The 130,024-nt window shown below is 41.8% G+C and overlaps 1 protein-coding gene and 1 long non-coding RNA gene across 3 annotated transcripts; one reads left to right on the plus strand and one right to left on the minus strand.

The window, feature by feature from the left end:
- Positions 1–11,597: 11,597 nt before the first annotated feature.
- Tfrc (transferrin receptor) lies at positions 11,598–43,331 on the minus strand. 2 transcript variants are annotated; one of them, XM_013365184.4, is made up of 19 exons: positions 43,195–43,331; positions 36,723–36,781; positions 34,351–34,552; positions 33,679–33,880; positions 32,602–32,751; positions 32,296–32,395; positions 30,780–30,893; positions 28,533–28,631; positions 27,630–27,769; positions 25,907–26,061; positions 24,831–24,950; positions 22,830–22,915; positions 22,579–22,642; positions 21,621–21,688; positions 20,550–20,608; positions 20,265–20,346; positions 18,434–18,655; positions 16,092–16,232; positions 11,598–14,817 (listed from the first exon to the last, which is right to left on the minus strand). In XM_013365184.4, the coding sequence occupies exons 2-19, from the start codon at positions 36,756–36,758 to the stop codon at positions 14,575–14,577; spliced, it is 2,283 nt and encodes a 760-aa protein (XP_013220638.2). In that variant the 5' UTR covers positions 36,759–36,781; positions 43,195–43,331; the 3' UTR covers positions 11,598–14,574. The 2 variants fall into 2 exon arrangements, with proteins under 2 accessions (XP_013220638.2, XP_005340336.2); XM_005340279.5 differs by having other exon boundaries at positions 43,071–43,208.
- LOC144376390 (uncharacterized) lies at positions 43,222–89,784 on the plus strand. The gene is made up of 6 exons (XR_013436831.1): positions 43,222–43,355; positions 50,532–50,584; positions 67,621–68,370; positions 80,086–80,203; positions 84,121–84,190; positions 89,106–89,784. It is a non-coding gene; the product is annotated as an uncharacterized LOC144376390 (long non-coding RNA).
- Positions 89,785–130,024: the final 40,240 nt, after the last annotated feature.

Below are 130,024 nucleotides of genomic sequence, written 5' to 3' on the forward strand. Positions count from 1 at the left end.
CAGCCTGCGTGGGCTCCCCTCCCCCAGTTCCTGCACCCCGGCGCGGGCCTCGCCCCGCTCCTGCACTGCGGGGCTGCCTCCCCCCTTCTCCTGGTGTTGCTTGCGGGGCCCCAGCCCCTCCTCCTGCGCCACAGGCCAGCCGGCCGAGCCCTTCCACCCAGGCGAATGCCTCCAGTCCACGCCGTTTGTCGGCCCCCACACCACTCCCAGGTTGGGCTCGTGCCCGCGACCGCCCCGCTCCTGTACCCCCAGACCCACCCCGCCCTCCTCCTGCACGGCCGGACCCACTCCGCCCTGCTCCTCCACGCCGAGCTTCAGCCCGCGGAGCTGCTGCGGGCCCCAGCTGAGAACCCCGACTCGTTGCGGCTGTTGCTCCGGCAGCGCTGGGCTAAGCCCGCCACGCTCCTCCTGGGCTCCCCGCCGGGGACCCCCCGCCCCCACAGCCCAGCGCACTCGCCTGCCCCCGAGAGGCCGCGCGCTCCCGCCCCTCCAGATGGTGCTGCCCTAGGCGCCCGCTCACACCGCCCCCCGCCCGGCTCCTTCCGCCTCAGCCCCCAGGGGAGGGGGCTGCGGGGTCCCCACCCCAACCGCTTCAGGGCCGCCCCCGCGTCGCGAGCCCTCCTCCCCACCCTCGTCTCCGGGCGTTGACGTCGGCCGCCGGGCGCCGCGCCCCGCGCCGGCCCCCGCAGGTGCTGCGGCCCCGCGCGCCGGCCGTCAACGCTCTAGCGCCCGCCCGGTTTCCCGGAGCCCGCGCGCGCCTGCGCCGCCCCGGGGGGGGGGGCGGGACCCGGCTGGTTCGGTCCGCCCTCTTAAAGGGCCCAGGCCCATTACTTCTCCACCTCCTCCTCCTCTGGGCCCCCCGGATCCACCCCCTATTCTCCCACCTGACACTGGCTGGCTCTGGCCTTCCTACAGTTCCAAAGGCAGGAAAGGTGAAGCGAAAGTTGGGAGGTCTCACTGAATTAAGGGAGATAGGGAGCACTGGAATGCGAGTCTGCCATCTAAATAGCAGTTCAGCAGCTGCTTATTTACCCTGTGAGTTAAAATGTCACCACCAACCTCAATTGCTGGTTCTAAGTGAGGAGGGTGGTTTGTAAGGTTTCCAAGGTCAGAACCAGTGAGGGTGGGACTCTAATCCTAATCTCTGTAGCAGCCTGGGAGTCTAGAAACCTGGGCCTTCTGCACTCTTTCCCTATTTTAATTATAGGTGAACACAATACCTTTATTACCTTTATTTTTATATGATGCTGAGGACCTAACCCAGTGCCTCACGCATGCTAGGCAAGTGCTCTACCTCTGAGCCACAACTCCAGCCTCTATACTTCTTACAAATACCTAGTGCAGGGTTACCTGTAGCTTTAGACTTGAGAAAGAGGAAAATCTCTTTCTTCTTCATCTTCTCCAGTTCTTCATCAGCTCCTGGACTGTGCTCATCATACCATTAACTCTGGGGCCATGCTGAGAGATGTCTTTGAGTTGTCTCCATCTCCACATCATTCTATAACTCAAGTACAAGTGGCCAGAAAAACACCTAGGAAGACCGCTTTGCCAGCATAAAGCTGACAGTGTAATGGAGAAAAGAGCCTCTGAGTAAAAAAAGCAGAAGGCTTAAGAAATTTAGGAGGTAGCTGCAGGGGAAACCGCAAGCCTCTAAGGTACCTGAGCCAGTCTCTTCCCAGATTTGGAACTTTAGGAGAGCTGCCCACAGCAGAATGACTGTACAAGAAGAAGGGCTTGTCAGGTCTAGTTCTAAACAGAGGGGGCCCAAGCTGCTAGAAAGAAGCTTTTGGTGATTCCCTGAAAAACCTCCACCATGAGATGGTTGCCCTTCGGGGTAAGCGAGAAGGCAAGGCAGGCACTGCAGGGGTGATGGGCAGCCCAGCTCACACCTGCAGCAGATGCTTAGCCAAGACTCCATCCTGCTACTGAGTGAAGGTTTTTTTCTTTCTGGTTTGCTTCCCCACCACCACCACCCAATTTTTATTTAAATTTATTTAAGATCACGACCTTACATTTTCCAGAGAGTAAATACGAAACAAGAAAGACTTGGTCTTAAATATATAAACAATGTGCTGGAGTTTAAAGCATTACTTATAACATTGTTCTAGAAGAATGTCAGCTTACTCCAAGACACTTCAGTATTCCTCAGGAATAAACATGATTTCTCTTGTCCTCCACTGGGATGTTCTCAGTATACATCACTACTCCTGCTCTTTGACATATTTTCCATGAAGAAGATATGGAGCCTGGAAATCATGCTGGCAGTTGGAGTAGGCCATCCCCAATCCCGAATGTAAGGATGGCCTTAGGCCTTAGCCTAAGCAACTCCATTTTAAAACTCCAGTTTGAAACCTGCAGTCTCACAAGGCACACCTACAGAACTCTCCAGTATGGCCCTTAGGCACAAACAAATCACTTCTCCCCACCCTGACAAACTCAGAGTGAAGTCTTTGGCATGTTTTCATTGCCCTGATAAGGAGCAAGAAAATCAGGGAGGGGCCACCAGACCAGGTGATTTAATGTCAGGACCAAAGGCATCACTGAGAAATCCAGTGATAGCAGCTAATAGGGATTGAAAGGGTGGTCAGAAGCCCCAAAATTTAGTATAAGTGATGGAACAAATGAACAGACATTCAGCCAGCTGACACTGATGCACACAAGCCCGAGAGCCTGATGAGGACCTAGAATGACATCCCAACTTTTCTCATCTGCCTGATCCTCTGCGTTGTTCTTGCCATTCTCAAACTCTACAGCAGCCTCTTGACTCTAGTGAGAAAAGGACTTCTCCCTATGACCCTCTCCTCAGATGGCTATAAGCTCCACCCCAGGAGAAGCCTGCTTTGGTTCCTGATCTGATCACCGTGGTCTGAGTGAGTGTGCATCTGCTGGACTTAGAGCCTAAGGCTTGAGACTTTTGATCTGACACTTGAATTTAGCATGCAGAGGGAATGTCTGTCACTAGCCTGTCACGATTAAGTGTGTTTGCAGTGCTTAGAATTAATCTAGAATTTTTTGCTGTGAATTGATTTTGTCTATTGTAGTGCCTAGCATTAAGGATCGTCATTTTCTTGATTAAGAACCTATAGAGTGAAATTATATGGAGTGATTTGAGTGAATAAAGCATTGAAAAGGGTGGAAGTGGGTGAACATTCTTTATTTCTCCCCCTCGACTGCATAAGTCGTAACTTTGCCCATTGCGACACCATGCCAGAACCAAAGGCTAACAGCTACATTTTTCTTTTAAAAGAAGGTAAGTGAGAAAACAATTCCTAATCCCAAACCAGTACCCATCTTCATCACAGCATCAGCCATGCACTGGTTCCACTCCAACATGACTCCAACATGTTCCCCTCCCGCGGCTCCAGCTTTCCTCTCTGGTTTGCTTTTTTAAGTAGAGCAATTTTTTTTTTTTTTTTTTTTGAGAGAGAGAGAGAGAGAGAGAGAGAGAGAGAGAGAGAATATCTCTTTTGTAGATGGGCACAACACAATTCCTTTATTTTTTTTATGTAGTGCTGAGAATTGAACCCGGGTCCCACCTGTGCTAGGCAAGCACTCTACTGCTGAGCCACAATCCCAGCCCGAGCAAAATTTTTTAAACTACCATTGCAACCTAATAATGGGAAGTGAATTGAATTTAGTGGACTTTGACTGGCTTTTTGAAAACTTTTTAATGAGGGCTGGGGATATGGCTCAAGCTACAGCACGCTCGCCTGGCATGCGTGCGGCCCGGGTTCGATCCTCAGCACCACATACAAAAACTTTTTAATGAAAGAGCAATAGAAGAAAATACCAGAATACATTTCTTTTTACTTTTTATTGACATGTAACACACATCTGAAAATTACAAAAACTTGGATTTTTACCAAGTGAATATACCAAGCACTCAAATTAAGATCCAGAACATATCCAGCACTCCAGAATTCCCTCCCTCAAAATGCAGCTTTTACAGCCAGGTTCAGGGGCGCATGCCTGTAATCCCAGCAGCTCAGGAGGCTGAGGCAGGAGGATTGGGAGTTCAAAGCTACCTTCAGCAAAAGCAAGGTGTTAAGCAACTCAGTGAGACCTTGTCTCTAAATAAAATACAAAATAGGGCTGGGGATGTGGCTCAATGGTTGAGTGTCCCTGAGTTCAATCCCCAGTACAAAAAAAAAAAAAAAAAGCAACTCTTTTACAAGAAATTTTAGAGTTGGGAATGTGGTTTGTTGGTACAGCACTCGCCTAGCATGCCTGAGGCCCTGGGTTTAATCCCCAGCATTGCAAAAAAGAAAAAGTAAAGAATTCTATCATATTAATCTTCTAGTATAACCTTCATATTCATGGTTTATTTTTAACTTTTTAATTCTCCCTTACAATACACACACACACATACACACACAGATTTTGTTGTTGTTGTCCTAGGTACAGGTAACTGGAACAATGCCCAGCACAAAGTAGATACCAAGAATATATGTGGAATGAGTGAGACTCATTTGGAATGAGTGAGAAACATTTTTGTTTCATTACATATATGTATATATGCTCTACATTTTGATGTAAAATTCATTTATTTCTGTAGGTCGTAGTGAAAAAAATTCAGAAAGGCACTCCTACAGCTTAAAAAAGTTATACAAGCTGATTAGATTGGGGAGGTGAACATGAGTGAACAATATACTAATGAGGTCAGTGCTTCTAAATCCACTGCAGATCTTGTCAAAATGCAGATCCTGATTCATCAAGTTGGGAGGGGGATGCAGAAGTCTGGCATTTCTATCAAGCTTTCAGCTCAGGCGCTGGTCCATAGTCACACTTGAGTAGCAAGGTCTTAGACTCAGAGATTCTCAATAGTGTTGCACATAATTACACACAAAAAAAACTTTAAAAAAAAAAACACTCTACTGAAGCTTGGTTTTTTTTTTTTGTTGTTGTTTGTTTGTTTTTTTGTACTGGGGATTGAACCCAGGGGCGCTTAACCACTGAGCCACATTCCCCAGCCCTTTTTTTGTATTTTATTTAAGGACAGGGTCTCCCCAGTTACTGAGGCTGGCTTTGAATTTGTGATCCTCTTGCCTCAACTTCTGGAGCTTCTAGGATTATAGGTGTTCGATACTGTGCTAAGCAGTACCTATGGCTTTTAAAACCTTCCCAAGTGATTCCAAGGTGCAACCAGAAAAGGACAGTGCTCGGCTGAAAGATAAACTTGGGCAGGGAGGGGGCAAGGCCCGATGTATTTGTCTCTGTTTCCTAATACACTTTTGGTGCCTAGAAGGTGCCTGAGCTCAGGCCAAGGGAAGTAAATTGTGGGATCAGGAAGTGATTTAACAAAGGCAAAGGAATCAGAGTCAAGAAGGGGACATTAACCTCTTAGTATAGGTGAAAGGAGGGATTTCTCAAAGAATCCTTAAGTGAGGGGTATCTGCCAACTGTGGCCATGTCCTCCTAGGACCAAGAACAAACTGTGCCTTCACCCTATTGCCCAAGTCAGAGCTCCCTGGAGCTGCTGAAGGGACCAGCTCACATGCCCCCAAGCAATTCAGTTTCTAAAACCTTACTGGGGCATCAGGAGGAGCTGCTTGCTGCCAGCCACTCCCACGAAAACCTAGCTAGAGTAAGAGCCAAATAAACCAAGAGATTACAAAACCCTGAGGTCACTGTGGGCTACTCTCAAATGAAGCACCACTGAGTCCTGGGTTCTGATGCCCTCTGGTGGACACCTAGAGTTAAGATTGGAAACCAAACAAACTGGTGGGTAGATAGATCCTCAGGATTTGTTACATGCCCTCCTGCATGCTAACATTCAGTTAACTACCAGATATTTCCATGTGGTCACACCAGTCCAAGGACATAGCAACAGAAGTCAAACTTGAATCCAGCCATCTCTCCCCTATTTCCCTGGCTCTCTCGTTTGCCCTGAAATCACACTCAAGTTCTTGGCAGCCTGTTTCATCCATCTCCTCTTTCAGCACTGAACACAAGTCCCAAATACTCAGGCTTCCATTCTCCTGCCTCACCTCCTCTCAGCTACCACACTTGAATCCAAGACTAGCTTTGCATTCAAGTTCTCACTCAAATGGTAATTAAGCACCTTTGAAATGCCAGACACCTAACCATGAATTGACTTATATATAAGCTGGAACAGATCCTTCCATCAGCAGCCTATTTCTCAGATGTGATCCCTTCGCTGGGAGATTGTAAGGATTAGACAAGATAATGCTATAATATTTACCCTCGAATGGTGTTACTACTATAAGCATTCTTTAGATGGCCTTGCTGATTTCAGTCTCTGTGTTTTCCTTGGTAATTCTCCATTAATCTTCCTAAAACATCGACTTCTTCATGTCACTCCCTTACTCAAGAATTATAATTGCTCCCTAATTGCCCCCTGGTGTTCTGAAAATAACAGCAGTCCCACAGGGGTTGATTCATCATGGGGAAAAAGGGGGCCGGGTCCTGAAGGGCTAAGCCAAAAATAGAGATCAAGATAAGACTGTGGATTAGAAGGAAATCTTTTTCCAGAAGACAAGGCAATCAGTATGTCAGAAATCAGGGAAGCAGGTGTAAGAGCAGATACAAGTCCTTATCAGTGAGGATGTGACCATCTAACTTCTTCCCCCCCGCCCCCCCAGGGCTGAGGCCCTAACTCAGGGCCCTGTGCATGCTAGGCAAGCACTCTGCCTCTGAGCTAAATCCCCAACCCCATGACCATCTAACTTCTGCAGTGGGCTTATCCCTAATAAAAAGGCAAGTTCCTAGAACATAATTTTAGCTGTCCAAATGTCTCAGTATCAACAGCCTCAAAGAGGGTAATCAGGTGATTAGACCAAGAGGAACACTGGCTGGAGAAACATAGGATACCTGCACAAGTTTCTGAAGAATGCCTGCAAGGTAAACACAGATTAATATGGTCTCACCAAGCTGGGTGCCTGTAATCCCAGTGACTCAGGAGGCTAAGGCAGGAGGATCATACGTTCAAATCCAGTCTTAGCAATTTAGTGAGGCCCTAAACAACTCAGTGAGACCCTGTCTCTAATAAAATTCTAAAAAGTGCTGGATTTTGGCTTGGTGGTTAAATGTCCCTGGGTTCAATCTCCAGTATCCAAAAAAAAAAAAAAAAAATTATGTGTGTGTGTATATACACACACACACACACACACACACACACACACACACACACACTCTCACCAGTAGCTCTTGTGTTATTGGAATGCAAAGAAAAGATCATAATGGTACCTAAAAGGACAGATTGAATCTGGGTTTGAAGGAGGAAACATATATTCTCAGTGGGAGAGGGATTCTATATTATAGTTGGACGATCTTAGTGAACATCAGGCCTTAATGTAGCAGTGAAGAAATTAAGGTTCTTAGAGCTATAGCAGGATACTCAGGGACACCCAGCAATTTAAGAGCTGGGCGTGTTGGTACACACCTGTAATCCCAGCAGCTTGGGAGGTTGAGACAGGAGGATTGTGAGTTCAAAGCCAGCCTCAGCAATGGTGAAGCACTAAGCAATTCAGTGAGACCCTGTCTCTAAATAAAATACAAAAATAGAGCTGGGGATGTGGCTCAGTGGTTGAATGCCCCTGAGTTCAATCCCTGGTACCAAAAAAAAAAAAAAAGAAAGAAAGAAAGAAAAAAAGAGAGATCAGTGACTAAACTTGAACTAGATTCCCTATGGCCCAAGATACAAATCCAGGGCTCCTACTCTTCCTTTCTGACTCAATTCCCTAATACATACCCAGCATGCCAATGCTGATCAGAAAAAAACAAAATATTTTATTGAATCCTGAAGGTTTGGGCTGGGGATGTGGCTCAAGCGGTAGCGCGCTCGCCTGGTATGCGTGCGGCCCGGGTTCGATCCTCAGCACCACATACAAAGATGTTGTGTCCGCCGAGAACTAAAAAATAAATATTAAAAATTCTCTCTCTCTCTTTCACTCTCTCTTAAAAAAAAAAAGATCTTAAGAGAACTAATCATCAGTATGTTTTTTTAAAAAAAAAGAATCCTGAAGGTTTAGAGATTGTATATGGCCCAGTCTCTAATTTGCTTGGTTAAAGGTGATGAAACAGTACGTTAAGAGGTTAGTTAGGGGACCAGCTGGATGTGAAGGAAAGCTGGAACCAAGTAGTGGCCCAAGAATGGGGAAGACCAGTAGGCTTCCTGTTAACTTCTAACACATACAGGGACAAGCATGCACACAATGTTTTCTTGAATTCTAGTAGCACATGTGAGTGTCAAATACAAGCTGAGCTGTCCATGATCTTGATGTTAGCTGGGGATCAAACCTTGTGCATACTAGGCAAGCATTTTGTCACCGAGCCATACCCCCAGCCCTTTGAGAGTATTTCAGTTTGTCAATTACCTTGTGATTTGGCTTATGGTATTTTTTTCCATGTAGCTATAATTTGCCTGAAGTTGATCAACCTTTTCTCAGATGGCACTTGCACCCAATCACTAAGCCACATCTCTAGCTAACCCTGTTTTGTATTTTATTTAGAGATACTCTCACTGAGTTGCTTAGTGCCTCGCTGTTGCTGAGACTGGCTTTGAACTCACAATCCACCTCAGCCTCTCAAGCCGCTGGATTCGGTGGGTTTTTGTTGTTTTGTCCTGCTTTGAAAGTCCTTCCCAGTTCCTATATTTTCTTCTGGAATGTTTATAATTTCATTTTTAATTTGTATGGGATTTACTTTGATGTGGGAATACAAATAGGAACACAACTTATTAGCTCTGCTGTTTTAGGGCTCAAAACACTTTTAACCTACACAGAGGGGAGATATCACCATGATTGCTAGAAACCAGAAGCCACACTGAAATTCATATATTGTTAGAGAAAAAAAGAGAGGTTAACTCAAATGGAATTAGACCAGATTAAATGCAGGATATGTGGATTGGTGGAAAGTTTTATCAAGAACTCTTAGATCTGAAATCTTCCATGTCTACAAAACACAAAAGACTTACCATCCAAAGAGGTAGAAATGGAGAAGTCCTTGGTGGGAGGGAAGTACCCTATCCAAAGCATTGAATGATAGTCAGCAGACTGAATGGTCATGCCCAAGAGGCTCTCTCCTGGGAGTCAGAATGCTAGGAAACAGGCTTCTAACTCCCTAAAATAAAGTATCCTCCATAAATTCTTCCCTAAAGAACAGACCTACAGATACTAATATGACAGTGAAATGTCAGGGTCCCCACTAGTCACTATACTGAAAGGTCCTTCAGGTGACAAATGCCACCTTGAATATACAGCTTTACTGTCTCACTCTAATTAAAAGACCCCAGCTGAACTTGGTGGTATATACTTGTAATCCCACTCACTCACCCAGGAGGCTTAGGCAAAGTTCAAAGCCAGCCTCAACAACTTAGTGAGGCCCTAAGCAATTTACCAAAATCCTATCTTCTCTCATGTACATCTTAAAAACAAACCCCCCCAAATAGCAATTACTTCAAAAGATTACATTCAATATAGAATTAATGTTTGATGGAATAGTCTTTCAAAGACATACAAGATCTTTAACATGTGTTCCACCTAGATAAGACCCATAGACATGGGAACTAGGACAATAACTGTGTCCATCTAAACAGTCACAAATCAAAATTGAAATGGAAGAGTTCGTCGCCAGCCTCAGCAATATGAGGTGCTAAGCAACTCAGTGAGATCCTGTCTCTAAATAAAATACCAAAATAGGGCTGGGGATGTGGCTCAGTGGTTGAATACCCCAGAGTTCAATCCCTGGTACCAAAAAATAAAAAAAATTAAAAAAGATAAATAATTCAATTGAATAAAGAGAGGAAATATAACAATAGTTAGTTTTATAGCTTTTGAATAAATAGTTGGTATAATAGCTAAAGCCAAATTTTCTATAGTAGAAAGACACCAGATTATATTTAAAAGCTGAAAAATAAATAGCCATTGTAAGTACATGATGAAACAGGTAAGTAAATGCCAAAGAAAACTGCCAGGAGTTGAAAACTAGGGCCTAAAACAACTAGGTTTGGTACTATTTTTTGTTAAGTACTATTTGGGTTTATATTTATTATTGTTTAAATATTTTTAGCCTATGTCTCCTAGACTTGGGGGATGCAGGAACTTTGACCTCAACACCTAACTGAAATGGAATGGCCAACCAAGGAAAAGGCCTCAGGAGGAACCCTGTCAAAAGGAGTCACTTGGGGCTGGGGATGTGGCTCAAGCGGTAGTGCGCTTGCCTGGCATGCGTGCGACCTGGGTTCGATGCTCAGCACCACATACAAAGATGTTGTGTCTGCCGAAAACCAAAAAAAATAAATATTAAAAAAAAAGGAGTCATTTTATTTAGTTGTCTTGGATAATGCCTGTGCAAGAGTTCCAGAAGGCTTTTTGAAGCATGGGAGAAAAACCTTGCCTGCATCAGGGCACCATAGTCAGGGGCTTCCAGCAAGGAAATATCTGAAGAACATGCAAATGTCACCCATGAAAGACCACTGGCATTTAGACATCTCTCACATTCATACAAAACACGCAGTCCTACACCAGTTAAGATGGTTTTTTTGTTGTTTTGTTTTCTTGGTGTTGGGGATCAAATTGAGGGCCTAATGTTAGGCTAGGTCTCTACCACTGAGCCACACTCCAGGGCAAGAGCTTTTTGTCCTTTCTTTCTCTGAATCTATGTAGCTAGAGAGAGCTAGATAAATAACAAGAGTAATTACCCCATCAAAAAAAAAAAAAAAAAAAAAAAAAAAAAAAGCTCCAGTAACATCATGGGCAAAAGACTCAAGGTTTATTATTGTAACAGATTTTAAAACTTAAATAAGTCCACCAGAGACTCAGGAGGCTGAGGCAGGAGGATCACAAGGTCAAAGCCAGGCTCAGCAAATCAGTGAGGCCCTCAGCAACTCAGTTGAGACCCTGTCTCTAAATAAAAAGAGCTGGGATGTGGCTCAGAGGTTAAGTGCCCCTGGGTTCAATTGCTTGTACCAAAAAAATAAAGAAAGAAAGAAAAAAAGAAAACCTATAAAATAAGCTGGGCTTGGGGGCACACACCTATTAATTCCAGATACTCAGAAGGCTGAGGCAGAAAGATCTCAAGTTAAAGGCCAGCCTAGGAAACTTGGTGAGACCTATCTCAAAATATCAAATAAAGGACTGGGGACTTAAATAGAAGAGCAATTGCCTAGCATTCCTAAGGTCCTGGGTTAGATTTTTGTAACTGCATGCCTAGAAAAGCTGTGGGATTTAAGATACTGTAAGGGCAAGGAAGGCAATTACAGAATGTCCAACACCGAGATAGAACCTGATATAAATTGTGGACTTGGGGTGATAATGATGTGGCTATGTAGATTCATCAATTCTAAGAAATGTACCGCTCCAGTGTGAGATGTTAGTGGGGAAGGATGTGCCAGTGGCCAAGACTAGGGGGTATATGCAAACTCTGTACTTTCTGCTCAATATTATTGCAAAACAAAGTGTTCTTTAAAAGTCTATTTTTTAAAATGTCAGTTCATTTTTAAAAATAGACTTTTAAAAATGTTGTAGCTAAGTGATAGAGCACTTACCTCTCATGCATGAGGCACTGGGTTCGATCCTCAGCACCACATAAAAACAATATTTACAACTAAAAAAATATTTACAAAAAAAGTGACAGTCTCAGTGTTCAAGCATTTTATTTAATCAGATAAATCTCCACATTGTTGCATATACCAACTTGTATACAATATAAGGGCATGTCTTTTGTTTACAAAGCTGAGCAGTAGGCTGACATGTCTAAAATTTCAAGAACATTCAAAGAGCAAACACAGAAAAGGTCATGCAAGTTCTAGAATAGTGAGTGGATCATGACAGAGCTCACTCAATTTACCCTTTACCTTTCTAATGCACATATCTTTAAGCAGGAAAAAAAAAAAAAACAAAAACAAAAAACCCCTAAGACCAACAGGCTGCTATTGTCAATAGTCAGACACACATTTCAATCAGGGATGTTGAACCTCTTACCATTTGCTGGCCTGTTTGGAAAGAACTTAACCCTAATCATAGAAAAGGGTTAGTTTATTTGAAGAGACTTACTGTGGTAGAATGTATGCCCTTTATCCATATAATGCCTTGAAGTCACTGAGCTTTCATTAAAGTATGAATGCACAATACCCAAACTAGGCATCCCAGCTATGACCTTTCATTTAGCTACACTAAATGTCCCAGATAAAACACTGTGAAGATTAAAGATACCGTGAGTAGCGAAACAGTTCAACTGTAAAATAATCTAGGTCTACCATAATTTGGTAAGTGACACTAAGTTTAAGAACCTTAAAAGACCCTATGGACTTTTTCTCAGGTGACAGTTTTGAACTATCTTATGACACATTTGACTTTCAGGTTTATAATGATGGCTAACTAGAAAATAGACTTTTTACTCATGCAATCTCAAACTTACTTGTTCATATCTAGATAATTTATAACCCACCATACTAATGGGTATGTAGACATGATCAAAAAGATTCTTTTTGCAAGCTTTGCCTCACCACACCCTTGACTCCTCCCAACCCCAAATCTATGATCCCCTAGCTTTAAGCCATAAGATCAATTCTGAACTCAAACTTGCTTGAATTAAGTTTATAGGATATAACATGCAAATCAGGGGCTAAAGTTATATTCATTTGTCAACAGCAAACATTATAAATGTATGCTACTACCCCACTAAACAGAAGTCCTGGAGAAACCACAAAGATAACAAAACACCCATATTAAATTAAAAAATGTTCTTGAAGTAATAATTTTATTTCACAGCAGTTCAATTTACCACCAAATGCTTAATGACCACAAAATGTTTCTGCAACTAAACTAAGAGTTATAGGGAATTGGGAATATATGTTAGATACTAACTATCTTCAAGCTTTGAAGATGTCATTGCATGAAGAAAATTATGGGAAACACTGTTCCCGATAATTATGTACACCCTTAGTGTAACATATGGAGATCACTGTCTCCGATATAGACACTGTGGTAGGCAAAAACTACCTTGTTCTTTATACATTATGGAAGACACTGCTCCCGATAATGTGAGTTAGGTTTGTGATAAAGGTACTGGAAATTTTGCAAAATTGAATTTAATTAAGTTACACCCTGCATAAATTGAGCTGTAAAATTTTGTATCTATGAATACTACCACAGCCTTTAAATAATATTTATTTATAAACTGGTCACAATTCACTGCATTTAGCAGAAATATCATTTTTATCTGGTAAGCTAAAGAAAAGTTTTGATTAGCAACCTCTAATTCAATTTAATCTTTTTCCAATACTTAGCATCGTAATTTTATTTGGCTTGCGGCTATTTTCTAACATCCTCAAGTATTGACCATGAGTGCAAAACTTCCAGTATCTGTTGGGTTTTATTAGCAGATGCTGCTTTTATTCAAAAAAAACGACAGTATAACTGTCATAATTATGGAAGGCACTGCTTCCGATAATTATCTTCTATAAAAAAAACACCATTTATAGTGAACTCTGTCACTGATAAATAAACAATAAATATCTCAGTGCCAAAACGATAGAAAGCTTTCCCAAAAGATTAACACTTTGACCAAAAAATTGGTGGTGTGTTCTTTTAAAAGTCTGACAAACTGAGTCTGAAATTAAATGCCTAAAACTGATTCTCTTTCAGAATACTTTGGAAGAAACAAAAACAACAAAGAAGGAAACAAAGGCTATGGGGCAGGGAGCAGAGGTCAGATGAAAAGAAAATGTACTATAAGTCTTTGGCTTCTGGTCTTCTCTTTTCTTGAACAATATTAACACATTAAGGCCTTACTCCTGAAATAAACAGTTGAACCTCATTTTATCCAACTAAAGGATCCCTATTTCAGATTTCATTAGTAAGAAAACAAGTCTTCTGAAAGTCAACTGTTTTGTTCAGGGATGCAGAAACCAACTAAATCCTTATGGAAGGGCATATCTCATTTGGAGAATATGATCCTATAATCTAGCATATCTTAGCATCAAATGAAAGTGAAGGATCACACCAAGATACCATTTCCAGCCTTCACTAGATATTACCTTCTTCCTTCCACTTCAAAAGATACCAGCTCAGCTGGGTACAGTGGTGCATGACTATACTCCCAGCAACCTGGGAAGCTGAGGCAGGAGGATGGCAAATTTGAGGCCAGCCATGTCAACTTTGAGATCCTGTTGCAAATAAAAAAAGGTGCCTCAGTGGACCACAGCTGGGTTCAACCCCCAGTACAGAGGGGTGGGGGTGGGGGTGAATAAAGAAAAGACACCAGCTCATGTCAGCTCCTGTCCTTGGGATTTAGAACAGTTCATGTAACTGGTTCTGACATTTTCCTAATTAGGATGCAAAGAGGCAGTTATCTTTACAAAGCACTTAACATTCTAGAGATAATCAGAGAAAATACTCTGTCATGAACTTTTTTGGTGGTTACTCACTTTAACTTGAAATGCAGGTTCCTACCCTGTATTAAAAGCTGCCACCTAAAGACATCTAGTAGCATCGAGATGACTGGGTAGAATTTTAACATTAGGTTTTGTAGTCCTACTTGAAAATTTAGCATAACCAGCACAAGTCAAACCAAACTACCCTGATGTTCTTACGTAAGTTATGGGTATCATGTTTAAAACTCATTGTCAATATTCCAAACATCACCAGATAGAGCATTTGCTACTCCTTGAATAGTCCAAGTAGTTAGAGCCAACTGGTTTCTAAACAGAGTTTCATTAAAAGCACCGTTATTTTTCTGACGTAGTTTCAAGTTCTCTAGTAAAGCTGACACCGTATGAGAGCCAGAGCCCCAGAAGATGTGCCGGAAAGGAGAATCTCTTGGAGATACATAGGGTGAAAGAAAGTGATACTCCACCTATGAAAATAAAACAGGGCAACTTACACAGTGCTATGACTGCAGAGAGAGAACACTATTGTTGAGAACTATTGTTCTCCCACTTCAAATGTTAGATTCTCCTGATTTTGAGAACTTTGAGACCCAAGCCACTAACCTTCTAAAGTTAAAATTCTAAAGCAAACTGTCCATTCCTCTGTTAAAGTGAACTAACTATATTGAGATTTTGGGGTACAAGCAGATATCCTCTGTTCCTTCCAAGCAGACTAGGATAAAACAGTTACGGTCTGACTTAGGCAACAATTGATCTGTTTTTTCAGATCCTAGGGATAAACTCACAGCCTGGTGCATGCTAAGCATTCTAACTCTACAAGTGAACTAAATCTGTAGCCCCCAAAGTGTTTATAAAGTACTAAAAAGAGGGGACGGGACATGATGGCTGTGATTCAGCCACTTGGGGAGGCTGAGGCCTAAGCAACTCAGGGAGTTGCTCTAATAAAATATAAAAAAGGGCTGAGGATACGGTCACTGTTGAGTGCCTCTGGATTCAATCCCTGGTACCCATGACCCCTCAAAAAAGAGGTCTTAAAAAAAAAAAAAAAAACCTTCAAAGTCAAATATTTCTTGTATTGCTGGGTTATATGTGTTGATTTTAGATTTAGTTAAAATCTGCCTTCAATTCTAAATAAGCTAAGGACTCTAGGTTCCCAGATTTACTCTACTTTTTGCAAATGAAAATTTAACAAGCAAAATTTTACACACTTCATTAGTCATCGTGAAATATGCCTGTAATCCCAATGACATGGGAGGCCTAGGCAGGAGGATCGAAAAGTTGAGGTCAACCTCAGCAACTGAGTGAGAGTGTCTCAAAACAAAAATTTTAAAAATGGCTGAGGGGGCTGGAATTGTGGCTCAGTGGTAGATCGCTCGCCTAGCACAGGCGGGACCCAGGTTCCATCCTCCTCAACACATAAAAAAGTAAAAAATAAATATTAAAAAAAAAAAAAAACAACATAGGCATCAGCCAATTTTCAATTAAAAATAAAATAAAAATGCTAGGAATGCAGCTCAGTGGTTGAGCACCCCTGGGTTTGATCACTAGTCCCAAAAAATAAATATTTAAAAATTACACATCTAGTTCCTCTTTTTTTGTTTTAATACTAGGGATTTAACCCAGGAGTGCTCTACCACTGAGTTATATCCCCAGCCATTTTTAATTTGGGATTGTGATCCTCAGCTTCCCAAGTAAGTACCTGGAATTACAGGAGTGCACTATTACTAAGAAGTTTACTTACTTTCATGATACGATCATTGATTTCTCTCATGACAAATCTGTTTGTTTTCTCAGCATTATGGAAATCTGTTGTCAGTCTGGAAGTAGCACGGAAATAGTCTCCACGAGCAGAATACAGCCACTGTAGACTCAGGCCCATCTCCTGTCAAGGAAAGACATTAAATTCACTATTAGAAGTTGTATTTTCTCAGTATGATTTTATGTATCATTTTAATAATGTAGATGTGGCAACTGAGGAGTAGTTTTGTTTTTTTTTTGAGACATGGCTTTGTTAAAAGTTGCTTAGGGCCTCACTAAATTACTAAGGCTGGCTTCAAACCTGCAATCTTCCTGCTTAGCCTCCCAAGCTGAGCTGAGATTACAAGCATATGCTACCATGCCCAGCAGAAGATAAAAGGAATGACTTGACAGGGAAACTTGGGACTTAGAAAACTAGAAACATCTTGTACCAGAGGCTCTATGAACACAGTAATACATTCATTTTTTTTTAACCCAGCAGCTAGTACAATTATCCATTCTTAATCTCATAAGAAAACCATCCTCATTAAGAAATTCAACATAATTTACTAGAGAAAAATTATAATCCTATGTATTACATTGTTTCCAGTTCAATTTCCCTATGGGGAAAACCACAAGTTGGTTCAATGAACTTCAACATCTAATTATTTCTATCTGGTAAGTCCCATTTTCTGAACAGTTACAATTAGTTTCAAGAAAGCCATAATTATTAAAATTCAGTTATCAGTGAGTTACTTCAATTAAGAACCTTAAATCAGGTCCTCATAACATAAAACCAGTTGGACACTACATTAATAACTATTGGTATGCTCTTTCCATTTGAGCATTGTCCAAAAGGAATACAACCCAAATTCACAACTGAGATCTTCATGTCTTACCTATGTACAGGTTGACTGGGATCAGACACAACAGAACACCACACAGCTCTACATTCTGAAGTATGTGTTGTGTTCTATCCTAAATTTATATCCCAAAGCTTCCTCCTCTTTCAAATGAGTAGAATACTAAAGCAAACTTATACCTCCATTTACTTTATTTTTTATTTATTTATTTTTCTTAAGAAAGAGTGAGAGAGGAGAGAGAGAATTTTTTTTTTTTAAATATTTATTTTTTTAGTTCTCGGCGGACACAACATCTTTGTTGGTATGTGGTGCTGAGGATCCAACCCGGGCCGCACGCATGCCAGGCGAGCGCGCTACTGCTTGAGCCACATCCCCAGCCCTCCATTTACTTTAAAACACTCTTCTTGGGCTGGGGATGTGGCTCAAGCGGTAGCGCGCTTGCCTGGCATGTGTGCGGCCCGGGTTCGATCCTCAGTACCACAATACCAACAAAGACGTTGTGTCCGCCGAGAACTAAAAAATAAATATTAAAAAATTCTCTCTCTCTCTTTCTCCTCTCTCACTCTCTCTTTAAAAAAAAAAAAACACTCTTCGTGTTCAAGTTCAATTCCCAGTATAAAACACACACACACTGGTTGCCAATCATATTACTCCCCAGGAATATAATACTTCAAATTGATGGATACTTTAGCAATAAGAACCTAGTCTCGTGGAAATGTGAATTAGAATAGCCATTATTGGAAAATAGAGGTTCCTCAAAAAATTAAAACTAAAGCTACCATATGATTCAGCAAATCCACTCCTGAGTATATTCCTAAAGGATATGAAATCAGGGTGTCAAAGAGATACCTGTACTCCCATATTTATTGCAGCACATTCATAATAGCCAAGGAATGGAAACAACCTAAGGGTCCATCAACCAATGAATGAACAAAGAAAATGTGGCTGGTACACATAGACAATAGAATATCATTCAGTCATTAAAAAAAAAAAAAAGAATGAAATCCTGTCGTTTATAACAACATGGATAGAACTACAGATCATTTTGTCAAGTGAAAAGCTAGACTCAGAGAGGTAAGGTACAACATGATCTCACTCATTCATATGTGGGTAATCAAAAAGTGGATCTCACAGAAGTTGAGAGTAGAATGGTGGTTACCACAGTCAGGGGAGAAGGGAATGAGGGAGGGATGGGTAAAAGCTCATCGGTGGGTATTAAAAGTATAAAGTTCTGAAAAGGGATTGAACCCATGGCCTTGTGCATGAGAGGCAAGCACTCCACCAACTGAGCTAGATCCCTAGTGCTAAACAGAAAAAAAATGTTTGAGAAGATATGTTTACCCTGATTTTAAAGATTATACAGTATATCAAAACATCACATGGTACTCCATAAATACACATTTTATGCTTTTAGGTATCAGTTAAAAAATTAACTTAAATTTTAATAAAATTTATTTTTAAATAAATTTCAATTAGTGTTTACCTTTATATCTGCTCGGTACTGGTTCAGATCTCTCACAAATGAAAATAGTTTGTTGTTGTACATCTCATAGTCCAGATTCAACTCAATGTCATGGGTAAGTTTAATCATGAACTGACCAGCCACTTCTGCAGCTGTTCGCATCATTTTGTCCAACTGAGGGACTTCTTTAATCAGTACATCATAGGTATCCATATCAGTATTCAAATAAGGATAATTCCCATTCTGGAAAACAAAGGAAGGCTACTATACTTATGGGGGTTATAAGAGTTGGAGCCTCACATTCTAGCTTCACCATCGAGGTAACAGTTACTGCAATTCTTCATTTTAAAAAACATATTTCTTTTAGTTGTACACAATGCCTTTATTTTTATTTATTTTTTTGTGGTGCTGGCAAGCATTCTACCGCTAAACCACAACTCCAGCCCACAATTCTTAATTTTTAATATATTCCCACCCACTTTTATCTCATATCTGCTTCTATAAGAAAATGACATTCTTGCTACTTCCTCTGAATCTATCCTTCTAGAATGACTAATTTCTTCCATCCAGGTCCTATTGAATTCATGTTTTATCATATCACATTCTCTGAACAAATTCTCAGGCCAAATTCCTTGAAGCTATATACTTTGTTCTCTTTGGGAAGCTTGGCCCATATTGATGGGGAAAGAGGAAAAGCATACATGAATTGCACTATAGAAAGTGTTATTCTTGGATTAAAATTTACCTTCTTCCTAATCATGCAGCACTTGGTCCATTCATACATATTACCTTTCTAACAAAATGTTTGATGCTTCTTATACAACTTTAGTAACTATTTCTTATGCCTCAGCTCTACTCCCTGTTATTGTCCTCGGTGAAACTCTTACCGATAATCCTTTGACTTTAATTCATTACTTTCAGACTGTACCTCCTAACCAGAACTTCTAGGCTTTGTCATCTCAAACTACATTTGAAGTTTTAAAAGATCTTCTTAAGATGAATAGGAATCACAAAATCCTTCATTCATAAGACATGACATCCAGTAGACATTATGACCAGCTAATTCAATCCATTTATGTTGTTGCTCTTGCAAAAGGTCAAAAAAATTTCAACCATATATCTCTAAATTCACATCTTTTATCACTCCCTTACTTTATATTTTCTTCCCTCCTAGTCCTAGCTAAAACACCCAATGATTAAAAAGTTCAATTGTAGACTTGGCTTCTACTGAATTGACAATTTGATGACAAATCAACAGCTTCCATCTGACCCCCCAATGCTAATGCTACTCTAGCTACTTCAGTGCAGACGACTCCATCATTCTATTTATTCTGCCTGGCCTTCAGTGCCTTCTAACTGGCTCTTGTGTCAAGCCAATCTTATTTCTGTACAATATGCTCAGTTCAAAGTTCTGCCTACTGACAATCACACCTGTTTAAATTTTCTGCTTTTACCCATAAATCCCTGCTTAAGACATGAGCATTGCTAGACAAAGATCTAGAACTTGGTGCAATATCTGTGCAATCATATATAATTTTTATCAATATCAGTATTGTCTGGCAGAACTTTCTGTTTAATGCAAATATCCATACTGCATTATTCAATATTTAGTTCCTGGCTACTCAATCATTAAAGAAACTAAACTTTGTTAGTAAAACTCATACTTCTTTGAAGAAATTTTAGTAATAAACTCAAATGCTCATTAAGCCGAAATAAGAAGTCCATTTTAAAACTGATAATAAGGGAATATGCAGTAATTACAACTTCTGAAAAATCTGAGCATTCTAGGAAAGTTGGTCTCAAAGTTAATACAAGACTTAACATATAATGCTTTAGAACTCTTCAGACTCACCTCACAAAAACAGAAAGAGACTGCTGGAATTCCGGAATATGCAAGGAAAGGGAAAGCAGCATTATCAAAGGAAAGTTGCTCACTGCCAAGGAAAAGAGAACATGTCTTTAGAAAGTTTCCTAAAAAACAGACTGCTGCCAAGCCACACCTCTAGCCTCGAAATAAATTCTTAAATAGAATATCCCTAAGGATAGCTAAGGTGGCTGCAAGGTTAAGAAGTTTGTAGTAGGTGCTACTGGGTGATTCTGCTTTTCTTTTGGTTTGTTCATTCACTTTTCAACTTACGCTTTGTTAATCCAATTGCTGTCCTGATAGAGAGATAGTCTAGTAAGTGGATGTTTCACCTATAAATAAGAAATTATCATTAGAACTTAACTTTTCTGAACTTATTCAGGCTAGTCACTAAATTATATTCATAATTTATATATTTACATTTACATTAAAAAAAATTTTCTTCAAAGCAGTTAAAACAGCTCAAATTTCTTAAGCTAACCCTATAGATTTATATGTCAGTTCCATTACTTATGATGAGAAAAAAAATGTCTTCCTTATTGACATTTTACAGGTGGCCTGACCACAATTTAAAATGTTCTTATCTAATCTTCTGGATATGCCTATTTTGTTTCTGGTTTCTTCCCTGTACTTTTTTTTTTTTTAATGTATTTGTTAGTTATAGGTGGACACCATGTCTTTATTTTGCTTTATGTGGTGCTGAGAATAGAACCCAGTGTCTCACGCATGCTGGGTGAGCACTCTACCTCTGAGCCACAACCCGAGTCCCTCCTTGTACCACTTTTTATACTGCTAATCTAACCAGCAAACACATCACTGCCTTGAGGCCCTATAATAGAATTTCTAGATTCCAACAGGATCAAGGCCAACATCCAATATCTGACCTTTGTTTTTTCCCAACTCCAGTATATATCCTCTAAATCCATTAAGCAAATATTCTCTTTAACATGTGTTCCTCCCTCATTCAAAATTATAGTCATTTGTCTTTATTCAATGAATATTTCATCTGGAAATATTAAATATTATTAAGCCTTCCTTAGCATTCCAACTTATACACACTGTCCTGTGGGCATCTACAATACAGTTCAGGGTCTCTTGGCATTTTGTTACATATTCCAAAGAAGATTATATTTTGAGATTAGAGCGGTGTGTGTGTGTTACCTTCCTCACCTCACGCAGTTCAACAGGTTAGGAATTAACAAACCAAGAGCATGACTTAAATAATGCTATTATAAAATTTATCCTAAATTCTTATCATTGGTTACTGAAATGGCCTAAATATTTTTCATCTTATATAAACATGACAAAAAAGTTATACATTTTTGTAATTAGATATACACTCACGTCTTGCATTGTTTTCTCAATAAGCCTGTATAAGAGAGGGCTGGCAGAAACTTTGAAGTTGCTGGTACCTGCAAAGAAATTATTTTAACATTGCCCCTTTTCCATTAAGTACATTTCACATTGAGATTTCTACTAAAAAAAATAAGAACAGGAAGAGAGTAACCTACCTATAGCTGTGGTGCTATGTAACAAATAGTAACAAAGTATACAAAAAAAAGTAGTTGAGGAGCCAAGATCTTTGAGAACTCTTAATTGACTCAACTCAGGCTCTTAGTCCTTGACTTTACATACCTATGTAATTTTTTGAGACTTTTTTTAAAAGAGTAATTTCAGGTTCACAGCAAAATTAAGAGGAGGTACAATGATTTCCCATAGATATCCCACACATAATCTCTCCTATAAAACTACATATAAACTTTAAGTAACGTGCAAACTCTTTCATGAATTTGATTATCTAGTATTTCTATCAGTGTTGCCACAATCCAGCAGGATATGAATTAGAAGTTCTGCTCTATACGGTATGGGTTAGTTCCTTCTGGTCTAAAATATGGTCCGGATTAGTGATTCTAAAACTAAAAACTGTTCCAGTTTCTGACTCAAAAGATCTAGGGTGGGGCCTTGAAGTGTGCATTCCTAATAGTCCTGATGTAATTGATCAGGGGACCACAATGAGACCCACTGCTCTAGACAAATCAATCTGTGTCCATTCAGTAACCTTTTTTTTTTTTTAAAGAGAGAGTTTTTTTTTTTTAAATATTTATTTTCTAGTTTTCGGGGGACACAACATCTTTGTTTGTATGTGGTGTTGAGGATCAAACCCGGGCCACACGCATGCCAGGTGAACGCACTATTGCCTGAGCCACATCCCCAGCCCCCACCTTTATTCTTTATGAACTTTTCTTATGTTGTTTCAGAGTTTACCTGAATTCATAAAATTACTAGTGAAAAGGATACTTACCAAGAACAACTTTATCCAGATTAATGTAAGTAAAAGCCTTTAAATGCAAAGAAGAAAGGTATCCCTAAAAGAGAAAATATTAATGAGTATGAATTAATCTATCTATTACATTAGCTCTTATTAGGGATTCATTTTTACATCTGTATTCTAAAATGGTATAAATAAACCTAAAAGAGCAATTTCTATAGGACAGCAAAAGTCAATACAAGTTCAGGTGGCTGTTCTGAGTACAAATGATATATAAAGAATACCTCAAGCCATTCAGTGGCACCAACCGCTCCAAAGTCTCCAGCACTCCAACTGGCAAAAATGATGCTTCTGCTGGGTTTAAACCCACCTGAAAGAGAACAAAAAAATTAGGTTAATGTTGAGAAAGGGGTACAGGCAAGTAACTGACATAATAAAACTTCTAATTCAAAATAAGATTTTAAAATATTGATTTTCCTATTGAGACCCCAGGTAAAGAGTGCTAAAGGAATAGGAATAAAATTTTTAAGTGATCTACAAAGGGTAGAATGAGATCTCTACCAATAAGATTTCAAGTACACAATAGTTACTCTTTTTGTTGAGTCCCTTTGTTTTTTTATTCTTGTTGTTGCTGGAGTGGGGGGTACCAGGAGGGGCACTTGACCACTGAGCCACATCCCCAGGCCTATTTTGTATTTTATTTAGAGACAGGGTCTGGGTTGCTTAGCACCTCACCATTGCTGAGGATGGCTTTGAACTCCAGAGCTGTTGGGATTATAGGCATAAGCCTAACACTCCCAACCCTTTTTATTTTGAGACATGATCTTGTTGAGTTGCTCAGGGCTTCACTAAATTGCCGAGACTGGCCTTGAACTTGAGCTCCTCCTGCCTCAGTTTCCCAAATCACTGAGATTACAAGGGTGCACCAATGACCTGGCTCTTGGAGTACCTTAACTCCTGAATCAAAAAATATTTGGAAATCGTAGTGCAAGTATGATGTGCATCTTCTATAATTTATATTTTTTTTGGTAGGTGGGGAGTACTAGGGGTTGAATCCAGGGGCACTCTCTACCATTGAGCTGCATACCCAGCCCTCAAAACAAGAATTTTGAATTTGCAATCCTTTGGTGCCAGTCTCCAAATGGCTTGGATTATGGGCATGAGTCACCATGCCCTGTGATATCTATCTTCTTTGAGAACAATTTGCTTAGCCGCAAAGTCATTTAAAGGGTTTTTGTTTGTTCATTCATTCACTACATTGCCCAAGCTGACTTCACACTTGTGGGCTCAAGCAATCCTCTCACCTCAGTCTTCCAAGCAGCTGAGAAGATAGGCATGCACCACCATACCCATGTGAACATGGAAATATACTTATGAAATAGAACAAAAACTCAGAAATTTAAGTTATGGGAAGTTTCTAAAGAAATCTCATTTACAGCAGCTCCTTTTGGAATTACATATGACACTGCTCTCCATCCCAATAATTACGCAAGATAATTACTTTTCTGTATCAATGTATTTTGTATAAAAGTTAACCAATTTACCATATAACTGAAAGGTTCAAGCATAATATGGGTTTGCATTATGTGTGTAGGTGGGTTGGAAGAGTGGCAAGTACCACAGAAAAACTTGAAAATAAACAGAATAATATTATCATTTTGTTTGGCTTTAGCACCTTCATATATGCTACTATTAAATTTGGCATGTCATTCTGGATATGTCAAATTAGAGAAGGGAAAAAAAAAAAAAAGGCTAAATACTTTAATACTTTTCCAATATCCAAAAAACCTGATGATTTGGGCTAGGATTGTGGCTCAGGAGTAGAGTGCTTGCCTAGCACATCAGAGACCCTGGATTCGATCCTTAGCATCACATATATTGTGTCCATCTACAACTAAAAAATAAATATTAAAAAAACCCAATGATTCAATAAGACCCTTCTTTTGAGTCATTTCAAAGTCAAAAGCAATCTACCGGGCTGGGGATGTGGCTCAAGCGGTAGTGCGCTCGCCTGGCATGCGTGCGACCCGGGTTCGATCCTCAGCACCACATACAAACAAAGATGTTGTGTCCGCCGAGAACTAAAAAATAAATATTAAAAATTTCTCTCTCTCTCCTCTCTCACTCTCTCCTTAAAAAAAAAAAAAAAAAAAAATCTACCTTATATTTAAAGATTAGCATAAGAGAATCCTAAGAAGATAGGCAAAAGTGAAGAAAGCATATAATAACATCTAGAACTATACATAGTACATAAATGTTCAAAGGTCTCAAACTTTGTACTTTACCTTTTAAAACCATATCTGAAAATGTCCGGGCAAGTTCCAAGAGAAGAGCTGTTCCTACACTGGATTTTGCAGCACCAGGACCCCAGGAATCTCTCTGGGCCCCTACTACAATATAGCGATCTTGGAGGGGTGGGGAGAAAAAGAAAATAAATTACTTTTTTACACAACTGAGTTTATTCTTTTTTTAAAAAGATATCGTTCAGAGAGCTGGAGTTGTAGCTCAGTGGTAGAGCAGTTTGCTTGCCTAGCATGTGTGAGGCACTGGGTTGAATACTGGGCATAGCTCAGTTGGTAGAGAGCTTGCCTTGCATGCATAAGGTCCTGGGTTCAATCCTCAGCACTACAAAAATAAATAAATAAGTAAATAAATAAACGTGTTGTGTCCATCTACAACTAAAAAAATTATAAAAAATAGTACTCAGGGGTACTTATACCCTACCCTGTTCTAAATTGTGAGGCTAGTCTTGAATTTACTCACGTCTTCTGAGAAACTGGGATCACAGGCAAGCAATACTGCACCTGACCTTTTTTGTTGTTGTTTCAAGGATTGAATCTAGGGGCACTTAATCATTGAACCACATACCTAGCCCTTTTTTATTTTTTATTTTTGAGACAAGGTCTTGCTAAGTTGTTGGGGTTTGGCTTTGAAGTTGCGATCCTCCTGCCTCAGCGTCCCAACTGATGGGATTACAGATGTGCACCACAGCATCCAGCTATGATGAGCTTTAAAACTGTTTTCTAATAATTAAGTCTAGAATAAGCATGCCAGTAAAGTGTAGAGTATGCATTAAGTATAAAAGAGCCTAACTACAGATCTGATATAGAACATTGGAGATTAAAAATGTGCTTATCCCTAGTCTAGTAATGATGGTCAGTTTTTAACTAGGGTCTTATTATCTCCCAATAAGGCTGATAACACCACAGTCCAGGTAAGGACAGATAAGATTTAGCACTTCATAAAACCAACCCATGCTAGCCTTCCTGCACTCCCTACTTCTTGGCCACATGCCTAAGGGGAGAATTTAAAAAAAAAAAAAAATCAATGGAAAAAGTACAAAACAAAGGTCTTTCTTTACCTGGTTCTTCAAAGCCTTTAATAACTCCAAATATATTAAGAATTTTTATCTCTTTTAGCACATTGTTCACAGATAGCTTCACACTCATATTCTCTGGGAATTGCATCTTACATGAAGAGTCTGTTTTCCAACCAGAACAGTCATTTTCCATTTTTCTAGAAGTAGAAAACAGGCAAAGATCTGGGTTATTGTTATTTCTGTAAGGATTGGAAAATCAGTCCTACAGTCTGTCCAGGTTCTAGGTTCAAAGGACACATAAAGAAAATATAAAAAATTTAATCCCTAGTGGTCAACCATTTTCCTCTTACTCCAGTCAGTAGGCAGTTATTTGAAAACCATGAGTTATTTCCTAGTTTAACAATATTTTTAAATGTCTCCTTACTCTCATCTGCCTGAGACAAAGCTAGTTTACATTTGAAATACATGCCAAGATGTACTCAAAACAAAGATCATAAAAGTCCATTAATATAATTCATATTTCCCAGCTCTCTCCAAAGGTAACGTATATTCTCATCTATTACAAAAGAATATTCCTATGTTGCTGGGAGTTAATTATCTTTCCCTAATGTTTCGTTAAAAAAAAAACAAAAAACAAAAACAAACTTGCATCAAAACATTGCGCCCACGGGTGGTACAGGATAGAGTTCAAACCAGCCTCAGCAACAGTGAGGCAGTGCTAAGCAACTTAGTGAAACCCTGTCTCTAAATAAAACACAAAAAAGGGGACTGGGGTTCTTTTTTTGGTAGAGTGCTTGCCTGCACATGTGACTCACTGGGTTCAATCCTCAGCACCACAGGAAAAATAAAACACTTTGAAATAAGTAAAGATTTGGTTTTGTAAAATATAAAAAAGGGCTGGGGATGTGGCTCTGTGTTGAGTGTCCCTCAAGTTTAATCCCCAGTAACCGCCCCACAAAAAAAACAATTATTACCCCTTACTATAACACAATTTTTTCAAAGTTTGAATAAAGGTCTAAAATTAGATATCTATTGTATGACAATATTAGGCAGAAAAAAATTAATGATATGTGTACTCTCAGACTGGAATATTTCTTGTTTTGAAATGGAGGTCTCACTATGTTGCCCAGGCTGGTCTATGGGCTCAAGTGAACATCCTGCCTCAGCCTCAGCCTCCTGAGTACTGGGACTACAGGCAAGTGCTACCACAGCTGGTTATACTCTACTTTTAAGAGGTACTTGTGTATTAGGAAGGATTATCCAAAAGAATTAATTATGACCATAAAACATTTGGAAACTATTATGAGAACTGAGGACATTCAACATAGACTAGGAAACCAGAATAATTCTGTGCTACCAAAGAAAATCATCCAAATACTAGTGGATGTTACAGTGTTACTGCAGCTCAACATGAATTCTAACATATTTTCTCCTATAATTTAATAGGTTACCATAGGTAACAACATGCTTTACCATAAAAAGGACTCAAGCAGAAGTTATGACAGAATACCACACAATGAATTCACTGACCAAATTGAACAAGAATTCCTGAGTTTATAAATCTAATATCTATTATCAATATCACTTTATAGAGGATTTTTTCATTTTATTCATACCAAGTTATTAAATAAGTATTCCCCAAATTCCCAAATGTGGAAAATTATACACAATGATTTTCAGGTTTTATTAGATCAATTTAAGCTTATTAGTCAGTTTTCTCTTATAAAACCTCACCTTACAAGACAGCTTTCAAATAATAACTTACGCTAACAGCTTTTCTGCACATTCTCTGGAAATTGTTTGGACAGGTATATTAGGCAATCCTGATGATTGAGATGGAGGAAACTGAGTATGATTGAAAGATGGGAATCCAGGTGTGTAAGGGTCGCCTGTTCCCAGATGAGCCTAGTAAATAGAAATGAAAGAGTTAATTAGCTCTCTCTGCCACTTAAGAAGTTACCTAGAAGATTCCGATTGGTATGAGGCTACACAGCCCAAGCTAGTTCAACAACCTAAAGTCTAAGTGGCTCTATAATATGTAACACTTATTTTTAGATGACATAGGCCAAATTCTCAATTCAAAGCACTACTGATGAAGTATTTTTGGCAATAAATATTTTTAGCAATTTCAATTCAAGGCACTATATATACCTTATTTTCTTTATGGTACTGGAACTGAACCCAGGGCACTCTATCATTTAGTTATAGCCCCAGATCCACACCCCCTCTACACACACACACCCTTTGGAGACAAGGTCTCACCAGTTACCCAGGCTGGCCTTGAACTTAAAATTCTCCTGCCTCATCCTCTGCTTGAACCCCAGGCATAGACCCACCCTGGTAGCTCAAGACATTACTGATAAAGTACTTATCTCCCTGCTTCCTATTAAAACTCTATTAAAGGAAGCATAGTTCTATTTAGTTTTTTTTTTTTTCTTTTTTTTGGAACCAGGGATTAAACCCAAGGGCATTTAACCACTGAGTCATATACCCAACCTCTAAGTTGCAAAGACTGGCTTTAATCACTGACTGTGATCCTCCTGCCTTAGCCTCCCTAATCACATGCTCTACCATGTCCAGTGCATAGTTTTAATTCTACTAAGGTAGGTGGAACCAGTAACAATTAGGAGAACTCAAAAACTCATTGAATTAAGAAATAAGAACTCACATGTCCAAAGACTGCAAGGTCTGCCTTAAGAACGGGAAACGTAGCCTGGTCCATGTATATTAAGACACCAATTGCATTTGCGCTTTCAGCATTTGCAACCTACAGAAAAACAGTCAGAAAATGAAGATCTAATCATATAAGGTGAGAATAATATACATTGGACTTTAAGCTGAAGAACAAATTGTTACAGGACTAAACTGATATTCCCAAAAGTTTCAAGTATCTTATACATTAGAAAAAAAAAATCCCTTGAAACTTAACAAATTACAGAGAATCTTGAAAATTGATTCAAGATAACCATTGTCTTTTAATATTTTCCAGTCCCTTTCTCAATAGGACCCGTAGCTCAGAAAATAATTCCAAGAGTCAATAAATGAGATGGCATCAAGTTAAAAAGCTTTTACAAGCATAGGAAACACTTGAGAATGTGTAGAGAGAACCTACAGAATGAGAAATTTTTCTGAGGATTAATATCCAGAAAACATAAAGAACAAGTTTAACAAACAAAAAAACCAACTAACCCAATTAATAAATGGGAAAATGAACTAAACTGACACTTCTTACAATGGCCAAAAATATATGGAAAAAAAAAGTCCAACATCATTAGCAATTAGGGAAATGAAAAACATAACTACACTGAGATTTTATCCCAGACCAATAAGAATGACAGTCTTCAAGAATACAAACAGGGGCTGGGGAGGTGGCTCAAGCAGGAGCGCGCTCGCCTAGTGTGCGTGCGGCCCGGGTTCGATCCTCAGCACCACATACAAAACGAAGATGTTGTGTCCACCGAGAACTAAGAAAAAATAAATAAATATTAAAATTCTCTCTCTCACTCTCTCTTAAAAAAAAAAAAAAAAGAATACAAACAATAAGAAACAATAAGGGATGTGGCTGTGGCACTCACTCACCTAGCACATGTGAGGCACTGGGTTTGATCCTTAGCACCACATAAAAACAAATAAATAAAAATGAAGGTATTGTGTCCATCTACAACTAAAAAATATTTTTAAAAAGAATACAAACAATAATAAAGGATGTGTTGAAAAGGGAACACTCTTATACTGTTGGTTGGACTATAATTAGTACAACCATTATGGAAATTAGTATAAAGGTTCCTCAAAAGACTAGGTATGAAACCTCCATATGATCCAGCTATACCATTTCTCCATATTTATCCTAAAGAATTAAAGTCGTCATACTATAGTGATACATGCATACCCATGTTTATAGCAGCACAATTCACAACAGCCAAATTATGGAACCAACTTAGGTGCTGATCAATAGATGATGAATAAAAAAAATGTGGTACATATACACAATGGAGTTTTATTCAGCCATAAAGAAAAACGAGGTGCTGTAGCTGTAGCTCAGTGGTAGAATGCTTGCCTAGCACGGGTGAGGCACTGGGTTTGATCCTCAGCACCACATAAAAAGTAAACAAAGTTACATAAAAAATAAAATGTAATTTTCAGAAAAATGGATGAAACTTGAGAACATGTCAAGAGAAATAAGCCAAACTCAGAAGTTTCTCTCACATGTAGAAGCTAGAGAGGAAAAAAGGAAAAGAAAAGGGGAGTGGGTTCCTTGTGAAAATCAAAGGGAGATCGATACAGGAAAGGGACCAGGCAGGACAAGTTGAGGGTAAGTGGAAATATTGGAGAATTATATTGGCCAGATCATATTGTTGTTATATTCATACATGCATACATAATAACAAATCCTACCTTTACATACAACTATAATGCACCAATAAAAAAATATGGAAAATATTTTACAATCCTGTCCTTTGTGTAGCATGTTTTAATTTCCTCTTTAATAAAACATAACTGAATTCTATACACACATAAAGCCGGGTTATACAGACATAATTTAAACTGCTTTCACTTAAGCTTCTTCTTTTTTTTTTTTTTCCTTTTATTACTGGAGACTGAACACAGAGGCTCAACCACTGAACTACTTAGGTCCTCGCTAAGTTGCTGAGGCTGGCCCTGAAATTGTGATACTCTCAGCTTATTGAGTAACTGAGATTACAGGAGTGTGCCCATGCCCTGCTCATTTAAGCATTTTTTTTTTATTATTTCATTTTCATAGACAATGATGGCTGGCTACAAAATACTAGGAAGTGAATATGCCACAGTTTTGAAGTATCCTATGATTTTAGATAAATAAAATTTGAGAAAATTGACAAGAAATAGCATTTAACTAACTAGTAAGATACCATTGAATTTGGTAACCCATACTCACCTTTTCTGCAAAAGTGATTTTCCCAGCTTTAACAATCACTAAAGATCCATTAACAGAAACATTTAAATCCTCAAAGTCTTTTTTAGTGCCAAAATTAGCATGAACCAATTTGCCCTAGAACAAAGATAGTAGGTTTAATGAGCATTAATGAGCTATATCAGAACAGCTATAGAATCTGAAAGAGGAAACCAAGAAAGGGAGGGAAAAAAAGTGTGTGGGGGTTCAAAGCCAAAAAGATATTGTAAAGTTCTGAATGTCAAAACTAGTCAGTTATCAGGAGTAAAACCAAGATTCCCAGCACTCTTTATTTATGCTTTTGCTTATCATATGATGGCTTTAATTTAAAGACTATTTTATATTGCTTCGGATATTTCTGGGGAAAAGAAGTGATAATAGGATATACTAAACACAGAGGCATATACAGTTATCATAGAAGCACCAATGACATAAGATTTCCATTCCTGAATCTCAGACAATTAAGGACATGCCTAGGTTTTAACTGAAGAGTGTAATAAATCTTTCCAAAAAATTGTTAAATACTATATTAAAATAATGTGACTTGCATAAACCAACTTTTAGATGTTTGCATAAGTTGTCATCAAGTTTCTAAACTATTAGTATTCACTATTGGTGAACAACTAACATTAATAACCCAATATCTGAATATAGAAAAATTGCAGATGAACTAAAATCTCAATGTTACATAACAAAACAATCTCCCCATCTCCAAATGATACAGGTGACCAATCAGGAATGCAGAAAACCACCATAAAACTTCATCTGGTGCAGAAGGCACCCATTAAATATAAAGCCAACATACAAATATGTGATTTATAACTGGCAAATAATCTGACAATTTATTATTTGCTTTTATGGTGATCAAACCCAGGGCTTTGTATATACATGTAGACAAGCATGCTACCAACACTAAGTCACACCCCCAGCCCAAGGTGGATATTTAGCTGTTCCAAAGGGGAGTTTGATATGTGCATTCATTAGCAAATACCACCATGTGTCTGGCACTCTCCAAGGCTATGGGACATGTCATAAATGAAACTAATCTCTAGTTTACATTTAGTTGGTGTTAGGTGCTAGAAGTATATGAAAGGGAAAAACAAAACAAACAACAACAACAACAACAACAAAACAGTAAGAGAAAGTAATTAGAGGGGAGCTACTTTTTTGCATCCCCAATCCATTTTATTTTATGACAAGGTCTTGCCAAGTTGCTTAGGACCTCCCTATGTTGCAGAGGCTGGCATGGAGCTTGTGCTGCTCCTGCTTCAGCCTTCCAAGTTGCTGGGATACAGATGGGGGTGCTTCACAGCACCCCATGGAAGGCAAGTTTTACAAAACTTCATAAAAGGCTTATAAAACTTTATAAAAGGTTTGAGGTAGGAACATGCTTGAGTTTAAATGGTAAACAACAAGAAGGTCAAAGTGACTAGAGCAGAATGAGTGAAGAGGAGAGCTATTCATCAGAGTAGCATTTCATGTACTGTTTTGCCTTACTTACAGTAACTGTTGTAGCTTTACTGTATGCCACGTAACCCTTTGGATTCTCCAACAGATATGCCAGGCTATTATTCAATAGAATCACCGAGTTTTGAGCATGGCTAAAAAAAGATTAAATTAAAATGAAGCTAAGGCCAACCTTGGGGAAAAATATATTAAATAGCTTGAATACATTTAAATTATCTAGCTTGAGGGAATTTTGCTCTAAATCTTAAAACTTGTTTTTTACTTTTAAAGTCATTGCTATGGTTAGCATGACTTGAAAGTCATTACTTCTATAAAATAAGTTTATGATCTTTTGACATACCTGCCTTTGACCTGAATCTTAACATAGTGTTCGTCACGCCAGACTTTGCTGAGTTGAAAATCATGGAATTGATTTTCAATAAAATAGGCAAGATTTTCATCTTTCTGAGACCCAGCCTCACGAGGAATATATGTATTTTGATTCAATTGCCTAGAGGGAAAAAAGTCTGTTAAAACATTTATCCCAATCACCAAGCAAATTGTTTTAATCCCAGAGCTCAGAATTATCCTCACAATTAAATGAACTATGACCCAAACTTCCTAAAATGACCAGATAGAAAAAAAAAATCAGAAGAAAAAAGATATGTAGTTTCAATTTTTACCTCTCTGAAGCATTTTGAATCCCCTGGAAGCAAAACTGTCAGAACTCACATGGTTCTTACTAATGATACTCAGCACACTAATTTTTCGCCCCTGTCTCCCATGGACTACACTTAATTTGTCCATAATGCCTATGAAGTAAAAATACCAAAATTGCTAATTTAAGACTGAAAGAATTCCTACATTGAAAATATAGGAAGCTAGCAAAAGGTAAAAAGATGATTTGTTTTTTACAGAGACATGTGTTTGAAGAAGATGGGACAGAAACTTTATAAGGATATCTCTTGGGTTATGAATTAATGAGTGAGAACCAGCAGAAATCAATAAATAGTAGAGCACATATCAAATCAGGCAGTCAAATAAGTTATGACTGTAGAAGATGAAAGAAACTATGCCCTTGTGGACAGTAGCAGAGCTCAACACGTTGTGACAAAAGGCTAAGATGGAACTGATCAAAGCAGAAAAAAGTCTTGATAATGAGCAATAAGCTACAAAAAAAAAAAAAAAAAAAAAAAAGGCAAAAAGATCAAAGCTGTGAAATTTTCAATGGAGAATTCCCAGGAAAGTTCTAACTTTTCTCCACTACTGCTGAGTAATTCTTTGCTGACCCCTTTTTTTCTATAGCTATAGGGAAATCTTCCCTACCCTAAAAAGCCTCTCCTCAAGACTCATCCTTGTTTTCTTTCACTGCCACCTAATAATCAGTAAGTATGCATTTAGACATTGAAGATGAACTTGTGAAGTAATTCAAACTTACTTGATAGTGCTGGTGAAATCTATGGTATTCAGTTTCTCTGACAACATTGCTTTAAGGTCTGCCCAATACAAGCGAGAAGGTGTTTCATGGAAGTCCTCTTCTGCTTCTGAGTTTTCTGATTCCTCCACCCCTGTTCCTGATTTTCCACAGTCAGTTTTTGGTTCTACTCGTTTACAATAGCCGAGATAACCAATCATAAATCCTGAAGATAAAAAAGTTTGAGCAATAAACTTGTAGAACTTATTAATAATCTATACCCATAGAAATCGTTAATTTTTAAAGCTAAATCTTGAAAATACTGATTTTAATTAAATTCTAAGTAGTTTTAAAGTATACAATGCATTTCTGTTTCACAGATTTTTAAACCATTGAATCTATTATATAGTAACTACTTAAACAGTTTATTTGTTCAAACTTTAGGTAGGTATGCTTTCTCATCAGAAGCCTTCCTTGAAACCTCAGGCTGAGGTGTATGTTTCTAGCATAAGATATGCACAAGATATTAAAATTATCTGTGTAACTCTCTTCTACTACATTAAATTCAATGGCAGGTATAAAGTATTAGTTATCATTGTACTGCTAATGTCTAGCATAGTGACACTTAAAAGGTACAAAATAACGATCTGCTGAGCTAAAATAGACTTCTCAAAATTGGTTAGAAGAAACACTTACCAATCATGAAAAAGATGATTACAGCAATAGTCCCATAGCAGATACTTCCATTAAACCTTTTTGATTTGGGGACACTGGCCCTCATATTACTGTCAGCATTTTCTTCTTCATCTACAGCTAGTTTCATCTCGACATGACTGTTATCTCCATCTACTTGGCGTGCCAGACTAAACCGGGTGTATGACAATGGTTCTCCACCAAACTGAGATTTAACAAAAAAAGGGAAAGCATTATGGAGGAAAAAAAAAAGGAATTAGGAACATTTACAAAAACTTGCTCAAGTACTAAACTTGGTTTTTCTTTTCTTTTTTGGTGGGGGGTGGTGGTGGTGGTACTGGAATAGATCCCAAGTCCTAGAACTTACTAGGCACTATACAACTGAGCTACATTTCACAGCCTGTTTTATTTTAAGACAGGGTCTCACTAAGTTGCCTAGACTGGCCCTCAACTTGAAAATCTCCTATTACTTCAGCCTCCTAAGAAGCTGAGAGTATAGGTGTATGCCACCATGAACATGCATATGCACAAGTACCATACTTGGACCATTACTATCACCTGATACAGAGTTTTTGTTGTTATTATTGTATTGAACCAGGGATTGATTGAACACAGGGGAGTTTAATTATTGAGTGAAAACGCCAGTCCCTTTTTAAAAAATTGAGACAGGGTCTCAGCTAAGTTGCTAAAGCTGTTTTTGAACTTGTGATCTTCCTGCCTCAGCCTCTCAAACTGGGATGTCAGGTGTGTACCACCATGCCACGCCCTACCTACCTGATATACATTATTAAAGGAAAAGAAGTTCCTCTTTCAAATTAACAACCTTCCCTCTGCCCAGTTCTGTCAATGGCAGATGAGGGCTAGATCACATACTGGTCTTCTTCATTAAGCTTTTTCATTCAGGATTTCTCTTTGTATATCTCCTCTATACTTTTTTTTTTTTTTTTTGGTACCAGGGATTGAACTCAGGGGCACTCAACCCCTAGACCAACTCCCCAGCCCTATTTTGTATTTTATTTAGAGACAGAGTCTCACTTGAGTTGCTTAGCACCTCACCGTTACTAAGGCTGGCTTTGAATTTGCGATCCTCCCGCCTCAGCCTTCCAAGTTGTGCCCAGCTCCTCTATACATTTTTTTTAAATATTTTTTTAAGTTGTTTTTTTTATTTAGATGCGGTGCTAAGATTGAACCCAGTGCCTCACACATGCTAGGCAAGTGCTATACCATTGAGATACAGCTATAGCCCCTTCTCTACACATTTTTAAAAGAGAATTCTTCATACTAAGATTATCAGATCTTGCTGTGCTGCCTAGGCTGGACTCAAAGGTCCTCATGCCTCAGCCTCCCAAGTAGCTGGGACTATAAGTGTACACCAATATCCTATCAAATAGACAACATGAACCAACATAACCAAACATACCCAAACACCCTGAAGCTTCTACAATATTTTCCATAATTAACCTTAATCAGAACTGAATCTATTCCTGTCTTCACACAAACATTGGAACATATCTTGGTATTTGGGAGTGCTCCCAGGGGAAGGGTGGATCATACCAGGGGGCATTTTCTGTTGCTATAATAAAATACCTGAAGCTAGATATTAAAAAAAAAAACAAAAAAAAAAAAAACACCTGAATCTAGGGCTGGAGTTGTAGCTCAGTGGTAGAGACCTTGCCTAGCATGTGTGAGACACTGTGTTGGATTCTCAGCACCACATATAAATAAAATAAAGGTACACTGACAACTAAAAAATATTAAAAAAACAAAAACAATCTAGCTGGGCATGGTGGTGCACACCTGTAATCCCAGTGACTTGGGGAGGCTGAGGTAGGAGAATTTCGAGTTCAAATCCAGTCTCAGCAAAGGCGAGGTGCTAAACAATTAAGTCAGACCCTGTCTCTAAATAAAATACAAAATAGGCCTGGGATGTGGCTCAGCGGTCAGGTGACCCTGAGTTCAATTCCCAGTACCAAACAAACAAAAAAAACCCACAAGTGAATCTACAGCCTATACGAATCTACCCTATGTGTGATGACATATACATTTAATCCCAGCTACTCAGGAAGCTGAGGTACATACAATTTCAAGTTAGAGGCCAGCCTGGCAATTTAGTGAGATATTATCTCAAAATAAAAAATTAAAAAAGGATTAAGGTTCAGTCGTAGAGTACCCCTGGGTTCAATTCTTAATTAAAAAAAAAAAAAAAGCCTAGATATACCCTTCCTTTATGGGATCTGTATATGCCTCAAAACCTAGTTCAAATGTAAAAGATCATGTAAGTATAGTTGAGGATATTATTTCATGCTTGCTGGGTGAAAGTCAGGCTTTTATACTTCACATACTTGCAAACAAAAACGTAATTAAAAATATCTTACCAAGTTAGAGATTGCTGATCTGGCTTGATCCATCATTGTGAGTTGCCACAGGGAAGAACCTAATATTAGAATAAAGAATTAATATAATGAGATAGATAATACTATATCAAATTAGTGAGAGATTTTCATCATCAGAATAGATTATTATATATCAAATTCCTGAATTAAAGCAGGGTAGCTGTGGGATTAGCTTGAAAGACAGGACAGAAACAAAAAATTTGAATATGGACTACCTACTAGCTAATGCTACTCTATCAATGCCAGATTTTGGGAGTGTGATAAGATGTTATATTTTTGTTCTTAGATTAATGCCAAGTAATTAAGGATGAAGTATCTTGTCTGTAATTCATTTTCAGTATGCATGTTGTGTGTATCACCCCTATGTGGCAAATAGCTAACAGTAAATCTAGTTAAAGGGGATAGAAAGAGTATCACTGTACTATTATTTCAACTTTACCTGCAGGCTTGACATATTTGAAAATTAAAATGTGGGGAAAACTAATTAGAATGTCATTCCTGCTAAGCAGATTTAAGTAGCCAAATTTAACAGCAAAAAGAAAAAGGGACAGGGTTGGGGATGTAGCTCAATGGTAGAGCACTTGCCTAGCATTCAAGACCTTGGGTTTAATCTTCAGGACTGAAAAAAAAAAAAAAGGTGGGGGAGACAACAGACTATCATCTGGGGGAAGGGAAGACTGAAGCAGAATTAAGTCAAAATCACAAAGCATCTGCAATAGACACGAGAATCCTAATCCTTCATTTAAAACAGTTGCTCTAATAATCTGTTAGAGCTTACACACAGACAAAACACATAGGTATGCTATTTTACAGATGAAGACATCAATTACCTAAGAAGCTAAGCGATTTATATAAGGCTGCTAACTGATAATTTTTTTTTTTTTTTTTTTGGTACCAGGGATTAAAATCAGGGGTGTTTAACCACTGAGCTACTTCCCAAGCCCTTCTTAAGGTTTGTTTTGTTTTGTTTGGAGGAGGTACCATTGGGTTTTTTTGTTTGTTTGTTTTGTTTTTTAAAGAGAGAGAGAGAGAGAGAGAGAAAGAGAGAGAGAAAAAGAGAGAGAGAGAGAATTTTTAATATTTATTTTTTTTAGTTTTTCGGAGGACACAATATCTTTGTTTTGTATGTGGTGCTGAGGATTAAACCCGGGCCACACGCATGCCAGGTAGTGCAGGCAAGCGCACTACCGCTTGAGCCTCAGCCCCAGCCACCTTTGTTTAATCTAGTATTTTCCACCTCCTTTTTTATATTTTACGTTGAGACAGGGTCTTGCTAAATTGCTCAAGCTGGCTTTGATCCTCTTGTCTCAGCCTCCAGGGCGGCCAGAATTATAGGCATGTGCTACTGCACCTGGGTGCAAACTGATACTCTAAATCTAAAGTATTCTTGGCCAAGGCAGTGGCATATACCTGTAATCCCAGTGGCTCAATGGTCTGGGGCAATATTACAAAATCGAGGCCAGCTGTGCAATATAGCAAGACCCTCAGCAACTTAGTGAGAACTGTCTCACTAGGAAAAAAAAAAGAACTGGGAATATAGCTCAATGGTAAATAGTAAAGCATCCCTGAGTTCAATCCCAAGGAAGGAAGGGAGGGCAGGAGGGAGGGAAATTATATTCTTACCCCTGGAATTAATTTTTTTTAAGTTGCAGTTGGACACAATCTTATTTTATTTATTTTTATTGGTGCCGAGATCGAACCAAGGGCCTCGCATGTGCTAGGCAAGCACTCTACTGCTGAGCTATAACCCCAGCCCTTTTTTAAAAAATATCTATTTTTTTAACTGTAGTTGGACACAATATGTTTATTTTATTTATAATCAAAGTAAAATCTCTCTGTAACTAAACGTCATGTCAAGTTAAAGCCTTTACTGAAATCATAATTTTCGAATTAATTTGGTCTGAGTGCATCCAGGTACTTGAAAGTGATGTTGAAAATGGACATCTATTACATATAATCCACTTTTAAGTCTTTTCTAAACACAGAAGTACACTTATAGCATATTATTTAAATACCCACAAGGTAGAAAGCATGCCACCTACAAAATAAAAGACACTGTGTAAACTGGCTTTAGAGAAAGCCTCCTCTTTTGAAACAGGGTCTCACTGAGTTGCTTAGAGCTTCGATAAGTTGCTGAGGCTGGCTTCAAACTTGCAATCCTCCTGCCTTAGCCTCCTGAGCTGCTGAGATTACAGGCAAGTACCACCACACCTGGCTAAAAAGTTCCTTTCTAAAAAGTACTATTAATCAATTTTTTTTTTTTATCCCGAGGCTTTAAAGACCAAAGTCATATGCAATCTATCATATTCTTAGAAGTACAATCTCTTGCCCCTTCTGGTACAAAGTTTTATCACTACCATTGCACCAAAAGTGTGAAACCACAATCACTTGGGCCAGAACCAGAAGGCCCCACCCTAAGCCAATTTTGATCATCCTTTTTCTAGGAGAAAACAGTTTACAAGTTTAAAACTTGTCTGAACCAACCATGCCTCAATTTTTATAGTTTTAAATTAATTTTGTTTATATAATTTTATTTATTTATTGCAGTACTGGGGATGGAACCCAGGATGAAACATCCCTGCTAGGCAAACACTCTACCATTGAGCTATACCGTTGGTCATGGAAATAATTTTAAGTCATAACACATTTAAATAAATTATTTAAACAAATTAAATAAATGAGATTGAGTGATTTTCAAATCTATAAAACAAGTAGACATTTACACATATTTATTATTTATGTAATTAAAACCAGAGTACATGTTACTGATAAAACAAATGTTATTTTTATTTCAATCTACAGACACAAAATTAATAATGTAACATAAAATAAGTCACTTGAATATGGGAGCACAAGCCTATAATCCCAGCTACTTGGAAGGTTGAGGGATGAGGATCACAAGTTCAAAGACAACCTCAGCAACTTAAATGAGACCCTGGCTCAAAAGTTTTTTTTTTTTTTTTTTAAAAGGACTGGGGTTGTGGTTCAATGATTAAGTGCCCCTGGGTTTAATCTGTGGCAAACAAAACAAAAACCCAAGTGAAATCACTCTAATTTATGTACTCTAAAGGGGCATGGGAGAGAAACTTTTCCTACCAGTTATCAACACCATTCTGTCTATAAACAGTTCTATTAAAAAGCCATATCTAAAAGTCAAAAACAATTCTCATTTGGTTTATTTCAAGATGTCATCACCAATGCTGATTAATCTATTACAAGATACAATCCTAGTATCACCTGGATTTTTACACACATTAGTTAACTGTATTATCTCTGAAGTTCCCAACGGGGATAGAACTTGGGTACTCATATATGCTAGGCAAGCACTCTACCACCGAGCTATAAATATTCCCCAGCCCTTTTTATCTTGAGACAAGGTCTCACTAAATTGCCCCCTTGCCTCAAACTTGCGATCCTCTAGCCTCAGTCTCTGGAGAAACTGGGTTTAAGGTATAGATCACCACACCCAGCTTGAGGGGAAAAAAACCAGTTCAATTCTTATGTGAAACAGAAGGAGGATCTGAAATGTCTTTGAGTTGTGAGACAGAAGATAAACAGGCAAAAGATACTAGGTAGACTACAATCCCAACCTTCCTTAAAATAAAGTCATCTTGCTGGGGATGTACCTTAGTGAAGAACTATCTTGAAATCTCAAACTAATTGTAGTATCTCAAGACTAAGGATCTATAAACATTTCATAGAGCTGGAGGTTGTGGAAGAGTTCAGATATACTCTTACCTATTATAACAGACAAAGCCACTACTCTCTCTTGTGAAGTAAGAACAAGCCATTTGTCAATACCAGCAAGCCCACTTCAATTTAGAAAATCAGCCACTGTTTCAAGTCTTTGGAGTTCACATAAAAGGAAGTTCCTATACCCGTTTTTGAGGATCTGTTCTAAAAATCTTCACTGCCTTATGTTCATAATCTGCATTTTCTCCTAAATGAGACAGAATACACTTTACCTACACTCTTCCCTGTTCCTTGAGGTCCTATTCATCTCTTCCAGACTCAGCTCAATGCCCATCTTTATGAAGTTTTTTCTGACATATTTCCCTATCCTGGAACACTGGATAATGGACTATCTGTTAATTAATAAGGAGTAAAAATTTTATTTCTTAACAGTATTGGTGCATGATTCATGCACATGAGGTTCCAAATGACATGAAAAAAGAACATAATGAAAAGTTTGGAACTAGAATCTTTCCCATCTTTATCACTAGTCTGGTTTATCCTGAAATCACCAGGTAAATCTTGGGTAGAAGGAAGTTTCTTTAAAAGCAGAAAAACTGCTGGGCACAATGAGTGGTACACTGTGGCAGAATTTCAAGTTGAAAGTCAGCCTCAGCAACTTACTGAATTAGGTAACTTAGCAAGATCCTGTCTCAAAATAATAAATTAAAAGGCTGGAAATGTGGCTCAATGGTTATGTAAGCCCTGGGTTCAATCCCAGGTATCTAAATAAATAAAAGCAGAAAAACTGTAAAATATACCCGGTAGGGTTCTAAAATCTCAAGCACCTGTTGTAGACAATGCAAACATTTCCTTAGACAACTATGCATTCACTAGGTGAAAAGAAAAGGATTACATGAATTTACCAAACTTGTGCAGGGTGCTCAAAACTCATGTACTTACACACACACACACACACACACACACACACACACACACGAATTCACAAGGGATGGTCAAGGTGCTTCTAGTTAAGAGTTTAATTTTATGGCCTGAAATGAAAGAGCAGTGGAGCAGCAGCTTCCTTCCCATATAGCCTCTGAAAAGAGATTGCCCAAACTGAAGGTCAGAATTACAGAACCACTTGAAGTCACTGTGGCCTGCTCATCAGGGACAGCAGAAAGAAGGTACCTACACAGAAGAGTTCCACAAGGCCATTTTTAACTAGATTTCATTATTTGCCTAAGGTTTAGCTAGGAACCTTACTCCATAATAGATAAGCACATTATCAGAAACAAATAACTGCCTTAGGGTTGAGTTACCCAAACTAAATCCTTAACACTGGCTAGGTTTACAGTCATGATTACTTGACAACAGCATCCCAAAGGGGGTGGCGGGGGTACTATATTATATCCAACTGTGGGTTCTTCATGTAAAAGTTTTCAACGGTGGGTTCTTCATATAAAGCACACTAAGTTTATAATCCAAAACCATAAAGACAATGCAGAACCCACAAGTACTTTAGAGAGCCTAAACTTAATTTTCGCAATAAATTCTAGAAGTCAGCTTAAATTTCTTTGTTAATGGGTCAAATTTCCCAGTTCTGAGACAAATGAGTCAGCACCTACTATTACAGACTCGTAGTTAAGCCCCCAATAAAGACGTCGGGTAGCCAAATACTTCTGTAACTGGACAACTATTTCCTATTTCAATCCTCTTAATGGGAAAATACACAATACTGCAGTCCTCTCCATAAGTCATGTACCCCAAGGTCACTGCAATCAGTGGGCAGGGAGAAAGTGTTAAATGAAAAGAGGTGTCACTAAATATCATTTTCTTACAGACCCTCTCTCCATACAACCACTGTAGAGAGCTGTCCAGCAGAAACAATGAACACAATAGGTCTCAAAAGCCCTTTGATCACACTGCTAATTCCCAGAGTTTACACACAAGTCTTTTTCCTACGGTCTCCCATCTTGTAGGAAAGACTGCCAGCAGTACTCTTAATGTGAACACCTGGGACGTTCTGTTGGATTCCGCCTTGGGAAAATTTGAGTCCACACACAAGGCCAACAGGCAGAGCCTGGCAAAAGATCAGGTGGTGCCGGAGCTCAAATGTGCGGTTCTCAGAAACTGCCACCTAAATGCCCATGACACTCTCGTAACCGAATCGGGGTCAGCTTTGTCCCTTGAGACCAGGCCTTGCAGAAGAGAAGGGTTATAAGCCCAAGGTCACCCAAGAACCCCGACAGCCACTGCTGGGGGTTACTTCCTGGAGCAGCCACGTGCTCCAAGTTCAGCAGTGCTGCTGCAGCGTGGCTGCCCCTGAGCCTGGCTAGGAGGGCATGCAGCTTTTAAGAGCCAGCTACTGAGGAACAGGGATCGACCCGGCCCGAGGAGCCGGAAGCAGAATGGAGAGAGGGCAGAGCGATGATGGGATATTTTTATTCTTGCCCTAAGCCCTAAAGAAAAACCATTCGCCTCTCCGCGACCAAGGCAGGCGCAAAACGCAGGAGTAAAAGGACGTTCCTCTCTGCAGAGCGGCCCCACCCCTCTGCACCTGCAGTCCTCTCTCGGCGTGGCCGCAGCCCCCGGCCCACCAGCTCGCGGCTCCCGCAGCATCCCGCCCGCCCCTCCGAGTCGCTGCAACCTCCGCACCTCCCCGCAGCTGCTGGACAGCACCGAGGTGGGGTCGGCCCGGACACCGCTCCAACCCGCCTCCCAGGCTGAGGAAAGAACAAGAGGGTCTCTGAAGTTCTAACAGCCGCCGCTCGTCACTCACTCAGGCGCCTCCTCCTCTGTCCGCTACCGCCCAGCCGCTACTGGAGATCCAGACGCCCTCTGAGAGGTTGGCCACCCGCAACCGGCGGCTTATAGCATGGGCCCGCCCCACTCGACCCCCTAGGATTTGCGTCACTTCCTGCCTCACGTACACCTAACGAGGTACTCTAAAGAAACCGCCTGGGGTGATGTGCGCGCGCACCCGGCCCCGGCCCTCCGCTTGGGTGCGCGGGGTGGGGCGAGGTCTCAGAGAAAAGGCGCCAAGACGGCAGGTGCCGGGGGAAGCCAAGCGATTGGCGCTCTGGCTTTCTACTGGGCGCCCTCTTCTGGGTCACCGGACCCAGCCCTTGTCGCCCGGAGCGCTCCGCCTAACCTTGACCGACCTCCAGGCCCTGCAGTGCAAGGTCGAAAGTGTAGCTTTGACTCCAAAATATTTATGGTGAATAGTTACTTAAAGTATCATATTCAGGATGGAATATGAGGTAGCCACTAAGGCATATTGTAAACATATATATTTCGCAGCCTCAGAAATAAGCAAAAAGGGGAGAAAAATAAAAGCAAAATGCAAAATTGTTTTCAGGAGGTATACAAGCAGCACTTGAACCTAGACTGACAGAGGGATTTGCATATGTTTAAGGCATAAGAAAATGGAAAGGAAGGCAGAAACAAGAAACATGCTGAGGTGATAGGATTGTAGATTTAACTTCACGTTTACTGCCATTATTGTTACAGGATTGCTGAATGCATAACAAACACGACAGGATTCTTGTCACTTTTAAAAGTCTTTGCAAACATTCACATTTTGCCTTCTGTCCATTACAGACCAAGACCAATGAGAGAGAGTTTACAAATAGCTTCTAAGTTAAACCTGGACCAACAGAGGGTTACAGATAACAACAACAACAGACTTTGTAGGTGGAGCCCTACGGGACCTGGGGCAGTACTTTAAAATACAAATCTATTCTGGGGCTGTAGGCTCTTGCCTTTTCCCACATTCCGCTCTGAAATAAGGGCAAATACTTGGGATTTGCCACCGCAGGTTTTTGTTTGTTTCCTCTGTAGTATTGGGGATTGAACCCTGGGCTTGGTGCATGTTAATTAAGAGCTCTACTACTCAACTACATCTCCACCCTTAGATTTTATTTTTAGATGGGGTCTTGCTAAGTAGCTCAGGCTGAGGTCAAATTTGCAGATCTTCCTATCTCAGCCTCCCAGGAGCTGGGATTATGGGCATGTGCCATCCAAGAGCCCTGCAGCAGTTCCATTTACACCCACCCCTGTATAAAATCTCTCTCCACTCTAAAATATGTATTTAAAAATCTTATAAGCCAGAACATCGCTGCACCTTAGTTGCCTTGAAATTCAGACAATAGACCTACCGTCTGCTTTTCCTTGGTTATGAGGTAGAACGGGCCCTGTCAGGAGGATGGTGCAGCCCTCCTGCCAGCCCCAGTTTTATTGGGGGTCTCAGGGAAGTTTCAGTGAGTCCTGCCCAAGTCTGCTTCCTGATTTTTGAATGGTGAAATGGGAACTGCATGGGTTGCCTCCAAAAGAGGATGCAAGAATTCAAGATGCTTGCAGAACTGGTGATTTTAAGGAAATTGAATTCCCCTCTTTTTGCCTCAATTTACTGCTCCCTTAATCTGTTTATTACCTTTGAATAGCCTTCAGCAAGCTTTTGTTGTGAAGGTCTTCCGGTTTTAGTTGCCACAGTGATTGGAGGTTATGATAGTTTGGGTTATAGTTGAGGCCACCTGATCTTGAAACAATTTTTTTCCCTTTGAGGAAATGTAATTAACATTCCAAACCCCAATCTTCCATGTGCTTATCTGTCAGATAAGGCTCTTTGTGATTTTCAGTTGCCCTTTGTTGCCTTTTCCCTGCTCCCTTTCCTGGCTGACTAGCTACCTAAGATCCCCCACCTTAACCCTCCCCCACCCCTTAAGGACTTGTGTCCTTAAACTCTTTTAAAGTGGTTGGGCATCGTCTAGTCTGGCTATTTGTTAAGAAAGGGCAAAAGTGAAGGATTGACCTCAAGTCTTCGTCCTCTATCAGATGGTGCATGCAAGTTAAGGATATTTAACAATGCTAGTATTTCAAGGTGAAATATCTCATACCTTCATGGAGAAAAGCAAAGTCAGGATCATCCATTGATATGAAATTTCAAATAAAATTTTATATTCACTGAATAAAACACCAAAGAGGATGTCAATTGTTTTTATTTATTGTTTTTATTTTAATGCTTTTATTAGTGGTAATAGACACTATGCAATCAAATTCCCTCACTAACTTTTGTCTCTGGAAGTTGCAAGATATTCCTCCTCTACAGTTTCAAGTAAATGAATATAAATATATCTTGCTTTGTTATGAATCCTGTATGTTTTTAGCCTCCAACTCCAAACATTCAGACATTTTCTTTTTTTAAAATCTGATTGTCATTGTTATTATTGTTACCATTATTACATAGCATTATTTCATACTTGTGGAAATCCAGTAACGTAGAATGTTTATAATGAAATAAGGTTTTGATAACCTTTATCTAAACTATCCAGTATAGCTGATGTGGATAGTTTTCAATGTTCAAACTTCCACAAACTATAACAAAAGATTTACCTTACTCTGGAAATAAAATTCTTGCAGTTCTTCCAAAAAGTGCAGAAAAATCAAATCATGTATGCTAGAATTTTCATAAAATTTGTGGAGGTTGTCAAGAAATGTACAGTGTAAAACAAAATGTGCTAAAGAGAAAACAACACCTTGAGTTATGGGGGAAAAAACACAAAGCCTGGAGAGTCAGATGCTGGATGTATCAACTTTAAAACGGGGCTAACCTGCCTCCCAACTATTACTAGTAATTTTCCTGAAAGATACAATGCAAGAAAGAAAAAAAACTATAGTGAGATCTGAGCTATGGGGCAGGATATCATCACTTAAGTGGGATCTTATAGCAGATGCCATTTGATTGCGTGTCTAGGAATGGAATGTAACTATAATGGGAAAATGTTTAAGTGGAAATGTTAACTTTCCTCCATAAGTACTCAAAATTTTTATAATTGAGATATAATTCAGAAGCCATAAAATTCATCATGAAAAAAAAAAACTGCTTCCCAGGTTTTCCTTTCTATGTTTAGATGAGTTAAGGCAGTGAGGAACTCCTAAAAACATGACTGGCTCAGAGTAGACCCTTGATCAGCATTGGTTCAGTTCAGTAAGAGTCTGGGTAGGGAGGATTGGGGTCCAGTAGGACTGTGAAATAGAAGATGTCTACATTTAGGTTCATGTAGGAAGAGAGAAGACATTTCAGTGGAGAATAGCCCTACTCACATGAAAGGTCTGAAGTGAGAATGAGCCTGGGGTTGTTAAAAAAATCCTACCCTTGGTGTGGGGTTGTGGCCTAGCATGTGAAAGACCCTGGTTCAATCCTCAGCACCACATAAAAATAAGTAAATAAAATAAAGGTATTGTGTCCAGATGGTATACACCTGTAATCCCAGCAGCTCTGGAGGCTGAGGCAGAAGAATGGAGAGTTCAAAGCCAGTCTCAGCAAAAGCGAGGTACTAAACAACTCAGTGAGACCTGTCTATAAATAAAACACAAAATAGGGCTGGGACACACAAAATAGGTCTGAGGATGTGACTCAGTGGTCCAATGCCCCTGAGTTCAATCCCCATTACCCCCACCCCCACCACCAAAAAAAAAAAAAAATCCTACCCTAGCCAGGCATGGTACTGTTTGGCCTTTGATCCCAGCTACTTGAAGGCTGAGGTAGGAGGGTTCCAAGTTCAAGGATACCCTGGGCAAGTTAGTAAAACATTGTCTCAAAATGGAAATAAAGGGCTGGGGATATTACTCAGTTGGTAGAGTGTTTGCCTTGTATGTACAAAGCCCCCAGCACCATTAAAAAAAAAAAAAAGGGAAGAAAATATAAAAAGGGCTAGAGATATAACTCAGTGCTAAAAGTGCCCCTGGGTTCAATCCCTATTACACTCCCCCCACCCCTGGAAAAAAAAAAAAAGCCACTCTAAAGGAAATACCTGATAGCTACTGCAGGGGGATTACTGATGAAAAAGAGGGTACAACCATCATCCACTACAAAATTCTCCCTCTTTTTCTTCACATGAAAACTCCTGTAGAGGCTTGCTAGTTGGTGAGTGAAGAATAGCAGAAAAAGCAAACCAGAGAAGCCACTTAAGTAGTAAAAAGAGCCCCAGCTTAGAAGTCAGCATCTGATTAATGGTTCTGTGCCTCAGTCTCCTTGTTTGCCGCATGAAAATAAAATCCCTTTATTTCCTTCATCTGTGAATTTCAAAGTAGGAAATCTTCTTAAACTATATGGTTAAACAAATGTGAAGCGTTTACTCATTCAGAGCCCAATGCAAATAAGAACATGTACAGTGAGGCAGAAGCCTGGAAACTGAAAAATCCTAAGCTTCTAGCAATGAGGCTATTGCTTAAGAAATTTTCTTTTCTTTTTTTGGTACAGAGGATGAGACTCAGGGTTAGACAAGTGTGCTACACTTGAGTTACATCCCCAGCCCAAGGCTATTGCTTAAGAAAGAAAAGGTAAAAAGAAAGGTATCTTCAAGAAGTTTTGAATGCTTTGATTCCAGAAAAAATGATAGTTATTGATAATGGCTGAGATGAAAAGGTAATCCCTTATTGTTTATTGAGTAGAGTTGCGTACTGGTCAGATAAGTAAAGAGATATTCAAACATGTACCTCTGAAAAGGCAAACGATACAGCTGGAGAAACTATAAAAAGGGACAAATAGCAAGAATGCAGATACGTATACACAATGGAATGTTATTCAGCCATTTAAAAATGAAATTGTAGGGCTAGGGATATAGCTCAGTTGGTAGAGTTCTTGCCTCACATGCACAAGGCCCTGGGTTCAAGCCCCACCACCACCACCACCACCACCACCACTACCACCACCACCACCCAAAAAAACACAGAAAGACAAATACCACATAATCTCACTCAAATGAGGAATATAAAAAGTTGATCTTGGAAGTAGAGAGCAGAATGGTGGGTACTAGACTAGAGCGAATTGGGGTGGGAATGGAATGGGGCAAGGTTGTTCAATGAGTACTGAGTTACAATTAGATAAGAGCAAGAAGTTCTGCTGGGCTATTGTAATGTAATCCCAGCAGCTTGGGAGACTGAGGCAGGAGGATCTCCAAGGTGCTAAGCAACTCAGTGATCATCCATTATCAATGGGTGACCATTGATAATGATGATATGTTTCAAAAAGTTAGAAGATTTTGAATGTGTCATTATAAGGACATGATAAATGTTTGAAGAAGGAGGTATGTTTTAAGTTGATTTAAACATTACGTATGTATTCATATGTCAAAATATCACATAGCACCCCATAATATATATGCAATTTTTATGCTTTTATGTACCTTTTAATATATATATATATATACATCTATATAGATAGATACATCTAGCTCTCTCTCTCTCTCTCTCTCTCTCTCTCTCTCTCTCTCTCTCTCTCTCTCTCTCTGTGTGTGTGTGTGTGTGTGTATTACACATAAATTTTTTTTTGTTTTTGTACCAAGGATTGAATCTAGGGGTGCTTAACCACTGAGCCACATTTCCAGCTCTTTTGCTTTTTATTTTGAGACAGGGACTCTATAAATTGCTGAGGCTGGTCTTGAACTTGCAGTCCTCCTGCCTCAGCCTCCAGAGCCACTGGGATTATAGACTTGCACCATCATGCCTGGCAGTTCTTTAAATCTAACTGTTTAAATCTAATTGTTCCAAATGATGTGCCTACTTAGATTCCAGTTAACGTTTATCTGTTTTTTTTTAATGTAAAAGTACAATTGAATGAAATTCATTTTCCTCTTCAGTCCCAGGTACAAGAGGGGATCTTTGCCACTTGCCTCCTGAAGCAAAGTCAAACACAAACCTCTTTTTTTTTTTTTTTTTTTTTTTGGTACCAAGGATTGAACTCAGGGGCACTTGACCACTGAGGCACATCCCCAGCCCCATTCTGAATTCTATTTAGAGACAGGGTCTCACTGAGTTGCTTAGCACCTTGGAGATCCTCCTGCCTCAGCCTCCTGAGCTGCTGGGATTATAGGTATGTGCCCCACACCCAGCTCTAAACACAAACCTCTTAGCTGAGATTTTGACCAGGAACTGAGGAGGAATAATCAGTGTAGAGAAAGCATTGAAAAACCAAATTTTCAAGATGAGGGGAAGAGGTTCTTAGTTTTTAGATAGAGGCATTTATTATTTTGTCTCTTACATTTGAAAACATGAAATAATACTCTTGCTGTGTGCAAAGCACTCTGGAATTTTCTATCCTATTTAATTGTGAAAATGCTAATTTCAGCCCACTTTGTTGATTTCCTAATGGGGTGTGTGACTGTGTTTGAAAACCACAGGAGGTAATTCTAGACTATCTACTTTTCCAAAGCACATGTCTTTTTAGTGAACAGGACACAGGACTTGCTCAAAGTTAAAATTCAGCTCTCAACGTTTCTCCCTGTTTCTTTGCCCACTGTTTAAACTTTCTACCACCCTACACTTCAGCAAATATTGATTAAGGTTTTATGAGTGGAGAGACCAAGTAAGAAAACACAAATCAAATGCTTTCATATAGTGTCACACATTTTGACCAGTGATGACAGACCAGTCATACAACAGGTCTTTGTAGAAACCTCAGTAGAAGGGAGCGGGTATGGGGGTAGAAAAGGCAATGGAATGAGATGGACATCATTACCCTATGTATGAAGACATGAATGGTGTGAAAATACTTTGTATACAACCAGAGATATGAAAAATTATACTCTACATGTGTAATGAGAATTATAATGCATTCTGCTGTCATATATAACTAATTAGAATAAAAAAATTTTAAAAAAGAAACCACTCTAACTATTCAGCTCTATCTAATTAGAGCTCCTATGAACTTGTTATATCAATTTTCTTTCTTTCTTTTTTTGGTACCAGGAATTGAATCCAGAGGCATTTAACCACTGAGCCACATCCTCAGCTTTTTTTTTTGGGGGGGGGAGGGGGTAAGAGGAATTGAACTCATAGGCGCTTGACCTTAAGTACATCCAGAGCCCTATTTTGTATTTTATTTAGAGAGAAGGTCTCATTGGGTTGCTTAGCACCTTGAATTTGCTGAGACTGGTTTTGAACTTGTGCTCCTGCCTCAGCCTCTAGAGCCACTGAGATTACAAGCATACATCACTGTACCCGGCTATCTCGTTCTTTTTGTTTGTTTGTTTCTCCCTTAAATGTGTACATGAAAACCTTCAGTTTCCTATCCTTATATTGCTGACTGAATTTTTTTTTGTTTGTTTATTTCCCCAGTTCTTAAAAAGAAAGCTCACACAAGGAGAACATGGAACAGAACCAATATCCAGGTTAATTTTTTTTAATTTTTTTTTTTTTTTTTTGGTGCTGGGGATTGAACCTGAGGCAAGCACTCTACCAACTGAGCTATATCCCCAGCCCAATATCCAGGTTAATATGGAGGAGTTTGCCCCCACTTTATAGCAAATGGCAAAGGTTATTTAGGGCAGAGAGAAGAAAGTAATTAATTTTTTAATCAATTACAAGGATAGTTGTGCCAACTAGTTTAGTGATATGAGGATACAGGTTGTGAGGTTCTACTTAACCCCATCTGGGCAAAGTAGGTTTGGCTTCATAATAGAATTTCAAGATTGGAAGGAATTTTAACTCATGTTCTGACTCTGGCCTATCATCAAGGTAAGCATTCAATAAAAGTATGTTGAGTTAATTAAACAAAATCTCTCTACTTCATCCCATCAAGTGGCTGTTGTTTAGTTTCTCCTTTTTCCTGTCCAAAAACAGTACATCTATAATTTCCCAAAGCAGAGAACCTTGGGCATTTTGAATGATGGCAGACCAGTCACACAACAGGTCTTTGTAGAAATCTCAATAGAAGGGAGGGGGTGTGGGGGTAGAACTTCTGCCAACATTCAGAAGGTTTTTACTTGCCCTGAGCTGAATCCTCTCTGCCTATACTTCCTATAAATTTATTATTGTTTGAAGACTACTCTCCTATTCACAACTGTCTTCTCTTTAGGCTAAATACCCAAATCTCTTCTAAGGGCCACCATAGGATATGATTCAATATCTCCCCATCCACTAGTCCCTTTTGGAAGCACGATATTACTGACCTTTCCAGAATAAGCAGGGCGGGCATTCCTTTGTAGATGCTGCAGACTTTATGAAGGCCATCTGTCTGCACCACATTCACTGCACATTCTCAACTCATGCTGTTTTCAACAGGGTTCAATGGGAACAGATGGGTCTTTGAAGTAATGAGACCTAGGTTCAAAATATAGTTTTGCCATTTAGTAATTAATCATATTGGTATTTCAAGTTAACTGTTTTCCATGGATAATGTGATATCCAGATATTATTGCAGTCTAATATACTGGTATGTAGAATATCTGCCCTAATTTATCACCAGTCTACTTCAGCTAAAAGATGAAAAGAATCTAATCATCTCAGCGACTTAAGAGGCTGAGGTAGGAGGATTGCAGGTTCAAAGCCAGCCTCACACTTATTGAGGCTGTAAGCAACCTAGTAAGACCCTGTCTCCAATAAATAAATAAATAAATAAAAAGGGCTGGCTGGAGATGTGGCTCAGTGGTTAAGTGCCTCTAAGTTCAATTCCTGATACCAAAAAGAAAAAAAAAATCTAATCTGGTTGAAAACCTCCTTATCATGAGAGCTGAATAACAATAGCTAAGGTTTATTGAGCATATACTAGTATTGTGTGGGTACCATTCTAAGGCCTTTAAACCTACAAGTTCATGTAGCCCTCATAACAATCCTTAAAAATGAAAATTATTATTATCTCTATCTTCTAGGCATGGAAATTGGTATTACAGAGAAGTTAAGTAACTTAACTATTAACAAAAAGAAGTCAAACTTAGGCTATCTTGCTCCTGGACCTGGCTCCAAACAATTCCACTATACATACTACCTTCTTACAAATGCAATCTGACCTAGACTGCCTGCACTACATACTTGGCTATATAGATTACTCAAGGCAGAATTTTATTTATTTATTTATTTATTTATTTATTTACTGGAGGTTGAACCCAGGACCTCTGCATGCTGGGCAAGCGCTTTACCATTGAGCTACACCCCCAGCCCTTTTTATTTTATTTTGAAACAAGATCTTCCTAAATTGCATAGGCTGGCCTTAAATTTGCAATTAAATTTTAATTTTCCTGCTTCTACTACTTGAGTAGCTGGTATTACAGGTATGCCCCACCATGCCCCCTGCTCAAGGCAGAATTTCTATTAAAGAGATCCGAGGACCACCCATGTAGTACAATTTGAAAGAAAAACTCAGCACTTGGAGGATTCACTTCAAAATTTGGATTTATTTTTGTGTTGAGGGAAATCCCAGATAATTCTAAAAATCAGACTGATTTTGCAGATATCTAGGTACATATGTGACAGAATTACAGTGTATTCTGCATTTTTTTTTTTAGTACTAGAGAATGAATCCAGGGGTGCTCAACTACTGAGCCACATGCCCAGCCCCAGACTCTTTTCTTTAGTAATTTTTTTTTACTTTGAGACAAGTTCTGAGGGCCTTGCTAAATTGCTGAGGCTAGTCTTGAACTTTCAATCTTCCTGCCTCAGCCTCCAGGGTCCCTGGGATTACAGGCGTGTGCTACCATGCCCGGCTTCAGTGCACCCTTATTGTCCCTGCAAGACAGCTGATCTCTTTAAATGTCTATCTGCTTTTGATAAGGAGAGTTATTAAATCAAACAAATTATTTTAACTTTGTTTCCAAACTATTTGTGAGTCAGTTTGGCTTTACAAAAAAAATTTTCTTTTTTATTCTTTGGACATCTGAGCTCCTCTCCTGCTTATATGTGAATTTCCTTTCCTGACATCTAATACTTTTGATAAACTATGTGCCATATGGCCAAACACTGCCTAAGCTGAGAGCTTTTGAAAAGACTAATAAAGAGGACTTTGAGAGGAATATTGCATTAATGTAAATGAACCTATGTGTAAAAAAAAACACTTGAAAAACAGACAATTAAACCTAACTCCCAAGTCAGCAAATTCAGTGTGCAGGAAAAGTACCAAATCATCAAAAACTTTTTGGTTTCTTTGGCTCAATATGCATAGTAGACAGTTTCTCCCAGTTTGGAAAATAATCCTGCCAAAACTTTTATTTCTCATACATAGAAATGTGGTCAAGGAGGCAATTATATGGTGGGTACATCTGTGAGAGTTGGCCTGACTTCCCCTGGTTCATACCACACGGGCTTCCAAATGTGGGGAGAGCCTCACCCAGAGCTGGGCTTCCCAGGCCTCAGAGTGAAGTAACAGTCACTGAATCTCCAGCTTGTCCAGCTACTAAGAAGGGTGCTCGTATTTGTGTCATCTTATTTGACCCCTGGCTACTCTGTGAAACATGTATCTTACCCATTTTATAGATGAAGTAGAAATGCAAAGGATACAAACTAATTGGTTAGAAGTGACACAATTTTTAAGTTGCAGAGGCTAACCTCAAATCTTTGAGATCTTCTCTTTAAAACTACTTTTCACACTGCTCAGGTATTGAAATACTGAAGTACTATCTAGAAAGAGGAGGGTTGAAGCTCTGTGCCCAGATTAGAGTGACTTAGTGCCAGCCTAATCCTAACCCTAACCCTAATCCTAACTACACCCATTTTAGGAAGGTTTGAGTTTCATTTACAGTTGAAATTTATGCCAGGGACTCAAAAGATTCTAAAATAAAATGACAAGGTCACAGTACAGTGTGCCTGGAATAACTTTCTCCCAGATGCTTCCTAGAAATAACTTACTGTACCATGGGATTTAGAACTGGCTTAACTAATGAGATGAGTGTTCACAGCTGTCAACCAGGTGATGGGAAAGCAGCCAACCTACACATAAGCAGGATAAACTGTCTTCAAACTTGCATGATATTACTTCTTCTGAAACTTAGTTCCAGTGAGGATAGGGAGCATCTAAAGAGAACCACTGGCTTCTGTAATTAGGCCAAACTCAGGACATAAAGTGGGCAAAGTTTGCCTCTTATCTCAGCCACTTGAAAGGTTGAAGCAGAACAATCACAAGTTCAAGGTTAGTCACAACAACTTAGCAAGACCCTGTCTCAAAAGTGAAAACTAAAAGGACTGGGGATATATACATAGCTCAGTGGTAAAGCTTCTCTGAGTTCCATCCCTAGTACACACACATACACACACAAAGTGGGAAAAGGAAGCAGAAAACTCCAAAGGGTACAAGAATCCTGGGAACAGAGCTGATCTTTTTTTTTTTTTTTTAAAGAGTGAGAGAGGAAGAGAGAAAATTTTAATATTCATTTTTTAGTATTTGGCGGTCACAACATCTTCGTTTGTATGTGGTGCTGAGGATCGAACCTGGGCCACACGCATGCCAGGAGAGTTCGCTACCGCTTGAGCCACATCCCCAGCCCCAGAGCTGATCTTGAGCCTGGTGTCCTCTCCATTGCAAGGAGCCAATCTAGATGGTGGGCAAAATCCAAGATCCTACCTTGGCTTTATCAAGGAACAGGGAGGTTTCCCTTCAGGTGTTGGGATGAGTTAAACTGAAATTGGCTTTGAGATCCATAGGCACCGTAGACTCTAACCCAGTGCTTCTTAAACTTTAATGGTTCATCTGGGGGCCTGTTAAAATGCAGATTATGATTCAGAAGGTGGGGGTGGGGCACAGTTCAGCATTTCTTGCAAGCTCCTTGAGGATGCCAAGGCTGCTGGTCTTTAGAGCACACTTGAATAGATTTTAGAGGAAGGAGAGGTTTCATAACTATCTCTCCAGCCCTTCCCACAGAGAGGGCACACTGGGCAGCCAGCTGGCATGAAAGTGGTTTCAGCTTGGCAGCTATTTTTATGTAGCCATGGTGGCCTATTATTCTATTTAGCTTTTCAGTGGACAAGGTCAATTCCTGGGGCTATCACAGCTTAAATAAAACAGCCCTCAGGACCATTTAGTGCGTTTGCTGGGACTCCACAATTGCCAAACAATCCACTCCTTCATAGTTCTTGAGATGATTTTCCTACTGAGAGGATACTAGGCTCCAAACTGAAATTTTGGCCTCCACAGCAGCTCTTGCTCCACACAAAGTAACAAATTGGCTGTTTGAAGCAGTGTCCTCTGCCCTTGGATAGTAGATTACCTGATGACCTTGGGTGAACTGATAAAACTGAGTTTCTAAAGAAGTTATAAACCAGAGGAACAGCCCAGACTGTTGTGAACTTAACTGAGTGCCTTGGGAAGGCCAGCTGAATAGCTGGTCCCCACACATTCTGCTCTGGAACCTCTCCTGCAGAACCCGCAAGGACTGGAAAAGGGTAGGATTTTTCTAAAACAAACAACAACCTCCACCACCACCACAAACAAACAACAACAAAAATCCTTATTGGGAAACATATACGCAATCACTACTTAACCCACTCCCCATAACCACTCATATTCACAGCATGAAACAAACAGATCACGGAGTGTGTATTTAAATTTGGAGTCTGGTTCAAGGTCTGCACGAATGGAGTGCCATCCTTGACCTGCTCTCTCTTCTCTACCTCTCTAGGTTAGCAGAAGCTTTTGGGTTTCAAGCAATGACATTCACACTTGGGGGGTTAGGTGCTCATACAATGCAGGTGATATCATCATCCCTGGCCTCGATGATTGTTGCATGGGTGGCCCTGACCTGAGTCTTCCCCAGTCCACCAAGGTTTCTCTAGAGACTGAGCCTGCAAACACCACTCCAGCCTTTTTGGCATCTCTTGTGGAGTTAGCTCTTGGAAGGCCAGCCCTCTCCCTCTCTTGTTTCTCTCTGGCTACTTAGCCCAGTCACTGGTTTGGGTCATGCATTTCCCCAAACCTGCACCTGTGCCTCCGGGACAGAGGATACCTCTCCAGTGCTTATCTGTGTGCACTGCATTAGCTCCTTCTGTCAGAGAAGATTGTGTGGCTTCATCCTGTTCCTAATCTGAAATTGCACTGTGACCATTCATTAAGCCCCTACCTCCTGTCTCTGATTTTCCATTGTTCAGAGAGTAGACCCTATGAGTGAGCCTTAATGAGCTCACATTCCCAATCTTCTCCCCCTTGTTCCTGACAAATATTTACCAGGTGTCTACTGTGTGTCAGACCTTGTTGAGCACTGGTGATAAAGAGCTGTCCCAGGATATCCCTTGGATTCTCTGAATTTATCTTTCAAGTGCCCCACAGGGGAGAGGTCTTCCAGAAGCCTGCTATTTCACTTGTCTAGCATTAAAAAATTGTTAAATATAAAGAGAAGCATCTTTGTTTCATATTTAGATATCAAAGACAAAGGGCCAGTACAGAAGGAGCACTGAAATGGACCTATCATTATGTTTCCAAGAATTTTTGTGAAAATAAGCTAGACATCAGATATGCAACTGTCATGTGTATCTAAGGGAAAGTCTGTGAGGAGTCGCAGGTGAGGTCCACACACTACCATCTGGATCTCTACAATATTAATTGGATTTCTTCTCTAACCCCTGTTCATTGTACATATACCAATTTGTGTCCTCTCTCTAAATGCCAGGTTTTTATTCTCAGGTGTCCTCTGGCACTTCCACCTGAATGACCCACTCAAATTCAGCCTGCCCTAGAGAGAATACATCATACTCTCCAGAGCTGGTGGTCCTGTCTCCCGTGCTCCTTGCTTCCATGACACCATGCTTTGAAGATTCAGAGGACAGTCCTAGGGATAGTCCCCATTGAAAGACACCGCACAAAGACACCACACTACGAATGAAAGACATCACACGACACAAATCACTGAAGAGGTTCCACTTTATTACAAAAGGCTGTGGGCTTATATAGATCTAAGGAGAAGTGGCAGGTAAATGATGAATCACCCGTTTATTGGTAAGTTCTCCCAGATGTCAGTTCCAAAGCCCAAGAAGTTAGTTCTTATTGGGGCTAAGGTTGCCTGCCAGCGGGATTTGAATATTGGTGCCAGCAGGAGAATTGGCGCCAGTGGGAAAGGGAGAGGCAGGAAGAGAAGCTCCTCAGGCGCCATGTTGGGGTTTTTGGGGTGTGGCTGCCATTATACCTTTTCCCAACATTCCTCCCTTTTTGTTTTCTTAGGAATTAGGGCGTCCTTGGTCAGATCCGGCTGCTTCCTGCTGTGTGGGGGGCGGCGTGGGGCCTAGAAGGGGAAGTGGAGGAATGTTCAGGGGGCAGATCGGGAGATATCATGGCAACCAAAAATAAAGCCCAGTGCCTATAGACAGCTACTTTGGTAGGGGTGAAGTCTATGAAAGTTCCCTGAAGCCAAAAGTCGTCGATGGCATCAAACCAGTCCTGGATGGAGGGGATTGTCGGTATCAGCCATTGGTCCTGTAACAGAGACTCTAGGAAATATTGGAAGCGTTGCCTCGACATAGCGTCACCAGCACCTGAAGAAGATCAGAGCAAACAAAAGCAGGATGAAGATAAAAATTAAAGCAAAGGTCAGTTTTTGGCAGAAATTCCATGTTGGGGGAATGACAGAGAAGAGGCCAAGGGCCATGAGGAGGCTTAAAAGGACATAAAGGCTCAAGAATCCAGGATGGCAGATTAAGAGGTTCTCCGGGCCCGTTGTTTCCCGCTGTCCTATGTCCGTTGCATTCCATCGCGCCTGGTAGTGAGCTTCAGCACTGAGTGAGCTGTTCTCTTGAAGATGTTGGGGATTCATCTGTCATCAGAGGCTGATAGTGCCTAAGCAGAAGCTGGTTGAAAGTTTGGTTAAAGATATTCCGTAATTGGCTCTGTAGGAAGCAAAGCAGACAGGGCAGGAACAGACATTTCAGAAAAAGAAGACATATGGGCCCTAAAAGAGGCAACAGCCATGATTGGAAGTTGGCTAAAAGGAAGGTGGCAAATGGGTTTTGGTTTGGTGGATTTTTCAAAGAGGTAGTCAGGTTGGTGAGCTTGACTACATTAGTTTCCACAAGGCCTGATTCATTGATGTAGTAACAGCATTCTTCCCTCAAGAAAAGACAGGTTCCACCTTTTTTGGCCGCGAGTAAGTTTATAGTTTGTTGGTTTTGAAGAGTAACTTGAGCCAAGGATGTGACCTGCCTTTGTAAAGATGCTAGAGATTCTGCCTAGAAGTGAGCTCTTGTTCAAGTTTAGAATTTAAGTCCTGTACAGCCCATAAGGAGTGTCCTAGAGCTCCACCAGAAATTCCTGCTCCCGCCGCAGATGCAGCCAGTGAGAGACCCACCATTACTGGAAGGAAAGCAGCCCGCCTACTTTGCACAGGGGGAGACAAGAGGGCCTGTACTTCAGAAGGTGTATAGAGGGTCAATTGCAGGACAAGCGTTACCAGTATACATGGGGTGGAGGTGTTGGTGGATAAGATGGTGGTGAGAGAACCATTACACCAGAAGAATGAGCCAAGTGGTGCATAGAGGGTGAAGTTAAAGGTGATGTTAGAGTGGCAAAACTCTGGGAGACACCCAAGCCCAGGAGGCAGCGCCGGGGAATCACAGTATGGTTAGACTCCTTGGGCTCCCATAATGGAGCGTCAGGTGAAAGGGTCCAGAGAGAATGGCAGGCAGATGGAATGGAGAATTTGAGAGGTCAGAAGCCGAGAAGTTTAAGGGAACTGCTGCAAGCAAAGGCCGAGTCAGAGAGGCGCATAGGTAGCAACGAGTTGGTGCAATGGCGGGGAGGGTTTGATTTAAGAAGGTTACAGTTTCAGCAAGTAGTCATAGCCATGAATACTTTGGTGAACTCCCAGTATTAGGCTCATATGGATCCTATATGGAGCCTAATAACTGCTATTCGGACTGGTTTACATCAGTAGAGATCATAGTTACTTAGGGCTGGGAGGGTTGAAGCTCCCGGGAGATGGAGATGGAGCCACTGGGGGTGGAAGAGGATATGTCACAGAAGAAGGAAGCATTTACCCTAGAGGTCCAGCGCAAATGGTTGGGGTCAGTGATAGCCAATTGATAGCCCCCCGAGATTGATCTGAAATTTCCAACGCAGGAATCCCCGATGCATGCATGTGGGTTATGAATGTTGCATGACCAGTAGGGGCACCTCCCATAGGTTTCGGGCCACCATTTGCAGTAATCCTGTGTCTGATCATATAAGAAGCAAAGGTAAGGCCTAGTGACTGTTTTTAAAAGTTCAGAATTCTGGGAGGAGAGGGGAAGGAAGATAGATGCATTACATCTTGTAGGGGCGCAATCAACAGAAGAAACTAGGTGAGTGTAACGAGTGCTGCCTTGGACATATGTCTCTCTAACTTTGAATCTCTAAGTATAAGAGGAGGACGATGATGTCCCTGGGAGAAGGGTAATGACAGTGAAAATACCATTTAGAAGAGTGGGAGTCATGGTGGAGTTTGGGCGGTTACGCGGGACAGGCGAAGCTTTAGAGGACAGTTGGGATGTGGAGAGCAGGAGTAAAGGGGAGGTCTAGGAGGTGACTCTTGAAGTTCCTCTGGGGTTGTCTTGTCGTCAGCAGGTGGGGCGGCTTCCTGATGATATGGCTTCAACAGGATTTCTCAGTTTGATCTGCTATGAAGCAAAGCATTGCTGAACATAAGTGGGATGAGGTGGCCCAGTTGAATCCAGTAACATTAAGGGCCCAATTACAGCCAGTGAAAGAGCAATCGCCTTGGCCCATAAACTGAGAGCGGGTGGTGCCATCCTGTTGCCATGTCGCTTGGATGCAGAAGCGCCATCTGTGGGTTGGGATAGATGCTTGAGAGAGATTAATGATTAGTAACAAGAGAGGGTTGGCAAGAAACTGAGTTTGGTGGGCCCCAGCATGGTGGAAATATGACTGTATGGGGTCCTGTCTGGCAAGGTTTCAACGACTGAGAATGTAGCTCTCGAAGTAAGACTGCATCACCCGGTTGAAGAGGGTCCGATTTAATTCCTGGTTGTGCTGGAACAGAAGTAACAGATGGTGCAAGAAGACACCGGTCTACGTGTTCTCTTAGGAGTTTGTATAGAAGCATGAGTTAGGGCAGGTAGGACACAAGGGGAGGAGGAGTGACAGGAAAGTTTTAGTTGATTAAGAAAGGCACCCACAGAACAGCTCAAAGGGGCTAAGGCCTGAGGGGGCTCTAGGGGTTGCCCAAATTTGGGTGAGGGCCAATGGCAAAAGATTGGGCCAGGACAGTCTGAGTTCAATAGCAGGTTTAGTGAGATGATCCTTGAGAATGCCATTAGGCCTCTCAACCTTACCAGAGGATTGGGGTCAGTGGGGGATGTGGAGCCTCCAAGTGCTGTTAAGGCCTTTGGAAACTAGTTAAGCAATCTGAGAAGAGAAGGCTGGACCGTTGTCTGACTGGATGGAGGCAGGAAGTTCGAACCTAGGAATGATCTGCTCAATGAGGATGGAGGCAACAGTGTCAGCAGTTTTCCTGGATGTAGGGAAGGCTTCTATCCAATTGTAAGAGAGTGCTATCCCCAAATTACAAACAGTTAGATCCTGTGTCAAGGCCTGACCAAAGTGGTAGGGACTGTCCCTGAAGCCTTGGTAGGCCTGTCCATGTCAGCGGTTGAAACCTAAAGAATGTCAGGTCTTCCCATGTGAAGGCAAAAAGTCAGGATGGAGATGTCTCAGACCTAGGGATCAACTAGATCAGGGGGCAATGGCATGGTAGGTACTGTCAGGTCATTAGAGAGGGTGAGAGTTAAAGGCTGAAGGAGATGGGTGGTAGTATTCTTGGGGTGTAATTGGAGGGTGGCTCCTAATAATTGGAGAACATCTCTGCCTAGGAGAGGAACTGGACAGAATGGAATGACTAGAATAAGGAGTGAGCAGGGCACAGGCCAGCTTTACAGTTCTGTTTGGGGAAAAGGGTTTGTCATCAATCCCCATAACTGAGACCTGGGAAGGAAACAGAGGCCTAGAATGGGCAGGCAAGACAGAATAGGTAGCCCCCGTGTCCACAAGGAATGGACTTACCCACTGCCTGGAGCACTACCCTGGGCTCGGAGAGGGCTGAGGGGGTCTTTGAATCTGGGCTTCTTCAGTCTTCTGCGAACCCTAAAAGTTCAGGAGAAGGGACTACCTGACTGGTCATACCCCTGTGTAGAGGTGCTGAGGAAGGGCCAGCCATGGGGCCGTCAATCTTCCAATGTCCTGTCTGCTTACGGGTGGGGCATGGCCTGGAAGGAGGCCGTGGGTTTGGGCATTGGCGAGCCCAGTGACCTTTGCATCCATATTTGAGGCAAGCCTCTGGTGGAGAGGAATGCTGATTCCCCTCTGAAACTTTTGCTGGAGTTTGGGGTGATACCTTTTTTTTTTTTTTTCTGCAATGGAGCCTGCTTTAAAGGCCATTTTTACCAGATCTCAGATAGGGGCCTGAGGGTCCTCCTTAGCTCATTTGAGGTTTTTTTTTTTCTGATATCATAGGCCAATTGAGTAATGAAATGGGTTGCTAACACTGTAGCCCTGATGGGAGACTCAAGATCTAGCTTAGTGTATTTGGTTAGGGCCTCTGTAAGGTGGTTGAGAAATAAGGATGGATTTTCATCAGGATTCTGGGTAATGTCCTTCAGTTTATCAAAGTTAACTACCTTATTAGAAACTGCTTGCATGCCTGCTATAAGATATTGGACCATGCGAGCACAGTGACTGCGACCTTGTTGGCCATCTTGATAGTCCCAGTTAGGTTCAGTTATGGGACGTGCACTCGGACTATCCCTTCAGCACCAGCTACTTCCCTGAGAGAACAAAGGAACTGTGAGTTATCTGATAAGAGAGATCAGTGGGACCCGGTGTGGGCACTGACAGGAGAAGAGAGGCATGAGTAGGGAGAGGGAAAGGGCTTATCAGTAGAAGAGGTGAGCAGAGTGGGGGGGGGGGGGAGATCCTACCCATTGCAGCCAGGTGGGACCCATCCTGCCTGCCCGTTGGAACCGGGTGGCAAAAGGGAGGCGCACGTGAGTCAGGGGCTTGCGTGTAAGCTGCCATGGCACAATAAAGGTGAAGGACGGCTGCTCGCCCTGCCGCTGAGGTGGGATCCTGAGGCCTCTCCAGGCCGCAGAGGGCACACTACCAGCCCGTTTCGCCCGCTGCACTGGGAAGGTGGAGGACCAGCGCACGTGTCTGGTGGCCAGGCAGACTGGAAGCGCGCAGAGAGGGCCACGGGCGGCAGCAGTGGACAGGAAGAAGAGGGAGAGGACGGGGATGTCTCTGCGGAGGAAGAGGAGGGAAAGTGCATAGACAGGGCGGCTACAACAGGGAGAGGGAGGGGACATGGACCAGTACCGCTGGGAGGGAGAGCAGACATGAAGAGCAGAGGGAAGGGCGCAGAGGAAAGGTTGGGACCAGAGAGCAGAGGGCAGGACAGGAAGACCTGGAACCTCCTAATACCCTTTCAGGTGCTGGCAATAGTTAAAAAGGTCCCGGAGAGATTTGGATCTAATGAGCCCTCTGGAGGCCAATGATTGCCATTTTCCAGTGGATATGTAGGCCAATCTTAGGTACAGAATTTGATCAGAATTTTGGGCTTAATGTCTGGTGTGAGGGAGAGTGTGGCCAGATTTTTTATTAGACATTTGAGAGGTGAGGCTTCAGGTACAGAAGAAGAGGTACTCATAGTCACAGGGAGAGAGAGAGAATAAGAGTAAGAGAGAGACAAAGAGAAAACCCAGGCCAGAATAGCTTCCTGGAAGCTCAGGGCGAATGGGGGTCAAGTGGCGTCCCCAAAATGACCTACGGTCACGAGGAAATACAGAGGGCACTACCCGGTCGTCACCGGGCCGAGGGCAACCTGACGTCAGGGAAGTTTTTCGACTGCAGTGAAGGAGTCAGGAATGAAAGGAATGGGGCTCCAGCTCCAGCAGAACGCAGCTCCGGGCCAGAAGTTCCCATGGAGGAGGAAAAAACTAGAGAGCCTCTCGTGTAAACCCAGAAGCCTCACGCCCCAAAGGGAAGTGGATCGCCAGAGGGTCCACTGCAGCCAGTGAAGGTCTTAGTGGGGTGGGTTCCCTCCTCCCTACCAGGTGTCAGGAGCCTGCCAGACGATCATGGTCACGGTTCCTGCTGTCAGCCCGAAGGGAGTTGGCGAGCTGGGAAGGGGGGACTTACCCAAACCAGATCAGTGGTGAGTGCAGGGAGCCAGTGCCCAAAAAGATAGACGAGGGCAAAATGTGTCGGTGGTGACGGCGGTGGCGGTGGTGACGGCAGTGGCGGAGATGGGGCTCAGTTTGTTGAGCACACCGTCTCCCGGGTTTCGGCACCACTGAAAGACACCGCACAAAGATACCACACTACGAATGAAAGACATCACACGACACAAATCACCGAAGAGGTTCCACTTTATTACAAAAGACTGTGGGCTTATATAGATCTAAGGAGAGGTGGCAGGGCTTAGGTAAATGATGGGTCACCCATTTGTTGGTAAGTTCCCCCAGATGTCAGTTCCAGAGCCCAAGAAATTAGTTCTTATTGGGGCTAAGGTTGCCCGCCAGTGGGATTTGAATATTGGTGCCAGCAGGAGAATTGGCGCCGGTGGGAAAGGGAGAAGCAGGAAGAGAAGCTCCTCAGGCGCCATGTTGGGGTTTTTGGGGTGTGGCTGCCATTATACCTTTTCCCAACAACCATAGCCACCTAATGAGTGCTCAGTAAATGTTTATTGAAGAGAGTTCCTTTAGCATCAGTTTGTGCCTGAGCTCAAATGAAGTCAGCTTATTTATTGGGAAATAACTTGTCCACACCAATGCCCCGGAGTTAAAGATAATCATAAATCTGGGAGCTGCTGGTGATTAGCATTGAACAAATCCCACCATCTTCATTTTTTTAAATTTATTTTTTAGTTTTAGGTGGACACAATATCTTTATTTTATTTTGATGTGGTGCTGAGGATTGAACCCAGTGCTCACGCATGCTAGGCGAGCACTCTACCACTGAGCCACAACCCCAACCCCCAGCCTCTCCACTTTTAATATTTAAATCAGAGCTTATTCTTAGGGAGAGTTGCAAGTTTCCACAAGGAAGGAAATGAGATATTGACTGAGACTTCTTCCATACCTGGGCAATCATCCCAAGTTACTGTCTTTCTGGAGGAACAGTGAGGACTTCAGTTTGGCTTGGTTTCAATCACTTGGCCTGTGTTGACTAATGGTTTCTCTGCAGAGCACCAGGATAAGCTCTGAGCAGGGGCTCTGTCACACTAAACATAACTGCTTCTAGAGATTTGTTGGCATGTTTCTAAGTGCATAGAAAATGACCAAAAAAAGAGAAACACGGCACTAATATGTTGATAATAAGGAAACTGAATACTGGGTACATGAGAACTCTGCTTTTTTCCAAGTTGTTCTAAAAAAAAAACTCTATCTGTCTATTTTACAGTAGAATGCATTTTGACACATTGTACACAAATGAAGCACAACTTCTCATTCCTCTGGCTGTCCATCTTGCAGAGTCACTCCAGTAGTGTAATCATACATGCATCTAGGGTAATAATGATTTTAGAAAGGAAAATATTAGGAAAACAAACCAGAAAAGTGAATTGTTAAAAGTTTGGGAGTTGCATAATACAAAAGCTGAAACTCAAGGTAAAAGCATTTGCTGAGATGTTCGGAGGAGGAAAGACTATGAACAGGGAGACTTAGTCGGGGGTCATGGAAGAAATAAAATATGGGGATCTTCAAGGTACAATCTGGGCAGGCTGTACTTTGGTCCCCACCATTGGAGCTTCAGGTTCCAAATAGTTCACAGGCACAAAGAAGGCATATTTGAGACCAACTGAACCTAGATTAGAAAAGTTCAACTTAAGTCCTTTGAGTACCTTAGAGATACTGATCTCTAAGTGTCTTGAGCTAAGACTTGATTATCTCTTATGTGTAAAATGGAAATAATATGCTTACCTCAGAGGTTTTAACAAGGTCATTAAATCATCTTTTTTCCAGGTTTACCAAAGTGTGACATTTTATTAAATGTCTTCTCTTGCCCAGTGTTTTTCAGTTCTCCTGCACAACCCAGCACAGGCACATTTTCCCCTGTCCAGGCATATATATATATATATATATATATATATATATATATATATATATATATATATATATATGTTTTTGTGGGATTTTTTTACCTTTTATTTTTAATTTTATTTTACATTTGAATCATTGGGGTATAATTTCTCATTTTTCTAATTGTACAGATTGCAGAATCACAGGGCTCATAGAGTCACCTATATACATACAACAATCAAAATTATATATATGTTTTGTTGTTGTTTATTAAATTATTTATTTATTCTAATTTGTTATATATGATGGCAGAATGCAATTCATTTAATATTACAAGGACTCAAAAAAAGTTAATGGCTGCTTCTCCTCCTCCTCCTCCTGCTCCTCCTCCTCCTGCTCTTCCTCCTTCTCTTCCTCCTCCTTCTTCTTTTTGGATGTTAGGAATTGAACCCAGGGGCATTTTACCATTGAGCTAAGTCCCAGCCCTTTGTATTTTTTATTTCTGAGATTGGGTCTTGCTGAAGGATATGGAGAATAAGCACAAGGACATTTTCCCTATCTGTAGCTCTTCTCCCATCCACTTTGTCCAAAGTAAAATTGAAGCTTTTGGCTTTTGTCGTTTAAAATCTTAGGCCTCAGCCAGAGTAACACTAGAGGAACTTGTACCTGAGTGACACCTCACCCCAACCTCATGGGTCAGTTGACCCCAGTACAATGAACCCCAGGAAATTCCTTATTCACATTCCTGTCCCACCTTAATGAATCACCCCACCCTAATACAATGAACACCAGGAGCTACCCTCTTGTTCCATCTTAAAGGAAGGAAGTCTATGGACCCACTGCTATTTTTTAAATATTTTTTATTGATTTTTTAAAAAATAAATGACAGCAGAATGCATTACATTTCTTATTACACATTTAGAGAACAATTTTTCATATCTCTGGTTGTATATAAAGTATGTTCACACCAATTCATGTTTTCATGCATGTACTCTGGATAATTATGTCCATCACATTCCACCATCCTTGTGAACCCCCTGCTCCCTCCTTTCCCCTCCCACCCCTGTCCTATCTAGAGTTATCTTTGCCTCCATGCTTCCCCTCCCTGCCCCACTATGAGTCAGTTACCTTATATCAGAGAAAATTTTCAGCATTTGTTTTTTTGGGGATTGGCTAACTTCACTTAACATTATCTTCCCCAACACCATCTATTTACTTGAAAATGCCATGATTTTATTCTCTTTTATTGCTGAGTAACATTCCATTTGTGTATATATGCCACATATTTTTTATCCATTCATCTACTGAAGGGCATCTAGGGTGGTTCCACAGTGTAGCTATTGTGAATTGTGCTGCTATAAACATTGATGTAGCTGTGTTCCTGTAGTATGCTGTTTTTAAGTCCTTTGGGTGTAGTCCAAGGCCCACCGCTATTTTCTGACCCAAAAATGAGCTAGGCAGCAGCGCACACCTATAATCCCAGCAGCTGGGGGTGGGGGGATTGCAAATTCAAAGCCAGCCTCAGCAAAGGTGAGGCACTAAGCAACTCAGTGAGACTCTCTCTCTAAGTAAAATAAAAAAAGGTCTAGGAATGTGGCTCAGTGGTTGAGTGCCCTTGAGTTTAATCCCCAGTACCAAAAAAAAAAAAAAAAAAAAAAAGAGCAAGGCCAGGGTATGGCCAATTGACTCCACCATTGAATACTGAATAAAGCTTGCTGATCCAAGGTTTGCTTCCCATTTTATGCCTCTGTCATTTGTGCACCATATGCTAACACTTGCAAAGTTGCTTAGGGCCTCACAAAGTTGCTGAGGCTGGCCTCCAACTTACCATTGACCTGCCACAGCCTCCTATGTCGCTGGATTACAGGCACACACAACATACCTGTCCTCCTCTCCTGTTTCTCTGCATCTTTCCTTTTCTCTACCTCCTCCATCCAGTCCCATAGGGATCTCCACCATGAGGATCATCTCTCTGCCATCTGCTTCTTTTCTCTTCCCTAGATAGGTTCTTCTTTCAATCTCTCTCTTTCACTGATCCTAATAGCTCCCTGAACACTTTTCCTCATACTTTTCTGAACACCTTTCAGCACCTTAGGGGTTCGTAAAGCCAGAAACCTCAATGCCATGTTTATTTGCTCCTGTCACCAATTTTGTATCTTAAGATTCATCTCCAGTGGGAGTTCAAAACTCATAAGAAAGGGATCATAGTGTGCTCTGGCACTTCAACCAAAATATATACTTTACCTACTGTTAGGTCCCATTTTGAAAATCAGCACCTGCCCACCCAGGCATGATCTTCCCCTTATGTCCACCCCACAAGAGTCCCTAACTACTAAAACCACAGGAAAGACGTCAAGTAAAAATCACAGGACCAGGTGCAGTATTTTTTAACTACTCCATCATACTTAACTATATAATTAAGAAGTTGTTTGTTTGTTTGTTTGTTTTCCAGCAAGCTGCTGCGCCTTGCAGAAGAGCAGTTTGGCAGATATTCTCTGTCAATAAACCTTTGCTTGAACTCACATCTGTGTCTCTTATGGATATTTGAGCAAGATACTCTGATACCTACTATAAGCAACAAAACCAGAAAAGATAAATGAAGCATTGTCTCTTTATTTATTCTTCTTTCTTTATTTTTTAGTTGTAGGTGGACACACAATATATTTTTTTTCATTTTTCAAAAATGTGATGCTGAGGATCAAACCCAGTGCCTCATGAATGCTAGGCGAGCACTCTACCACTGAGCCACAACCCCAGCCCCATTTTTTTTGTGTGCTAAGGAATGAATCCAGGTGTACTTAATCACTGAGACACATTCCCAGTCCCTTTTTATGTTTTATTTAGAGACAGGGTCTCATTAAGTTGCTTAGAGCCTGGCTAAATTGCTGAGGCTGGCCTTGAACTTGTGATCCTTCTGTCTCAGCCTCCCAAACCACTGGGATTATAAGAATGTGCCACCATGCCCACCCAGCAGCTGAAGCATTTTCTTTTTTTTTAATTTTTTTTTAAAGAGAGAGAGAGAGAGAGAGAGAGAGAGTGTGTGTGTGTGTGTGTGTGTGTGTGTGTGTGTGAGAGAGAGAGAGAGAGAGAGAGAGAGAGAGAGAGAGAGAGAGAGAATTTTTTTTAATATTTATTTTTTTTTAGTTTTCGGCGGGCACAACATCTTTCCTTGTATGTGGTGCTGAGGATCAAACCCGGCCAGGTGAGTGCGCTACCTCTTGAGCCACATCCCCAGCCCCTGAAGCATTTTCTGAGGAAAAAATATCTGCAGTGTCCCATAGCATGGTACCATCTGGATTATTGGGAAGATGTGCAAAACATATAGCCTGGGGAAAACCTCAAATGGAAGTTGGGATTATGAGTTAGCGAGGAGAGACTCCTTCCTTCCATGACAGCAGCCCTTAACTATTGGCAAGATAAGGTATCCTTGGACTTAGTTTCAATTCTGGTGTTTATAAAGTTTTCCATTAGCCAGGAAACTGATAAAATTAATCAAAGGGTCCATATCTCCCTTCCAGGCACACCCTTGCTTTCCCACAGCTTCCCATGGCCTTAGCTCCATCAGCTCAGTAAAAAGTGACTTAACAAAGGGCCCTAAATTTAGACTCTGGTAACTTTAGCTGGTAAGTCTTCTGTTGTAATGTAAGGAATTCTCATTCATTGCTGGTAGAAATGCAAAATGGTAGAGCCACTCTAGAAGACAGGTTGGCAGAGTATTAATATAAAGTTAAACATAGTAGTTTTTACCATACTATCCAGCAGTCACATACCTAGGCATTTACCCAACTGATTTGAAAACTTATTCCATACTAGAATGCAAATTTTAGAGCAGCTTTATTCATAATCTCCCCAAACTGGAAGCAACCAAGATCATTTTCAAGGGCTGGAGATGTGGCTCAGCGGTAGCGTGCTCGCCTGGCATGCGTGCGGCCCAGGTTCGATCCTCAGCACCACATACAAACAAAGATGTTGTGTCTGACGATAACTAAAAAATAAAATATTAAAATTCTCTCTCTTTCTCTCTCTCTCTCTCTCTCTCTCTCTCTCTCTCTCTCTCTCTCCCCATCTCTCTTAAAAAAAAAAAAAAAGATCATTTTCAAGAAGTGAAAATAACAAGGCCCTGGGTTCAATCCCCAGCACCACAAAAAAAAAAAAAAAAGTGAAAATATATCCAAACTTTGGTTAGTCATGCAATGGAATTCATCAGTAAAAAGCAATGAGCTATTCATGAAAAGCACTGCTGGGGCTGGGGATGTGGCTCAAGTGGTAGCGCACTCACCTGGCATGCGTGCAGCCCAGGTTCAATCCTCAGCACTACATACAAACAAAAGATGTTGTGTCCACTGAAAACTAAAAAATAAATAAATATTAAAATTCTCTCTCTCTCTCTCTCTCTTTCTTAAAAAAAAGAAAAGCACTGCTAATAAAAATGCATAAAAAGGTACAGTGATAAATGAAAGAAGGCAGTCTTTCTTTTTCCAATTTTTTTAGATGTATGGACTTTTATTTTATGCATTTATTTATATGTGGTGCTGAGAATCAAACCCAGTGCCTCACACATGCTAGGCAAGTGCTCTACCACTGAGCAACAGCCTCAGCCCCAGAAGACAGTCTTAAAAAGCTACATACTAGGGGCTGGGGATGTGGCTCAAGCGGTAGCACGCTTGCCTAGCGTGCGTGTGGCCCGGGTTCGATCCTCAGCACAACATACAAACGAAGATGTTGTGTCTGCCGAGAACTAAGAAAAAAAAAAGTTACATACTATAGATTTTGTTTATGTGACATCCTGGAAAAGATGAAATTATAGGGACTTAACTTTATACTGGATATTTCCAGAGATTTAATACTTTTTTTTAAGAAAGAGTGAGAGAGGAGAGAGAGAGAGAGAGAGAGAGAGAGAGAGAGAGAGAGAGAGAGAGAGAGAATTTTTAATATTTATTTTTTAGTTCCTGGCGAACACAACATCTTTGTTGGTATGTGGTGCTGAGGATCGAACCCGGGCCGCACACATGCCAGGAGAGCGTGCTACCGCTTGAGCCACATCCCCAGCCCCTATTTCCAGAGATTTGAAGATGGGGGAGTTGAATAAATGAATGGTAACATGGTATTTTAGGGCAGTGAAACTATTGTTTATGGTACATGAGACTATGCATTTGTCCAAACCCATAGAACTTTATAGCACAGTCAACTTTAATGTATGCTAGTTAAAAAATTAATTAGGCGGTCAGGGAGTCCCAGAATGGAATGCTGCCTTTGGTAAAATCTGTTACAAACATATGATGATGAACACAGCCTAATTCCATTTTAAGATTGGAAGCCATCTTGTCACAGAGTCATGAAAAGTTCATTTATGTTTTACTGTAAAATACTAAGGTTTCTATTTGGCTTGACCACAGTTTGATGTTTTAAAAAACTTGCTTGGGATTCTTGCCTGTGCTTTGAACTTATCTGTGCCTGGCTCTCCTTGACCAGATAACAACCCTCCCTGAAATCCCAGCTGCAGCTCACTAACTTTGATGTTGGAATCTGAGTTTACTTCCTACCTTGAGATGTTAAACAATGTAGATCATAAACCTGCTATCTGCCCTTGTATTATGCTTGTCAGAACCCTGTTAGCTGTAAGTTCCCAAGACACCCCTTTGTAACTTTTTGTGCTATAAAAAACTTTCTTTTCCCAGAGAGTTGATACTGTCCTCTGGCCCTGTTTTTTTGGGTGAGGCAGCCGCTGGCCACCTCTCTTGTGTACACAATATAAGCTGTCTTTAGTTTACACTGGAGTCAGTGGTCTTTTTGCATCGTGGTTCAACAATGATCTACCTTCACTGAAAGTAGTATAAGAGTGCTCACCTAAGTGACTTTGGAAATGAGTGAAAACTAAGACTAAAGACAAAAGGAACTGTGTAAAAGTACTTTACTATAATCGGTAATGTTGTTTCCCATGAGAATACAAGTTAACAATTCTGAAACTTTTACATGTGTATACTGGTTTTGAACAAATAAAAAGATGGCTGGTAAATTGTGGATGCCAGATGTTTTCACTATTGGAGTAGGAAGTTACAGATAAGCAAGGGAAACAGCTGGAATGACTCATGTCCAGAGTTGAAGCCATCAGTGTAAACTTATGTGTAATTTAATATATATATTGTATTTAGCTGGGCATGGTGGTCCATGCCTGTGATACCAGTGATTTGGGAGGCTGGGGCAGGAGGATTTCAAGTTCTAGGCCAGCTTCAGCAAGGTTCAGTATTTATCTATATCTATATCTATATAATCAAGGATGTGGGTATGCATACAGATTAGAATATGTGTACAAAAATGGCAGAGATAGTAAAAAATCTGAAATTGGTTCTTTGAAAAAATAAACAAAACTGATGAATCTTTAAATGGCTCAAATTTTTTTAAAAGAGACAGAGAGAGAGAGAGAGAGAGAGAGAGAGAGAGAGAGAGAGAGAGAGAGAATTTTTTAATATTTATTTTTCAGTTTTCAGTAGACATAACATCTTTATTTTATTTTTATATGGTGCTGAGGATCGAATACTCAGCGTCCCGGACGCACATGCCAGGCGAGCACATTACAGCTTAAGCCACATCCCCAGCCGGATCAAATTTTAAAAAAGAAAAAAATTCAACGTATGAAAATTAAAAATAAAAGAGAGAACATCAGGGGCTGGGGTAGTGGATCAGCGGTAGAGTGCTCGCCTAGTGTGTGCGAGGCCCTCGGTTCAATCCTCAGCACCACATAAAAATAAATAGATAAAGGGGAGCGAGGGAAAGGGAGGAGGCAGGGAATTAGCAAGGATGGTGGAATGTGATGGCCATCATTATACAAAGTACATATATAAAGACAAGAATTGAGTGTCAACCTACTATATATACAAACAGAGATATGAAAAATTGTGATATATGTGTAATAAGAATTGTAATACAAAAAAAGTACATGTATAAAGACGTGAATTGGCGTGAATATACTTATATACAAAGATATGAAAAAATGTGCTCTCTATGTGTAATAAGAATTGTAATGCATTCCACTGTTGTGTATTTAAAAAAATAAAATCAATATAAAAATAATAATAAGTGAATAAATAAAAACAAAGGTATTATGTCCAACTACAACTAAAAAAATTAAAAAAAGAAGAGAGAACTTCTTACATAAATAAAAAAAAGATGATAAAGGAATACTACAAACAACTATATATAAACAAATTAGATAACTTAGAGGAAATTTTTAGAATTCCTAGATACTGTATTTAGCTGGGCATGGTGGCCCATGCCTGTGATACCAGTGACTTGGGAGGCTGGGGTGGGAGGATTTCAAGTTCTAGGCCAGTTTCAGCAAGGTACAGTATTTATCCATATCTATATATAATCAAGGATGTGGGTAGAGAAAGTAAATTACTGAAACTAATGCAAGAAAGAAGATTTGAATAGACTTATAGCAATTGAAGATATGGAATCAGAATTTTGAAACTTCTCATGAAGAAAAGCTGTGGTACAGAGAGATTAATTGGTGACTTCTAACAAACATTTCAAGTAGAATCAGTAACAGTTCTTTACAAATGCTTTCCAAAAAGTGGTGAAGTTGGGCATGGTGGCACATTCCTGTAATACCAGCAACTCAGAGGCTGAGGTAGGAGGCTTGCAGGATAGTCTCAGGAACGTAGTGAGACCCTGTCTCAAAATAGAAAGAGCTGGAGATCTAGCTCAATGGTAAAGAACCCCTGGGTTCAATTCGCAGAACTGAAAAAGGAAAAAAAAAAAAAGAAAGAAAGAAAAACAAGCAAACAAAGCAGTAAGGACACTTCCCAGCTCATTCTATGACATTTCTATTACTCTAATATTGAAACCAAAGACTTCATTAGAAAGCTACAGTAAAATAAAATAAAATCCTCAAAAATGACTAGCAAAAGTGCAGCAAGATGAAATCAGCAACATTTAAATAAGGATCTAGCCAGGCAAGGTGGTGCATACCCTGTAATCCCAGCAGTTCCGAAGGCTGAGGCAGGAGGATTGCAAGTTCAAAGCCAGCCTCAGCAACCAAGAGGCGCTAAGCAACTCAGTGAGACCCTGTCCCTAATAAAATACAAAAATTGGGTTGGGGATGTGGCTCAGTGGTTGAATGTCTCTGAGTTCAATTCCTGGCACGCCACCCCACCCCCTGCCCACCAAACAACAAAAAACTGAGCTCAATTGGAGAAATTAGCTGATTCTAAAGCTGGGTCAGGGGATATAAAAAATGAACCTGGAACATCTTTTAGTACCAGAGAGGAAGACAGTTCTCAAAGAACAAAACAGTGGGGTATGTCTATGGACATAAGAGCTACCTGAAGGAACAAAAGCTAAAGCTGGAACAATTTTTTTTTTTTGTACCGGGTATTGAACTCTGGGGCACTCGGCCACTCAGCCACATCCCCAGCCCTATTTTGTATTTTATGTAGAATCTGGGTCTCACTGAGTTGCTTAGTGCCTCACTAAATTGCTTAAGCTGGCTTTGAACACGTGATCTTCTGTCTCAGCCTCCCAAGCCCAATTTTTTTTTAATATTTACTTTTTAGTTGTAGGTAGACACAATACCTTTTTATTTTATTTTTATGTGGTGCTGGGGTCGAATCCAGTGCCTCATGCATGCCAGGCATGCACTCTTCCTCTGAGCCAAAACCCAGCCCCAAGCTGGAACAATTTGAGCAACAAAATAAATAGAACAATATTGGATTATAAAATAAATGTCTATGAGACCCTACTGGTATAAATAAGTGATTGGCTAAATAAATTCATGAGGAAAAAAGTAGACACGTTTCTTTTACAGATAAATTCTAAATAACATGAAGATATTGCCCTTTTGAGAGGGTGGAACATAGCTCCATACCTCTAAAGTGTGAGCTGTAATGGGCATGGGGCATGGTGGTACAAACCTGCAATCCCAGTGATTTGGAGGCTGAGGCAGTGGAACTGGAGTTCAAGGGCAGTCTTGGCAACTTAGCGAGATCCTATCTCAAAAAATAAAATAGCTGGGTGCGGTGAGCACGCCTATAATCCCAGCAGCTCGGGAGGCTGAGACAGGAGAATTGTGAGTTCAAAGCCAGACTCAGCAATGGCGAGGCACTAAGCAACTCAGTGAGGCCCTGTCTCTAAATAAAATACAAAATAGGGATAGGGATGTGGCTTAGTGGTTGAATGCCCCTGAGTTCAGTTCCCAGTACCCCCAAATTAAAAAAAAATAAAAATAAACAAAGGGCTGAGATGTACCCCTGTGGTAGAGTGCTTGCCTAGCATGTGATTCCCAGTAACACACACACACCCACACATACACACACACACACACACACACACACACAAATTGCCACATATTGTGACTTCTTTCTGATGAGTACAGTATGAAAAGGGGAGGAAAAAAAGAATAACTTTGCAACTTTAAGGATCAATTGTGATCAAAGTCAATATCAACAGTGATAAATCATGTCAATAGTGTGTATATATATCCTGAAATGATGGGATAAAATGGTACTTTATCTCCAAGCCCCAAGTTAATCATGAAGGAATTTTGTGCAATAATTGATCAGTACCCCTCAAAACTTCCAGACTAGGCAAAAATAAGAAAAGCATAAGAAATTCTTACATTCTAGAAAAGCCTAAGGAAACATGATGACTAATGTAATGTGGTGTCATAGATGAAATCCTAAACAAACATGAAGTGCAGGTAAGGCCCTGGGTTCGATCCCCAGCACCAAACACAACACACACACAAAACCAAACCAAACCAAATCAAAACAAAAAAAACAAAGACAATCCAGATTAAGTATGGACTTCAGTTAAGAATACCATAAAAGTATTGGCTTATTAGTTATGATAAACGTACCATAGTAATATAAGATAGCATTAGGAGGGCTGGGGTTGTGGTTTAGGATCTGAGCACTTGCCTTACACATGTGAGGCACTGGGTTCTCAGCACCACATAAAAATAAATAAACAAAATAAAGATATTGTGTTCATGTATTACCAAAAAGATTTTTTTTTAAAAGATAGCATTAGGAGATACTAGGTGTGGGGTAAAAGAGAATCCTGCATTATTATCCTTTCAACTTTTCTGGAAGTCAAAAAAAGTAGTCTAAAAAATGAGTATTAGGAGTGTGGCTTAGTGGTACACTATGTGCTTATTATGTATGAGGCCATGGGTTCAATCCCCCACACCAATAAAACAAACAAAAAAACTACAAAAATATTTTAAAGTAAAACAATTTATTTTTTAAAAAACATATACATATTATACACATACACATATATAGAATTACAGATAAGGGGAAAAATATCAGAAAGTTAATAGTGAATTTATTTATTTATTTATTTATTTATGTATTGTGGTGCTAGAGATTGAACTCGAGGCCTGGTGCATGCTCTAGCAACTGGAGCTATATCCCCAGCCTTAATAATATTTTTTTTTAAAAAACTTTTTCTATTAAATATTTCTTACTGATAAATATTACTCTGAACAACAACAACAACAAAACAAAATTTTTAAAGCCATGAACAAAAAAAATGATTGTTTTATATTTTTCTTATTTTGCTGAGCTTGGAAGTTATGAGGAGTACTGATCAAATATTTTATGGAATGACCTTCAACCCTGGCCTTATCATTTCTACTGAATTTTGTCCTATAACTATTCTATAATAGGAGGCACGTTTTTCTGTTCTGCTGCCTAGGATGCAGATAATATATTTGCAAGGCCAGCTAATTCATACTGAACACACATAGTGTGACACATACAGGTGCATTGCTGAGGCTGGCTTTGAACTCATGATCTCTTAATCTCTTTGAACTCATGATCTCCTAACAACCCAGTGAGGTGATGTGTTGGACAGCTTTCCATTACTAGAACATGAGATAATCAACTTATAAAGAGAAAAGATTTATTGTTGCTCACAGTTTTGGAGGCCCCAGTCTGACTGATTGGCTCCATTGTTTGGGGGCTGTGGTGGCGTATCTTGGTAGGAGTACATGACAGAGCAAAACCACTCACCCCATGGCTAGGAAGAAAAGAGAATGAGGAACTAGGCCAGGGTCCCTCAATTCCCTTCAAAAGCATGCCCCCAGTGACAAAGACTTCCCATTAGGTGCTACTATTTTTTTTGAGGCAGTGGGTTTGAACTCAGGGGCACTGGACCACTGAGCCACATCCCCATCCCTATTTTGTATTTTATTTAGAGACAGGATCTTACTGAGCTGCTTAGTGCCTCACCATTGCTGAGGCTGGCAGCTGGCTTTGAACTCATGATCCTCTTGTCTTAGGCTCCTGAGCTGCTGGGATTACAGGCATGTGTCACCACACCTGGCTAGGCCCTCTTTCTTCTTCTTCTTCTTCTTTTTAAATATTTATTTGTAGTTATAGGTGGACACAATATTTTTATTTTATTTTTATAAGGTGCTGAGGATCGAACCCAGTACCTCATGTGTGCTAGATGAGCACTCTACCACTGAGCTACAACCCCAGCCCTAGGCCCTACTTCTTAAAGGTTCCAGTACTTCTGTTATAGTTAAGCATCATTCCAGGGTTTCATAAATTGACTTCCAGACCATTCACATATAATCGAATCAAGCCTTTATTGAAGCACACTGGTGGTTACTGACCAGAACATAAAGCTGTCCCGTGATCAGCCCTGAACAATTGCAAGGGCTCTCCTTTTAAGTCTGAAAACTGCAAAAGGAGTGTCTTGGGAGGTCCAGCCAATGCAAGCAAGCCAGGAGAGTGCAGTCAGGCAGAGGATGCTTAGCCAATCACAATTAACCCAGTCACCCCAGTTACAGAAATAGAGCCCCATTAGGTAGTTCTGTATTCTTAAAGGTTTTTCTATAGAAAAAAGAAAAGAATATCTTGCCCAAGTCATGAATCTTCTACTTGGCATGGCTGTTTTACAAAATGGAGTCACCTTTGCTTCTACTATCACACTTGCTATGGACTGGGGACCAAGCCTGTATCACATGGGCTTTGGGGGAATATTTAAGATCAAAATTATAGCAGGTGGGTACAAATGCAATCATCTTCTCCATTTTACAGTTGGGAAAACTTGGAGTGGTTAGGTACTTGCCAGACTAGTAAGAGGTAGAGCCAGAATTCAAACCCAAGCCAACTGACTCCAGAGCCCATGATGGCTGGTGCGAGGATGGAACATGGAACCTGGCTGGTGTTGGGCTACATTCAAGGCTCAGGGTGATGGCTGAAGGGAAGCTTGGTAGGTATTGAGGCTCTGTATGGCAACCTCAAAGCCCAGCCTCCTAGCGACTCCTGACTCCCTTAGGACCCAACTACTGTCTAAGGCATGGGGCTGGGGTGGAGGCTTCCCTTTGCTCCTCAGCGGTAAGCCCTCTTCTTCCTAGAACTAGGGGAAATGAGGCTGTGACTTGCACAACATTCACATTTGTGCAAGATGCCACCTGCCCCTGCTTTGGCACAGTCTGTGAGGTTATAGAGGGGCTATCTCAAAGGGAAGCAGAGGGACACTGGGAGTTAGTCTGACCTCTGTTTTGCCATTCACTAGCCCTTACTCCTTGGGCAAGATTCTGAACGTCTTTGAGCCCATTTCTTCATTGATAAGATGATAAAACAACCCACAGGGTTGTTCTGAGGATTAACAAAGTAATCTATATAAAATAATTAGCCTAGGGCTGGGGCTGGGGCTCAGTGGTAGGGTGCTTGCCTAGCACAAGTGAGGCACTGGGTTCAATACTCAGCACCACATAATAAACAAATAAAATAAAGAAACAGAAACAATGCCCCATTAGGTAGTTCCGTATTGTGTCCATCTATAGCAAAATAAAATAAAATAATTAGCCTATTACTCAGCCTATAGAAGTACTCAATAAATTTGAGCTAATATAATAATTAATAGGTCATATTTATATTGCCACCTCAAATCCTCCTTTGGAATGATATAGGGGTAAAAAATAAATATAAAACTCTTAGGTAGTCTAGATTTTTCCATGAACCTATATGGCACATTATTTTTCTGTTAGACAAAAACAGAGAAAATCAAAATGAAACAAGAGGGGTGCTTGGTAGTGGAAGGGAAGTCCCCCTATGGGGAAAGAGAACTAGCTAGGCTGAAGAGAACTGCCTCACTCAAGGCCACGCTAGCCTCAGGAAGTACCTATATCCAGGAAAAGGGCCATACCCAGAGAGTTCCATTCAGCTGCAGGATCAATTGAGATGGTTGCTACATAGACACTCCCAGGCCAAAGTCTCCCTGTCCTGCTACTCTCTCTCCAGAGGGCATCTTTTAAAAAACTTTCTATATGCATATCCCAGACGCATTACCTGTGTGACAGTTGTAAGGTGTGATTATTAAATGACCCTTTCTCTGGCATTCTGATCTTATCTTCACAATGGGCATGTATTCTCCTACTGAGTCCTTAGGTTTTTTTTTTTTTTTTTTTTTGATTTGTTTGTTTTTGGTACTAGAGATTGAATCTAATTATCACTGAGCCACATGCTCAGTTCTTTTCATTTTATTTTATTTTGAGACAGGGTTTCATTAAGTGGCTTGGGGCTATATTGTTAAGTCTGGCCTTGAACTTGAATCTCCTGTCTGTCTCAGCCTCCCTAGTTGCTGGGATCACAGGTATGTACACTGTACATGGATGCACTGTGTCCTTGAAGATGCGTGTAAACCAAATAATTTGTAGAAAATGGTCAAAGTCAGAGATTGGGAAAAAATATAAAATAACACTGATTCTTGCATCATTTCCCGGCCTTACCTTCCTATTCCACTCCTACCCAAGTGGAAAAAATTTTTTTCACAAGCCACTGAAGAGGACAAGCCAAAACACACATCTCAGAGGTGCTTGGCATTGAACTTGCTTCACATGCAAAGGATCTTCAATAAAAACTGACTTTTCTTGTTTTCCCCTAACATCTTAAGCAAAAAGGGGAAAACTCACTCTTTACTCTGCATAAGAAAAGCTGCGAAAATCCTCCAGGCTCATCAAGATTTTAAATGTTAGCAATAATGAGTTCCTTAATGGATCTGGGTCTTTGGGGATTTGAACAAAGAGGGAACACATGCAGAGGTGGCAAATTCTAGCTTGCCAGATGATGCTGAAAACACTGCATGAACTAATACCTACTCTCCTGAGTGATTTTCAGGTCACTGATTGAGCTGTCCAGAGGAAAAGAAATGCAGTGTGGTGGTTCAGTTGAGGGGAGGGCGGGGTAGCAATGAATCTAATGGACTATGGAACTCAGAGGTGACTATTCTCAATTTCCAAAGGAGATCCCTGAAGACCCTTGACACAGTTGATAATCCTGTGCACACAAACCGTGAAAATATCTTTAAACATTCCTTTAGCGTCTGGGCACACCATAGTCTTGAGACTAGCTATTTACCTGGGTAAATTATTCTCTCTTATTGAGGTGCAGAGTGATAGCAAGTGGAGGAGCAAGCAAGGGAGCTCTCTTCTCAGTGGAAATGGCCCCACAATCCTCTCATCACCATGACCAGTTTCATCTTTATCTATTTTCAGTAGAACCCAATTTTGGGTCTATTGATCAAGCATATAGTGATAATCTATTGTTGGATGCGAAACATTCTGGATTTCCAACAGACATCACGCATGACAGATTGCTGAGTTTTATGCCTAAAACTACTCTAATCCCAAGATCATTCTGCCTTTGTTTTGATATAACTTAGTTTTATTTTCTTATGTTCCCAGAATCACCCATTTGTTCTCTCCTATCTCTCTAGAATATACTCCCCAATTAAGTAAGGTATAATATTGACCATTCTTCTGCGCCATATGGTTATGAACATAGCCTTTCATTTTCATGAATTTATTATTCTGTGATGCTTCTACCTAGGTAACTTTTTGGCTTGTTGTTTTTAAAACCATTCTAGATTTATGCATATAACCAAATTTATTGCCTCCTAGGTTCCTTGAGCATCAGCACTATGAAGAAAGATTTTTAAGGTCATCTTGTTCCTCCCCATCCCGTATGGATTCACAAATGAGGTCTCCAGAGAGACTCTTTGAGGAGGAAGAGTTACTGGTAAACCATTTCAGAATATCGTACTCGTTGGTAAGATTAGTAGCATCTACTTTGTCTTGTCATTAGAATTTTCTAGTAATAGCAGCGTCTTACTACTGGTGAGGCTTGGAACTTAACTGATGGAGCCAATGTTGCCAAATAGAATCATGGAAGGATAGGACTGGAGGTCCAGGCTGAAGTAGAAGCCCCGAGGACTTATTGTTGAGACTGCTTTGTTTTCACTCAGCACTTAATCCACCATATATACATTGTTTACATTTTTTTTTTTTGTACCAGGGATTGAATTCAGGTGCACTCAACCACCGAGACACATCCCAGCCCTATTTTGTATTTCATTTAGAGACAGGGTCTCACTGAGTTGCTAAGCCCCTCACCATTGCTGAGGCTGGCTTTGAACTCCTGATCCTCCTGTCTCAATCTCCCAAGTGGCTGGGATTGTTTGTAATTTTTAAAAGGAGTAATTTTTTTTTCTTTTGGTACCAAGGATTGAACCCAGTGTGCTTAACACCTGAACTACATCCCCAGCACCCCCTACTTTATTAAATTTTTTTTTAGTTGTAGATGGACACAATGCCTTTATTTAATTAATTTATTTTTATGTGGTGCTGAGTGAGGATCGAACCCAGGGCCTCACGCATGCTAGACAAGTGCTCTACCTCTGAGCTACAACCCCAGCAACCTCAACCCTTTTTATATATTGTTTTTTAATTTAGAGAGGGTCTCCCTGAGTTGCTTAGGGCTCTCTAAATTGTTGAGACTGGCCTTGAACTTCTGATATTCCTGTCTCAGCCTCCTGGGCTGTTGGGATTACAGGAGTGCACCGCCACACTCAAATGGGTAATGCTTTTATTGTAGATAGATAGAATGTTGATACATCCATTCCTTGCACATTATACAACTGTTTAAAGAAATGAGGTAGAATTCTGTGCATTGATAGCAAATCACATCCAGAATAAATTCAGTTAAAAAAGCAAATGGTAAAGTGATTACCTTGGTGATGGGAGACGGGGGTAGTAAGGACAGTGGGAATCAACTGGAAAGGGGCAGGAAGACAATTTGGAGAGAATAGAAATGTTATATATCTGTTTTGAGGGGCAGTTGCATGGGTGTATACAATAGTCCAAATTTATCAAATTAAGAACAGTGAAATTTATTATATGTAAATTATGGCACTATTTTAAAAAGCAAGCTGCAAAATCCCATGTTTAATATGATCCCACTTGAATTATCAAAAGGAAATACAACCATTTTGTGCTCCTATGTGCTTAAAGTTATTTCTGAAAGGAGACTTAGGAAATTATAGATAATGATTACTTCTATGGAGTGAACCAGAGTGGGCAAAAGCAAAAATTTTGTTTTTCATTTCATAACCTTTCTTAGTATTTGAGATGTTTTCTTTCCCCATATACATACTTGCAAATGTACACACACATACATATTTTTTAAGTGCCATTTTTGTTGCAGTAGGAGTCTGGCTTCTTGGGTAAACAAATGCCTTTCACAAACATATGCTTAAATCTACACACCAATAGGGTTGGGGCTATAGCTCAGTGGCAGAGCACTTGCCTAGCATGTGTGAGGCCCTGAGTTCAATGCTTAATGCCACATAAAAAAATAAATAAAATAAAGGCATGACGTCCATCTACAACTACAAATTTTCTTTTTAATTCTACACACTAGTGACTTTAAAATTTAAAAAATTTTTCATATTACTTGAGAAGCACTTCCTTAAGTACCTCTGTGAATTTGAATATGAGGGCTACTAGGTTTGAGTGGTTCTTCTGGAATAGGAATGGTATAGCTATGGCAAGCCAACTGTTTGCATTCAATAACCCAAACATAGCCCAGCTGATTTTACACATCTCAATACCAAGTTTCAGAAGCATTTAGCACACATATACAATCCTTATTCTTAAACACCTTGGTTCTACTTGTGAAAAAGTAGAGGATCATTGTAAAATAGGAAAAACGTCCGGACCATATCATATCTCTGTAGCAAAAGGTAAGACAACAAATTAGAATGTGAACAAGAACCAAGACTCAACTCTGCATAGCACCAATGCTCACCCGCTTCATTTCAAAGGAAGTGAGTTTGGAAACCCCCTACAACCCACAGACCCATATAAACTTCTCTTTATATGTGAAAACAATGAGTCAGGAAGCAGAAAATGTAAGATGGTTTCCTTAACAGTATATTCTTTAATAATGATTCAAAACTTGAGCAATTTCTTATTTCCTTTTTTCTTCTTATATAGGCCTACTTCTAGACAGACAGACAATCCCACAGAAGATGCTAAATGAGACCTTATAAAAGTTGAAACAAGCAAGCTTCGTGCAGTAACTGTGGGAGTTTAGAAAGCACAGATATTATAACCTTGTACAGTAGGAAGAACTAGTACTTACCTTATGTCACCTCAAAAAATGAAATAAAAATCTAGGTGGTTTAAGGATGCAAATGTAAAAGGTCAAACTGTAAACATTTTAGAAAAAAAATACAAAAATATATTTATGACTTTCAGATAGAGATAGGATATAATTTTTAAAAATCATACATAAAATTGCAAACCATAAAATAAAATGTTGATAAATTGTATTCTATTAAAATTAAGAACTTATTAAAATATTCCAAAAAAAAAATTCCATGAGGAGGGGCTGAGGGTATAGCTCATGCCTAGCATGAATAAGGCCCTGGATTTGACCCTTGCACTGCCCAAAGGAAAAAGCTTCCATGTAGAAGGCAAAAAACACTATGCACATATATTATGACGTATATAACCAACAAATTATTTGTGCAAAAATATGAAAACATGTATAATTATTTAAGTCATTCAAATATATTACATATCCTATTTAGAAATGTATTTTACAATTAAAAAAAAAACAGACAAGGGCTAAGGGTTGTAGCTCAGTGGTAGAGCGTTTGCCTCACATGCATGAGGCACTGAGTTTGATCCTCAGTACCACATAAAAATAAAAAAAAATAAAATAAAAATACTGAATCCATCTACAACTAAAATAATAATAAGCAAAACAAAACAGACAAGCTGGGAGCGGTAGCACATGCCTGTAATTCCAGCGGCTCAGGAGGCTGAGGAAGGAAGATCGCAGGTTTGAATCTACTAGCCTCAGCAACTTGCAATTTAGCAAGCCCTTAAGCCCTTAGCAACAGAGTGAGACCTATCTCAAAAAAAAAAAAAAAATGAAAGGGGCTGGGAATGTGGCTCAGTGGTTGAGCCCCCCTGGGTTCAATCCTTGGTACCAAAAACAAACAAACAAAAACTTAGGGTTCTGTAACTGTAACTGGATCTCTCCAATTTGTTTTGTTATGTTACACATACACATAATAATAGTCCTTTCTTCATGAGGTTTGTGGAGTTTAAATGACAGTAGTGATAAAACACCCTGCCTGGCACATGGCAAGAACTCAATAAATGCTTAATGGTTACATCTATAAATAAGTAGTAGCATCAGAGCCAGGCAAGAATCCAATCAGCTCCTTAAATCCTTTGTGATCTCAAACAGGACTGTTTTGAGATCCCTTGATTGAGGTGAGGGTGGCCCTGGCAGAAGAAGAAAGGGGCAGGAAGCAGGTACAGAGGGATGGAGCTTTAAGGTGACCACCAGGCTGTTGTGTACTTAACTCACGAGTTATTTCTCCTACAGCCGAATACATTCATGGAACCTTCTCCAAAATAGACTTTATTTTAGGTCACAAAGCAACTCTTAGCAAATACAAAAAATATTGATATAAAATAATAAATTGACAGCCACCCCCAGCAAAAATAAACACATTGAGATTAAACAATATACTTTTGAATGATGAATGGGTGACAGAAGAAATCAAAAGAGAAATTTAAAAACTCTTAGACTCAAGAGAGAGAGAATTTTTTTTAATATTCATTTTTTTTTTTTTTTAGTTTTTGGTGGACACAACATCTTTGTTTGTATGTGGTACTGAGGATCGAACCCGGGCCACATGCATGCCAGGTGAGCACACTACCGCTTGAGCCACATCCCCAGCTCAAAACTCTTAGGCTCAAATGAGAGTACTGATACAACATATCAGAACCTCTAGGACACCATGAAGGCAGTTCTAAGAGGAAAGTTCATAGCTATGAATGCCTACATAAGAAAACCAGAAAGATCCCAAATAAACAACCTAATGATACATCTCAAGGCCCTTAAAAAAGAAGAACAAACCACCAGGTATGGTGGCCCACACCTATAATCCCAGCAGCTGGGGAGGCTGAGTCAGGAGGATCACAAGTTCAAGACCAGCTTCTGCAATTTAGTAAGACCCTAAGCAACTTACTGAGATCCTGTCTCAAAGTAAAAAATAAAAAAGGCTGAGGATGTGGATCAGTGAAAAAGTGCCCCTGAGTTGAATCTCCAATACAAAAAAAAAAAAAAAAAGCAACATCAAACCCATTCCAAAAGGAGTAGAAGGAAGGAAATATTTAAGATCAGAGCCAAAATCAATGAAACTGAGAATTTAAAAATGAGAAAGGATCAATGAAATGTTTGCAATGAGAATTAAAGGATCAATGAAACATCTTCACCTTATAGGCAAAGACAGCCACAGGATGAAAGTGAAAAGATAGACACTGACATACAATGTGAATGGAGGCCCCCAAACAAGCAGGAGTAGCTACTCTCATATCTATCTGACAAAGTAAACTTCAAGCCAACATTAATTAGAAGAGACAAAGAAGGTCACTTCACACTGGTAAAGGAAACAAGAAGATATAACAATAATGAATATTTATGCTCCAAACATGAGTGCAACTAGTTAAATAAAAGAGATGCTATTCTAACTAAAATCTCAAGTGGACCCCAGGACAATAATACTGGGTGATTTCAACACACCTCTCTCACCCATGACCTATTTATTGGTGGGAGATAGTTTATAAACTCAGGATCTGAAAGATGTTATAGATCAAATGGACTTAACAAACATCGACAGAATATTTCAATCAACAACAGCTGAATATATTTTCTTCTCAGTGGTTTACAGAACCTTCTCAAAATAGATCATGTTTTAGGCCACAAAGCAACTCAGCAAATACAAAAAAATTCCCAAGTTATTTCTTCTATTCTTCCCACTCCCTGGCTCTGAGGCAGGAGCTTTTTATTTCAAAACACCTCCCACAGTAAACCTTCCCTCCCATGAAGACAGCTGCAGGACTCAGCCTGGGGCAGGATGCTGGGGGTGGACACCTGGGAGCAGAAACCATCTCAATGAAGACATTTTTCTCTTTTTTTTAGCAAAAATGCTCCTTAGCAGTGGATAGCCAACTTCCATTTTTCAATAGGAGACACCAACTTAGGAAACTCACTAGGCCCTTACTCAGCTGTACTGAAAACAGGAATTCTTTTTTTGGTGGGGAGAGTATCAGGGATTGAACTCAGGGGCACTCAACTACTGAGCCACATCCCCAGCTCTATTTTGTATTTTATTTAAAGACAGGGTTTCACTGAGTTGCTTAGCGCCTCCCTAAATTGCTGAGGCCAGCTTTGAACTCACGATTCTTCTGTCTCAGCCTCCCGAGCCATTGGGATTACAGGTGTGCACCACCGATCCTGGCCAGGAGTCTTAATAAAAGTTTAAGTGCTTGGTGACTGAGGTGGATGGAGAATGGGGCCCAGTGGAGACTGGAGCAAATGACCTCTGGAATGAGCAGAGAGAGCCTCAACACCATGAACATGCCTGTCTCATCTGATTCTATGTCTTAATTTTTTATTCCAAAAATATAATCTCCATGCATCTTCAATTCTAAAGCTTTTTGAGGACTTGTTTCTTTGTATCATGATTTTAGCATAAGGAAGTTTGGTTCCTCTCCAAAACACTGAGGGGATTGCCCAAGCAACTCAAAGGGCACAGGCCATGCAGTCCTCATGTCCTATGGGACATAGTTAAAGACATGGTCCCCAGCAGTGGCAGAAGCAATCCTATTCATATTGTCCCACTCTCACAGTCAAGGGTGCAAAGAGCTGGGCAGGATTTAGCAGAACCTGAGAGTTAAGCTACTCGGAATCTGCTGGGCTATAGGTGGGCATGGGCTTGCAGCCAAGACCATAGGAGGCCTGAAGCTGAAGCTCAGCAAATGTCTTCCTCTCTTGTCCTCATATACTCTGACTGCCACCTTGGCACCCAGCCCAGACAGGCGCCTGGTCAGAATAAGAGCTGAACAAGTGTGAGAGAAAAGAGGCATGGAAGCCAGGTCTCCCAGGCTGGCATCTGACTGCAAGTCAGCCTGGAGATCAAGAAGGAAATACTTTACCAAAATCCACATGGCAAATGATTGCTGGGCTTCTGCAGGGAAGTTCGTAAGAAGAAGTCGAGCCACAGAGGCATGGCTTGGTGACTTGCTTGTCTGCTATACTTCTGCCACACAAGCTTTGCCTTCTGTCCCTTAGGGAGAATTTGCTGTATCAGGAAGATTTATTGCAACATCATTCTTGGATTAACATGTCTCTTTACTTAGGTCTTTATTTATTTTTCTGCCAGGTGATTAAAGTAGGACCTGCAGAATTATCCTTACACCACAAAGACATGCCCTTGGTTTTCAACCAACTGGGCTTAACAAGTCATGCCCCAAAGACAGAACAATAGGTTACACATTAAAACACTGACATTTTTAAGAAGTTCAGGCAAAATCTGGAACTTGCATTAAAACATCTGTATAGCCAAGCATGATGTCCCATGCCTGTAGTTCCAGCTATTTGGATGACTGAGGCAGGATTGTTTAAATCCAGAAAATTTTTTTTGGGGGGGGGTGTATGGGTGATTGAACTCAGGGGCACTCAATCACTGAGACACATCCCCAGCCTATTTTTTTTTTGTATTTTATTTAAAGACAAGGTCTCACTAAGTTGTTAAGTGCCTTGCATTCTGCTGAGGCTGTCTTTGAACTCGCAATCCTCCTCTGGATTGTAATCTCAGCCTCTGGAGCCACTAGGATTATAGTCGTGTGCCACCAGGCAAGCCCAGGAATTTAAGACCAACCTGGGCAACATAGCAAGACTCCACCTCAAAAAAAAAAAAGAGTGGGTGGGGTGGGGAAAAGAGAATAAGTATTTGTAGAATTTGTCCTCACATATTTCCAGTGGATTTTTTTCTTAATGGTTAAATTTGGGAGTGGTTTCAATAGAACAATACTCATGGATAAACTAAACCTTAGTTCCACCCTTCCTCTCTTTGAGAGATTGAACAGCTCTGAAGCAGTGTTCAATAGATGTGTAACACAAGCCACAAATATAATTTTAAGGCTTCAAATTTAAAAACAAAACCCAAGAAGAGACAGGTAAAATCACGTTTTTTTTTTTTTTGGTACTATGTATTGAACTCAGAGGTACTCGACCACTGAGCCACATCCCCAGCCACATTTTATATTTTATTTAGAGACAGGGTCTCACTAAGTTGCTTTGTGTTTCACCATTGCTGTGGCTGGCTTTGTACTTGTGATCCTCCTGCCTCAGCCTCTAGAGCAGCTGGGATTACAGGCATGTGCCACCATGCCCAATTGGTAAAATTAATTTTAATAAAGTATGTGATTTCACTCAACATATCAAAATATTTTCATTTCAACAGATAATCAACATATTAATGTGATATTTTATATTCCTTTTGTCATAAAAACATCTTCATAATCAGCCATGTCTTCTATACTTGCAGCACATTTCGAGGGCTCGTATGGTTAGTGGTTTAGCACAAACTTAGAGCACCAAGTCTGAATTTCCCAGCTCAGCCTTCCAGATCCTTCTTAATGTGACTTTCATTTACTGATTTAGGCATGTTTACCCCTGAGCAGAGAGGAAAGACTTAGAGAGCTTCTCTCCCTTTACATGGACTCCCACAAGAGCCTTGAGATGGAAAGTGATTAGGTTAAAGTTACAAAAATAGTGACAACACCCAGGCTTTCCTGACTTTAGGAACAAATGGAACCATTGGAACCAGTTAAGTATTGTTCACTTATTTTTTTTAAGAAAATATTATTGGGAAGAATCAACAAATGAATGGTTCCTCCTCTGCTTTGCTGAAAATTTTTAGATGATCTCAGCTTCTCAGAACCTGGTGCTGAGGATTAGTCATTCCCACAGCTAGCCCCATGACTGTGTCCAGCAGGCTGTGCTGGCTTTTAGATGGCTTCTGGGGAAGCTGCTTCTGGCTCTATAGGTCACGGGGTTTTGTACAAGTCAGTGGGGGGAAGCGCCATAGAAATGCACCCCCACGTCCTATTCTCAGTAGCCTAGGGCAAGGCATTTCAAGAGACAGGGAAATGGAAGTGACATCCAGACCCCAAGTCCTGCAGGAAACAGAAATCAGGGAACACCGGCCCTGGGACCAGGTATCTCCAGCAGGCAGGCGGGCAGAGTGTTTATGGATGCAAAGGAACCAAATCCCCTCCACATAGAAATGCCTTCAGTGTCCAGTTCAGAGCTCTATTCCAGTGCTCCTCAAAAATTAATGTTTCACGATTCCTTAGGGATCTTGTTAAAATGAGGATTCTGTTTCAGTTGGGTAGCCCCATCTTCCTGTCTCCCAGGTGAGAGTTATTGCTGATTCAGGGACCATACTTACAAGCAAGGGTCTATGCTATCTATTCAAAGGTACATGACCCAAAGGTGAGGAGACCCAGTTGTGCTGGACAGGGCTTGGCTATTTGTCCCCATGGAGAGGTATGGAACTAACAATGATAGTTAACATCACCAAAGTACAACTGTGCTCTGTACTCCGTACCCTCCTTCAATCTCCACAACAGCCCTATGAGCAGGTGCCTACCCTGTCTTATTTATAGATAAGGAAACCAAAGCACAGAGAGGCTAGGTAACTTGCTTAAGCGGGTCGGTCATAAAACTGGTATTTGGACCCAGGCCACCTACTTTTTTTTTTTTTTTACAGGAGGAAAAGCTTATTTGGGGCTCATGGTCTTAGAAGTCTTAGTCCATAAATGGCCGATTCCATTGCTATGGGCCAGTGGTGTGACAGAACATCATAGTAGAAGAGTGTGGTGGAGGAAAGTGGCTCAAGACATTCAAGACATGGCACCAGGAAGCAGAAAGGACATCACCTGGTTTTCTTCTTCTTCTTCTTCTTCTTCTTTTTTTTTTTTTTTTGTACTGTGGATTGAACTCAGGGGCACTCAACCACTGATCCACATCCCTAGCCCTTTTTGTATTTTTGTATTTTATTTAGAGACAGGGTCTTACTGAGTTGCTTAGCACCTCACTTTGGCTGAGACTGGCTTTGAACTCGGCGATCCTCCTGCCTCAGCCTCCCTAGCCGCTGTGATTACAGGCGTGCACCACCTGGTTTTTAATACACCCCAGTAGTAGCATACTTAAAGGTTATGTAACGTGAGCAGTCTTGAGAGACTCTGAGGCTGGAGAATGTTATCTTGGTAGCTGGTTACACCATGTCTATGATCTATTATCAGAATTCTTCCAAACTGTGATGAGCTCTCCAAAGTTTGTTTCAAAATGCTTGTAAGCCTTCTTCCCCTCACCATGACATACCTTTTATCTTCAAACAACTTCAAAGTTTGTATTTATTTATTTTTAAATAAACGTTTAGTTTCTTAGGAGTTCTGAAAGGGTATTATAAGTAATCAGTATGGACTTGAGGAATTTTATCTCTAATTTCCTCACTCTGGAGGACAGGTCCTATTGGGCTTCAAACACTGTTGATCCATCTTCTCTCCCTTAGGGGGCATGGGGCCATGTTAGCCTGTTGGGCCCAAGGTTTTCTTGTTTGTTCTCTTTGATCCACTGCCATCTGTGGTTCCAGGAGGAGCTGAGGGTGTTGAGGCTGAATTTCACTTTTCAGATCAGGATGACTGGGTTCCAGTCCTGCTCTTTCTCTATTTAGCTATGTGGCCTGGTCAGGTCACAACTGTTCTTTGGGCCTTGGCTTTATCATCTGTATCATGAGATGAGAAAGCTATCTACACCAAGAGTCTAGCCAGATGTTCTGAAGTGCTAGCATTTTGCATGTGTGGGGTGTGTGTGTCTTGGTATTGGGGATTGAATTCAGTGTTGCTTTACCATTGAGCTATATTTTCAGTCCCCGCTTCTCTTTATTTTGAGATGGGATCCCCCTAAGTTGCTGAGGCCAACTTCAACATTGCAATCCTCCTGCTGGGGCCAGTGGTATGACTGGCTGCTAGGGTTGCAGGTGTGTTGTTTTTGAGGACTTCTGATCTTTGGCAGGCTTTTCTTAACAGCTTGGGATGTTCTGTGTGATTGGTGCAGAAAGGGGTGACTGTTTTCCTGCAAAACAAGGAGTCCAAAGAATGGAGAGAAATTGTTTGGCACACAAGTCCTTGTACTTATTCAGAATCCCTCTTGGTGGATATGGTCCCTTCAACTTATCCCCAACATTCACCTTTCTTCATGTGGCCCAGTCACCTTGATATTGTGTAACCTGCTTGATGTCTTCTGTTCTGGATTCCAGCCCCTCAAACCCCTGCCCAGTTCCCTACTGCCCACTCATCCTAGTCCATACTTCCTACCATGGCTCCCTGGCCCCTGGTTCTACTTACCTCTCCAGATGGCTCCTTGCCTCTCAGCTCTCCGTGGGCCTTCCCAACTGCACCTTCCCTGTTGCCCATGCCTTTTCCTGTGCCTGTGCCACTTAAACCCAGAGGTGCCCCTTTCCCTTCCCTGCCTGGCAAACTCCAACTCATTCTCCAAGACTCTCTTTGGAGGCGAGGGCAGCACTTCCTGAAGCAGCTTTTGTGACCCATCTGAGCAAAACAAATCATCCATAATTTGTGCTTCCACTGTGCCGGGGGCTGAGCACAGTTTTCAGAGCTATTGTCTTATTAGTTTGGATGAATTCAGGTACAAGTGAACAGAGCATCTCACTAACAGTGGCTTCAACGATAGAACATTTAATCACCCCTTAGTCAACTGGGAGTGGACTCTTCAGGGTAGTTCAATGGCTCAACTCTGCCACCAAGGATCTAGTCCCCTTCCCTATGTCTTCCTGAGTGTGTAGGCTGCATTTTGCCTTCTGGCCACCAGATAGAGGGTGTAGCTTGAGCGCCACATCCTTCCCCTTTAGCATCCAAGAAAGAAGAAAGAGGTTGGGGAAAGGGAAGTTTTAATCAGGAATGTCTCTTTTGTCAAGAAGGAAAACCTTTTCCAGAAACATCCAGCAGAGATTTGCTTCCATATGATTGGCCAGCACCAGGTCATGGGCCCACCAACCAAGGATAATCATTGACAAAGGGAAATGGGACTGTCATAATTAATTAAACAAATCATGAATCATCCCTGAGGCTAGGTATATTGCAACCATGAAATCATGATTCTATTGTAGAGAGTTAAGGGGGAGTGGATTTTGGGTACCAGATTGTGTGTGTGTGTGTGTGTAGGAGGGGGCACTTAACCACTGGGCCACATCCCTAGCACTTTTTTATGTTTTATTTTGAGATAGGGTCTCACTGAGTTGCTTAGCACCTTGCTAAGTTGCTGAGGCTGGCTTTGAACTTTGATCCTCCTGCCTCAGACTGCCGAGTTGCTGGGATTACAGGCATGCACCACTGCGCCCAGCTGGGTACCAGTTTTAACTGAGTTTTCCTTGAACCTTGCTACCTTGAGGCCCATGGACCAACAGACTTGCATCAACTGAGAACTTGCTAAACATGCAGAATCTCAGGCCTTACTCTGTACTTATAAATCAGAATCTGCATGTTTTCAAGTTCTCCAGGTGATTCATATGCAGCTAAAAGTCTGAGAAGTACTACCTTAAAAAAACGGAGCCTGAGTCATTTTTCCGTGCTAGCACTTTATTGGGATTTATAATCCAGGGCCAGGAGAATAAAGGAAAAGGGGAAGTAAGATGGGGAAGGATGTGAAGAGACACAGCTGACTATGGAGTCATGTGCATCTCAGGAAACCTCGCCTATCTGCTGGCTCTCTGCCCCGCACTCCATCTCTCGTGGATAAGGTTCCTCCACCAAAATTAACCCACCATACTCTTGGCCATATCCCCTGGCTCTTTCCAGAGCCAGATCTTATGGCCCCTGCTTCACCCAGGCCTGAAGGGTCAGGAGGCAGAGCAGGCAGAGCTGCAGCTTCTGTCATGGGGAGCACGGCAGAGGCCCTGCAGAAGGCTGGCCCTCAACCAGGGCCAGGCCAGGACATCTGGCAGTGTAGGTAACTAGGAAGGCGGCAGAGGTGACTCCGGGAATGCTCCATGCTCAAGCAGCCAAGGACTTGGGAGACCAGTGAGGATGAGGAAATTTGAGACGCTACACCCCATGTACCCTCCGTGGTTGGGATGTATCCACAGGGCCCACTGCAGGGCTCGGGCTTCCTTGCTTCTTTGAAGTCAGGGGTTATGTCTTAATCATCCCCTCAGAGAGCTCCGCATACAGTAAGTTCTCATTACAGTTGCTTGAATAGACAATATGCTTTATCCTCTCTGAAACTAAACTCATGCTGAAATTGTCATTTTGTTGATGCTGGAAGGTGGGGCCTCTAGGAGGTGATGATGTCATGAAGAAGGATTAATGCCTATCTGGCAGGAATGAGTTCTCAGATTGCAGGATCAGAGTTATCACCAGAGCAGGTGGTGATTGCCACTGAGCCACAGCCCAGCCCTGGGGTCCTCGCTCTTGGGGCTCCTTTTCCCTTGGCAGGAGGCCCCGCTGGGAATCACTATCAGTCCTCTGTGTTCGCTCAGGGGACTTCCCATCTCTGCACCATGTGGGTCCAATGACCATTCCCTTCCCCACCCAGCCCCAACCAGAACAGAACAGATGGGGACAGGAGGACTTCTGCAAGCAGGAATGCAAGGGGCAGTGGACGTCTCTCTGTTGTGATACAGTCACCCCTTGTGTTTGCCTCATTTGCACACACCTGTTTGTCCGGCTGCTCTCCACAATGAGTTGAAGCAGCAGGATACCCTTGCCAGCATTATCCTGTTGAAACTTTCCAGCCTCCAGCACCATGAGCCAAACAAATCAAACCTTTTTCCTCCTTAAACTATATAGTGTCAGGTATTCCTTGATAGCAACAGAAATTGGAGTAAGATGAGGAGTGAACTTCTGAGTGTGGACTCTTGAGCCTGCTCTTGGCCTCCTTCCCTGCCCTTGGTATCTGTCCCTGTATTCTATCAGATGCTCTAGTTTTAATTACCCAATCTAACCAGGCACCTTTAAATGTCCACACTCAAGACCTGACTTCTCAAGTACCCGAGGCTAAAGATCTCTTTTGTCCTTTAAAAACAAAAACACACACACAAAAAACTCCTCCCATCAGTCATAGAATCATGAAAGGTTTTTTACCATCTGGATGTTTCTTAGCTTTTGAAAAGTTTTGTTGTGTGTGGCTTTTATGGTGAACCACCTTGAATACTTTTTTGGACACGGGTGTGGTATAAATAATAAATAAATGAATGAATATCTGGAAGTATGACTGTTTTTATTTAATCTTGGGAGAATGTGATTACCTCTGTGATAAGCCCCTCTGGACAAGAATAAACAGGACGGCTTGGCTTGTTTATAGAATCTAAAACTACAGAACATTATAGAGAATGGGTCAGCATGGGGGATAGGGGTGGGCCTTGACCTTGATTTTTGGTGCACCTTGGATGTACAGTGTGGATTTTGAAGAGGGAAAAATTCAGAGGTGAGGCTTCATCAGAGCCTACAGTGCAGCTGGCTGTGAGATGGAAGGATCCTTCTGCCTGGGCCTCAATCCTGTCAGTGTAAGACAGGGGTTGGGGTTAGATATCCTCAAAGGGGCCTTCAACTTGGCTGGGAAAGGGGTCTGTGATGTGCTTCCCAACCAAGGGGGAGGGGAAGAGGTGATGGCATCCTGTCCACCTCACTTCACTACATGGGGCCTTGGCCCTCCCACAGGAGCTGGGACCACTGTCACCTGCCTACCTCAGAAGGATGTTGTTCCCTGCGCGCTCTCTCTCTCTCTCTCTCTCTCTCTCTCTCTCTCTCTCTCTCTCTTTTTTTCCCCTGGTGCAGGGGATCAAGCCCAGAGCTTTGCAAATGCCAGGCAGCAAGTGCTCTATCCTTGAGCCACAGCCCAGCCCTGTTGTCCTCATTCTTGGGGCACTTTTCCCCTTGGCAGAAGGCCCAGCAATAGGGAATCGCTGTCTCTCTTTCTCTGTGTTCAGCTCAGGGAACTGCCCTTCTCTGCACCAAGTGGGTCCAGTGACCACTCCCTTCCCCACCCAGCCCCAACCAGAACAGAACAGCTGGGGGCAGGAGGACATGTGCAAGCAGGGGTGCAAGGGGCAGTGGATATCCCTCGGGTACCTGGGGAGGTGTCTAAGGGGACCCCTGACTGAAGAGAGCTGCAGGGGACTCCACATTTTCCTGAGTCTTTCTCTCTGCTTCTGCCTCATGCATGGCAGGGCCGGGCTTGCTGAAGTGCAGTGAAGCAAGACAAGAAGGGCAGGGCGGCGAGCAGTGACTCTCACGGAAGCTCCGCCGGGCCCCACAGGCCTCCCTCACCCCACTTCACTGTGACTTCTCAGGACTGAGTGAAGGGCTCCTCACCCTTCAGGTCCAGAAACTTCCCTGCCTTGAGTCTTTGGCCACAGTCCTGAAGAAGGGGCCACAATTTGGACTGGCCTCCAGGAATCAGGCACTTCACCATTGTTCTTGAACGTGCTTAAACCCTCAGCAACTTAGTGAGACCCTATCTTAAAATAAAAAATAAAAGGGTTGGGGATGTAATTCAGTGGTAGAACAGCCCTGGGTTCCATCCCCAGTAACACACACACACACACACACACACACACACACACACACACACAGATTGGCAAGGGGGCAACCAGTCAGAACCATCATTTAGCATGTACGTTACCAGCAACAAGGCCAAGCAAAATGGTGATTGTCTGGTTGGAACTTCAAGAGAGGGAGATGCCAAGAGGTTTGTGTAGAGGCAGCACCTGCTGATAGTAATGGTGCAGGGCACCAGCACGGGGCACACACCTGTAATCCCAGCAGTTCAGGAGCCTGAGGCAGGAGGAACGTGAGTTCAAAGCCAGCCTCAGCAAAAGTGAGGTGCTAAGCAACTCAGTGAGACCCTGTCTGTAAATAAAATATAAAGTAGGGCTGGGGATATGGCTCAGTGGCTGAGTGCCTCGAGGTTTAATCCCCAGTACCCAAAAAAAGAAAAAGAAAAAGAAAAAAATAGAAATGGTACAAGGCCTGTTATATCCAGTGTAAACTGTGGCGGTGTGGTTGCTGTTCCCTTGGTGTGATTATGTTAACAAAAAGCATGATTACAGAGGCTCTCAAAGTCTCCATGCCAAGTTTCTGTCTTTCTCCTCCCAGTGAAAGTCTGTGCTCCACAGATGAAGAACACTTCTCTCCGAGATAAGCAATTTAGTGAGACTCTGTGCTAAAATAAAATATAAAGGGCTGGGTGCACTGGCAAGTTCAAAACCAGCCTCAGCAATTTAGTGAGGCCCTAAGAAATTCAGTGAGACCCTGGCTCTAAATACAATACAAAAAAGGGCTGGTGATGGGGCTCAGTGGTTAAACGCCCCTGGCTTCAATACTGGGTACCAAAAAATAAATAAATAGAATAAAATACTAAAAAGGCTGAGGATGTGGCTCAGAGGTTAAGTGCCCCTGGTTCAACCCAGGGTACAAAAAAAAAAAAAAAAGTGAAAGGAAGGAAACAGTGATGCTAATTACACCTACATGTGAAATGAAGTGTAGGAAAAAAAAAACATAGGAGAAAAAAACATTAAGAAATGAACAGATTTGCTGGGCATGATGGTGCTTGCCTGTTATCCCCACAACATGGGAGGATCGCACATTTGAGGCCAGTCTCAGCAGCTTAGTGAGACCCTGTCTCAAAATAAAAATAAAAAGGGCTGGGGATGCATCTCAGTGGTAGAGCCCCCTCGGGTTCAGTCCTTAGTAGCACAAAAAAAGAAAGGAAATGAGTGGGTTATATAAATTTCAAGTGCTCTGTAGAGAAAAAAACAATAAAAATTATTATATTTATCATTATCGTAGCAGAAATTTTACATTGATGTAAGGAAGAACTTCCTGAATGGGGATTGACTAGAAAGGGGTGCCCAGGCAGGAAACTCTGCCATGCCATCCCTTTGTCCTCATGGGTGACAGACCCCTCAGCACCTAGAAGAGCTGACACTTGCTTGGAGGTCGGGGTGGTGCAGTTGATCTCTGCCTCACTCTGATGCCCCTGAAATCAATTTCCTGTTTCTAACCCTATTATCCTTAGGCCTGGCAGCTCAACCTTGAGTACATTGAACAGACACTAAGTAGATTAGAGGTAATTGGCTGGGTTTCCATCCATATTTGGAGAGGTTCTCATTTCCCATGAGGATGGATGGGTAAGGGAAGCTTCTGCCCCAGGGGTCTTGCTTGCTGGAACTGAATCTGCTTTTCCCTTAGTTTGACTCGTATCTGCTAGGTGGAACATTCTAATCCCAATTTGGGAGTATAATTTAGTTTATTTTTGTGGCTTTTTTTTAAAAAAAAACTGGGGATTGAACCCAGGGATACTTCACCACTCAGCTACATCTGCAGCCTTTTTTATTTTGAGAGAGGGTCTTGCAAAATTGCTGAGAGTATAGTTAAATACTGAGGCTGGCCTCAAATCTGCAATCCTCCTGCTGCAGCCTTCCAAGTTGCTGGAATTACAGGCATGCTTCATCATGTCCAGCTTTAGTTTAGCTCTTATTTATGCATATTTGTGTTTCATTTTTACTATCCACGTCATTTATATTCATTGCAGAAAATTAAGGGTAAAAATAAGCAAAAAGGGAGAAAAATCACCTGTAGGCTCACCTAGCAGATAGCTGGTTTATTTTTTGTCTACTAAAATATAAAATTGTCAAAATTAAATAATATCACAAACTCTGTTTGGGAATATGTTTTTTCATACTACATCAATCCCTTTTCAAGATTACGAGCACGTAGGTCTATGTATATATATTTTTAATAGCACATATCATTCCATTATATGGATCAATCGTTATTTAACTACCCTTGCATGGTTAAACACGACTTCTTTTTTTTTTTTTTTAAAGAGAGAGTGAGAGAGGAGAGAGAGAGAGAGAATTTTTAATATTTATTTTTCAGTTCTCGGCGGACACAACATCTTTGTTGGTATGTGGTGCTGAGGATCGAACCCGGGTTGCACGCATACCAGGCGAGCGCGCTACCGCTTGAGCCACATCCCCAGCCCCTAAACACGACTTCTTCCAACCTTTTTTTTTTAGTTGTTATTGGGAACTGACCACAGAGTACTTTATCACTTTACAAATGAGGTACATCATCAGTCCTTTTTTTTTTTTTTTGAGACAAGGTCTCACTAAATCACTAAATTGTTGAGACGAGTCTCAAACTTGCTATCCTCCTGCCATAGCCTCCCTGTCACTGGGATTACAGACATGCACCATAATCCCTGGCTTTATTCCAACCTTTTGTGATTATAATCAGTGCTGTAACAAACATACCTGCCTTCATCTTTGTCCTTATCTTGTCATATTTACTTAGGTCAAATAATAGGAGAAAAATTGCTAGTTTGATTAGAATGCAATTTTTTTTTAAAGATGAGATTTTGCTATGTCACCATGTTGGCTTCAAACTCCTGGGCTCAAGCAATCCTTCTACCTCAGCCCCCTGAGTAGCTGGGTTCTACCACACTTACCACACTTGACAGGACTTTTTTTTTTTTCCCCAGCACTGGGGATTGAACTCAAGGGTATTCTACCATTGAGCTACATCACCAGTCCTTGTTTTGTTTTTTATTTTGAGACAGGGTTTCACTAAGTTGCCCAGGCCAATTTCAAACTTGCAGTCATCCTACCTTAGTCTTTCAAGTCTCTGGGGATACAGGCATGTGCCACACAAAGAATATAGTCTTTTAAAACTACGTCACTTTGAAACTGATGAAAACTAAAGCCACAAGCCAGTCACCATGCTTGCTTCCTGGCAAATTCAGGAGCTGAAGACATGAAGTGTTGACCTAGATGAGCTCTGGGCCCCCTCCAGCCTAGGACCTCTGGTTCTGGGTCCTTTGTGAAGTTAGAGCTGGGCCAGGCTCTCTGACTCCAGCCCTTGTGATGGCTGCCACATCATCCCACTCACCTCTCTTCAGAGTTGAAGAGTCTTGAATGTTTTCATGACCTATTGCCAACAAAAGTACGTTTCCCTCTCTTTCCCAAACTACCTCAGGTGCAACTCTGCAACCCCTTCTCTTCCTTCTGAAATCATTCCCCTGGGTCCCTGTCTGCTGGGCTGTACAGGTGTCCACCACGGTGCCTGAAACACTTTCATTTATTCAAATGGCTCAGTAAACAGGAAACATCCTTGCAGTATTTACTTGGTGCTAAGCTCTGGGAAGTATAGAGGTGGGCAAGAAAAAATCCCAACTTTTTCTTATAAATAACTAATATAAAAGAGAATATGTAACTAAGAATACAATAACTAAGAAAATTTCAAGCCATGATAAATATATGAAGAAACAGTAAGGTGCTAGGAGAGTGAATGAATTTGAAGAGATACTTTAGATAACATGGTCCAGCGTGTCCTCTCTGAGCAGGTGACATTAGAGGGAAAGGATATTTCATTATATTTCTCCACTGATGCCTCCCTGTGTTTGACAGGGGCTATGACTTTTTACCCATATCCTCAGCGATAGCACAGAGCTTGGCACATAGAGGGTGCTCTGTGGATTTGTATTGGATGGATGGAGGGATGGGTAGGTGGGTAGGTGGGTGGATGGATGGATGGGTAGATGGATGGATAGGCAAGTCAATAGACGTGATGATCCCACAATCCTCTGCACAATTTAGACCCATGAGGAACTCTTGAGAACAAATCTAGGGAACCATGTTCTTCTCTAGGTGCCCCTGACCTTGCTACCTAAGAATGAATAAAGAGACCGGAGAGCCTAAGAAGCTTGCTCAATGGCACAATAAGCCTCGTGACAGAGCTGACTGGAGAACCCAGCTCAGTAGTGGGGCACAGAGGTAAAGAGCTGAGGCTTGGATTTGGGTCTGCTCTCTACCCACTGTGAGACCTTGGGCAAGTTACCCAACTCTCAAATCTGGATAATGGAGACAAGAACACTGACCTCATTGAACCCTCCTGAGGATTAAATTGAGATGAATTAGGCAAAGAGCTTGGCAGTAGGTGAGCTCAGAAAGGGTGGGCAGCTGGCCTGGTTGATTCTACAGAGTCTGGGCTCCAGGGCCTGCTCCTGGCTAATCAGCCTGGCATTGCCCTCAGGGGCTCCCTTCCAAATCCCCTGCTGTGTGGGCAGAGAGGGCCCCAGCAGGGGGCTGGAGGCCCGGGCAGGACTTCAAGAGAAGGAGATGATGGTGTGTGGGCATATTTTCCATGTGGCTCCAAATTTCAACCCACATCCTGACTTCTCCTTATAAATAATTTCTATAAAACAATATAAAGGTCCTAAGAGAAACTTTAAAAGAAAAAATGAGTCTTCAGAATCCCAGTGTTCTAGCCCAAAGATGCTATCTTCTTTCTGTCTAGTCCTTCCTGTTTGTTCAGAGACATGCTAATTTATTTAGTGGTAATCACAGGAATCTATTTCACATTTTGCACTATCACATAACAATTTGATAATAAACGTTCATGCCTACCTATGGCCTTCATAAGTACTTTTAAAGGCAGCCCAGTTTTCCGTCCAGTTGAGATACTGACATTGTTTATTCATTATCCTATCGCTAGACATTTTGTTTGCTTGTTTTTGCTGTTAGAGGCAAACAAATATATATATATATATATATATATATATATTTGTATTTAGCTTTTTAATTCTTTAGGGCTCTGTTGCTACCCAGAGTGGGCCAATTTATGCTTTTTCTTCAGAATTAGGTGGGCAACTCTGTGAGAGACTTTGCATCTTTGTATCATTGCTAATGTGGCAGCTTCTTGTTAACTTTGTCTGGCATAAGGTGGTGTGGTGGGGGTTTTGTTTGTTTGTTTGTTTTGTTTTGTTTTAAGTTACAATTGGAACAAATCAGTACTGACCAATGTGACACAAGAGTTCTCTCCGATCTTTTTTTTAAAATACAAAAAATATAAAACAAAATAAAAGAAGCAGGGTGGGGGGTGGGGGGAATTAAATAAAACCAAATTAGCAAAATGTTAATATTTTTTGAAACCGGAAAGTAGATGTGTGGGTATTTATTTTATTATTCTCTCTACTCTTACTTACCTTTAAGTTTTTCTGAGATGAATATTACAGTTACCTTCTCAGGAGACCTTCCAAATTCCCCTTACCTAAAATTCCAACCCCAGCTCTTTACTCTCACTTCTAATGAGAAGTCTTGATTTGGTTTCTCTTGTTCACATTTTGTTATTATCCACCATACTAACCGTGTTCTTATTCTATGTGGGTTTTGGGGCTTAATTTCCCTCCCCAGCTGACACTTAACTTCATCAGGTGGCATTTTTGTCTGTTTTGGTCTCTGTCCTTGCCATCAACAATGTCTGATACTCAAATAATTGCCAAATGAAAACGAAATCATTGTTAACATTTTAAAATTACAAATATTTGTTTTAAGTTTAAATTCAACAGAAGAGAAAAAGATACTGAAGTAGAAAGAAGGAATTGCAGCCTATCAGATTATGGCTCTTTGAAAGATCTTCCTAAACTTAAAAAAAAAAATTATATATATATGAAAATTAAGTTTGAGACAGTAGGTATTTGGTGTTTTTTTAAAATTTTTATTGCTCATAAATTTAAATTTAAATTTCTAGGGCTGGGGATGTGGCTCAAGCGGTAGCGCGCTCGCCTAGCATGCGTGCGGCCTGGGTTTGATCCTCAGCACCACATACAAACTAAGATGTTGTGTCCACCAAATAGTAAAAAATAAATATTAAAATTCTCTCTCTCTCTCCCACTCTCTCCCTCTCTCTCACTCTTTAAAAAATAAAAATAAAAATAAAATAAATAAATAAATAAATAAATAAATTTCTAGTCAGTGAAGGCAAGCCCTGTGTTTTTAATTTGCACACACACCAAGAACAAAGCAAAAAACCTCACCTGACTTTTGGGATGATTCTCTAGGCAAAACCAACAGGGAAAGGCTGATCTATGAATGATACCCAATAAAAATACCCTGACTCAGGGGGAAAGCCACTTACCATGAAGAAATGGTTGTAGCTACTATATTTCCTTTGGATATCTTTTTATTACTTTTTAAAAGAATCCCTCACTTGTCAGACTGGAGACAGATGTGCTTAGGCAGGGTCAGGCAAAAAGCAGAAGGAAAAGGCCTCCTAGCTTCCTGCTGCCAATCTCTGCCCTCTTCCTCTTCTGCCCTCCAGGACCCCCCTGGCCCTCCAGTTCCTATCTCGCCCCAGCTCCTTCCTCGCATGCCATTCCACTCTGCGGTCAGGTATTTATTTTTTATTCTCTCAAAGGCTCCACCTTTGCAGTGTCGACCCTGTAGGTCTGGGTGGAAGTAACGTTTCTCCATTTTGAAGCCCTCCACATAATTCTGCTGAGCAGGTTTGGGGGCCACTCTGCAAAAGTCTTTTATTCCTCTTTTTTAAAAAAAATTTTATTTATATTTATGTGGTGCTGAGGATCGAACCCAGTGCCTCACCCATGCTAGGCAAGCTCTCTACCACCGAGCCATAACCCCAGCCCCTTTTATTCCTCTTTATATACCCCAGAACTTACCACCATGATGCCCAGCAAATTACTGATACGGAATAAATATGTAACGAGTGAATGAACTGAAGAAAACATTTTAAAGTCCCTTCAATGTGTTTTGATTTTCCCAGCCTCTCTGTGCGACACAGGATAAATGAATGGGAAGTGTAGGGGTTTGCCTTTGGTGGCAGATGGAGGGGACAGTGGCTGCTTCCATTTGCTAAGGCCAGTTTCTGGAGGCTCAGGGTGGGGTGCCAGAGGCCAAGGAGGGGAGAAAGGAGAACTCATCTTGTAATTAGAGGGTAGAGAGGAGCCGAGGTGTGAGAGGAAAAGGGGGGAAAGAAAAAGAGAGGAGGAAGAGAAAAGAAGTGGAGGAGGATAGAAGTGCCTAAAGGATGGAAATAGAAGACACCAAAATAATGCAAAAGCAAGTCGTGGTACAGCTCAGGTGGACACTGCAACATGATGCAGAGGACAGGCCAGAGCAGTCACAGGAGGGCTGGAAGGAAGCCAGTGGAGGTGGCAGGAGACTGTGTTAGTTCTAGAGAAAATAGTTGAGAGGAAGTTAGGCCACCAAACCTGTTTCTGGGGAGCAGTTACGTGGGAAGCAAGGATCAGGAAACATCCCCAAGTTGGATGTTTCCCTTGAAGTTAGAGCTTGCTCGGGCCCAATTTCCCTGTGGAAAATACATCCCTCTGCTGGCTGTGGCCTCTGTCCCACAGCCTCCCCCTCCAGGCCTGTGTGTTTGGGCAGCTGCGCTGCATTTTTAGAACAATTTTTAACTTGTAGGCCATACCTGCCGAACCAGAATGTCTGGCCAATACCTGTTACATAATATCCTCAGAACTTAGGGTATGAGGGCAACCGTGGCTCTGGTCCAATGCAGGTGTGGGCTGCACTTGGCCAAGGAGGGCAAAAGGCAAGTGAAATGGGACTCTGTCCCTCCCGGAGAACTGACACTCCCATTTCTTGCAAGGAAAAGCTGAGTGGAGCAGCCCCAGTCTGAATCTTCCATCCAGAAGCACTTGGGATATAGCTGTATTCTGTTTTAATGCTTCATGAAGGATGTAGGCTAGATCTAGGAGAGAATCTTACTGTGGAGGATCAGCCAAACAGGAGCATGTTACCCTGGATATGTGAGGTTTTTCTCTGACTGTGGCTGATCAACCTCTACCCGGAGGTGGAGATGAACTGCAAGACTTCTGGAAGGCCCTGTCCAGCCGATGATTCACAGTGTGCTGGGCAGATCCCAGGCCAGGACACAGTGGCCCCAGTACTTAAGTGCTCAGCTGGGAACAGCACCAAACCTCAAAATAGGTTTGCCGAATTAAGATGAGGAGCTGAGCTTATCACAGTCTTCGTGGCTCCACAGGACAGGCCTGGACAGAGGGAGGCAGGGAAGGAGACCACACTCAGGGGGCTGGAATGCATTCCAGAAACATAGACCCCCAAGGGGGTGGGGATGGAGAGCCAGCAAGTCAGGCGCTGGCAGGAACTATGGGGAGCAGTAATCCCATCTCCTCTTTTTATGGATGAAGATGAGAAGTGATTCACTTGCCCAAGGTCATACATGGGGGGGGGAGGAGGCTGGCACGTAGGTAGCAAAAATAGTTCAAGGTGAGAAGGTTTTCCATGAACTTCAGAAGGGTGAGTATGGACCAGGGTCTGGAGGAGGCTGCCGGGGTGAGATCAAGAAGACTTTGCAGACCTCTGAGGCTGAGCCATGCTGCAAACAGACCAGAAAACATCTAAGTGGTGTGGGGAAGAACCATCAAAAAGGCATAGAGATGGGCCTCCTGGGACCCGAAGTGACAGCTGACATCTCCACCATGAACTTTCTTCCCAGGCTCCTAAGGTTACTCCAGTTCTGGTCTCTTTCCCTTTCCAAGGCCAAAAGCAAGACCCTGTCTGCCCGCCCTGTGCCCATCCAGTCCATAGGCACCATGGAGCCTTTCCCGCCACTCACCATGTTCCTCGATTCCATCCTCCCTCCCTTCCACTCACCTGGCTCAAGGACAGGCTCCATCTCTTTCACTAGCACTGTAGATGCCACGTTGGTCACAATTTACCTCCTAATTATCTTCTCTTTCCCTCTGTCCTCTTTCCACTCTGCTTGCCCCACATCAACACCCCCAACATCCACCTGGGACACCTGCCCCATGTCCTCTTCCACTTAGACAGCAACTAGAGAGGGCTAAAACACAAGCCTGAGGATCTCGATTCCCTTCACGCAGATCATGGCTCTCCAGTGTTCCGAGATAAAGCACCAGCTCCTTAGGCGAGCCTGCGAGTCCTTCCTCTCTCGCCTTCATCTGGGCCCTTTGCTCCATGCTCCCTCCATGTTGCTCTAGAACCCACCAAGCTTCCTCCCACCTCTGGCTTCCCCAAACTTGGGCTGCTCTCATGATCCCCAGTCCATGCAGACATCTTCGACTCATCTTTCAAGTTTCAACCCAAATCTGAGTTTTGTTGCTGCTTAGAATGAATATATGCTTTTACTATGGTGAAATACCTATAAAGCATAAAATTTTGCCACCTTAATATATATTTCTTTATTTTTTACCTTTATTTTATTTATTTATGGGGCGCTGAGGACTGAACACAGTGCCTCACGCATGTGAGACAAGCCCTCTACCACCGATCCACAACCTCACCCCAACACCTGAATATTTTTAAGTATGCAAGTTGGTAGCATTAAATATATTTGCAATCATGTGGAGTCATTGCCACTACTGTTAAATCATCTCAAGCAGAAACTTTGTACTCATTACACAGTAACTCCTCATTCTAAACCCCCACTCCCCTGTCCCTGGTGACCTCCAATATGTTTTTAGTCTAGGAATTTGCCTGCTCTGTGTACTCACATAAGTGGAACTATAACAATATCTGTCTTTTGTGTCTGGCTTATTGGCTTATTTCGCTTAGCATAATGTTTCAAAGGTCATCCATGTTATATAGAAACTTTGTTCCTCTGTAGTGGCTGAATAATATTGCAGTGTACATATACCACATTTTATTTACCCATTCACCTATTGAGTTGTTTCCAGCATTTGGCTACTATGACTGAGGTTGCTATGATCACTAGTGTCCCCAAGTTTCTTCCCTTGGGACACTAGTGATCTCCTCAGGCAGGGCTGGCATTTTTCCTGTGCACTGGCCTCTCTTGGCTCTTGTGTCTCAGAAGCCTCCCTCTGCCTGTGGCTGTGGGCAGCTGGTGCTTCTCCTTGTGTTACACCCTCCCCTTGAATGTGGGCTAACCGACTTATTTCTAACGACAAGAACATGCCGATCCTGTCCCAGTCAAGCCGCAGAGATGTTGCAGTCACCGCTCCCTAGGTCTGAGATGCTGAGTCAGAGACTCCCCACTAGGCTGTACGCAGATTCCTGCTCCCAAAACCTCGAGATAACAAGGGTTCGTTGCTTTAAGTCTCTAACTTTCTGGGTAACTTATTACACAGCAGAAGATAACCAACATGCATGTTTTCTCCATTGGCCTGGGACCTCTGGTGGGACTGAGACCTATTCTTTTCCAGGTCTGCTGGGGCAGCTCACTTGGACAAAGAAAAGTTTTTTTTTTTTTAAGTATATTTTTAGTTGTAGATGGACACAATACCTTTATTTATTTTTATATGGTGCTGAGGATCGAACCCAGTACCTCACACATAAGGGGCAAGCATTCTACCACTGAGCTACAACCCTAGCCTGAAGATATGTTTTGAGAAAGCAAAACAAACAACAAAAACAAAAGAGTTTTCGTACAATGGATCAAGAATCAGAATTGCATCTGCCTTCTCAATAGCTGCTCTAGAAGCCAGAACATAATGGAATAAGACTGTTGTTAATCCTTCAAGGGGGCCAGGCAGTGTGGGAACCCCTGTAATCATTGCAGCTCAGGAGGCTGAGGCAGGAGGATTGTAAATTCGAGGGCAGCCTCAGCAGCTTGGTAAGATCCTCTCTCAGAACTAAAAATAAATAAATAGGATTGAGGATGTAGCTCCATGATGGATTACCCCCAGTTTCAACCCCCAGTACTACGAAAGAAAAAAAAAATAAATAAAAACCTTAAGGGGAAAATGACAGCTTAACCTAAGGCAATTATGTGTGTATATGAAATGTCTTTAGAAAAGTTCTAAAAAATGTCCCTTCTAGACTGGGGACAGAGTTCAGTGGTTGAGTGCTTGCCGAGTGGACACAAAACCCGCTACATAAATAAATAATGTACCTCCCATTCACTTGTTGGTGGGGAAGCTCCTGGAGGAGGTGCTCAGCCAAAATGAGAGAGTAGACCCAGGAAGAAGAACTGGGACCCAGAGGCTGGGGCTGGGGCTCAGGGGTGGAGCGCTCGCCTCACATGTCTGAAGCACTGGGTTCCATCCTCAGCACCACCTAAAAATAATTAAATAAAACAAAGGTATTGTGCCCACCTACAACTAAAAAAAACAATAAAATAAAATATAAGAAGTGGGATCCAGGAACCAAGAGCCCACGATGGGAGGAACACAGGGACACTGGGCTGATGGCGAAGGGCAGCAGCTGGGGCCGAGGTGTGGAGGGCAGCCAGTGCAGAAGGGAGCAGTCAGGAAGGTTCTGGGACAGATCATTTCAGGAAGATGGACTCTAATGTCTTCAATATATTAGATCTGGGGTTGACTTAGTCAACAAATTGTATACAGAGTACTAAACACACAAGAAAAAGAGGACAATTATTAACTCTAAAGGATTAATTATTAACATTAAAACCAGATGTGCAGGGAAAAGTCACCGTAGTATTCTACATCAGCTGTGACTGGTTTACAAAGGCAGGAGTGTAAACAGGGAACGTTGACCTGAGCAAAATTACAAAATAACTAAGGCAGGAGAAAGTGGGGTGGCAAGTGTTCTGTGTTGGTGGGGACAGAAAGAGCAAAAAGGAGCCAAACCTAATTGTCCACAAGGTCAACAAGGACCAATCAGATGAAATAGTCAAAAGTGGTTGCCTCTGACAAGGTGGAAAAAGGATCAGAATTGTTTTTCATAACACGTCTTACAGAACTATTTAATTCATAAAATTACATGCAAATATGACTCTTAAAAATTAAGTTGGGTGGGGTGGTCCATGCCTGTAATCCCAGATACTCAGGAGGCCGAGGCAGGAGGATCTCAAGTTTGAGGCCAGCCTGAGCAACTTAGTGAGACCCTGTCTCAAAATAAAAATAAAATTTAAAAAGGACTGGGAATGTAGCTCAGTGGTAGAGACCCCCTGGGTTCAATCTCCAGAAGGAAGGAAAAAGAAAGAGGAAGAGGAGGAGGAAGGGAAGGAAGGGAAGAAAGAAAATATTCTCTTAACATTTACAATTTCTACTGTTTATGTCAGATTGCTACACTTACAGGTGAATGTGACATATTTGGACACTTGATTGCAAATGACAAAGCCTTAAGCTGGTGAAAGCATACTGTGTCGTATCATAAAGAGGTTCACAGATCACAGGCATGATTAGATCTAGGTGTGTGCGCTGTGCCAGCAGAGATCTTTCTGTCTCCACTCTTGGCTCTATTTCCTGTGTTCTCAAGTGCTGCCCTCCCTCTCATGCCATAGGAAACTGGACTCCAAAGGCTCTAGGCTTCTATCTTATCAGAGCAGTGACTTTTTTTTTTTTTTTAATACCAGGGATTGAACTCAGGGGCACTCGACCACTGAGCCACATCCCCAGCCCTATTTTGTATTTTATTTAGAGACAGGGTTTCACTGAATTGCTTAGTGCCTCGCCATTGCTGAGGCTGGCTTTGAACTTGTGATCCTCCTGTCTTGGCCTTCCAAGCCCCTGGGATTACAGGTGTGTGCCACTGCACCCGGTGAGTGCAGTGATCTTAAGGCAAGGAGTCTCTGCCTAGTAGTTGCAACCAAATGCCTCAGAGGGATACTCTTCCATCTGGCTTGGGTCATATGACTCTAACCAACAGGATAGGCACTGTGATCGATGGGACCTGAGTCATAGGCCCACACATGAAACTGTGGGCAATGTAGGTGTGGAGCAGTCACCAAAGGAAAATATGGGTACTGTTCATAAAAAATGAGAGGACAGTTGCTACAAACATCTGTCTCCTGTGTTTGAACAGCTAAGATTACTATCATAAGTGCAGGAGCCACTGGTTAGAGACCATTCTCCCAGAGAACACTATGCAATCGGCCCATTCCCTTTGCTTCACAGAAGCTGTTCAGTATTTAAACACATGTTCCTTCTTCCTGTGTCTTTTCATCTTCAGAGGCAAACAATCTTTGATTCCAATTGCCCTTTACATAACAGTTTCCAGACCTCAATTTCTTGGCTTTTTGCCTGGGTGCTGAGCACTGTCCACTGGTACCTATAACTGAAGGAAGCTCCAGCTATGGCCTGAGCAGCCCAGAGGCCAATGAAAGGCTCATCTCATTTCTCCTGGGCAGTGAAGCAGCTTTAAGAGGCACCAACTTTTTTAGCAACTGCACTGCGTTGTCCAGTCATATCAGGTTGCAGCCAACACCATATGCGTGTGTGCTTGTGCACGTACACACACACACGGTACTGGGAATTAAACTCAGGGCCTTGAACACTGAGCCCCATGTCCAGCCCTTTTTATTTTTTATTTTTGAGACAAGGTCTCACTAAATTTCTTGGACTGACCTTAAATTTGTGATCCTCCTCAGCCTCCCGAATCCCTGCAATTATAGGTGTGCACCGCCACACCTACTGCCAACAGCTTTTATTATGTGAGTTGTCATCAGGCCAAGGATTTCTCCTCTTGAATTCATGCAATTAGTTCTCTGAACCTAAAGGACTTTGCCTTATGTAATTTCAACGTATAAAATTTACTCCACTTTTGCAGTTCACTGGGTTTTCAAATATAGATTTTGTCTTCAGTACTATCCCTCTCTCCAGGTTTTACAAAAATCTGTCAGTTTGTAAAATTTTATTTTCATGCAAGAGAGTAATAAAACACATCTCGGTCAAGGATAGAATGCTCTGGCCCATTATTCAGGTCCACATGACATGCTGACACTAATCAGGGTTTTCTGGGTGTGATTGCACAGTTGCCTCTGAAGCCACATGCATTCATTTTCAAGGACTGGCATCCCCCCAAAGCAGATGACAACAGAAATTTGGAGGCTGGAAATCATAAGTCAAGGTGTTAGCAGGTGCATGCTTCCTTTAAAGGCTCTAGGAAAGAATTTCTTGCTTCTTCCATTTTGTGTGGGTTGCTGGCAATTCTTGACATTCCTTGGGTTTTAGTTTTATTTCTACATCCCTGTCTTCAACTTTACATGCTCTTTGTTATAGTTTGGATCCTTAATGCCCCCCTCAAATCTCATGTGTTAAGCAATGCAAAAATATTCAGAGTGAAATGACTGGATTATGAGAACTGTGACCTTATGGGTAGATTCATCCATTTGATGGGTTAATAATTTGAATGGACTACTGTAGGTTGGTAACTGTAGGCAGGTGGGGTGTGGCTGAAAGAGGTAGGTCACTGGGGGTGTGGCTTTGGACTATATCTTGTCCCTAGCTCTTCTCTCACTTTCTCTGCCTCCCAGCTGCCCTGGGCTGAGCAGTAATCCTCTGCGATGCCCTTCCGCCATGAAATTCTGCCTTACTCAGGACCAGAGCTATAGAATTGGAGGACCATGGACTGAACCTCTGAAACAGTGAGCCCAAGATTTTTGTCCTCTGAGTTGTTCTTGTCAGGTATTTCGGTCACAGCAATGAAATGTTTTCTATGAGATCCTGTGTCCAAATTTCTTCCTTTTATAAGGATGCAAGTTATTGTAATTTGGGGCTCACTCTATGCCAATGTGAGTTTATCTCTATTTGTTTATATCTGCAATAACCCTATTTCCAAATAAGGTCACATGCACAGGTACCAGGAGTTAGGACTTGACTAGATTTTTGGGGGGACATAATTCACCCTCCTATACAACCAATTTCAGAGCCGGGCGTGGGGGCGTACACCTGTAATCCTAGCAGCTTGAGGATCTAGGAGGATCGAGGAGGATCACCAGTTCAAAGCCAGCCTCAGCAACTTATCTAAGCAACTCAGTGAGACCCTGTCTCTAAATAAAATACAAAATAGGGTTGGGGGTGTGGCTCAGTGGTTGAGTGCCTCTGAGTTCAACCCCTGGTACTCCCCACCACCTCCCCACCCCCCAAAAAAATCCAATATCAGTCTTCACCTTCCTGTTTTTCTTTCTTGGCCTTAGGCTCTAAAGAACTTCCCCACTAGAAGTCTTGATGTAGGGCTGGGGATGTAGCTCATTGGTAGAGTGCTTGCCTTGCATGCACAAGGCCCTGACTTCAAACTACCACCACTACCAACAAAAAAAAAATAGTCTTGCTGTAATATAGATGGCCCCGGCAATTCCAAGTCAGTCTGGATCTGGGGTTGCCAGCAGGAGTCTGCCCTCTCCCTTTCTACCGTTTAGAGATTCTCATGGCACTTCCCAGGGGGAGGAGACAGAGAGAGAGAGGCAGGTGGAGGCGGGAAGCCAGAGAGTGGCATGGATAAGCTTTTGGACTTTGTAACTCTGTAACTCTGGGTGAGCTTTCTACACCTCATTTACTTACTGTTTTCTTCAGTGTGGATAATAAATCTATCATCCTTATTAGTATTCATGACAACCCATTTGTAACACACTCAGCCCAGTGGTATCAGTGGCTGCTACCTTGGTTGTCCTTACTGTGGCTTCCACTTCTCCCTGAAGCAAGTTTTTCTTTCTTTCTCTCTCTCTCTCTCTTTCTTTCTTTCTTTCTTTTTTTCTTTCTTTCTTTCTTTCTTTCTTTCTTTCTTTCTTTCTTTCTTTCTTTCTTTCTTTCTTTCTTTTTCAGTTTGTTTTTGTTTTCATTTGTTTTTTTTGTTTTGGTGCTGGGGGTGCAACCCAGGCCTCATATATGCTATGTGCATGCTCTACCATGAGTTAGTCCCTCAGCCTCCAGGCCCTTTTTATTTTGAGACTGTCTTACTAAATTGCCCAGGTTGGCCTTGAATTTGCTTCCAAGTCACTGGCCTACAGGCCCAGGCCTCTCAGCTAGAGGCTACTGTTTTGAACGAAGCTGCAGTAGGGCCAAACAGACCGGGCTAAAAGTCAAAATAGAGTCACTCATGCTAAAAGTTAAACCTACATAAATATAAAATATAAATATAAGATATTGTGTCCACCTATAATTAAAAATAATTCAAAAAATCAAACCTAAGCTGGTAGTTGACCTTTTGAGAAATCAATATTATATAGAGAGATAATAGCAAATTTTTGCCAGGCATGGTGGTGCATGCCTGTAATTCCAGTGACTCAGAAGGCTGGGGCATTCGGATCACAAGTTTGAGAATAACCTCAGCAACTTAATAAGAACCTGTCTTAAAATAAAAAATAAAAAGGGTTGGGCATGTTGCTCAGTGGTTAAGCACCCCCAGGTTCAATTGCTGGTACCAAAAAAAAAAGGGCAAATTTTGCAAACAGGTCAGTTTCAACTGGCATGAAAATTTAATCCTTTCACAATGAAAGTAACCTGATGCTAGCCAATTCAGTTATTTTCCTATTGTTCTGGATCTCAGTCCCAGCCTTATAAGGAGAATAACTTGGAAATAACAAGTCCTTGTTTTGTTTGTTTCTGCTTTTTTTTTTTTTTGGTACTTGGGATTGAACCCTGGGGTGCTTTACTGCTGAGATACATCCCCCCAATTCCTTATTTATTTTGAGGCAGGGTCTCACTAAATTGTTTAGGGCCTTGTTAAATGACTGAGGCTGGCCTTGAACCTGTAATCCTCCTGCCTTAGGACCCCAAATTGCTGGGATTACAGGCATGCACCACCATACCTGGCAACAGGAGTACTTCTCAGGAAGTTCCAAGGGTTATAAGGATTGAAAGTGACAGATAAGAAACCCTCTAGATCTGTAATTTCTAATTTTTAAGTAATGGAACTTTTTTTTCCTTTTCTTTTTCTTTTTGAGATGAGTTCTCATTATGTCCCCCAGGCTGGTAACAAATTTTCCCACCTCTGCCTCCAGAGTAGCTGTTGAGCTTATTTTTTTAGAAGTCCAAGTGTTTTTTTGCAGGGCATGATGGTGCGTGCCTCTAATTCCAGCTACTCAGGAGGCTGAGGCAGGAGGATCACATGATCAAGGCCACCTCAGCAATTTAGTGAGACCCTGTCTCAAATGCTGGGTTTGATCCTCAGCACCACATACAAATAAAATAAAGATGTTGTGTCCACCGTAAACTAAATAATAAATATTTTTAAAAATTCTCTCTCTCTTTAAAATAAATATATAATAAAAAATAAAAATAAAAAGAGCTGAGAATGTAGCTCAATGGTAAAATGTCTCTGGGTTCAATCTCTGGTACCCCAAAACAGAAATATAGCCTCCTTTATTTATTTATTTATTTATTTATTTATTTTAGCAATGGGTTTGATGCGTATACTTCAAACTTGGAAAAATCCAGACATTTCCATTTCTCTGTATATAAGCAAAAACAAAATGTATTGTATCGTTTTTATGTGAATGCTTTGGATAAATGAGTACCACAGATGGTTTGGTAACTTTCATTTGTTACAATACAGTGCATTTTGAGAGTTCTCACTTGTCAAGTCCACAAATCTGGTTTGCCCTTCAGTTCTTTGGATTGCACCATAAAGGTGCCATGCTTGAATTAGGTCATTTCAACTGGATGAAAGCCCTTGCCCCTTCTCACACTGCCAGCAGCTGGACGCTTTGCTGAGGGCGCCCTGAGATGTTTTCAGGAAGCCTCCCAAGCTTTTAGACTTCCTCTGGTTGAAGAAGCCCAGGTCCTGGGGAGTTTCACTTTGAAAGTGGGGCCACCCACAGACTCAGAAGATCAAGGACTTCCCACAAGCCACCTGTCTCAGGGGCAGGAAAGACCCAGCAGAGTCCCAGGAGCTTGCTGTGACCCACAGTTCCTGGGCAAGTCCTCCTCAATTCTGTTTTGCCCCCAGGGCCTATCAGTGGTGAAAGATAAAAAGAGAAGTAAAATAAACACCATAAATAGGCTAAAGGTTTCTGAATAAAGAGGCAGCTGTAAAACAAAACAAACAGACTATAAAAATATAAAGAGATTAAAACCCCTTTGGGGCTAGACCTTGATCTAAACAAGGACTCTCCAAGAACAGGACCTCAGGATGGAGGCAGGGAGTACTTCCCTAAGAAAGCACTCCCTCCTCCCTGCAGGAAGTACTCCTCCTGGCTGGAGTGGCCTGGGCTCCTCTTAAGGGCCTCCTTTTTTAGGGCCGCTCAGTGGACTCACAGGGCTGAACTTTTTCCAAATCAGTGGCTACACATGTGAATCTTAAAAGAAAAAACAATTTTCCAGTGGTACAGTGGTTCAACTGAGGTGGGGAGGTGTGTGATCAACACTATGAATTAACAATACCCTGGCTGATTCGTGCTGTTTGCCAATTTCCATGGTGTAAATACTCCTCCCATGACTGATTTTAACTTACTAATACTTTACTAACTGGCTTATAAATTAATTCAGTATTCAGAAATTGGCGCACATTTAGAAACTCTGGTTTTTCTATCTTGCTAAGAATTTCCAATATGCACCATGAACACTGAAATTCAGAGCAGATCAAAGTTCAATAAATTTGGCTAAGAGCTGAAGGAAATGAAGTCAGCATACAAAGGAGATACCTGCATTCCCATGGATTTTGTTTTTTTGTTGTTTATTTGTGGGTTTTTTTTTTCTGTAGGGGATTGAAGTCAGGGTACTCCACCACTGAGCCACATTCACAACATTTTTATCTATCTATCTATTTATCTATCTATCTATCTATCTAGTTGAGACAGTATCTCTCTAAATTGCTGAGGCTGTCTCAAACTTGTGATCGTCTTGCCTCAGACTTCCAAATAGCTGGGATTACAGGTGTGCACCACCATGCCTGGCTTCCACTCCATGTTTATTGTGGCACTGTTCATAATCACCAAGATATGGAAACAGCCTAGGTGCACATCAACAGATGAATGCATAAAGAAAACACGATGCTGTATTAATTACTTGGCATAAAGAAGAATGAGATCCTCCCATTTGCAGGAAAATGTGTGGAACTGGAGGTCATTGCCTTAAGTGCAAAAAACCAGACACAGAAAGACAAGTTCTCAAGTTTTCTCTCATATGTGGACATTTAGAAAAGAAGTGGGGAAAAAAAAAGATGACCTGAAAATAGAAGAGGGATTATTATGGACTATTAAGGGGGTCAAAGGAAGGAGGAATGAGAAAGGAAGGAGGGAGAGGGCCCAAGGAAGGGTGGACATGATCACTGCAGATGTAAAGTATGTAAGGAAATGTCACAGTGAAACCCATTAATGTGTACAATTAATACATGTTGATAAATTTAAAAAGCATTAAATTACAAAGCAATTTTCTTAAGATCATTTCAGAAAGTTTATAGTAAAAAATATTTCATGTGGGTTGCAGGAGTATGTGTGGTCTTTTTGTTTGTTTGTTTGTTTCTTTTTTTATGTAATCCTGGGAATGAAACCCAAGGACACTTTAGCACTGAGTCACATCCTCTGCCTTTTTTTTTTTTTTTTTTTGAGACAGGGTCTTACTAAGTTGCCCAGGATGCCTTGAACTTGCACTCCTCCTGCCTCAGCCTCCTGAGTAGCTGGGATTAAGGTGTGTGTCACCATGCCCAGTTTACAGGCATGTTCTAGTATGCTTGATATGATATGCAAGAGTCCTAAAAAAGGAAGTATTTCCAGGGCCTACAGAAGAAACATAAAGAGAGTCCCCACTTTGGGGAAGAAAACAAAAGCAGCACCCACGGTGGCTGGGGATGTGGCTCAAGCGGTAGCGCGCTCGCCTGGCATGCGTGCGGCCCGGGTTCAATCCTCAGCACCACATACCAACAAAGATGTTGTGTCCGCTGAGAACTAAAAAATAAATATTAAAAATTCTCTCTATCTCTCTCTCTCCTCTCTCACTCTCTCTTTGAAAAAAAAAAAAAGCAGCACCCACTAACTGTTGATGTTCTCTGCAGGATCTGTAGAAGTCCACTGAGCATGTTCACCGGGAAGGAAAGTGGAATTCCTAGAGGTAAAGCCACTTGCCCACAGCCAAGTCTCAACTAGAACTAGAGATGTTGGTGTGTGTGTGTGTGTGTGTGCGCGCGCGCGCGCGCGCGTGCGCATGCGTGCGTGCACATGTGTTTCATGCACAGTGCTGTGGATGGAATCCAAGGCTTCATGCATGCTAAGCATGTGCTCTGTGACTGAACTGTATACCCAGGTCCTCAGCACTGTGGACAGAAGAACTCAGCCTGCTTTAAAACATACCAAAAGGGTCATACTGAAAGCTCACCCTGGAACATTCACGGAGGGGCACCCCTTGCTTCTCCCCTTTCTTGACCCTCTGTCATGCCCTGCAGGTGACCTGGCAGACCACAGTTGATTCCTCCAGAACACAGGGTGCAAGAACAGGGCTGTGATCTAGCAGCTTCCTGATCCCAGTAGAAAGCTTAATTTCCCTGACAGTTCAGCACATCTCTCCAAGACAGGAGGGGCCAGAGGGCAGGAGGGGTGAAGCCAGGAAAGATTTCAGAATGTCTGTTGAAAGTCAGGTCAGGAGATACAGGGAGTCACATGGGATGTGGTTTAGAAGCCAGCACTGCTGATCCCCAGACAGCCACATAGTGGGAGCAGCTCCCCGCAACCCTGGGGCAGCCCTGGGTTATGTAACCCATGGGGTCAAGAGAGCAGTTGGAAGTTCCCACTAAGAAAACTTTTTCTCAAGGAAGGGAGCCATTCCCCCATTTCCCATGGCCACCCACACCTCCAGGGGTCTCCTTATAGCTCACTTCAATCATTGGCAAAGCTATAGGACCCTCCTGAGTTAGGGGAAAGTTGAGTCCCTCTCCAATCCCACATTGGGAAAGATTTAAGGATTTCCTGGGAAGTCAGGAAAACTTTCAGAATGTCTTCTGAGAGTCAGGGAAGGAGGTATGGGGAGTCACATGGGAAGTAGATCTTTGAGGTGATCAGAAATCTGAGGTCAGCTGCCTCTTTCCATAATTCTGCATAATTAGTTTATGGACCTGCCCCAGGGGTCAGCACTTCCTCAACCAGCCAGAAGTGCCTCAGGAGTGAGCCTGGGGGGAATAAAGCAGATGATTTCCCTCTATTAGCAGTCACTCCAGCCACCCTGATGTGCCTGCTGGGCTGTGGGGTGGGGGCAGAAGAAGTGTTCCAAAGAGCCCTCAGGATAACCTAGGAGTCCTGGCCTCCCACGTCAGACTCAGGGACTGAGGATTCTGGAGAGGCTCTGTTTTCACACACTCCATGGCATGATCCCTGGGCCGGGTAGCTAGGCACACTGGGGAGGAAGGAAGGGCAGTTCCCTGTGTACTGGTGAGGGTATATGCACCCCCTGGTCCCCGTGGCAACCTGTTTTGTGTTTGAAGTTGTATGTAGATTATGAACACTCCATCTGGGCTGGGATTGTGGGTCAGAGGAAGAATGCTTGCCTAAGTATGCTTGAGGCACTGGGTTCGATCCTTAGCACCACATAAAAATAAAACATAGGGGCTGGGGATGTGGCTCAAGCGGTAGCACGCTCACCTGGCATGCGTGCGGCCCGGGTTCGATCCTCAGCACCACATACAAACAAAGATGTTGTGTCCGCCAAAAACTAAAAAAATAAATAATAAAATTAAAAAAAATAAAGATATTGTGATCACCTATAACAAAAGAAAGAACATTCCATCTGGTGAGAGCAGATGGAACTGGGCAGAAGCACAGTCAGGACTCTGGGTTTTGGCTATGTGGCTCCCCATCCATTAAGAAGACAAATATAAAAGCCAGAGGGGTCAGGTGAGGGGTGTATTTGCACATGTTGTGTGGTGTGTGTATGTGATGTATGTGTGTGTTGTGTGATATGTGACACGTGTGGTGTATGAGTGTTGTGATATGTGGTAATGTGCATGTGGTGTATGTGAATTGTATGTGACCTATGTAGTGTATGTGTGGTATATTTGTGTGTGTGTGTGTGTGTGTGTGTGTGTGTGTGTGTGTCTGGGGCATTTTTGTGCTATATTATATGAAGATTAGAACCTGACTCTATGTGTGACTAGAAGGGGATTTTTCAGGGAAGAGACTAATCAGAGAAAATGGGAAATTGAGGTCAGAATGGCTAAGGGAATTGAAAAATAGGGCAATATGTGAGTAGGCAGAAAAAGACAAGCTCTTTCTCAAGGACCCACAAGAATCCCAGACAGAAGGTCTGAATCAGCAGGGAGAGAAACCCTGCAGCACAGGGAGGGTTCTTCAGGACCTGAGGGCACCCCCCTGCAGAAGGGAAAAGAAGGAAGTACTTAGTCAGGAATAAACTTGACTACAAGGAACGGAAAGCTTGATATGCAGTATTAAAAAGACAGTGGCTTGTCTCACATAATAAAATATCTGGAGGTGGGTAGGGCTGGTGCTCAGAAAGTCAGGGCTGGAAGATCTGGGGGTCTCTTGGCCTTTCCCTGTAGAACTGTGGTTGCTGCAGTTTCAAATATCAGGAGACTTTTCACAGCAGGAAGAAAGAGAAGGCAGCTGTCCCAGGAGCACTCCTTCCACTTAGATCCTACTGGCCAGAATTGGCTACTTGGCTTCCCCTAACTGCAAGGTAGGCTGGGAAAGCAGAGCGCAGGGTTGCATGATCCATAGTGTGGCCTATTCTTTGGTTGCTCCTAACAAAGGCAGGGTGCTATCAATAAGGAAGAAGGGGAAATGGATATTGGGGAGGCGATCAAGCCCTGTAAGTGAGACCGTGGGTGTGAACATTACTGGTGAAGGCTAAATTAAGATAATATTCCAAAGTCAATATGAATAAGCTTCAAGAAAACTGTAAGGCCCCACTTTGGTCACCCAAAACCCCAAAGTCAGGGCCCTGACCCCTTTTTTGCAACCCCTCCTGTCTCAATTACTCTTCATAGCAACCTCATGATGACATAGATGTTATTATTTTTCCCACACTACAGATTGTGGGAGACCAACCTTACACGTGACTGGGTTACACTCCCCGGCTGGATGCTGAGGTGCTCAGTCGCAGAAATGTGGCAGAGCTTTCCCCACCCTTCTTGGGTGCAAGGCTTGCTGTCTTGTGCATGGGTGTGTCTTGTTACAGCACATGGGTGAAGCTACGCTCACCTGTTCCTTTGTAATATAACCCCTTGCCCTGTTTAGGATAGAATCTTCCATGGAAGTGCCTTGTGTATGTCCCCTTCTCTTACTGTGCCTTTGGGTGTGGCCTACCCAGGTGTCAGTCAACCTGCTGACAGTAGACATCATGAAGATACTCAGCCCCTGAAACCTGACCCCTTGCCTCATTTGAATAGTTTCACTCAATAAAAGGGTTCAGCCATGCTCTCTCTCTCTCTTTTTCTGCGGACCCTTAAGGTCAGAGGATCCGTCACAGCGACCCCAAAGAAAAAGGTATTTGTGTCTCTTGTGTGGTTATTTTGTGCAGCCCAGTTAGCACAGTTTAACTAGAGTGACCCCTGAGCCTTTTAATCTCGAGAACAGAAACCTGGCAACAGATGAGAAAGGAGAGTCTCAGCCCAGTGTGGTAGTGTGCACCTGTAGTCCCGGCTACTGGGTAGGTTGAGGCAGGAGGATCCATTGAGTCCCAGGAGTTCAAGGCCAGCCTGGACAACATAGCCAGACATTCATGTCACAAAAGAAAAAAAGAAGATGGAGAAGAAGATAAGAAGGAGACAGAAGAAAATAAGATAAAAGGAGAAAACAAAAATAAGAAGGATAAAGAATGGGGTAGGCCAAGCAGGGGGAGTTGAATCATACATGGCTCAAGATTATGAAGCTCTCATAATATCTTCTTTAGCTTTGTGGCCCCAATCTCTTTGGCTGCTCCTTTTAGGAAGTTATCCCATCCTTCTTCATTCATCTATGGCCCTCCCACAGGACCAGAACACCAGCAAGGAGGCTTTGAAGTCAGACAGGCCTGTGTGCACATCCACATTTTTCTACTCAGCAGTGTGAGGCCCTGAGCAAACTCCACAGCACTCTGAGCCTCCTAAACAGGGATAATTCTCAAGAGGTTGTGGGATTAAATAGGAGATCACAGCACAGTGCCAAGAAATGCAGGTATTTGATAAATCCCAGTGCCTTCCTAAAGAGAGCACAATATGGAAGCTCTGCCCCAACTAGCCCTGCTCTTATGAAAAGCTAGATCACATTGTTTCCCATCTTTTCCTGAGAAAACCCGACTCTACAATCAGGAGTCATGAGTTTTGTTCTCCTTTGTCAATAAAAAATAAATAAAAATTTTTTTAAAAAACTGACTTGATATAAAATCTTCACTAGTTTCTTTAATACTTAGTGAGCACCTACCAAGTGCCAGGCACTTTGCTACTCAGAGACCTGAACCTTGTCCTCTGGGAGTTCACAGTTTGACTGCAGAATAGCACATATAGGCACATAACTCTAAGACAAGGCAGGGTAATGAGAGGTGTGCAGCAATACAAATAAGTCCATTTTCTATTGCTAAAACAGAATACCTGAAGCTAGGCACTTTATAAAGAAAAGAAGTTGATTCAGCTCACAGTTCTAGAGCTTCAAGAGCATGGTGCTGGTTTCTGCTTTGTTCTGGAAATGGCTTTCTGCCTACATCACAACATGTCAGGTGATATCATGGTGGGAGCATATATGAGGGGGAGAAATCATATATGAAACAAGAAGCAAAAGGAATTCAAGAGCCAGGCTCATTTTGTGTTTTCTATGCTGGGGATCAGTTCCAAGAACTCGGTTATACCTTAAGTCCTAGACTTACTCTTTTGCTCTTGGGAACTAACCAGGGTTCCATAAGAATGATCTTAATCCCTTCTGAGGGTAATGTCCCCACTTCTTAAAAGGTTCCACCATCTTTCAACACTACCATACTGGAAACCAATCTTCTAGCACAGAAACTATAGAGGGACCTACTCCAAACCATAGCAGATTCTTTCAAAGTATTGAGACTTCAGAGGCACCAGAGGCCATCTGGGAGTAATGTGATCTTGTCATGCCTTCCCTAGGGAGCAGTCCTGCAGGGCTGCTAATGGAAAAAATGTCACCAGGATCAGCTATGGAATTTTTTTGTTTGTTTGTTTATGTATGTGCAGGTATGTAATTTATGAGACCCTTGTTTTAAAAATTATTGAGGCTGGGCACAGTGGCACATGTCTGTAATCCCAGTGACTTGGGAGACTGATACAGAAGGATCATTGCAGGTTCAAAGCCAGCCTCTCAACTTAGTGAGGCCCTAAGCAACCTAGCAAGATGTAATCTCAAAACAAAAAATAAATAAATAAAAAGGGCTTGGGATATGGCTCAGTGGTAAAGCACCTGTGGGTTCAATCCCCAGTACAAATATATATATATATATATATATATATATATATATATATATATATATATAGAGAGAGAGAGAGAGAGAGAGAGAGAGAGAATTCCAGAGAGGGCTGGGATTGTGGCTCAGCGGTACAACACTCGCCTAGCATGGGCGGGACCCAGGTTCGATCCTCAGCACCACATAAAAATAAAGGCATTGTGTTGTGTCCATCTACACCTAAAAAATAAAGACATTTAAAAAAAATTCCAGAGAGAGCAGACCATGGAACCTCTACAACTGCACATCTGCAGGCTTAAAAGCAGAGAAAACCAGGGGAGAAAAAGTCTGGGGCTTTCTGGACGCTAGAAGGAACAGAGCACAGAGCACTGGTCACATACCCGCGTAGCTGGCCCTAGATACTGCTATATTTCCCCAGGTCCTGCAGAGAGGAAATCTGCCCTCTGGGAGATGTGGACACAGGGCAGAGCCCATGGGAGATGGGCCAGTGGGCCTTCTCCAAGCTGCTGACCATGCATCATAGCTTCCTACTCCTGCCTGAGGAAAATCATTCCTGTCTGGTGAGAGTCACCGGGAGGGTGACTATAGGTTTCCACAAACCAGGATAGTTGGTGATTTCCCCCGCATGAGAAAAGGCTGCCCAGAATAGTCTCAGGGTTGTTGACAATGATCCGTCCCTGTCCCTCACTATATCTTCTGTCTAACCATAAACCACCAGGAGAAAGTTCAGGAAAAGGAATGGGAACCATTTTTGCTAATGATCCCGAAGAAAGGAAGCCCCAGGGACCCTCTGATCTCAGGGACAGATGCATGAATAGGGGCCAATATAGGATAAATAATACACCGTCTTGTAGACACAAATATTTATAATAAGCACAAAAACGAGTTATCCAGTGACATCTCCGGGCCAGTTGGGCTCTCCTTGGCTTCCAGTATTTCAAGGCAAATGCCTTGAAGGTTCTGAGGTGGAGCATCCCAGGCATCAGCACCCGGAGTTCATCTGAAGGTTGGGCCTGGAGGCGCACACAGCTGCAATTGCAGCTCCCCACCTGCTGCTTAGCTGCCCACTTAGGATTTAATTTTACCCTCCCCAGAGCCTAAGAATAGATCTGTGACAATGCTCTAGTTTGGCGGAAAGGTGGGGGGCTTTCCTGTGCACTGCTTTTGAAAGAAGCTTTGACTGGCGAAACCTAGCCCCAGTCCTCCTTCTGAATCAGCCCCAGAGGCCAGGCTAGAAGGACACACGGCCAGAGCCTCCTTCTCCTGGCAGTGATGAGAGAAGCAAGGAAGCCACCACGTGGGGCTGGACACTGCTGTGCTTGCCAGGTGAGGCATGAATGCAGCCGCTGCAGCCCACAGTTGCATGACAGGTCACAGTCCTGCCTCCTCAGCTCAAGCTCTGGCACAAGGCCTTCCTGAAAGCCCTTGCTTGGAAATGAGAGAAGCCAGATCCCAGATCCCTCAGGGGGAGTGGAGGGGGTCCTCACAACTAAAGCTTGTCCCTTGGCTGTCCACAAGCGGTTGGGACTTTGTTTTTGTTTTTTTGTTTTTTGTTTTTTTGCTTGTTTGTGTAGTTTTGGGTTTTTGTTTGTTTTGTTTTTATTTACAGTACTGGGGATTGAGTCCAGTGGTACTTTGCTGCATCCCATCTTCATATTTCTTTTTTTGAGGCATATTTCTTATTTTGAGCTGGCTTGCTGAGGGTCTTGCTAACTTGCCAAATTGCAACCCTCCTGCCTCAGGCTTCCAAAACACACGGATTACAAGCATATGCCACCACACCTGGCCTGCGATGTGTATCCTCACATTTGTTCAGTTATCCATGTTTCTGATTATTCATTAGAAGGACTTTCTAAAAGTTAAGCCAAAGAGTTCAAAGACGGCCTATTTTGAAGCCAGGGGTGTGTGCTGATGGCCCTGTTTTTGTTCACAAGGCCACATCATACCTAGTGCTCTGTGCTCTGTCCCTTCTAGTGTCCAGAAAGTCCCAGACTTTTTCTCCCCTGGTTTTCTCAGCTTTTAAGCCTGCAGATGTTGGCTAACTAAAAACTCCAATTTAAGGAAAGTAAAACAGGGCCCCTATGTCTTCACAGACTAACTGTAACTCAAATGAAATTTTGCCCAAAAAACTCAGAATCCCAATTGCTGGAAAGACCTACAGATGGCCTCATCCAACACTTACACTCTACAGAGCAGGAAAATGAGGGGCAGAGAACAGGAAATGATACGATATTCCCTTTCCTTGATGGACAGACTGAGTAGAAATTGCACTTGGTCTCTCACCCCAGAGAGTGATGGCTGGAGCCACAAGTTCTCCAGCTCCCTAGGCCAAGCGTCAGAGTCCAGAATAACTGCGGGGTCGAAAAGGGCCACATCTCTAGACTCAGGCTAAGTGACAGCTGCCTTAGGCTCACATCCTGGTGCCCATGAGGAGCCAGTGAAGTTCCCTCTAGGGTGGCAGATCTGACTTCTCTCCTACAGTCAACCCAGGAAACCAGGTTCCTCTGCCAGTAGCTAGGAGGGGAAGGAAGGCAGCGGGGGGAGTCTGAACTTGGCCCACAAGAGGCAGATGAGACCCAGACTTGCTCAGGGCAAGAAAGAGTGAGGAAAGGACTGGGAAAAGACCCGCCTTGCGAGTGCCTGCAATGTGCCAGGCCCTGTGCTGGACACCCCACCTGCCTAGCTCCCTCAGGCCTCGGCGCCACTTTGGGAATGGGACATTATTCCCCTTTTGCAGATGAGCCTTGGAAAAGATGAAGAACTTGACCATAGGCAAACTGAGAATGACACAGTCAGGACTCCAGTCAGGCTGATTACCCAAAAATGCAGTGCTCAGTCCCCTCTGTGACAACTCTGCAACACACTCACAATCCATGAAAAGCCAGGCTCAGTGGCACCCGCCTGTAACCCTAGTGAGGCAGGAGGATATAACAAGTTCAAGGTCGGCCTGAACAACTTGGCAAGACTCTGTCTCAAAATTAAGAATTTAAAAAGGGCTGGAGGTGTAGCTCAGTAGCAAAATGCCCTTGGATTCAATCTCTAGTACCAAACAAACAAAAACCCATATATCTGGAAACAGATTCCATACATAGAGAACATATGAGAGGGGTGTTTTGTCCTGTGTGTCAGGAGGGACTAGAGAGGCCCTTTCTAGCTCTAAGTCTCTGTGAATCCTGATGCTCTTGTAGGAGGAGAGAACAATCCAGCATCCGGGGACTCCGATAATGACCATAAGAAAGAAGCAGCAGCTGGGGACAGGTCCCACTCCATGCTGAGCCACTCTAGCTGTGTGAGCTTGGGTGGGGAACCACTTAATTTTTCTGAAGCCAGCACTTCCATGCAAAATGGGAAACTTCCCTCATTTTCTTCCAGCCATCACCCCATTTCCTTCCTTCTCTCTACAGCAGAACTCCTCCAAATGCTATCTGCATTTATTTGCTTCTAATTACTTTTCTCTGATTCTTTTGTTTTAAATGAACACTTATTATAAATTACTTTTTCTTTCTTTTTGGCACTAGGATTGAACCCAGGGCTTTGTGCACACTAGGCAAGTACTCTTCTACTGACCCACATCCCCAGTCCTTTTTATTTTTTTATTTTGAGACTGAGTCTTGCTAAATTACCAGGTTGGCCTCAAATTTATAATCTGCCTACCTCAGCCACATGAATAGCTGGGATTACAGGTGTATGCCACCATCCCTGGCCATAAATTATTTCTTAAATCAAAATAACATATATGTTATAAAGAACATGAAAATAAGCTGGGTATAGTGGAACACACCTGTAGTCCCAGTGGCTCTAGAGGCTGAGGCAGGAAGATAGCGAGTTCAAAGCCAGCCTCAGCAAAGCAACTCAGTGAGGCCCTGTCTCTAAATAAAATACAAATAGGGCTGGGGATGTGGCTTAGTGGTTGAGTGCCCCTGAGTTCAATCCCTGGTTCCCCCTCCCCCATATGAATATAATTTTTTAAATATTTATTTTTTAGTTGTAGTTGGACACAACACCTTTATTTCACTTGTTTATTTTTGTATGTGGTGCTGAGGATTGAACCCAGGGTCTCGCACGTGCGAGGCAAGCGCTCTACGGCTGAGCCCCAGCCCCAGCCCCAGCCCCCCATATGAATATTGAAACAAGTGTCTGTGAACCTGTCAGTTAGCTTACAAAGTAGAATAGGGCTGGGGGCTGGAAGTGATGGTACATACCTGAAGTCTCAGCTACTTGGGAATCTGAGGTAGGAGGATCACAAGACTGAGATCACCTTGGGAAATGTAGTGAAACCTTCACACAAAGTGCAGGGAGCCTAGCTCAGAGGTAGAATACTTGCCTAATATGTGTGAGATCCTGGGTTCAATCCCCAGCACCAAAAAAAAAAAAGAAAAGAAAAGAAATAGAAAGATACCAAGGTATCTGAAGTTCCCAATCATGTCAGCCTCTTCCACCTAAGTGACCACTATTCCAAATTTAGCCCTGTCATTCCCTTTCTTTTCTTTTTTTTTTTTTTTTTTTGAATTTTTTTTTTTTTTTTTTTTTTTTTTTTAGTTTTAGTTCTCAGCGGACACAACATCTTTGTTTGTATGTGGTGCTGAGGATCGAACCCGGGCCACACGCATGCCAGGCGAGCGTGCTACCGCTTGAGCCACATCCCCAGCCCCCCTTTCTTTTCATTAAACTTTTAAGTGCTCTTCCACTGACTACAGTGTTAAGTATTTATGTATCCTTAAACTTTCTATTAATGGTTTCATGATATACACATTCTGCTATTTTTTATTTGTAATGGATTGAATCATGTCCCTATAAAAAACAATATGCTGTAGTCTTGACCCCTGGTACTTCAGAACATGGAGATAGGGTCTTTGCAGAGGTAATGAAGTCAGAATCAGTTAGAATAACACCAATATGACTGGTGTTCTTATAGAAAGGGGACATTCTAGTACACAGATGCATGCACAGGGAGGAAGCCACATGAAGCCGGGACTTGTGCTGCCACCAGCCAAGGACCCTGTGGAACCAGGGGCAGCTCTCAGCACCTTCATCTCAACTTCCAGTCTGTGCAACTGTGAGACAAATTTCTGTGATTTAAGCCACACAATATGTAGCACTTTGCTATCACAGCTACATCTCTGAATATATCATTCGATACCATATTCTTGAAATTCATTTGTAAATAAACAAAGCTAAGGTTTTAAAATGTTCTGTGCCAGTTTCCAGGATATGATACATCACAAATTATCCATTTTATTTTGAAAAACTGTACAGCTTGCTTACAGATTTCTGGTTTTTGTTTTTCACACTGTTAAAGATGCTGCCCAGCTCTCTGCTTCCCGTTGCCATGTCCTGAGCTGCTTTCCTGAGGTGCCATGATGTTCTGCCTCACCTTAGGCCCAAAGCTATGAAGTCAGCTGTCTGTAGACTAAGACCTCTCAAACTATGAGCTGAAATAAATTTGTCCTCTTCTACTTGAAAAAAAAAATGCCGCCCTGAAACTTCTGACATATTGCACCCTATGAGGGGAACTGCCACCCTAGTCAAGAGGGCAAACACAAGTTTTAATTGTATAGCACCAACCAAAGCAATAATGTACTTGGCAAGATAAGTCTGTTATCCTAAGGGAGTGAAACTTAACTCTCACTCACAGGCAATGAGAGCTCCCTCTGTCCCACATTTCTGTCAATACTTTGACTTTCTGATCTTTTAAAATTTTTGTCAATCAGATGGGTGGCTTTAATTTGCATTTTCCTGTTTTCTAAAGAAGTTAAACATCTTTTACATGTTTATTGACAGTACATGTTTTCTCTATTGCAAAACACCTGGTTCCATTTTCTTATTTATTTCTGGGAGTTATTTATATATTCTGGGTTCTAATCCTGCATTGGTTAAATGCCTTGCAAGTATCTCCTCCTTGCAATTACTTTTTGTTTTATTTATAGTGTCTTTTTATTAAGGACAGAAGCTTTTCTTTTCTTTCTTTTTAAATAGAACAGTTTAAGGTTCACAGCAAAATAGATCAGAAAGTATGAAGAGTTCCCAGATACCTCCTGGTAGAATTGTCTGTACTCCATAAAGTTCACCCTGACCAGACAACAGGGCTTAGGCAAGATCCTGGCCTGAGACTATGGCCAGAAAGTCGTGCAGCATGCACTTCCAGGATGTCAGCACTGGAAGGAGGCGGATGGAGGAAAAGAAGGTCAATGGGGTTTGAGAAAAAGTTGAGGAATGACATGCCCCGTGTCTTGATTGTTGTGGTGGTGGTTTCATAAGTGTATATATATATATGTATGTCAAGATTCATCCCCAAATGTAGCAAATTGTACACTTTCAATGTATACAGTTCAGTAAATGATATCTAGTTAGTGGTATCTAAATAGAACTTCTAAAATTCACAAAACAGTACGGTAACAATTTTTAGTAAATATACATGTTACTAGAATATGAGAAGATGCTTCCCAAAATATTTAAGTGCATAGTTCTGAATTGGAGGATTACAATGGATGTTAATTTTTCTCTTTGTTGTTTTCTATAGTTTTAAAACTTTCCAATATACAGTTGGACATGGTATGCAGGTCTGTAATCCCAGCTACTCAGGAGACTGAGGCTGGAGGATCACTTGAGTCTAGGATCAAGGCCATTCTGAGTAATAGCAAGATGCCAGCTTAAAAAAAAAAATCCAGCTGCTGGGGTTGTGGCTCAGAGGTAGAGTGCTCGCCTAGCATGGGTGAGGCCCTGGGTTTGATCCTCAGCACCACATAAATATAAAATAAAGATATTGTGTGCACTTATAACTAAAAAAAAATTTTTTTTAAATTCAAAATATATTTAACTTTGTAATTAGAAAAAAATATTTTAAAATAAGAGCAATTGCTAAGGCATAGGGAGCTTATGAAGATCAGAAACTATAGAATTTAAGGGGCTTTTCATGTGGGGGTGCTCAGCATGGTGGAGTCACAACAACAGGAAGCAAAATGGGGCTGAAGAGGCCAGCACAGGAGCAAACTGCTTGGGTCCCATCTTGGCCCTGCCACGTGTTTGCTGTGAGGCTTTGAGCTAGTTATTTGACTGCTTGGTACCTCTGTTTCCCTAATTGTCATGAGGAGATGAGTGAAGAGGCTCCTGCAAGCACAATGAGCTTCGTACAGGTGGCTCTTAGCAGTGTCCCACAGCTCACCAGACTGAGCATTACAGCTGCTAGTCCCACTCCATCTTAGTTTCAGGATATTAAAAGAGAATAGAGGGCTGGGGTTGTGGCTCAGTGATAGAGTAATCACCTTGCATGTGTGAGGAACTGAGTTCTATCTTCAGCACCACATAAAAATAGATAAAACAAATGTGTATATAAAAAAAGGAAGAGCAGGCGGGGCGCAGTGGCACACATCTGTAATCCCAGCAGCTTGGGAGTGTGAGGCAGGAGGATCACGAGTTCAAAGTCAGCCCCAGCAATTTATCAAGGCTTGCTAAGCAACTCCTCAGTGTGACCCTGTCTCTAATAAAATACAAAATAGGGCTGGGGATGTGGCTCAGTGGTTGAATGCCCCTGAGTTCAACCCCTGGTACTCCCCCTCCAGAGAGAGAGAGAGAGAGAGAGAGAGAGAGAGAGAGAATAGAATGGACTTAAGAAAAGCTTTGCTTTGTTGACTAATGTCTGAAACAGAAAACCAGTTTCTGGAATTGAAGGGCTTTGAGGTTTCTCTTAATGGATATCAGAAATCTTCCTCTTTCCACCAACCGTAAGCACCATCTGTGGCCTCCTCTGGCCCCCACCAGGAAGAGTGCCCCTCCTTCCCCGAGCCTCTGCTATGAAAATCCCAGCTCACTTCTCCTGAAACTGCTTTTCTGGGTCCTTACTCTTTCTTCTCTTATTTGCTCCTTTTCCGTAGACCTGGGGAGTAATTACCCAAGCCTTGCCCTCGACCTCCAGATCCAAGCCGATCTTCACTTGTCCTTCTCTTCAAAGGACTGGATAACATCCTGAAATGCCTTGTCTGGTGATCTGGACAGCTTATCTTAGAGTTCTCTGAGCCTCAGTTTCCTTATCTGGCTGATTCACCCCTGTCCTTCCCCCTGGCTTGAGGGCTTGCTTTGAGAATGGATGTGAACGTGTCTTGTTACCTGTGCCACCAACCAAATCTCCTCAGTTGGCATCATCAGCAGGAAAGAGGAAACCCTCGCTGACAATCGTGAAGGTGGGCCAACCACTAGGAACAGCCATGCACTTCATTGTGACCTCCTCAAGTATCACTGAATTCTAGGCTCTCTGGCTGTTTAAGATTTGCAATCAAGGTCCCCTCTCTTCCCCTTGAGGGACTCTAGGTTCAAGGCCAAGGTCCCCTGGAGTATTCTTCACTCCACCGTTATATGTTTTGTTGACCCAAATCCGGGACTTGCATGGGGCTTGCACACTAGCTGTCTGTTAGTCCCCGTTTGAACCAGTATTTTTGCCTGTTAACAGCGGTCATGAAACAAACATGGCCATTAAACTTTATGGGTGACTAATAGAGCAGAGGCAGAGGGACAGATCAGTAGAAGATCATTTCAAAGATGAGAAACACACCCCATGGATTTTAGAAGAGGCTTCAGGAGAGAAGATCTGTGTGGGCTGCTCCAGCAGGAAGGCGCCCTGACCCTGCCTCGTGGGGGTTCTGGGGCTGCACTGAAAACTGCTTCTGTGCTGCAGGGGTGTGATGTCCTTGTCGCAACTTTTCTTTGGCTCAACTGTTCCTCACCTATTACCGGATGAGATGTCAGAGGCCTGTTGGAGAGCAGTAACCTCAAGGGAGGAGACAATTTAGTTCCTCAGAGGCATTCTGGATCCCTGGGGTGGCCCCACCTGGCAAGCCTCTGACTGTCCTTTGTCTCTGTCTGGTTCTCCCCGCTGCTGTGTCCCCTCCCTAAACCCCAGTCTGCTATCTACCCTGCCACAGACATGAGGTCAGCCAGCCTGCTGCAACAGTTTCTGGTCCTAGGACAAGCCCCTGCCTGGAGTGGATCACCTCAAACAGGACAGAGCTGCAGCCCGGGCTCAGCCCGGGCTCTGTGCCCGCTGGGGACAGCTCTCCCCAGGCCCAGCACTGGGTTGTCAGCAATGCACAGTGGGTGATGTTGGGTTACCCGCCTCACCTCTTTGGGCCTGTTTCCAGCTCTGGAGTGATGGCCTCTCTCCTCTGAGGCCCATTGTGGGTTGTGAGTGGGAAAACAGCATCTCCTGGCTCCCAGCTTGAGTCATTCGGTTCCCGTCAAGGTTCTAACCACATCTGCTTTCTCCTTGGTGTTCACGAAATCAACTGTCAATCATCTCACTCTGCAGAATACTTTCCTCAAGAGCACAGAGCACTGGCAATTGATTAATATATGCAGCCCCTCTTGTTTCTTTGAATTGATCCACTTTTTTTTTTTTTTTTTTTTTGGTACCAGGGATTGAATTCAGAGGCGCTTAACTAACAAGCCACATCCCTAGCCCTTTTTTTAACTTTATTTAGAGACAGGGTCTCCCTAAGTTGCTTAGGGCCTTGCTAAATTGCTGAGGCTGGCTTTGAACTTACAGTCTGCCTGCTTTAGTCTATGGAGCTGCTGGGATTACAGGCGTGTGCCACCACGCCCAGCCTTTATCCCCTTTTTAAACTGTCTCCAAATCCTTCAGTTTTTGGTCAGGTCAAGCCTCTTTAGCTAGTTTCTTTCTTTTCTAGAACATTAATATAGAAAGTCCTCTAGAGGAAACTGCCAGGCTGTCATAGCATGTTTTGATCTCAAAGCATGGGAAGAAGTGGGCAACCCAAGCCTGTGCCAGCCCAAGGCTACAGGCTTTGGCAAACCTTTGTCCTGGGGCAGTTGTTA

The sequence above is a fragment of the Ictidomys tridecemlineatus genome, chromosome 3 (genome assembly GCF_052094955.1).
Source record: "Ictidomys tridecemlineatus isolate mIctTri1 chromosome 3, mIctTri1.hap1, whole genome shotgun sequence".
Classification (NCBI taxonomy): Eukaryota; Metazoa; Chordata; class Mammalia; order Rodentia; family Sciuridae; genus Ictidomys; species Ictidomys tridecemlineatus.

Excerpts from the sequence above, each read along its gene's own strand:
- Tfrc (XM_013365184.4), bottom strand. The coding sequence starts at position 36,758 with ATGATGGATCAAGCCAGATCAGCAATCTCTAACTTG. Across the intron at positions 32,752-33,678 it reads GATTTCACCAGCACTATCAA|GCAATTGAATCAAAATACAT; the intron begins GTAAGTTTGAAT and ends TTTTCCCTCTAG. Across the intron at positions 24,951-25,906 it reads TAAAGGCTTTGAAGAACCAG|ATCGCTATATTGTAGTAGGG; the intron begins GTAAAGAAAGAC and ends CACCCCTCCAAG.